This window comes from Ambystoma mexicanum, chromosome 12 (assembly GCF_040938575.1).
Source record: "Ambystoma mexicanum isolate Mex_15411 chromosome 12, UKY_AmexF1_1, whole genome shotgun sequence".
Classification (NCBI taxonomy): domain Eukaryota; kingdom Metazoa; phylum Chordata; class Amphibia; order Caudata; family Ambystomatidae; genus Ambystoma; species Ambystoma mexicanum.
Window position 1 is genome coordinate 958,636,474 of NC_090936.1, and position 144,179 is coordinate 958,780,652.

General features: G+C 44.3%; 1 protein-coding gene across 1 annotated transcript; it reads right to left on the reverse strand.

Moving 5' to 3' along the window:
• Positions 1-27,549: 27,549 nt before the first annotated feature.
• On the reverse strand, positions 27,550-105,844 carry LOC138514134 (natterin-3-like). Its single transcript, XM_069629432.1, has 5 exons — positions 105,742-105,844; positions 56,502-56,604; positions 55,164-55,505; positions 49,407-49,489; positions 27,550-31,336 (listed from the first exon to the last, which is right to left on the reverse strand). The coding sequence occupies exons 3-5, from the start codon at positions 55,423-55,425 to the stop codon at positions 30,266-30,268; spliced, it is 1,416 nt and encodes a 471-aa protein (XP_069485533.1). The 5' UTR covers positions 55,426-55,505; positions 56,502-56,604; positions 105,742-105,844; the 3' UTR covers positions 27,550-30,265.
• Positions 105,845-144,179: the final 38,335 nt, after the last annotated feature.

Below are 144,179 nucleotides of genomic sequence, written 5' to 3' on the forward strand. Positions count from 1 at the left end.
GTGTCCTGAAGAACACTATACCTGTCCGTACTGTTCGCTAACAAGTTGAAACTGTTCTAAGAACACACGCGGTGTCCTGAAATGTTCGTAAATAAACGAAAATGGAGGTGCCTTGAAGAACACTATACCTGTCCGTACTGTTCGCTAGCAAGTTGAAACTGTTCTAAGAACACACGCGGTGTCCTGAAATGTTCGTAAAGAAATGAAAATGGAGGTGTCCAGAGGACGCTATGTCTATCCGTATTGTTCGCAGGCAAGTTGAAACTGTTCTAAGAACAAACACCTGTCCGTAACTGTTCGTTTGACGTGTGGCACACTTTTAATTACTTCAGGACCCGAACAGTGTCCGTAGAACATCAACGTGCATGCGAAAACCAATGTCCGTGCATTTGGTGTCCTGTGGACAGCCGCTTCCTTCGCAAACATGTTCGCAAAGCGATCATGTGACCGCGCCCATGCTGATCGCGTGTTCTGAATGCGGACACTGTTCGTGTCCCCGAACAATTTAAAAGTACATTTTCAAGTAATCCACAATATTTTTCCATAAAAACTCACCATGGCATAAGTCCCACATAGTAATCCTGAGTTTCTACATACTTTATGAAACTTTTTGAACCTTTTTTTGTGTCCGATCTGTCCGCGGAAAGCGCGCATGTCCGCGAACTGCGTACAAGCACCCCCATAAAAGACCACGCCCTAGAGCTTATTCTCATTGTGTTTCTGCCTTTTGTACAGAGCACAGCGAATTTTGCTGCCAACTGCGAACTGCAGATTTCCATCTCATCTTTGATGGCATCCATGGCTGCACTACTGCCACCTGGTGCGGCACCTGCTTCAGCATCACCCCCACCCCCTCCACCACCACCACCTCCCCAAGGGCCTGAAGAGAGGAACAGGAGTGAGGATGCAGAGGAAGAAGAAGAGGATGAGGAGAATGAGGTAGAAGAAATTCCTACTACCCGCACTAGGCGTGAGTCTTGGGTGTGGCAGTTGTTTACCATTCATGGGAATGGTCCTAAGGCTTGTGCGAACTGTGTCACCTGCAATGAGTGCAAAATGATACTCAGTCGCGGGAGGCATGGTTCGCATAGCTTTGAGACCACTACCATGAAGCGACACCTGAGGTCATTTCACTCAGGGGCTATTCGCAAGGTTGTACCTTGCGAAGACGTAGTAGGTTGATTTCCTCTACTGTTTCTGATCCTGTCACCACAAGGACCACCTCTGTGGGACAGCGTCTTCCTCAAGCTGCCTCACAGGCCATACAGAATTCTGATGACCCTTACCTTTCGAGGGTCACAGTTGTATGTATGTACTGTGACACAGTACTCTGCAGGGGGGAGCGACTTTGCAGTGCTTTTGAGACTATTGTCTCAGAGCATGAGAAGACCTGCTCACTACTCAAATAAAACCCACTTTACATCTTCCTCTCTCAGCTCGCCCTTTCTTATCCCTCTGGTTGGTGTCCCCCCCTTTACCCTCCTTTCCCCTCCTCTCCTAGTGTGTCGTGTATAAAAAACCAAAAAAAATTAAAAATTACAAAAATAAAAAGAAATAAGGCTCTTTTCAGAGCCGCCTTTCACAGTTAAAAAATAGAAGTGAAAATAAATGTAGCAGGGCCCTTTGTATTTTTTAGAAGTCCGCGGACAGTTCGCGGACATCAAAAAAATTGGGTTGATACCCTATCATAACCATTGCAATTTTCTCTGGTAGGAAGTGGTGGCTCTGAAAAGAGCCTTTGGGAGGTGTTTGTATGTCAAAAATTATAAATACTTAACACCTACTTCAAAATGGATGCTGTAAATCTAAAAAAGGACGTAGTGCATTTTGTATATTTGTCAAAAAAAATCTGATTGCCAGCATAAGTAAGATGGACTCCATCTCTGCGAAAAATGTATGTACTATGAAACATAATATTTTCATTATGAAAAGAGGACATGCCAAAATCTCTTAGAAAGGCACAAACAGCCTTTTTAACATTGCGCCTTGCTTTTTCCATTTGTGGACCAAATGAAGAATAACAAAATTTGTCTCTGTGCAATCCGTGAAAATATTACTTGAGAATTAGGAAACATGTCCATGACCTTCCCAAGTCCTTCTTTCATAGAAAATTGCAAAGAAATTCAAGACACATGGCCTAAACTGTTCCCTCCACAATGAATTACAATTATGTCTGGATGTTGCTCTGTCTCCAAAGTAGCACAAAGAGGTAGCAAGTCCAACCACTTCATTACATGTACTCCATGCCAGTGTACTTCCACATGTGAAAATCCAAGATCTACAGCTACTCCATAGCTTTCTGCATGCACCTTCAACCAATGTATCCATGAATCTCCCAAAATCCAAACAATCTGTTTTCTGAAACACAAAGCCATAGCTATCTGTTGTTCTCTCAGCAAAAAGAGTATCTGAGAAACTCTCTCCTGGCACAACACACCCACTAAACTTTCCTGACCAATCCCTTTCAGTGCTCATTCTCATGTGCATGACTTCTGAACCCAAAAATCCCCGGATGTAACACCCGATGTCCGCGAACTACCGCCATGTCCGCAGACATATCGTAACATGAACAGCCCTTCTACCATTTCCACTTCACTTTCTGTGCCATTCCCTCATTGGATGTAGCTAAGAAGTCACATGACCATCCACCAATCACATTCAAGACCTCTACATCTAACTGCATCATCATAGATCAGCACTGCAAATGTACTGTGAATCTCTCTGAGTACAAGTGTCATATCATTGGCAACACCATCTACAACAAATAGTGTACAAGCCACCAAGTTTTCTACTTGCAGCTCCATGCATATCCAAATGCATGAACACAAACTACAGGTATGCATATTTTCTTTACAATACATGAACACATTTTCAAACGGACAATATTTTTGTTGTATTTCTTTATTTATTCAATTACTTTAATTTAAGCATGATATTGAGACACTATTACCTGGAAACGCTTAGTTACAGAAATAGGGGTATTCAGTGGTACATTGTGAATTTCACAAACATAGTAAAGATATTTTGTTTGCTAAAGTTAGTCATTACAATAAAATTTGTTCATTAAGAACATATCATATGTATTGAACTTGTGCGACGTAGCTCATGTAAATAAGATAGTTTTAATGGTTTTGAGGAAGGCGCTGAGGATTTCAATTAAAAAAATCAATGTCTAAATTAAAAACAGTGCTATATACAAACAAAATTACTAATTGTTTTTTTTTACAATTGCAGTGAATACCATTCTCCTGAAAAGAACCAACCAAATTTGAAGAACAAAGAAGAACTAAGAATTAACCTGTTCATTTTACAAAAAAAGTAAGTAGAATATCATAATAATATTTGTATTATTACTGAAACACACTGTAAAGTTAATTCATGCTATTTCTGTGCCTAAAAATAGAGATTGTGCACCATACTGTCCAAAAATCCACATCTCTTAAACAGCGATTTACAGAGAGAATGGCCCACAAATCCCTATTTTTGGACACACAAATTACCCAACTCAACCGCTACAATTTGGATATTATAGAACAAACAACTGTTTTAATTGTATACATTAGATTTACTATTTGTACTTCTCCACACCACTAGCTTACTTTTTTCTGTCACCTGAACCCCAGTTTAGTAGCATATGAATTCAAGAATACCCATCCCTACTAGTTGTAGTTCCCAATGCACAATCACACACCATTACATACATCTTTATCATCTTACTCAAACATTCATGCACACAGCACACATACATTGCGGAACACCCCAACCCATGCCTTCTTTATTTTTTTCAACATACCCTAAAGAATGCCTACCAAAAGTCAAGTCCGTAGAAAGCAACGCAGAAGTAGAGCAAATGAAAACAAAAGTGTCCAACATAAGCATCCATATCTAGTGGAATTTGTAAAAGAAGTTGAAACAAAACAGCTAATAAAGTCATTTAGTGAAACAAAAGAAGTTTCAAGTGGAAACACTTTGCCTCCTCTATCAAAATGTAAAACAAACCAGAAAACAATTAACAAAAAACCAGCTGTCACTACAGATAAAACTGCTTCTATAAATCTTGATAAAGTTCAAAGTAAGCATACCAAGAAAAGTATTTTAGCCAAAATGTTCCGTCACAGAGTCCTTCAAAATCTTATAAAAACAGGAGAGAAACCAGGTTCAACCCTTAAAACCTATCGTACGAAATTAATCTTAGAAGCATTGATAGATAGTGCAATTCTTCTAAATAGAAAGGTATTTATTTTAGTGTTAAACAAAATGAAACCACTAACAAAACTAATAACTAAAATACAAAAAAGACTTCTCAATAAACAAAATGTCAACAGAAAGAACTTCTTAAGTATCTGCGGAGGTGAATGGAATCACACTACGAGCACAGAACCATATTTTAATGAAGAAGCATACAAACAAAAGCAAACAAATACAATTGCCATACATAGCAGTGGTCGAAGTTATGAAAAGTAAATAATACCATAATGGAACAAGAAGTACTCCTTACAGAAATATGCCCTGAAAACTTAGAATTACCCCTCCATTCAACTGAATCAGAACATCTAGTGTACAAATGGCCATGCACGTCAATGTGTAACGTTCCCAAACAATTGTTCAAGTCTTTACGCCAATTCCAATATCAATAAGCAAAGACAAAATCAAAATTAAACTACTGCAAAATATTGATACCTGTCCAGTGCGCAAGTACACAGGATTACAAGGACATTCATGGCTTGCATTACAGGACCTACTTGTAAAACCACCTTCCATGATATCAAAAGGATATCAACACATCATTAAATAACATTCTTCTACATGGTACAGCAAAAGACCTACTTGAAGAAATTGACTATATACAGAAAAAATATTTTGGAAGTGAAAGCCACTTACAGAATGAAATAGCTTTAAACCAAATTAGCAACAATTCTACACATGGCAGAAAACAAATATGAAATAACTCACCCCTTAATACTTTGCAGTTACTGCACTACAAAACTTGACAACAACGAAACTCCATCACGTGCTATCACAAATAATTTGGAATTATACCCACTACCAAAACCCCTACAACAACTTAATTTATATGAGCGCATCATAATTCAAACAGTGCACCCATTTCAAGCAATAATACGCCTTCAACCAAAAACAGCAAAATTACCTCCCTCTGAATTGGTAAAAGGCATTCGTGGAAAAGTAGTTTATTTACCATTAGATTTCAAAGAAAATGTGCATACTCTAAACCCTAAGTAAACTTGTAGTAAAAAAATGTAAACTGTTAGAATTTTCCAAAAGCTATCTAACTGCCCAAAGATTCTACAACAACTAATCAGATAAATGAATACCAGCAAATTAGAGCAGAAAATAGACAGTTAGAATACGCCAATTGGTATCTAACTGTCCTAAAATTTAACAATATCCAAACAGATAAATCAATACCACTAAAATATAGAAAAAAATAGGCAGTTAGAATACACCTACTGGTATCTAACTGCTCCAAAATTTTATAATATCCAAACAAATAAATAATATGTTACTGCTCCAAAAAAATGCAACAAGCCAATGTATAAAGCATTACCCAGAAACAACAAGTGAACACTGAAAGCAAACAAACAAATAAACTGTAGCAGAACAGAAAACGTTTTTTTTTAATCCAACATGGATTTTTTTTCTCCCACAGACACAATGATTTTAGCAACAAACACAGAAACTGAGCAAATTGCACAGTACTCTGGTTTCTAATCTACTAAATATGAGGGTCCAAAAAAATGTTGATTATACAATGTAAAAAGTCATTACAAAATACTAATACTAACATGCTATTTTCTTTTATCACAGAAATTAACAAGAAATACATGTACTCCAGTTACTAAAACAAACAGTAAGTATATTATACACTCTATGCCCTGGCCACAACCATCGCAGCATATCACACCCATAGTATCTTATAACTTTGTTCCTTATAAATTTGTTTTTGACCCAAAGTTATAAGCATCTATAATTGGCCATGCACCCAACACTCTATGCCCGGGCCACAACCACTGCAGCATATCACACCCATAGAGTAAAACATTTCAACTATGGCCTCTGGAAACTTTTAATGTCCGCGGACATTATGAGTGTTCTTAGAACACTTTTAACTTGACAACGAACAATCCGAACAGCGTCCTCAGAACACCCCCATTTTGTTTATTTACGAACATTTCAGGACACCGTGAGAGTTCTTAGAACATTTTCAACTTGACAACGAACAATACGGACAGCGTCTTCAGGACACCCCCTACGAACATTTCAGGACCACGCGAGAGTTCTTAGAACACTTCCAACTTGACAACGAACAATACGGACAGCGTCCTCAGAACATCCCCATTTTGTTTATTTACGAACATTTCAGGACATCACGAGAGTTCTTAGAACATTTTCAACTTGACAACAAACAATACGGACAGCGTCTTCAGGACACCCCCTACGAACATTTCAGGACACCACGAGTGTTCTCAGAACACATTCAATTTACCATCGAACAATATGGACAGAGTCCTCAGAACACCCCCATTTGGTTTATTTGCGAACATTTCAGGACACCACGAGTGCTCTTAGAACACAATCAACTTGACAAAGAACACTACGGACAGCTTCCTCAGAACACCTCCATTTTGTTTATTTGCGAACATTTCAGGACACCGCGGGAGTTCTTAGAACACATTCAACTTGCCAGAGAACAATACGGACAGTGTCCTCAGGACGGACATCATCATCAGAACACCCCCTACGAATTTCAGGACACCACGAGTGTTCTTAGAACACATTCAACTTGCTATCGAACAATACAGACAGCGTCTTCAGAACACCCCCTACGAACATTTCAGGACACCGCAAGTGTTCTTAGAACACATTCGACTTGCCATCGAACAATACGGACAGCGTCTTCAGGACACCCCCTACGAACATTTCAGGACAACGCGAGATTTCTTCAAACACTTTCAACTTCACAACGAACAATACGGACAGCGTCCTCAGGACACCCCCATTTTGTTTATTTGCGAACATTTCAGGACACCGTGAGTGTTCTTAGAACACATTCAACTTGCCAGAGAACAATACGGACAGCGTCCTCAGAACACCCCAATTTTGTTTATTTACGAACAGTTAAGGACACCGCGAGAGTTCTTTGAACATTTTCAACTTGACAACAAACAATACGGACAGCGTCCTCAGGACACCCCCATTTTGTTTATTTGCGAACATTTCAGGACACCGCGAGTGTTCTTAGAACACTTTAAACTTGACAACGAACAATACGGACAGCGTCTTCAGGACACCCCCTAAGAACATTTCCGGACACCACGAGTGTTCTCAGAACACATTCAATTTACCATCGAACAATATGGACAGAGTCCTCAGAACACCCCCATTTGGTTTATTTGCGAACATTTCAGGACACCACGAGTGCTCTTAGAACACAATCAACTTGACAAAGAACACTACGGACAGCTTCCTCAGAACACCTCCATTTTGTTTATTTGCGAACATTTCAGGACACCGCGGGAGTTCTTAGAACACATTCAACTTGCCAGAGAACAATACGGACAGTGTCCTCAGGACGGACATCATCATCAGAACACCCCCTACGAATTTCAGGACACCACGAGTGTTCTTAGAACACATTCAACTTGCTATCGAACAATACAGACAGCGTCTTCAGAACACCCCCTACGAACATTTCAGGACACCGCGAGTGTTCTTAGAACACATTCGACTTGCCATCGAACAATACGGACAGCGTCTTCAGGACACCCCCTACGAACATTTCAGGACAACGCGAGATTTCTCCAAACACTTTCAACTTCACAACGAACAATACGGACAGCGTCCTCAGGACACCCCCATTTTGTTTATTTGCGAACATTTCAGGACACCGTGAGTGTTCTTAGAACACATTCAACTTGCCAGAGAACAATACGGACAGCGTCCTCAGAACACCCCAATTTTGTTTATTTACGAACAGTTAAGGACACCGCGAGAGTTCTTTGAACATTTTCAACTTGACAACAAACAATACGGACAGCGTCCTCAGGACACCCAAATTTTGTTTATTTGCGAACATTTCAGGACACCGCGAGTGTTCTTAGAACACTTTAAACTTGACAACGAACAATACGGACAGTGTCTTCAGGACACCCCCTAAGAACATTTCCGGACACCGCGAGTGTTCTTAGAACAGTTTCAGCTTGCTTCCGAACAAATCTGACACATATTGAGTACTCAGAACACCCCCACTCAGTTTATTTAGAACATTTCAGAACATCTGTGATGTCCGCAGACAAATGGAACACAACAAGAACGTCTACCACATGAAAAAACACAACTTTCAACCTATCTCATACTCTCCCACCCTCCCCAAACACTCCTATACACCAACACACTCTACGAAATAAACATTTTGAACCAAGTTTTCCGCGCTGTCCACGGACGTCCGCGTATCCAAGATGGCGGGCGCCACCGAAAATCTGACGCGCTTCACGCTCCACACTGTCCAATCAGCGAACATGTCGCATGTCCGCGGATATGACGTAAGCCGATCAGCCAATCAGGACACTGTCCGCGGAGCGAACAGGGAAGTGTGTCTGCGGGCCGAACACAGATATCACTAATTTTTTATGACCTACTTTTTGGTCATTTTTTAAAAAACTACTGGACAGATTTTCACCAAATCTGCAAAAGCACGCTTCCGGGACCAAGCCGCTGCTCCTGGTCCAAATTTGGTGAAAATCCGTCCAGCGGTTTGGGCTGTAGGCGTGAGCAAAGCTTTTTTCCCATTCAGTCTATGGGAAAAAAAGAAATTTTGGGACCCCCTATAACTTTTCCCCCCCTGGACGAATCCTCACCAAACTTTGCAAAAACATTCAGAGTGGGCCATATACTTTTTTGCAAAGTTTGGTGAGGATTCGTCCAGGGGGAGCGAAGTTATAAGCCACCCAAAAAGTGCTCTTCCTATGGAAACACCAATTTAACCATAACTACATGGCCACTACTGTGGCCATGTAATATATATATATATATATATATATATATATATATATATATATATATATATATATATATATATATATATATATATATATATATATATATATATATATATATGTAAAAGGAGGTTACTTTATCATGTTACAGGGTAAGTTATAGGAAGTGGGTAGGAGCTTAAGGTATATACATTTCCTTAGTAATAAGTAATAAAAAAGTTTAAAGTTTAAAAAAGTTTAAAATCATGTTCCTCTTCCAAAGTCTCTATCCAATCTGCTCTCCACAGATTCTTCTTTACTTTCATTTGGTTTAATCTCAGACCTTCCACACTGGCAGAGGCTTTTTTCAGTAGTTCCCTGCAGTAAAATTCCAAATTCAAGAGGGCTTTATCTCTTCCCAATTACATTTTACCTTTTAACAACTGGAAAATTGGGGTAGGTGTCTACAAACTACACTTCCTGAACTCAATTCCAGTCAGCAACTCCCTTTAAAGAGATTAGCCTCAATTCCAGTCTAATCACCTGGATTGGGGTTGATCTTGGCAGGCCCAACATTCTCTTCCAAAAGAGGCCCTCGGCTATGTGCCAATATTAATTGGAGGATAACAAATTGTGATTGTGAACCGTAAATCAAGACCGCCGTTACCTTTAATTTATAAAAATTCAACCAGCGGGATGATCAAAAAATGGGAAAATTAAGAGTCCCTCCTTCAGCACCCAACATTCTAGCTCGGTTTTAGCCTCAACCCTACTTGAAGTTATTCAAACACCCAGTTAATGGAACAATTTGACTTCTTCAACCAGTCTTGGATCCGGGCGCTAACAAAACTGCACTCTTGCCCTTGATTGCACTTTCTCCAAGATCAATATCTTTGTTTTTGCCCTATTAACAGCCAACTCATTATCCCTGACAAACTCTCCCAATTTAGTCAGCTGCCGTTGCAAACCGATGACCGTCTGGTCCATTAGAACCAGATCGTCCATATAGAGTAAGCGGCCCATCAGAGTGTTATACAGACAAGTAGGAAATTAGACTGCTCGATTCAGTGTTAACCCTATGAAAGAGATATAGAGGTTAAAGAGGGCAGGAGCCAAAGGACAACCCTGCTTAAGGCCTCTAAAGGTCAGGATTTCTTCAGATAGCAGGCCGGCTCTATTGAACCTCACTCTCAGGCTAGTTCCTGTGTGTAGTACCCATCGTTGTTCTAAAAGGTCCCTGGGACAACCCCATTTCTCCAATGTGTCCCACAGCCTAGGGCTACTCACACTGTCGAAAGCCTGTAGTAGGTCGACAAAGGCCATGTATATCTTTCACCTCCCCTTCCAATACCCTGCATTAAGAACATTATTCAGGGCAATGTTAGCACTGGTTCCCAGGCCTTTAAAACAGCAAGTCTGGAATGGATCATTCATTCAGTCTCTTCAGGAGGCAAGTGCAATACATCTTTGCCATGACATGTCATCAATGACATTTGTGATTTCATCTTTGAGGTCATGGGTGTTAGTCCTTGCAGTGCACAGTGGAAGCGTAAGTTATGGTTGCGCACCTTACCATAACTGGCATATTTCTGTTTTTTTTTGTTTTACCTGTAACCATAACGTCCCTGTAGGAACGTTTTTCCAATGAATTTGATAGGTTTTTTAGTAGTGTAACTTAACCATAACGTCCCTTTAACAACGTTTTTTGTAAGTTAATTTCACAGGTTTTTAGTAGGGCACTTTAACCTTAACGTTACTTTAGGCTAGTTGTTTCAATAAAGGGGAAATGTATTTAGTAGCACAACTTAACCATAACGTCCCTTTAACAAAGTTTTCCAGTTATATTGATAGGTGTTTAGTAGGGCACTGTGAGCAGAACCTTCCTGTAGCATAGTTTTTTCAGTAAAGGGGATACGTTTTTAGTAGTACAACTTAACCATAACGTCCCTTCAAAAAAAAAATGTGTTAGTGAATTTCATATGTTTTTAGCAGGGCACTGTAACAGGAACGTTGCTTTAGCATAGTGTTTGCAGTAAAGGTGATATGTTTGTAGTACCCCACCTTCACCATAACATCCCTTTAGCAATTTTTTTTGTTAGTTATTTGCGTATGTTTTTGGTAGGACATTGTAACCGTAACGTTGCTTTGGCATACTGTTCTCTGTAAAGGTAATATGTATTTGGTACCGCAATTAAACCATAACGTCCCTTTAAGAACGTTTTGTCACTGATAGCTTGGCTGCCCTCCTCACACATTTTTGGAAAGGCCAAATTGCCCTGTGTACCTATCCCTTTGTGCTACCCCTTCCCTTGCCTAATACTGTCGGTCTATCTTACAAATGAAAGGGGTGCATGTTAAGTGTTGGTGACTCTGAGAGTGGTGTTTCTTTTTGTGTTATCATAGCATGGCGAATCTGTGCCGCACATTACTAGCTGAGATAGCTGCAGGTAAGTAATGTGGAGGTTTCCTATGCACGCTGCACTTGGCCGGCAGTTGTGCTATCACAATGCAGGTATCCGTAGGACTGCAGTACTAGCCACATGGCGGCATGTTGTAAAGCTCATTTAATTACTTGTGGGAGCACACGTCTATCCGTTTTAGAACTACATCCATGCTTAAGGCATCTTCTGAGTGCCAGTAAGAGCTCCTCTGTCGCCAGTCCTACGGATTGATATGGCAGGCTACCTATTTTCAACTACTGGTCATGACTACGTGGGTTGCTCTGCAAACCTACCAATTTGTTGCTGCACCACGCCTGCCTGTATGAGGTCCACTCGAAAACAAGGAACAGCAACCCCGAGTGTACAGTGGGCGTGCTAAATGTCACAATAGTTTGATGAATATCCTGCTGGCCTTTTTCATGACCCATAAAACAGACACACCATCTCGGCACTGAGCACTGTGATGGAAAGTGTCAAGGGTTCCCCTGCTGGTCGTAGAGTTGGAGATAATATTTAACTGCAGGTGTGACACTTTGTAGTGAGTCTGTAGAATAGCAAAGCTGTCACAGCTTCATCACTAATATAGTAGGGCATGTTAAGAAAAGTAAGTAAACAGCAGAATCTTCGGAAAGCAAAGAATAGCACTGGTTGTTAGAACAGTACTGTACCTGCATAGGTCGCGCATAATAAATATCTTCCTCCTGCACGTACTGAAGCTGCGTTTCTCCTTGTTGTAAGCATTGCTGTATTTCACAGTTCATTCATCTCCGTGCATGCTAGTCCTATGGCATACCATGGACTGTCCATACCACATGTGACGAGACCAGCAATGCATGCATACGGGACCAGTTGGCAGGGTAGTACCCTGCCAAAAATGCAGTAGGGTAATTTCATGTACACCATTCTCCACATAGACTGCGGCCTACAACAGAGGCACTCCTGTACAGCACTGGAGTGTTAAAAGACCCTTGTACACCATATGCTGTGCAAATGACCCTTACCTGCCAAAGGGCATTGCAGTGCGCATGTACTGCAACTCGGCACTCTACAGCGGAAATCTACTTTGAAGCGCTTGGGAAGTGTCCATCCGGGAACGTGACAATGAGTGGCGGCTATTTAAGTGACGGCCACCCAACATTAACCTCTCTGTGCATGTCCCCTACGATATCCCTGTAGGTGTTGGCCCTTCCGAACCAGCCCTTGTCTTTCGTTCCTTCAGTGGCGTGTGTTACAAGACCAAAAGAAATAGTAATGAACTGGAAAAGGAAAAAAGGTAAGCAAAGAAAGCTCCTTTCAGAGTGCAACAATGTAAGTGGCAATGAAGGGAGGCAGGGCACAGTGCATCGTATACCATCCACAGACTGTGTGCTAAATAGACGGAACCGTGGTACTGTGGAAAACACTGCAGTCGAAACAGTTCAAAATTGGTGGCTGTTGAAAGAGATGGTTTTACATGTTGCAGTGCATTTTAAAGAGCGCAAGTGTGCAACACCTAGCACAAACATTATTCTTATACTTCCAAAAGGGCAGCAAGGCAATTTGTAGGCCGTGCAGAAAACAGAAATGCAATAATATTAAGGGGAACGCTATTTCTGGGGAAAACTCTTCATGCTGTGAAACATCAGATTCCCACTTGTAAGGTACGCCATTGGCACAAGTCGTATAAAGGCACAAATACTCTTCTTCACAATGTACCGTGCTTTCTCCATTTGCGGACCAAATGAAAAATAATGTGCTGACATGGGTGTCTGCGTAATGGGATCAAAAATTATGCAGGAGATCGGAAACAGACGCATGACCTGGCCAAGTGCCTCCTTCAGCGCAAACAGCACTGAAAATCGTGTTACATGTTGTGTAATTTCCCCTCCACAATGAACAACAATAATATCGTCGTGATCGCGCGTCACCAAGTCTCACACAGACAAACCAAAATCAATCACTTCATTGTAGGTACTCCATATGCACACAAATCCACATGATACAATCCACAATGAGCTCCCACTGGACTCTGTTTTCCATTTACTGTCAAGTAATGTATGTAGAACTCCCCCACAAAGCATACGCTGTGGCTCGTGCAACACACAGCCATACGTGCACCCTCTGCATTTTGCTCGACAAATATACAGCATACCACAGTCTGTGCGTGCACTCCACACCCAGAAACCTTATTGACCAATCCGTGTCCTCCACAGGCCCATATGTATGGTGGCCATGTGCAAAAGGGGTGTATGTCACACGTGCAACCCTGCAACTGTCACGATGTCCGCAGACTTTTCCAAGTGTGTGCGCGTAGGAGTAGGGGAATAAACGTCAACCAGGATAGGGGGTGTCGTTTTGTAGTGGTGGCTCTCAAAAGAGGAGTTTTGTATTTTTTTTTTTAAATGCTTCCATAGAAACCATTTTTTGGGGGGTTTCTCTAAGTGTTTTTGTTTGTTGTACTTCACCTCACATCCCTACAATAATGTCTTCAGTGCAGTCAGTGCATTGTTCAGTGCAGTGCTTCACTGCTTTCATCATCTTTTTGAGTTGACGGTACACACTTGAACAAGCTATGGAACCCAAAAGCAATGCTCCATAGTGCACGACCACAACGCAAGGGAAGAGGGGCTGTGTATGGAGCCCCGCCTTCTCTTTCCATGTTGGCTGTCTTGGAAAGGATTTTCCTTCCTTACTTACAAAGTACAGACAGCGACACCACACCACAAAGCCTCCACTTCCTCCAAATTCAAATTGCCATTAACGCCTCTTTCCAGAGCATACTGGAGCAGATCTAGCACAAAGGGATCACACACTATGAAAACTGTGCATCTCGCCATCTCCGCCAGCCTCACGCCACCCTTTCCTGTGATGCACACTCTAACCACCTGATTGGACGATTTCCACAGTCGCATTTCCATTGACCAGCATGGTGAGAAACGCAGATTGTGGCACGTGCGCTCTACTTGTAACAGTAGCAGTTCTGTATAACAGTCCCCTGCATACACACCACACCCCGAAACGTTGTTGCGCAATCGCTCAGCCTCCACAGTCCCATTTCCATGGGCACTGGCCTGAAAACCCCAGATGAGGCTTTTGTGCTGTGTGCCTGTGTGGGGGAAGAAATGTCAACAAGGGTAAAGGCTTTCTTTAGTAGGGGTCGCTCTGAAAAGAGCTGTTTTTTTGTGTCATTATCTGCTTCCACACAAAGAGCTTGTTTTTGGTTTCATACAGTTGTGTGTTTTCTTTTCATCCTCAGAATCTGACAGGAACCTTTTGAGTGCATCTTGGAGATGAGCGCACAAAACAGCATTACCAATGGACGACAACGAAAAGCCATTTGATTGGATGCACTCCTCATTTTCAGAACTAACAATGTCATTGTCACGGAAAAACATGTCACGGGCGGACATAAAATCAGACATGCTTCTGTTAATCAGACACCTTCCACCTTCTGGCTGGGTGCAACAGCCAATATGAGTTGTCCGTACTGTTGTTGGTGGTATGGCGGTCAAAACCACCTGGGCAGTGGGAAAAAGCCTCTTCACTGCATTCATCAGCCTCTTGAGTCAACGGATCAAATGTAAACAAGACACGTAACCCAATTGCAACCCACCACAGTGCATGACGACAACATGCACAGTAGTGGAACTGGCCAGTTCTCTGCAAAGTGCATGCATATCGGCTAAACTGAGGCCATCGACAGCGCACCACAATGCGTCCACTACTTCCAAACCAAAATTGCCATGAAAGTTTCTTTCGTGGGCATACTTGTGCAGATCTATCACAAAGGGCTCATTCAAAGTCAACACAATGGCCCTCATTAGGATGTTGGAGGTAACCATGCTGCTTTTAGCGGTATGGTTGCCTCCTTACTGCATACTGGGCCTGGGTTCCTCAAATGAGGATTTACCGGGCCATCCCAACCTTGGCGGACCCGGTAATTCCTCGTCCGAGGAACCCAGACCCGGTCCATCCCCATTCCCATTTGAGCCCCCATAGGGCTCAATGGGAATGGGGATGGAGCTAACAAGGGGGCCATTAATAACAGGCCTGTTGTTAGCTCCCTGGTCTCCTCGCGGGACCCGGTATGGGGGCCTGGTTTTACCAGGTGCCCATTGTGGGTCCTACGAGGAGACCTCGTTATAGGGCAGAATGGGTTTACCGGCACCGGCACCATTACCGGTGCCGGTAAACCCATTTCACCAACCTTGTAATGAGGGCCAATGTGTTTCTCCATGTCAGCGAGCCTCACTACAGAGAGTAAAGAATACCAGTGTTATTGTCCCTTCCTGTGACCCACACCCCCAGTACCTGACTGGATAATCCCCACAGTGCCATTTCCATTGGCCAGCACGGTAAGAAGCGCAGAATGTGGCATGTGCCCTTCCCAAAGTATTGTGAGGGCTGTGCCAAAGTAAAGCACAAACACTCCTTCTTCCCTTTAAGCTATCCTCTTCCCACAACGCCCTTATTGGGTATTGTTAAGTAGTCACACACACATCCACCAATGCCATCCAAGACATCAGCATCTGTCAGTTCTCCACAAGACGTCATATGTACCGTTACAAAATCAGCCTGCAAGTGTGCTGTTATTGGAAAGCACATCCAGTGGAAAGTTCAGTCACACATTGCACAATTTGTGCATGCACATTCATCCACATGAGCACCCATCACCACAACAGAAAGGTATGAAAAAAATGTTGGAAATATGTTTACAACTCTGTGATAAGTGCCTCTGTGCATGATATCTGCCTCTAAACGTCCATTACGTGTTTGAAAAGCATACTGGTTTTCCTCCCATAGCCTACCATGAAGTGGCAATTTAATGGTATTTACTTGCAACATTTTCATTTACCCAGACCGTACAGTGTATTACCGAAACACGGAACTCTCTTCTTTCCTTCTGACAATGCTACGAAATGTGTTCCCCACTAACCCACCTCCTACATAAATCATAAAAAGCTGGCACCAAAGACACCACTAAATGTATCTTACCAACCTAAAGTCAGTTCCCAAAAGGTCAGTGTGTGAACGGCTGTGGATCTTTGTATGCTGTACTATTGCCACAGCCTCTTTTTAAATCTGCCAGCTTCCACTCTGTGCCCTCAGCAACTCATCCATAAGAGGACGGTGCAACTTGTCCTTGGCCTGAAAGCCAGGGATCGTATCTCTGCTGGACTAAAATGTCTGCAATAGCTCCCAGTGGCTGCAAAGAATAAATTGAAAGCCCTGTGTATTATGCAGAAGGCCTTCTGGTCCCTGGGACCTCAATACCTTACACTCTCGCTTCCTAAATATCTGCTTGCTCCAGCTCTTTCCTCATCTGCTCCTACTCCCTCAAGGTCAGTTTCTTCTGCACGCAGCCAGTTGGTGGTAGATGTCTTTCTTCCGCTGAGGCCTCTGGAACAGGCTCTCTGCCACCCTCGAACTTGAGGAGAACCATCTTAGGGTCTGGAAGCCCCTCAAAACCTTTCCATGTGCTTCTTCTTTTCCCCCTCCTCTTCCCTGCTCACTTCCTGCCTAAAAATGATTGTGCGCTGGTTTCCTACCCACCTTGCAATATGTGCCCCAGGCCATCTCCCACCCGACAGTTCCACCTCTGCACTGGCTTTCTGCCCACCACCGCAATTGGGGACTGTTTTCTTCAACCTTCACAGTCCAGCCATCACTTGATGTCTACACGTATCCTTCCATTTGCCAGCACCGGCCGTATTTATGTATAATGCTATTATTTGTTGTTCCCATGTACTCCACTTTGCTCTCTCACTTCTATTCACTTGCGCACTCTCAGTGTCACCTGGCCTAATGGGATCAATGTCTCTGTGAGGCCTCTGTTCCGCCTCCCTTTCCTCGTTGCGCCTTCACACACTTGTTTACAGGTGCCTTGCAAAGGCCATAGAATACCATATCGCATCATATCATATGATACACACAGCGCATTCATAACAACAGGATGCCTGCAACGTACCTTGTAGACTTCTCAAAATGGTCTTTCCACTGTAATGCATGTACTACAATTGTCGGAAAAATGATCCCACCAAAGCAGCACGGAATGTATGTTAGCAATGTTAAGCAAGTGCATGCAGTGAATGCATACAAACAGGATGCCTGCCCCTTACCTTGCACACTTTCACCATAGCCTCCTACATTTCTGTGCACAAACAGACCTTCTGCCACAGTGTTTGTGTACACACCACAACCAGAAACCACATTGCACATGGCTTAGCATCCACAGCTGCCATCCTGAAAAGAGCTGGATGTGGCACTTCTAATCCTCAAAGTACTGCGGAATCTGTGGTGTTACCGTGCTAGAAAGGGGTATGGGGTATAAAACAGGGTAGGGGATTGTGTCTTTAGTACTGTCTCTAAAAACACTTTTTTCGTGTTTTTGTTATGTACTTGCATGCATATATTTTTTGTTGTGTTCTCTCTTTTGCTGACTATTTGCTTCTCCTCCTGACATTTCTCTCGACTGAAGATGAACACTTCTCTTACATTTCTACAGGATTCTCTGCAACACTTCATGCAGAGTGGCAAACAAAACACCATTGAATATCGAGGTAAAAAATACAATTTCCTTGAAACCACTGGAAATCCTGCTGGTTATTAATGCTTTCATAGTCGGTGCAGAATATCCCAGCACTGCACATAAAGTCACCCATGATTCTGTTTATCCAATGGTCCCATGCTCCTCTTGGTGTTATCGTTGAAAACATCACCTTGGCAGTGGGAAACATCTGCATCACTGATGTCATCAACTTCTTTAGGTGCGCAAGCAAATGTGAGCATGGCATGTACCCCAAATGTAGTGCTCCAAAATGTACGAACGCCACATCAACAGTACCAACAGAGGCCACACATGTGCAAAGGAAATCCATGCACTAGAAACCCGACTCATACACTGTACCCCAAAAAGCCTGCACTCCTTCCAACTGAACATCAGTCTTTCCACAGCATACATGTGCAGATCGTGCACAAAGGTATCACCCACTATCAACACTCGGTGTCTGTCCATCTCTGCCAACCTCACTGCATCGAAATTTGCATAACTGACATAGTTCCTGTGAACCACACCCTTGACATCTCATTGGAGAATGCCCACAGTTCCATTTGCGAAGGCTCCGTGCTCAGAAGGGCAGGAGGTGGCACATGCACTTGCCCAGCAACAGCGAGGGCCACTCCCCAGTAAAGCAGACACAATACTTCTTCCCTTTGCACTGGCATTTTTGCAACACTCCCTCATTGGCTCCTGTGAAATTTTCAAACATGCATGCACCAATCACATACTGAACCTCTGTCTTGCACACTATAATTTCTGTACACCACTCCATCATTTCTGCACACTATCATTTCTGTACACCACTCCATATTTACTGTTAAACACTCTCAGTGCACGGTCCCTTTTCTTACAAAGCCCCTCCACCAGAAACCTCTGCTAAAGGATGTACAATTTCAGCATCCACAAAGACCCTGAGGCGCACCCAGCACACCTTTGGCCATGCACACAACAGTCCACCCTTGCCCACACCCAGCACAACACTATGGATCCATGCATCCGCCCATGTGGGCAGCTAACATTATGCACAAATGTAACAAACGTAGGTAGCGGCGCTTCACCCCAACTATCCCACCCCATAAAACACCCATTCACGAAAACAGGTCACAATAAGCAGAATCCACAAACATACTACCGCCTCCACCACCCCTACCCACAGCCATTCACAAAGTATTGTGTCACTGCTTACCTAACCACAACATTTTCAAAACATGGGGCCTGACAGTATGCAAACAGTGCACCCTGTGCCCACACTGCATGACTTTTCACTGCACCATCTCCAACCACACATCAAAAACTTTACCATGTTGTAACAGTGACCTCACCTGCAAAACCAAACATACAAGCATGGCAGCTCACTTCTGCTGCGCTATGTCGTCTGAAATGTGCTCCACAACCATTCTTTACAGGTCACCACCCTCTAACTGATGCAAAGTCAAAAATGCATTACTGCTGTGGGTGTCCTCAAATCCTAGGCTCTTGAGTGCATGACCTATGGCCATGCTCCCAATAGTCTAGGCCTTGAACACACCCATTGCAACGTAATGCCACCATGCATGTCACCAACTCTGATAATCCACATCCACAAACATATCACCATCTCCACCACTCCTACCCATGGCCATTCAAAAAGTATTGTGTTAATGCCAACCTAACCACAGCATTTTCATAACGTTGGGCCTACTTCAACGAATCTGCACACAGCATACTAACCAAGCACATATAAGCTGCACTACAACCATACCCTCTTCCATACTGACAGTATGCAAACACTACACCCAGTGCCCACACTGCATGACTTTTCACTGAACCCTCCCCAACCACACATCAACACCTTTACCGCACTTCAACCATACCCTCTTCCATACTGACAGTATGCAAACAGTGACCCTGTGCCCACACTGCCTGACTTTTCACTGCACCATCTCCAACCACACATCAAAAACTTGACCATGTTGTAACAGTGACCTCACCTGCGAAACCAAACATACACACATGGCAGCTCACTTCTGCTGCTCTATGCATCTGAAATGTGCTCCACAACCATTCCTTACAGGTCACCACCCTCTAACTGATGCAAAGTAAAAAATGCATTACTGCTGTGGGTGTCCTCAATTCCTAGGCTCTTGAGTGCATGGCCTATGGCCTATGGCCTTCGCCCATGCACCCAACAGTCTAGGCCTTGAACACACCCACTGCAAGGTAATGCCACCATGCATGTCACCATATCACCAACTACGACCATCCACATACACACCACTGCTACCAGCAATCCTACACAACCTGCGCACTACCATGGATCTCTGCAGAAACAAATTGCCACAGGTACCATAATGTAGAAAGAAAACACTCTCTCCTGCACCCTTGTGCACTTTCATTCACATACTATGGCTGTACCCACTTCGATTCACAAAGTATTGTGTCACTGCCAACCTACCCACATTCTGTTTGCAACACTGGCCCTACTTAAACCAATCTGCACACACCACACTATGCAAGCACCACCCTGTACAGGATGCAGCGTCAGACATGCGTTGCTACAGTGGGTATGCTGAAGCCCTACAGTGGATATGCAGTGGGTATGCTGCAGCCCTACGCTCTTGAGTGCATGCCTTATGGCCTACTACCTTCAGCCATGCACCCAATAATCTAATCCTTCCACAGACATTTACACATGCATACCATCTGCCCAACTACTGCATTCCATCCGCAGAGCACAGCCAACCGAGCCCCCAACCAACCTATGTCATGTGCAATTCACTCCCCTTCTGAAATATTCACCTGCCACCACTCACCACGAAAAGAGGTAGCTGCAAACAGGTCACAGCAGAGCTATTGTGCCATTACGACAGCTGCCTCCAATCACCACACAAAATACTCACCTGTCTAGGTCCCAGAGAATTGGCGCAATACACACGAATACTGCAGGCACTCCTCCGTCTTCTTCCACCTATGTACATATGTCACATGAACCACTTCACACTACCCCACCTGTTCCCTCCCTTCTTGCGGCCAACACATGGCATACAGTACATTTTCCAGACCCTTTCGCCGCCGCACTGTCCTCCGATACACCATGGCGGTGTTTCCCCAAAAATGGTGATGCACAGCACGCTTCATTCTATCCACATCCAAACTTCTCCGACAGCACGCCGTACCGCAAGCCAACGACAATTCTGTCCGCAGAACGAACAGGGAAATGGGTCCGCAGAGCGGACCCAGATATCACTCATTTTTTGGGACGTGCATTTCAGTTCTTTGCAACAAAAGTACGCGCTAAGGGCCTTTCCTCGAAATACACGCTGACGTGCAATTTTTTCACGTGCCAAATCACTCCGGATCAAGTTGGCCACGCGAAAACACACGGAAGACCACACTCCTGCCCTGAATGCCATTCTCCTGCCCCCCAGATCCCTGAGCACGCTCCCACCTGCCATCTGCTGCTGCCTGACTGCCTGCTGCCCACGTGCCCTGCTATTTGGTGCCTGCACATCAGCCATCTGCAGGGGTCCAGTTGCTGTGTCCACCCCTGCTTTAACAGAAGACTCCCGACTGGGATACCATCGCTCCAAAGCCCAGCCCCAGGACCCAGTTGCCAACCCACACCTGCCTCGGAGGTCGCCATGTCGGGCAAACACCATCTGAGACCACTGGCGACCCCCAGCCAGAGGGGCCGAGGGCCACCAGCTTCAGTCAGAAGGAAGTTGGTGTCCTGGTGGAGCATGTCCTTGGGCATTATGATGCCCTCTTCGGAACATCACGCGCCAACAAGGAAGGACGGGATAGGATCTGGGACGACTTTGTGCTTGCCATCAATGCGGAGGGGGTGGCATCCTGCAACATCAAGCAAGTCAAGAAGCGCTGGGAGGACTTGAGGACCAGGACCCTCATAAAGGCCCGGCCCCTAGTGGAGGGGGGCCGGGGCAGCAAGAGTACCATCCAGATGAGGGTCCTGGAACGCGTAGGCCCAGCACTCCACGCCCAGATCCTTCAGAGGCAGGCCCGTCTGGAGTTGGGCGGTAAGTGGCCAAGCATTGCTGTGTGAGACAGGGCATGTTGCAGTGTGCTGGTTGTCTGATACTTGCCTGTATGTGTGACATAGGCCATGTACGTATGTGTGTGTGCAGGGACATCATGGTCATGCATGTGAGACCAGTAATGTGTGAACCACATGGTTGGTGCATGTGTTACAATGCAACATGCGGAGTAGCATGCGGAATGCACACATTAATGCATGCCTGTCTCTGTTATTGGTCATGGGTCGGGTGTGAGAGATGGGTGCTGCGGTCATGGACATGTATGGTGTCCATGTCTGTGTGTCTGACTTACGTGTCTGTGACTTGTAAATGCCATGGATGCATGACACATGTCTGTGACAATGTTCAGATTCACTGATGCAGCCTACTCATCCTTGTATCCACTGTGTCTGGGGTGTACAAGGCCAGATGGATGAAACTACGGTGAAGTGTGTTCATGTGATAGGCATGACTCATGATGCATGTGAGTTTCAAACCAGCATTGTATGTTTCAAGAGTCCCTTGGACATGTATGCTAATGTTCATTGCATGTGCCATGCCTGTTACTGCATGTGTTTTGCCTGCACTGACCCATGTGTTGTGGAGGGACATGATGGAAGTGATGTTTGACAGTGCCACTCATCTGCTATTGCTTCCTGTCTAGGGGACCATTGTACAGTACCCTGATGCTTGTGTTCTATGTCTCCCTCTACACAGCGGCAAGTGATGAAGAGGGCGGAGACGGCGCTGTGGAGCAAGGCGGCGGGGATGCCCCCACCGGCCGGCAACGCAAGACCCAGTCACCCTCCCAGAATTTACCATCGTCCGGGGGTGAGGGGACTGGTGCTGCGTCTGCCACTACGGCTGCAGCGGAAGGGGTGGGTGAGCCCCCACAGGGGCTTGCAACGGCGGAAGGCGGTGTGGAGCCATCCAGGTTGGTGGTTTCCACAGAGGAGGAGGAGGCTGCTACTGAGCCGCACATGGGGCCTGGTGGGGTGGTACCACTGGTGCAAGTGGTGCAGTCCAGGGGCAGGGGCAGGAGGCAGCACAGGTCGACGTGGAAGGGCCTGTGCATGTCACTGTCCCTGACACTGTGACTGCACCACCATGCACCAGCAGGGATGCCCCATCCCAGGCCCGTCCACAGGTAGGGGGGATGTCCATGTCATCTGACACTCCTCTACCTGCGGACGAGGGGACCCCTGGCCGTATGGAGAAGGTCCTGATTGGTGTTGCGTTGCGCAAGCGTGACATTCGTGATGACGTGCGTGCTTCCCGGGGGGAGCACACTCATCATCACGAAGAGCAGAATGCCAACGTGGCCCAGTTGGGGGTGTCCATGGTTGGGGGTTTTGTACATGTGTCGGCCACTCTGGCGGCCCTCTCCTCCTCTTTGGAGACTATGCGCCAGTCGTTCTCCATGCTGTCTTCCGGACCAGATGCCACCAGAGCCCCCTGTAGACCTGCCCTGACCAACGCAGCCAGCTCGGTGGGGATTCCATCCCTGCCACAGTTGGGAGTCGGAGGTCCAGCAGGGGTGAACACCACAGCAACTGGACCCCAGCAGATGGAGGATGTGCCGGCATCATCGGGCAGGGCACGTGCACGACGGCATCGGTGGATTCCATCAGCCTGGATGCCGTCGTGCTGGCAGAGGCAGTTGCGTCATAGGCAGCGGCAGGTCAAAGTGGGAGGCATCATGGCTCGGGGCCATCTACATCAGAGGGGCAGGCATCGGCTGGAGGGCAGGAGGATCCTGGAATGGGAGTGTCCTCCGTGTGGCAGCGGTTGGGCCAGCAGATAGGTGCGGAGCGGCAGCGGGCAGAGGAGGCACAGCTCACAATGGTCAGGGCAGAGAACTCCATGCGCAGGGCGCTGAGGCGGGCTGAGTGCCTCGAGGGAATTCGCAGGGAGTTGGAGGTGGACATGGCGTTATCCCTGCGAGACCTCGGGGCCAGAGAACAGGCCCGCTTCCAAGACATTGAACAGGAGTTCGATGATGCCCTGGCCCATGACATCAACAAGTGAGCCGTTGGACTTGCCCGCCGCCACTGTATATAGTTCATTAGTGTTAAGTTTCATTTCTTTTTTCTTTCATTTTGGGCGCATGGACTATGCCCCACATTTTTGTATATAGTTAGTAATTAGGTAGGTTTCATTGTAGGTTTCATTTATGTTGTTGGGCTCATGGACCCTGGATTTGCTATTTGTACATAGTTTTACAGTGGATTTTTCTCCTTCATCTTTTTTTTTCTTCACCATGGAGCAATGGATATTACGCTTTTCTTTCACTTTGGATTTGCTTTGTTGGACAGTGACTTTGGACACATTTTCAATTGGATTAATTTGGATTCTCATTTTATCTATTTATCATTTTTTGGGACATTCTGCATTTTGATTATTATTGTCATTATTGTGTGTTTTGATTTCATTCCCTTCATTTTGACTTGACTACGTTTTTGTTTCTTACTTCAATGTGTGGTCTTCTCTCATTGGTTTCATGCATGTCACAATGTGGGTTTTCTCAGTCATGTGTTGCCATTGTGTGGGTCTGACAGACTTGTACTCATGCGCATACTGCTTATTTATGATCTATCATGTAATGGGGATTTCAATTTGGAGTGGATGTAATGTTTGGTTGGGTGTTTGGACTGGGGTGGCATGGGGTGGGATTTGGGTGGCCATAAGAGCCAGGGATTTAGATTGTGATGGCGTGTTGGCTGGGGGACATGTGTCGGGGCCTGCTGGCAGGTGCCTGTCAATGATAGGGGTATGGGGGGGCTGGGGGACATATGTCAGGGCCTGCTGGCAGGTGCCTGTCAATGCTGGGGGGTAGGGGTGCAGGGGGACATGAGTGGGGGACTGCTGGCAGGTGCCCCTCACTACTGGGGGCTTGGGGGTGCAGGGGGACATGAGTGGGGGCCTGCTGGCAGGTTCCCCTCACTGCTGGGGGGTGGGGGTGCAGGGGGAAATGAGTGGGGGCCTGCTTGCAGGTGCCTGTCAATGATGGGGAGGTGGGGGGACTGGGGGACATGTGTCGGGGCCTGCTGGCAGGTGCCTGTCAATGCTGGTGGTTGGGGTGCAGGGGGACATGAGTGGGGGCCTGCTGGCAGGTCCCCCTCACTTCTGGGGGGCTGGGGGTGCTGGGGGACATGACCAGGGGTGCAGGGTAGTCCCCTGTGGTGTGGGCTGCCTGCAGAGGCCATGGAGGGGGTAGAGGGAACACCTGGGAGGACCCACACTGCCAATTCACATGTAGGACTCCCCGCGCACCCCCGAAATATGCGTTCCCCGCTCTGACAGCAAAATCGCATGTAAAACTTCCCGCGCACCCCTGAAATACACGTACCCTGCTGAAATCGCGTGTGAAACTTCCCCCACACCCATGAAATACACGTACCCAGGCCAATCGCATGTAAAACTGCCCGCGCACCCCTGAAATACACGTACCCTGCTGAAATTGCGTGTGAAACTTCTCGCACACCCATGAAATACACATACCCAGGCCAATCGCGTGTAAAACTTCCCGCGCACCCCTGAAATACACGTACCCTGCTGAAATTGCGTGTGGTACTTCCCACGCACCCCTGAAATACACATACCCTGCTGAAATCGCGTGTAAAACTTCCCGCGCACCCCTGAAATACACGTACGCTGCTGAAATCATGTGTGAAACTTCCCGCACACCCCTGAAATACACATACCCAGGCCAATTGCGTGTGATACTTCCTGCGCACCCCTGAAATACACGTACCCTGCTGAAATCGCGTGTAAAACTTCCCGCGCACCCCTGAAATACACGTACCCTGCTGAAATCACGTTTGAAACTTCCCGCGCACCCCTGAAATACACGTACCCAGGCCAATCGCGTGTAAAACTTCCCACGCACCCCTGAAATACACGTACCCAGGCCAATCACGTGTAAAACTTCCCGCGCACCCATGAAATACACGTACCCTGCTGTAATCGCGTGTAAAACTTCCCGCGCACCCCTGAAATACACGTACCCAAGCCAATCGCGTGTAAAACTTTCCGCTCACCCCTGAAATACACGTACCCTGCCGAAATCGCGTGCAAAACTTCCAGCGCACCCCTGAAATACACATACCCTGCTGAAATTGCGTGTGAAACTTCCCGCGCACCCCTGAAATACACGTACCCAGTTCAATCGCGTGTAAAACTTCCCACGCACCCCTGAAATACATGTACCCAGGCCAATCACGTGTAAAACTTCCCGCGCACCCCTGAAATACACGTACCCTGCTGTACGCGTGTAAAACTTCCTGCGAACCCCTGAAATACACGTACCCAAGCAAATCGCGTGTAAAACTTTCCGCTCACCCCTGAAATACACGTACCCAGGCCAATCGTGTGTAAAACTTCCCGCGCACCCCTGACATACACGTACCCTGCTGTAATCGCGTGTAAAACTTCCTGCGCACCCCTGAAATACACATACCCTGCTGAAATCGCGTGTGAAACTTCCCGCGCACCCCTGGAATACACGTACCCAGGGCAATCGCATGTAATACTTCCCGCACACCCCTGAAATACACGTACCCTGCTGTAATCGCGTGTAAAACTTCCTGCGCACCCCTGAAATACATGTACCCTGCTGAAATCGTGTGTGAAACATCCCGCGCACCCCTGAAATACACGTACCCTGCTGAAATCGCGTGTGAAACTTCACGCGAACCCCAGTAATACACGTACCCCGCTCGCACAGGGCCAATCGCGTGTGAAACTTCCCGCGAACCCCAGTAATACACGTAACACGCTTGCCGTGCTGGTACAGGGTTAGCGCAGCCCTTTGCGCTGGATTGGGGACTTTGATGGCTTTTCCCTGCGCGAGGGGCGTTCTTGGGGGCGTAACTGGCGCTACTGCAGGGTCGCTGCGCCACTGTGCGCCACGACTGGTTTTGGTAGCTAAAATCCATGAATACGCTGTGCGCGGAAATGGATTTTAGCGCATTTGCGGCTGGCACAGAGATTCGCACACACACACTGTGACCAGCCGCGTGCGCCACTTGTGCGCTAAATTCTATGAATTACCCCCTGAATATCACGGTACACATGGAGGTAATTCTGTTACTGCCAAAAATGGTGGTACCTAAATAAACACCATGTTTGACCACACCCAGAATGTTCCCTAATGTTTGGACAACTTGGATGAATTTAACAGGAAGTGAAAGATTGCAAAGTCCTGACCACATGAATTCCCACTTAACTCTGGTGAATGCTTTTTTTATGCAACCAAATGACTGTAAAAGAAGTTCAATTTGCATATCTGTAGTCAACAACATTTAAAACAGAATTAGTGTGCTCTGCACTGTTGTTGTATTGGTGTTAATCAATTTGCTGGCATTTCCCATCTTTATTCTTAGTTCATTTTTGGCTGTCTTTAATTATGCATCTAACAATGCATTTGTTTTAATTTAGTAATATTTGTTCTTTTATGACATGGCAAAACAATAAAGCACGGCCCATTTATAGTATGCCTAAAACACCTGCAGAATAAATAAATAGCAAACAAATGTTTTCACAACTTGTGTTAGTCTCTGTTATTTTTATTTTTTGCATTTAGATTTGCACAAAATGAATAATACTAATTGAAGCATGACATGGCACATACATTCTATTGTTATTTGCTTTTAAATGACTATGTGCATTGTTGTTTTTATCAGAACATTCTGTATGAAAATGATTACGTTTGTAAATCAGGATTTAACAAGAACATATGATATATCTATTTGATTATTCCTATAGCTGCAGTTCATTATTGTTAATTAACAGAAAGATCAACTTTATATTAGCGTAAACATGATTAGGTTCATACAATTCTAACATATTAAAAATAAAACAAACTCAGTGTATCATTAGAACACAATCTAGATGTGTCCCTGGTTGACTTCATTTCCTAATATGAGAAAATATCATGGAGCAGAACATTCAATAAAACAATAGCAGAAACAGTGAGGCTCGTGACATATTTATTTTTTGAGAATGGTCAAATTAAAGCCACTAATGCATTTGTGCTTTGCTTGTGCGAAATGGAGATCCCTTGATTAGACCGTTATCATCGTAAAGAGCCCCAACCTTTGGAAAATCGGAGAGTAATGTTGAGACGTAAAGACTGAGATAAGCTGAAGGAGGATGAGCTTCGGCAAAATACACTTGGGGTGCAATTGAATAGTACTGAATTCATGCCAAAGAAGACCATAAAAAGGAAGGATGCCATCCCCCAAACTGAACTAGCAAAGTCAACTAGCAAAGTCAAGGCAACAGATTGCTATTTGATGATTTATTAAGAATAAACTGTACAGAACAGGTTCTTCAGAGCACAACATTGGAAGATCACTGCTTGTCCTGGGTACAGACAGATGGTAAAGAATGATCCCACAGAAATGAAAATAGGAGACTCATTTTCATGCTCCAATACCGCAGGGGGAATGTAAGCATGGTCTAAGCAATGTCAAGAGAGCCCAGAGCCAGGTCATTGCAGCAGAAGAGGGTTTTAGTGGGTACTGGTGGTCATCTGACAGAATCGTTAAGGTGGGCAAAAAGGATTCAAAACAATGCTCATATTTTGCAGCATGGGCTTAAACATGTTCTACTTGATGCTTTGTGGACATGAGTTTAACCTGGACGCCAAGGTGACCACACTGAGACCCCCTTACTCTATGAAAGAATAAGAAATAGGAAAAACAAGATGGGTGCTTAGAACAGTGGCATGTGCCAAACAAGAAATTGTGCGATTGTGGTAAAGTAGGACGTGACACAATGTTAGACTTGGTGGTCTAGCCAGCATTAGCTGGTAACCCCAGAATGAAAGACTGACCTGAGAGCAGACACTTGACAAATGCAATAAGATATGAGAAGAATTGTTAGAGTACATTATTCTCTTATCCCAGTTGACTGAATAGAGGTTTACATGCTGGCCTATTTTTTCTGCTGTCGTGTGTTTACCCACATTCTGTGTTTGCCTGCTCTCTTCCCATTAGTTTAGGATGTGTGATGTGTACCTTGCATCCTTCCTTACATTTTATGGCATATTGTACAGTGGGGGGGGAGGGGAGTACTTCTTGAAATGTCATTATTAATGCAATTAGTTATGCACATTTGTTTGAAGATGCTTTGTCTTTCCGTGTGTATGCTGACAATTTTGATCATTATCAGATTGTATGCTTCTGTCCTATTGGGAAACAATAAAGAGTGTTAAGAAATGGAATCATCGAATCATAGTTCCTAGATGGTCCACATTCATAGAAATCTTTTCATGACTTTCTCAGCACTTCGTTCTCGAAATATGCAGCACTACAGTGCATCAACTCTTTGTCCATTGCACCGCTGTCTAGGAGTGACTTATATTGTATGTATGTAATGGTTATATATAGTATAAATCCAGCTAGGAAGCAAAAGAACGCTAGTCAGCAGGGGAAAAAAGTAATAGGCTAGCATATTATGGATATAATGGATGGCTTCTTTAGGGTATAGTCTGAAGGATAATAGATATGTCACAGATGGTTACAGGAAGAGTCACAGGGATAGAGAGGGAAAAACAGACCAGTCTGATACCAAATACACTTCCTAATGCTACAAGTAGCAGTCTTTACCTCATGCACATGGTGGAGAGAGACCAGTGACTGATGGCAAGCATAGGCAAAGTGATGTATCTTTGTTTGTTTGTGAAAAGGAATATGTACTGTTCTTCTGCTACTGTGTGAACTATGCAATCCCTAGCCTTGCTATCTAACACGGATCCTGAGAAATCAACTGTAGGTGGATTTTCTCCAATTATACAGAGTAGGATTCCTCTCTCTTTCTCCACGGTTTTGGTCTGCCACACACACCTAACGGCAGGATCTTATTGTCTGGAAATAGCCTTCTGCCATCAGACAGATCTGTTAAAACATCTGCATGAAATTACTGAATTGTGTCCCTAGTAAAATATCATGTGGCTAAATCAGTTTTAGAATACTTTATTTTGAAAGTCTGCACTTTGATCATGCATGTTTGATCAAATTGACCAATTACATACACATTTATATATATGTATATGCATATGTGTATGTGGGGGTGAAGGATGGAGACTGAGGGATTGGGATGAGGTGGGTGTGGTGGTAGTCCCCCACAAAAAAAAAAACAATTCCGAAATTCAGGTCGACCAAAAGTTCACAAACAAAGTGTAGACTTTCAAAAGAAAACCTTTCAAAACTGGGCTCATTCATCAATCCTTCAAGATTCTTAACTAATCCCATTTTTTTCTTTGATGGTATCATTCTATTTATCGGACAGGAGGTGGTATCCTTTTACATGGATTCCTACACTATCAAAGCCAGTTGCAGTGAACACCCCTTTGATAGATGTGGTGCGGATGTGCCCATCCGAGTAGGTGCGGGTTAGGGTAGCTCGATAAGGAATACATGCAGTTATTTTCCTTGCCTCTAAGACCAATTCACATACATGATTCGGTGGGACGGGCACCTCTACCTTCTCATCAATTTTCTTCATTTCTGATTTGCTAAACGTCATCCTTCTTCCCTCTTGAGACTTTTCATTAAATACAACATCTCCTTTTTCTCCTGTGGCTGTGAAGGGCAATTTTGCACTGAAATGTAAAGATACACCAGCTTTGGCTGGTCGGTCAGTTTCCCAGCAATGTTGGTAAAGAATCTCCTTTTGAAAAGTGACAAACCTCTTCACCTCATTGGCACTCTTGTTTTCCATAATTGATTCATCGAGGATTGAATGTGGCATATACTCAGCCGTTCCGTCGTTCATCTGGTATTGTATATTCGTTATGCTTTCAGTGTGGTAGTCTCTGCAGACAGTGAGAACCTCGTACCTCTTATAGTAGTATTCTTTTCCATCACATGGAAGGAAAAAAGCACTAAATTTAGGCACCACTTTACCCAATCCGTATTCATTCTTCCCAACAAAAGTATTCTCACCTGGATTGCATCTGATGGCATCATTCGGAACGGAGCCCCAGGACCCTGATTTCCATTCTAAACGCTCAAAATGATCTTCATTGACCAGTATTTTAAAGGTGGGGCTTGAAAATTCTTTGTCCGAAAGCGAGTAGTAGCAGTACGGACCTTTGCTTGGAGTGTAGTAGCCTATAGTGTTAGCTACACTTACATAATCTGTACGAGAGTACACTGTGTTTTCAATTGATACAGCCCCATTAGGGATCTCTCCAGCCCAATCCACCCACTTCAGGTTTTTGCAGTCATTGAAAATTATTTTTCCATCCACATCTGTTGATCCAGTCATCATCGGCAGCTGATTGAGTCTATGGCCTTCGGGTGACGGGGTGAGCGCGTCATGTAATTGAGCCGCCAGCAACGCCTGTATATACAGAGAAGAATATCCAAGAAAAGAAATAAGCAAATGTTAGAAAAAAAGACAACAGTGTTTGTTTTGTCAGAGCACTTGTCTTGCCAGTCAGAGAATGCATACAAGTCAGGTACGGCACTGGATTAGTCCATTCTGAACCTTACTCACTTTCCAAAAAATAAATCACTATATTTGGTTGTGTTGGCTACACTTGTTTATGGACAAGAGCAGAAAGTTTGCTTCACATTGAGAGGGCCAGCATTTCTATGTCAAGAAAGGATATAAACCTTTAACAAAACGCTAATTCTATAAAAGCATATATCTAGCTGGCATCTGCCATATAGTGGGAAACAGAAGTACTAGGTCTATACAGACTCCTGACTCAAAAGCCCAAGCATACATGTGGCACTTTCTTGATGGCAGCTCAGCTCATGGTTTCTTTGTTAAAGAAGAACATATTATTAACACAATTTCAGGGCCTCATTATGAGCATGACTGTCACAGTAAAACATGTGGACAACAGGATGTCCACTTTTCGAGTGCCACTAATGTTGCAATAAAAAGTTGTTTGTGGTTGTACTTTGCATTTTAACCAAAATACCAACATACATTTTGTACACAATCACTATTAACCTTATATCAGCACACTCTTCAGCCTATTTTGATGTCAATTTTGAATGATTTCTGCATGCAATGATGTATATCAATTACATAAAGAAACGTGTGTAAGATCCGCTTTTCTTCACTCAAATGTAAACTCATAAATATCAACTCCTGAAGATGGGACCCTCCTTACCTGAATCCTAATGATTCTTATTTATGTGTATCTTTTTTAAGATGAATACTTTCTTTCTTGGTCAATAAGACTATGTGGAGTTCATTTTATAAATAGCATCCAGGAGACCACAAACATTAGCGCTTATGCTCTGTTGGGCACACTGCATGCAATCTTCAACTTTCTAAAGGGGGAGTACAAAAGTGAAGAGTTACACCAGTTGATTTCAGTCAATTTAAAAAAACAAAAACGATTTATTTATACATAATGGAGGAATAATGCTCTTTTGATCACAAAATAAATTACAATAGATAAGAAATCATATTTCACGGGAAGCAGTGAGCTTCTTACAATGGGATGAGTTTGAGGGACATTCTGACCAGGTTTTGGAGGGGAATAAAGGGAACAGTTACCGGACACAACACATAAGTGGTCATACATTGATCAAGGACAACCAACATTGAACATTTCAAAGTGCAGGTAGGCAGTACGGCCAGCTGTGCTTGGGATGTGACCATGATGGATGAAGTGCTAGAATGGAGGCAGGGAAAGTGAGGGACAGAGGCAGGTTAGGGGCAGGGAAAAATGGTAGCCAACAGGCAGATGAGGGGTAGGGTAATATGGTAACTCTGAGGCGAGGAGATAGGCTTTTAGTTTTGTTTTGAACAAATCTGTGTGCACTGTGTTTTGGATGTCTGGGGGAAGAGAATTCCATGCAAGTTGAGAAAGAGCAGAAAGGGCAGAAGTGATAGGAAGCACAGGGAAGGTGGGGAGCCAAGAGGGAAGTCGAGAAGGCAGGGCAGGGATTAAAAGAACACTTTAGAGTCGTACAATTGAGGCTAGATACAGTGGCAGTGTTGAATTGAATGAAGTGCCTGAATGTCCTAATATTCAGGAGGTTGATGTGAGCTGCTCTTCCAGTTTTCGGGATGAAAGAAGAGAAGGTGCCAGAAGGGTCATAAATGATGCTGAAATTTTTATCTGAAGAAGAGTAGGGGATATCGGCAGGTGGGAACTGGATAGGGGCGAGGTTCCCTGTTTCCACCCCACAATCAAGCTGGTGCCACCCGGGTAAGGGCCTTGGCTGGCTGGAAATAGGGAGTGGTACGCAGTGTATTCTTGCCCACTGTTCATTGCACCTGATTGGCTGAGAGCCCTTCCATGGGTATGAATGAGAGATATACTGCCGATGGGTTAGAAGCACTGAGTTATAATGTATCCTAGAGTTTACCCTTTTAATTGTGGATTTGTTAGGGTGTATTTTTAGCCTCTCTCTGGAAAGTGAATGGGTTAAACATGGTGTGACTGGTTGCTAGCCAATGGGCTATGTGCACTGTCTGATCAATGAGGAGTATGCTACCTGTCTAGAAAAAGATAAACCCAGTTAGTCATACCACAAAGCAATATAGTGAGTTTTTATTGTCAGTTGATTGGCTTTATGCATTCTTCTAACATGAAAGAGGTGGACAAGAAAATACCATGATATGGTCTAAATGTAAACCAATTGTATGGTTGCACTGTGTGAACGATGAGGTTGTGTTCAGTTCTGTAAGCATGCACTTGAAGGAGTGACTTATTATCTGCATCCCAGGAGGGACTGTGGTTATTTGTTAAATCAGCATAATAGTGGGGTTAGATTTAGGAACTCATTGTGGATAATGTGTTGACCCCTATAGCCCATTTGATCTCTACCTTCTCTCCTATATTCCAGTGTTATGTGGAAGACACGCAGCACTCCTTCAAGCTTCCCTCCTCTACCTCCTCCCCTTCCTCTCTCATTCCTGACACCCTGTCTACTCTTCAGGCATGGTGCACTGTTATCGATCTCGGCCCTAATGCCAGTAAGAAAGAGCCCCTTCTCATTGGGATCCCTGCTCCCTCCTTCCCTCCCAATCTCTGGCCACCCTCCATGAGCCCACTCCCCTCACCCTCCTGTGAGGCAAAAAACCTTGGTGTCATCTTTGACTCCTGTCTCTCCTTTTACCCTCACATCAGAGACCTTGCCAAGAAGGGCCACTTTCAACTGCACCTCCACATTCTCCCTTTCCTCACCTTCCCCCAGAAACTCATTGTCTCCAGTCCTCTCCAGAATGGACTACAGCAACATCCTCCTCCTCAATCTGCCCAAATCCTCCCTTCGCTGCCTTGAACTAATCCAGAACAGGACTGCAAGACTTATCCTTGGCCTCAAACCCATGAACTGCATCTCTCCAGCCCCAAAATAGCTCTTCCTACTCCTGATTGCTGTGAGTATCAAGTTCAAGACCTTCTGCATCATCTACAAGGCTTTCTGGGGGCAGGAGCCCCGCTAGATCCAACTTTCTCCCCCTAAACACCTTCCTGTTAGAGCCCTTCAGTGTTCTCGCTCCAACTCTCTGCAAATCAGATGCTTTTCCAAGCAGAGATTGGGGATAGATATCTCTCCTTCACAGGTGCCTCCCTCTGGAATGGCCTCCCTGCCCCTCTCAGACATGAGCCTGATCTCCTCAAGTTCCGGAAGCTTCTCAAGACCTTCCTTTTCTCTTCCTCCTTGCCTCTCCCCCTCCCCTGCTAAAGTCCCTGTCTGCCTCTTGACTTGGCTTCTTCAGATTTTTACAGGGCACCAGGCCCTCCTCGACCAGTCTACCCCTGCACTTGGTCTCCACTGAACCCATCTGAACCTGCACATACCCTTCCGGGCCCCCGCCCCCTCTAACAGCCTGACTGGGCCTGCACCCTTTGGGCCCTCCTAGCCCCTTACCTCGCACTTGGCATGTGGACCTTCCTTCCCCAGCGCTCTCTGCATTCCCTTGGCTCTGTCCACCTGGCCTCCCCTGGCTCTTGCTTTCTCATAGGCCCTTCCTCCCTGACTGGCACGCCCCCCCGCATTTCTTGTTACTGCTCTTGCACAATCTGAATGTCACAAGGCCTAATATCAGCGTTTTTGGTTTTGTCATCCCTGCCCCCCTCTTGTCTTGTTGCACCTTGAAACACATTGTGTATGGGTGCATTATAAGCGCTCAATAAATACAAATCTGTGACATTTCAGACCCGCGTTTTTTGTGTGTGTATCTATTATAGATTAATGATAAATACTTTGAATACTAGAGCATGGTTGTCCAACTCAATGCCTCGAGTGCCGGAAACATGTCAGATTTTTGGAAATACCCAAAAAGGCTGAATATAACAAGCTGTTTTGCATATTTGACTGAATTTAGGCTGTACGAACATTTCTTGAAGCCTAAAACAAATATGCCATACAAACCCATTATAGAAAACAAGGGGAACGGGGTTGGAACAGGGTTGCAGGGGTGTCCCCCCTTTACTGAAATAAAGTTAGTATACTCATCTGGAAAAATGTCATTATGTGTTATTTAATTGATGTATTTGTTTTAATTTGTGAATAACACAGTATGTATATATTTATATATATATGTATTTATATATGCGCAATACTTGTATTTCCGTACACATATTCTACTGTCTTTTCGTCCGTGAACTTTTCGGCTACAACCTAATCACCCAAATTTGGATTTTCTGGATACCCCTCATTAATGTTCATGAGATACATTTGCATACACTGATTCTAATTTTATGCACGTTTTACCTCATGAATATTAATGATAGATATCCTGAAAACCAGTCAGGTTTCCGGCCCATGAGGCCTGGAGTTGGACAATCCTATAATAGAGGTTCTGGAAATAAATTATTGAAGTGTTGTGTTGCAAAAATGTTTCACTTTGTATACCACTATGTATACCACTCTAAATAATGGGAAGTAACATTCACCAAAATCTTTGTAGCTTTCTGTAATGTTTATGTTTGGAAGTTGATGGGATCATTGATTTGCATTTCTTTTTCTTTTTGTACGACAGAAGGAGGAATTCAATTGCCTTTGTGTGTATGGATGCCATCAATTGGTTTGAATACAGATGATCCCTCTGTTCTCTTTATAAATGATATTATGAGGTTGAAGTATAATGTAACATTCATAGATGCAGGAGGGAAGACCACAGTACATGTGCAGTAAATTGTTTGGGGTTGGATGGAAGACGATGTTGACAAATTGAATGGTCCATTTGTAAGGGTTTACAATGTTATGTAGTCATGGACCTCTCTGTAGCTAGATGGTGATCTTTTTATTTGTTTCTATTTTATAATCAAACGTAGTCCCATGAGATCCTAATTAATGACAATGTCGGCATTCTTCTGTATTCACAGATTATCTATTTTGACAGACTTTGAGCACAAAAATTGAACAATGCAAATACTAGTTTGTCATGTAATTGTTCAGGAGAGATTGAAAGAGGAATTATGGGATACATTTGCATAAGACTGATCTGACACGACTTATATTTTTGATCACCCTCATGAGAGTTGTTTACTTTGGAAGAACCACAATATACGTAGCATTTGTCTGTGTGTGATGTGTGGAGTGGCTCATATGGTGCATGAAAAGTGGAGTTTGACTAAGCTTATGTACTTGCTAAAATATTGATATGTTGTCAGGGGGTATTATATTGACTCTTCATAATCTATTAAATTTGTTTAAAAAAATATGATTTGATTATTTTGATTTATTATGCTTACTTATTGTGATTTCGATGTCTCTCACAATTCCTATATTTCTTATTTTGTATAGTTTGATGATGTTTAATGAATTTGGAGGTTTTAATATTCAATTGTATTTATTTTAAAAAATGGAAAAAATATATATCTGTTACTGCAATGTATTTGTTTGATATGCAAATTTGCTGTTTATTTTTTGAATTGATTGTGGAATGTTAGTTGATTTTAAGTCCTCTCCATTTGTTCAATATAGTCTTTTGAAGATTCCCTTGAATGGAGTTGGCAAAAGGGTGTTGGCTGCTTAGATTTCAGGATCCTGCATAAATGTTTTCAGACTTTTTGCTGATTGCTTCAGTTTCGATTTGGAAGAAGTGTTTCTCACTTTCTAGAGCATTTGCATACCCACCCGTTGCTTGCATTCCAAATTCTCCTGCTTTATGTGGCTTTCTCCTTCTCCTTCTTCTTCTCCCTCCCTACCTTCCTTGGAAATCTTCTGCCCTTGTGATCTCTAATTTCCTCTCTCTCACACACTCACTGACTCAGTCTCTCTCTCTCTTGCTATCTCTCTCTCTGTGTTTCTTTGTGTTTGCATATTGCTGACTTTCTGACTTTCACAATATTGCACATTTTATTCTTGCAGAAATGGCAGATTTGTGGGTGCGTTTCTGGTGTAAATTCCAAAACATGTAGCAGGCTAGGATTTAGTACATGTTAGTTCAATCAAACATGGAAAGGCAAAGCCAAACGTTTTGGCGTCTTGTAGGAAGGGAAAGTCATTTCCAAGGCACTGCCATAATGGTACAAACAGGGTCATAAGATGATAACAGTTGTCAGTTACTGGGCCAATGATTCCAGCGTCTGGCAAATGCACATCTAAAACCTATGCACAAGCAAAATCTCCTGGCTTAGTCAATGCTTATTATTGACAAGACTTCAGTGCAAGGTACCAATATAAATTGAGTGGCTGGAGACATACTTGGTTAAGATATTTGTTAAGATTTTGGTATTACAACCAGTAGCCCATTTACACCTGTATGTAAGCTATTGACTCTAAGCAAGATGCTTAGAAAAAAACATTGTCAGGCCTAAATTGGATGTTACTGATTGATAGAGCTAGCTCAAAGAGATCATACGAGCATGTGTTTTGGGCAGGGAGGGGCAGGTATTAGGTGTGAATAGCCATAGGGATTAGCAGGGCCAAATACAGTCAATAGGTGTGTCAATAACCAAACGACACTCATACACTTCCTGTCCCTCTTCACATATCATCTACCTCCTAGCTATATACCTATACAACAGTTTTGGCTTATAAGTGGCACTTACACACAACCAAATACCCTAATCTAAAGATACAGCAGTGATCACTGGTCTGGTTAGATAATATCTTGATGACTGAGACACAGGTTTATTGATAGAAATTACTTTAAGTAGGCACAAACACTGTTTTCAAATGCAGTGTTTACCAATATAAAGAACTAAGTGGCTTTAATTGCTCTTATTTGAACAATCAATGTTCTGCTGAGAGTTGAAATGGTGGTAATTAATCAAATTAAGCCATTTTATTTCAAGGTGTTTGCATTAGCTTCTGGTGTACCATCTTGCTGTGTGCCTTCCGATTATAACTGTAAAGATATATTGAGTTGATTTCTCCATCAGAATCCCTGGACCCCCTTTAATTACATGATTTTTTTGGGCACTACTTCCTCGAACCTAATTACCCAATGGAATTGTTTTATCGGGTTCAATTAAACATGTAATTCAGCCCTCTTTTATGAGTGAAAGGTCGGAATTGTTTTCGTTTCCTCTTACATTTCCTTTATTGGGGACTGTTAACTGTGTTATTTCAATGAAAAGCAATACACATATGATTTAAAAAGTTCTTCAAATATAATGGCTATTAAGGTCTTGTACCAGCTGGAGAAACCAGGGCACATGTGCAATGTGACAGTATTAATACCAAGCCAGGCTTTTTAAAACAGCCAAAATACCTCTGTGCTCTAGCGCACAGAAAGCCTTCAGTACAAAGGCTGCTGAAGTGTTGCAAAGACGAACTTCCACCAGTTCACTTGGTGCCGGCTGTCCCCGATCCTCACCTTACCTCTGTCCACTCTATGTAATTCTCGGATGAGCCAGGGTAAGAACAGACAGATTTAAACTAAATATCCAATTGGGAAGCTAACGAGTGCCATCAGAAGTGCTTTTGTCCCCACAAACTCTGAGGAAGTGGTTGCTCCCTTCCCTTGATCCCTACGCAAGAACTTCTTGCTCACAATTGACACACCCAAACGAGGAGCTTCACACCGCACTCCAACCATTTCAGGTTTTTGCAGAAATTAAACATTATTTCTCCATCCGCATGAGCAAGTCTAGCAGGACTCATGCTTCATTTCTGTTCTTTGGTGAAGTGTCTCGGGCCAAAGTGCCAGCACGTCCTCTGTACTAGCAAAGGAGTCTGAATTTCTTTTTTTAAGTTTTTTAAACATTGTATTTAGTATAACAGTCTTGTATTTAAGACGTGTCATACTTAATATCCATCATATGTATAATTCCATTAGAACAATAAGAGGAAAGGAATAATGGATACAACTGACATGCAGAGCATTTCATTCATTCCAATGCTATCTGCATGATAATTAATAAACATGTGCGAAAATCTGCTTCTGGTTAGTAATAACTTCACCATCCCCAACACATTTCCTTCAGGTAATTGTTACAATGTCAAATCCTTCCCAGTCGCCAATTCCACAACACGTTATACCTAAGTCATTATCTGAATCATTAATACAGGCATATTCAGTGCCCATTTTTTGGTATTGGTGCTTGTTTGCGTAAGTAACCATATGGCTAGAACATTGGTATGGTACTGTATAACAGAAAGTAGAAAGGGGACTTTGAGTGCAGTGTATGGTGTTGGCATGGCAACTTCACAACACTTGCAATAAATCGCCAAAGCACCCGATGGGCCTTGTTTTTTTCCATTTGCTTGGCCTTGTTTTTTATTCATGTGCTTCTGCCATTCCTGCTTTAATAAGGGCACTGAAAGCGAGCACTAGAGTGATCTTTCTGCAGCCATCTTGTTTGTTTGTTACTGTTGGAGCTGGATCGAGTTCGGCGGCTTGAGCACAAAGTTTACCTTACTAAAGGGGAACTGTCCGTGGTGGGCAAAGTGGGAGCGAAGGCACACAAATTTATCAGCTGCATTACTAAAGGGGAGCTATGCACACATGTTTATTAGCTGCCTTACTAAAGGGGAGTTGTGCGTGGTTGGGGAAGTGGGAGCGAGGCCACGCTGCAGTTATTATAGCAGCAGGTTAGTGACATGTCAAAATGTACTGTGTGGCACGTGCAGAAGGTAGCTGCTGCGGGGAGAGGATGTCTGGTGAGTTGTGCCCGCGGTATGCACACACAAGAGGTGCAGTCGCTGTCTATTTTTGCTACTCTTGACAGCATATAAATGCGCACACATTGTTTTCATCCCTGTGTGCTTGTTGAGAAATTCTGCAGGAAGTGGCAATTTTACACAGTTACACTCTTCCTTAAATAATTTCTTAATGTTTAGATTAAAATGGAAATATGATGGCATGAAAATGGATCCATTCCACCCAAGTTTGGAAGCAATCTCAGTAACTCAACTCATGTCTCATGTTTATGAATCAAAGTCAATTTTGATGGATCCTCGTTAATTGGCCAACAAGATTTAGGAGGCACAGGCATATAAATACATCATTATGGAACCGCCAAGGGTTTTTGTCCCTGGTTTTTGTTTTTCTGGCATACAGCGTCCTGTGTTGTAATTGACTGGCATGTGGCATGAGGCATTCATCAATGATTAAAATGAAGCCACACCACTTTAAATCTGGCTCGTTGCTTCAAGTACTGATTAGGAAGGCGTTCACACCCCCCTCGTTGTCCATTTCACTTGGATCCCTGCTGATGCTATTTAAGCAAAGATGCAGCAGCGCGTTAACCCTCTCCCCCCCACCAAGGATGCTGCCTACAAATGCGGCCAACCTCAGCTGGGTTCCTCTTAGTTTTCATTCCCGCTGTTACTGCACGGTCTCTCAGGCCGTTTGCGGCTTTTAAAATGTGCCTGCAATGAACTCGTGTCTTCACAACTCACACACAGGCTCAAAGAACTTCACATATTTTCCATTTATTTTATTCAGTGCAATGAACATTAGTCGTATTGTGTTTAATACATTAAGCACTCGTTTAGAGGGGCAACATTCAGGGAAAATGCGGGTGTCTTTCCCTAAAAAGTAAAAATCAAAAGTCTTCAGTCATTGGTACCCGTTTACTGAGAACTATTTTCATCACCAGTAGGTGGACCTTGATCCCCAGTCCAGAAGAAGGGAGTCATTCTTCTGGACCCAGAAGATCGACTTTATCTTTAGTTCAGATCTAAGTGTAAGGGATAGAAGAAGGTTTTGACACAGGAGAGTGTACTAATACTTTACAGGCATTCTGACATGACCCTTAGTATTTTAGTTGAGGCAGGGAAGCATCTCTTAGAGATAGGGATATAACGGTATTCTCTTTTCATTTATTGAAAATAAAGATCTTTAGCAACAACCATGCCACCTGTGTGTCAGTATCCTCCTTCTACACTCCTACAGGGGCCTGGGACCCAAACCAATGCAGAGTGCATTCTGGAGGGAGTCACCCTCCACCGAATACCAGGTGCCACCTTTCAGAGCGGCATCAAGAGGCCAGAGACTGTAACAAATTTAATAAGCAAGACACAAGCCATTCCCCCTGGGCACAAGTTAGAGATCACCGGAGATGCAAGGGGAAGAGAGTCATTCCCCCTGGCCATTGTTAGAACTTTTGTTGGGACAAACTGCAAGAGAAGGCAGACATTGGCCCTCATTACAACTTAGGCGTTAAGGGTTAACGCCACCGTTAACCCTTAACGCCTGATTCCCACCTTAACGCCTGCTTTTTGCAGGCGTTAAGTTCCATGGTGCTAAGGCACCTTGGTGCTAATTACGGCACCGTAATTTACGGTGCCGTAATTAGCGCCTTCCCCACTCCCATTATGCCCTATGGGGCAAAAATGGGAATGGGGAAGGGAAAATGGGAAATGGGGATTTACCGCCCCACTCACCTTGTAATGGGGCGGTAAATCCGCCATCCACCATGGTGTAAATGTAGTTTACACCATGGTGGTAAAGTTGGTGCACTTAGCACCTCAGTTGTAATGAGGGCCATTCTCCCGATAAAGAGACATTGTTTTTGTTGAGACATTTGAAACAGAGAACCCCCTTTGCAAGGAAGTCATTCCCTATGGTACAGTTTGAACTTTCTAAAGAGATTTTCTTTTTTTATATACACAAGGAGAATTGAGACATTTTCCTGATGAGAGAATATGTTTTTGCTTAATACTTTTTAGTTATAGAGTGTAAGGGACAGAAGCTGGCATTTTGGACACAGGACAGTGATTGTGTGTGACAGATATTCTGACATTTCTTTAGATATTAGTTTGAGACAGGGAAAGCCCTCTTAGAATAGGGATAGGTTTCTTTGATACAAATAAAAGTCTTAAGCCTAAACATGAAAACACCTGATCAGTTGCCTTCTTCTGCACCCTTACAGAGGATAACCATTGATGTCAATGAAAATGTAATCCAGTGTACTAGTAGAATTTTTGGAGACCTTTGTGTATTCACCAGGCATGTCTTCTATACAATGACCATTCATCATGATCATACCATAGTTGTTTAATAAGTCAAACCACGCTCTCCCTTTTAAATTTGTGTCAATCTGTCTTAACTTTGCATTTGGTGTATTAAAGGTGTTATGCTAAGGCAATATAACCCGAGGAGGGGGGCATTACCAGTCAGGTAATGCCCCCCTCTGAGTGTTATATTGCCATTAGTACCCCAGCATGTTGTACCAGGGTACTAATAGGTATTTTTCTCAAATTGAGAAACAGCACTGCAACCGTTTCTCGAATCGAGGAAATAAATGGTTGCCAGGGATCGAAGGGAAAGGAATACAAGTAGCCCCTTCTCCCTTTCCATGGTGGCCATGGAAATTAATGGAACAGGGAGAAGGGACTACACGTCATGATCACGAGAAGGCAGAAGTCTGTGCTAGTGCTGCCGCTGGAAGAGCCAGGCCTGATTCCCAGACTTACTGGAGAGTCATGCGACAAGCCGATACTACTGCCGCAGTAGGAGGCAATATTATGAGGTCCAATGGGGGAGTTTCACCCCTTGGTGCAAGAGGGGAACCTGAGGCTCATGGCATGGGTGATTTCCAGAGAGCTTGGCGTATTCCATGGCTTTTTGGAAAAGCTGAACGAATCATCGAGTAAGCATAAGCCTCAGGAACCAAGAAAGCATTCAAGGCCGCTTGTTCAAAGCTGGTGTCTGGCGAGGGAAGTACATCCCACTGGAGCAGATGCAATCCTCTTTGCAAATTGTCTACAGGCTTTAGCAGCTCGAGGAAAAGGGTACAGAATGATTAATACTTGTAGGTCGGCAATATCGGCATGCCATCCTAGGGTGGAAGTCCACCCGGTAGGCGAGCATTGTTTAGTTTACACACCTCAGAGGAGTAAGAATTCTACGCTCTCCAGTGCCCAAATATACTCATATGTGAGACATGAATGAAGTTTTGAGATTATTTCATAGTTGGCTAGATAATGAGGAATTAACAAGAAAAGCATTATTGGCCAACCTCTGTCTCATCACTTGCAAGAGGCTATCAGACGTTAGAGCATTGGAAGTTGATCAGAAATCTTTTTCCCCTATCGGGGGTCACATTTTACATCAGTAGGAGAACAAAGACAGGAATCAAATCAGTAACTTAAGCTTTGCCCAGTGAGATGTCTGGTGGCATACAAAGCCTTGACAGGCCGAATTAGACCAGCCGGGGTATCCCAACTACTCATAGTGCTGCGGAAACCCTTTGCAGCAGTAGCGTCAGCGACCTTAGCCAGGTTGTTAAGATGCAGCAGGTAGCAGGCAGGCATTGAAATCAGAGCATACATGGCTCATTCTGTGAAGGATACAATGGCGTCAAAAGCATATAGTGTCAGAGCTCGACTGGAGGATATTCTGAAAGCAGCAGACTGGTTATATGAGTCAACTTTTAAATGTTTGGTTTTGACCAATAGACCAGGTATCTTCGTTGGTGGTGAGTAAGATTTAAATAAGTATAATCTGAGTCTCCATTCTTGACATAGAATACAGATGTTCCATACCAGTGTTGTGGAAAGTCATGATTCTATTAAAGACACTGGGCCTCATTACACGGTAGGCGGTAACCATGGCGCTATTAGCGCCATGGTTGCTGCCGGTACCGTACCGAGTCCACCTTGGTGGATGGCAGAATTACCGCCCTACTCCAAGGTGAGCGGGGGCGGTAATTCCCCATTCACCAAGGCCCTTCCCCATTCCCATTTTTGCCCCATAGGGCATAATGGGAATGGGGAAGGTGCTAATTACGGTACCGCAAATTGCGGTAACGTAATTAGCTCCGAGGTCCCTTTGCGGGTCCCGTCCTTAACGCCTGGAAAAACCAGGCGTTAAGGGGGGACCCGCAAAGGGACCTCGTAGTAAGGCGGTAAGGGTTTACCGGTACCGGTAAACCCTTACCGCCTACCGTGTAATGAGGCCGACTGAGGCGAAGGATTATCCCACCCATATAATCGCTGTAAAGAGAATGAGTGCTCAGGGATACTGGGAGGATATATGAAACATATACAATTTTGAAAGTTAATACAAATGCAATTTCAATCACTATCAATGGTTGGTATCAGCATTGTTTTTTTCCAAGTCGGTGTTGACCGGTTGGAGCACATAAGTTACAGTTAATCAAGTGCAGCAAAAGAAAGAGGAGGAAATGAGGAAAGCAGAGGATGTTATGGACGGTGAAGGAGAAGATTAGCCAGGGAGGTCACGTGGAAAATGTACATCCAATCAATATCAAACTGCAAAAGACTGACATTTTCAGGAAATGTGTTTTACTCAAGTTTGTATTGTTTGTTATAAATGTTGAAGATGCGGCTCGAGAAGTAAAGGAAAGAGTAAAGCATAATCTTTCGCCTCCATGTTTTTAATAGAATCATGACTTTCTATAATACTATCATGGAAGATCTGTATTCAACTATTGCCTCATTACTAAGGCTCTATTACCCTGAAATGAACTGTGCAAAGTGTAACACACTTACAAAGCGGAGCTGCTCGTTTCAACTTTATCTTAAAAGTAAATCCATCTACTTTCCTTAGGAAGGATACATACATCTTCTTTTCTGAATTCTGCAAAAAAAACATAAAAAGGTACCTTTGTAATCCTGAAACCTCTTATCCCCAAGCATGGAGATTAACAAAACTCTTTAAGTGAAAACATAATCTACTGACCAGTGTACGTACTGCATTGCGGAAAGTGTCGCTCGTTATGATGTTATAAAGTCCACCTCGAATCATGTCCAGAGCACGAATGGAATAGCCACTACTATGTAGACTGGCTGTTTGCTCTCGCAGTATATATGAAGCCCTATGCAGGCCTGCTCACATGAGTTTCACGCGGGGCCAGCGTGTGTCCTAACGTAGGGACGAAAAGCAGGAATGTCTAGATCGCTGTATAGAAATTAAATGGTGCTGTGTGTAGACTACGTGAGAAGGTTAAACAGGAAACACCTAAATGTATGCAATGTCCTCCCCACATAATTCAAAGTGACATTAATATATAATATAGCATGGCAATTTTACTCTGGCGTGCGTACAAACTGAAACTTTGCAGAGCGTATTTCCAAACGTGAGAATAACAACCAAACAAATGAACCGCTGAAAACAATTCCAAACACTACCGTACATTAGTTCCCTCTAAAGATATGAATCTAATGTGGCAATAATGCGCTCATGAGGATTCCTGTATAAGTAATGTGGTTATTTGAATATATATTTTTGTTGAGACACAATACATGCCTCTCCACTGAAATGATCTAATTCCTGCACCAATGAAGCTAAAATATTAACTTCACAAGAAACCAGGTGAAATATCCCAAAAATATGTGTTACATTCCCAATCAAAAAGAAAATGGGCAAAAAGAGGAGGAGAATCAGACAAAAATAATGTACAGCTGAATGTGGAAACTGGAGAAGTGGTGACTAATCAGGGCCACTTCAAGAGCTCAGCATTTAAAGACAAAATAATGAGCTTTGAAGGTTGTCTTATATAGTAGACTTAGGGATCAAAATCAGTATAGGACCGCTGTGATTCATTGCTTTGCCTGGGGCTCACATTCAGTAGAAAACTGCGACTCATTGTTGATTTTATGAATAATTATATGCCATTGCACTTGTATTGAAATTGCACATAATATCTAGGAGAGCACACAGCACTTCAATCATCAAAAAGTTTTATATTAATTGTTTTTTATATTTCATATGTTGATGTATGTGTATTTCTACTGTTGATTGTTTTCATTATGTTATTGACTTCTTTTTTGTCATTGTAGGTGTTTTCTGGAACATGTGACTTTGATATATATCAGAAATTATATGTGAAATTATAACAAATGTCAGAAATTATATGTGAAATATGTGCTCACATTTTTGATGGATTTGCAATCTTGCCCCTGTGAAGAAGATCTTTGGGGCACACCTACCTTCTTTTTGTCTTAAATGTTAATGATTGTCTCAGTCATTTTGCTCTCAAGGCATGCCAATGTGTTTGAGAGAGCCTCCTCCAAAGGGGATGCTCTACTGACCTCAATGTCTGCACTTATAGTCATCATAGTGGGATGTTTGTTCTCTGTATCAGTATTATCAAGGTTATGCAGTGCAGCTTTGTTGCTTCTTAGATCATTGGGCCTCACATTATCTTCACCTACTTGTTTGCCAAATGTCTATATATTCGTTTTCATAGTTCTTTGTGAGTCTTATCTGAAGAGTGAGCTTCCATCGATAACCACCTCCATTTCTCCTGGTCCTGTCTGTCTGCCTGATAGCGTGACGATGGCATGCGTTGCGCTGAAGCACCACTTCAGCGCTCTGCTCTCTGTTATTTAGGCAGTAGGAGGGGAGGCTGAAAGGGCACTCGAGGCCAGCAGTCACCGTCTCTAGATTTATGTATGTTGTGGTCCTCCTTCAGAGCAATGCTGTATTTCTAGTCAGCATGCAAAAGTAAAGAAAACGCTGTAAAAACGATAGCATCTGAATTTCACTATTTGACTGTCATTTCAGTTTTGTGCCTGAAGTCTTGGAGGATCTGTCTACGTTTGTGCAGATTAAGTGGGAACTTCTACTGACTTTTAATGTATTTATTTGAGAGTAAGATGATATTTAAGTTGAAGTACCTCTCTCTTATTTCTGGCGGTTTCCACTGGCCTAAAGCGGTTGCCATGGGTGATGGCCAGTTTAAGGGTATGCTCTTTAGTTCGTAAAGCTCAGACATCAGGCTCCCTTATGTTTTGTTGGTTCAAACACAGGACATCTGGAGTGTCATCCATTCTTGGATTTGTTGAAGATTAGCAGGTGTGTCATTGTGTTGGCATCCCCATTGTCAAGATGAATCATGATCTGGGAGACATATGCATAAAGTTTGAAAAGGATTCCAATAAAGATGCAAATGGATGCACACAAGCATTGTACAAAGCAGTGGTCTGGGTGACAAGGACTGGCTGGTGATCTGGAATAGACAATTGCTTTCCAATGGTTACTTGTCCACAACTGTCATTGATGAACACTGGTACCAAGGCTACGTCTGTCTGACTATCCCCATGCATTTCTCTAAAACCTGGGTGGAGGCATATTGTTGTCTATATTGTGATATGCTTCTGAGAGGCCCAATAGAATGGGCGTTGTCAGTTAGTTTTGGGCTTAGACTTTCAGGGGTCATTCTCTAAACATTGGGTCTCTGGTGAGTCTGAAAATAGATTGTTGGTTGTGGAAGAGATTGTGTTCCTCAATGTATTCTTTTATTTGGGTCAGCATACTGTTTAAAATTGTTCTTCCTCAAATGGCAGATTTGAGCTCGGATGGTAGTTAGCTAGGACCTTGGGGTTCGTGTTTGGCCTCTTCAGCAGAGGAGTGATCATACTTTTATCTTTAGAGCCTGGGGAATCTCTCCTGACATTACAGAGGATTTGTGGTGAGTGGTGTGCTCAGAGTGTAGGTGAGTTTACATAAGAGTAGCAGTCCATGTGTAGGTATGGCTGGAGAATTGTTCCAGTTTTATGGTTGTTTCAATCAATGCCCTTTTGGAGCTCTGGGTGAGGGATGTGCATATGGAAGCTGTTGTAGGACGTTGCTGCAAGCAGCAGGATGTCATACATGTGCACTGAAAGTGAGGCAACTTTGTTCCAAATCTCTTCAGTCTTGTCACAGTAGTTGTTTGCACTGTTGCCTATGTTGTCTGACCAGCTGGAGGACATAGGGCTTCCTTGTTGGCACGCAATGGGGTTAGTTAACTCATTAAGAGTTTTGAATAAGTTTGAGGACTTAATTTTGGCCTGCATGATTGTGGTCAAGGACATCTCGCACACATTCCTCAGAATCATCAAATAGGTTAGGTAAGCTAGACTGCTTCTAAACTGATCTGGATAAGAGGTAAACCAGCTGTTACTAGGAGGGACTACAACCTAAGGAATGGGTCTGGCAGACCCCACATGTCTTCAAACATGTTTCAACAAAGTTCATGTTCTTAAGCCTGAGCAAGGCCTACATTTCTTCATCTCGGCATGGCAACATCGAATTACCGCTTCCCATGAGACATCCAAGACAGCCCACCTGCCTCTGAAGCAGTTTATCGCTTCTGTCTTATTTGTTGGGCATCATTGCTTGACTAATTCCAAGAGTTTTGCACAGTGTAGCAGATATGATGGAAATTCAGATTGTACATGATTATTATTAATGAAAATAGAATAAAACATTCAGGGGTGATTCAAAGTTTGACTGATTTTTGCGATGGTTTACCAGTTGGGGTATTTACTACCTCTGCTGGCTAGTATTTCTAATAATATATACTATTCAGAGATTACCACTAGAGGAAATGGTATTTCTTGAATAAGACCTCTGCCAGAGGTATACTTTAAAGTAATTTTCCAACGTGAATGTTGAAATGGATAATGTAAAGCAGTGCATTATGCCACTACTCTATGTTTTACTACGGACCCTTTTTTACATTATACAGGTAAGCTGTTTAGAGGTAGCCAATCTTTTCACTCCTTACCCTTGTCCATTCTTAAAGCGTGTTTTACTATGTTCAGGGACATATCTGTGCTTCCCTTCATTACTTAACAAATTGAAATATTTTTTGCCTCAATTCGGAATTGTTGCCTGGCTTGGGCAGAAGGTTCTGTTTAATTCCTACATAGGTGCAAAGTGGTGCATTTGCAGCAGCATGCCGTGGGAGCAATGCTGGTGATCATCATTAAGCAGGACATTTGTTATGATGTTGGCGGGGTCCGAATTTCAGACCTGTACTCGCCTGGACCCGGGTTTGCTGAGTTTACAAACTTAAGATGATGGAGATTGTGAAGTGGTAATAGTGCCATCCACTGAGTGCCAGAAGCTCTGCATTCAAATGTTGGGGTTCTTGGTGAATCAGTGGGAGCTTGTCCTGGTTCTTTGAGTCAGCAATGCAGAGATTTTAGATATATGGTACATTATGTTTCTCTGTAAGCTGTGAGAGCTCTTATCAGAAAGAACCAATGTTTGGATAGTATTTTGTTGGGGATTCAGGGTGTGTTGCCATAATTCCCAGTTTAATGTAATGCAGAGAATACAGAAATGTGACAGCATTTACCAGATTACTCCACATCTCTGATTTGTCAGGACATTCAGTTTCACTCCGAGTACCTTTTCTTGGAAGTGATTTGGCTGCTGGTACTGCAGACAAAAAAGAATATTTAAAGTTATGAGGGACATGGTCAGCAGGACAAAGCAATTACTAGTAGACACATTTCTCAGAATCTATTTACCAACACAATATACAACATCATTTCACTGGAGAGCCTCAACTATGATTGGGAGGGCACCCCCCGCACCTGAGTGGTAGACCACCTTCATTCCCCTGAGTGGCAGGCAGCACATGGAGACTGAGCATAATAATTGGGAGGCAGAGGGGTATCTAAAGACTGTCCTGACACCTCTCATTATTGTGCTAGCAGTGTAGACACAATGACTGGCAGGAGATGATTCCTTGAAGGTAGGAGACATTGATTGTAGACTAGTATATCCATGTAATAACACTTAGGTTTGCTTTGCCCTTGGTGAACACTTACTATGTGCATCAGGATACAGGATAAAGCAAACATGATAGGTTTTATTACTAGGCTTGACTGACCTACATTGGATGCAGGCCAGTATAGCCACGTAATAACTTATTTTTGCTTTACCCTTCATTCACAGTTGCAGTGCATCAAGGGTAAAGCAAATGTGATAAGTGTTATTTCATGGCTAGAATGACCTACACTGAATGTAGGCCAGCCTGGCCATGAAATAACACTTCTGTTTTATTTACACTTAATGCACAGTTACTGCATATTAAGGATAAAGCAAGCATTGCAAGTGTTGTCACTGGACCACATTCAATGTAGGCCAGTCTAGTCAGATAAGAGCCCTTATCGTTTTTGCTCTACCCATGATGCACCGTAACGGTGTGTCAAATCTAAAGCAAAAATAACACATATGTGTTTGCTTTACCCTTGATAACAGTTACTCTGCATCAAGGTAAATCCTTAAACAGTCAGGGACTGGTGAACCATTCTGGAGCCCTCTACGGGTGTTCACTCCAAAATTACATCCATAGCATATTTTAACACACAATAACGGTTTTGGAGCACATATGAGTACATATATCATTTTCAATATTTAATTCAATCTCCTAATCCACTACCACTGTCCCTAGATAGAAGCACACCCTGTCCCTGTCAGGGGGTGCTATGCCTACGTTATCGTGATACACCACTTATCTAACAGGAAAGGGAGAGGTAGCTGTCCCTATAAAAACAGCCCAATTTATTATGTGTGATATAACATTTCAAATTTAAAACCATATACAGTAAACCAAACTAATATGAGAGTGATTTATAATCTCGTCTCATAGCACTCTGGACATTCCAAAGGGGAATTTTTCTTTCGGTGCAGAGTCCTTTTTATTAACCTACAATGCAATATGTACAGTAAATGCGTGAAAGGGGCTAACTGTTAGCTAAAAGACTGTGCACAGTCACAGCCTAAAAGCTATTTGTGAGAGACTCACTATGCAGCCCTTCGGCTGGTATTCATTTATCAGTCCATAAAAGTAATATCCATATTTATTTGTGGATATCAAAACTTGAAAGGGTCGACTGGTTTCAATGACTCAATTTGTTGGGGTCATCAACTTCAGGACCAATAATTTGTATAGTGGTGTCAATCGATGTGATCCATCATTCAAGATCTGACAGCCATTCCGTAACCTTAGGGCCAAAGTGTGGTCTGTATGGGCTCAAAGGGACCAAGCTTGCCAGAGGTGCGAGCTGCTTTCACATTAAATGCACGTCTCGCTTCCCCGAGCTGTACCAATTTCTCGCAATGGATTCCTCCCTTGCCCTTCTGACACGGTGTATGCAAAGCTTGGTCCTTTTTTTGAATAATAGATGATGATCACATTGTGGGTAAATAAAAATGACTCTGCACCGAAATGAAAATTCCCCTTTGGAATGTGCAGAGTGCTATGAGACGAGCCTATATGAATCTCTCTCATGTTAGTGTAGGCTACTGTACATGGTTTTAAATTATACATTTTAAATAATAAACCCCCTCCTGAACCTCCCTTGCTTGGTTCAGGCTTGATCACTCCAGCATATTGTATACATATATATGCCCCTTCTGTTCAAAAATTCACCTGCCGCCACTGTATAATCTGCCATCAGCTCAGACCCCCCTCTTTTATATGTGAATACATATTGCTTTAAGATAACTTAAACATGCAAACGGTAAATAATGAATGTGTCACATCTATGTGGCTTGACCTTTGCTTAACACAACACTCGCCTCATGCATAAAAGTGCTGTCAGTGAACGTTATCACCAAATCCAGGAAGTCTTTTGCATGCTATTTTAGATACAGCTTGGCACACACAATAGTTGTTTAATTTCAGGCTTGGGGTGCTGTGGGCGTCATTATGAGTAGGGTGGTAATGGTAAAAACATGTGGCACTCTAAATACCTCCTATTTTTAAAATGCCACCTAATTATCCGTATGGATTTCTTTGACTATTTACTGCATGGAGCACATAGAAAGTACTGCCTGTGGTAGCTATCCCATGTTTACTCATGCACCACTTTCTAGTTACCTCAGTTGGACTGTATACTGGGGTAACTATCCCAGGCGATCCAAACGTATAGTAAGCTACTATTTTATAAATATGAGCTATTTGAAATACTGCTGGTTTTTACACTCTCCACAATACTCCTCTTGAGGCACTTTTGCTGTGTAAGGAGAATGTGCCTTTCTTAGCAAGTCAGGTACACTCTCTTTAGTTAAAGCAGTTTAATCATACTTGTATAACTTTTAGAAGAATGGCCACGCCTTTTTCCTGCAAAACTGCCACATTGCCAACCTGACAGTACCTGTGCTGCACTTCTTAGAAGGATGTCTGTTTTTTAAATAGATCATTAAAACAATTATTGCGCGGACTTCTACATATCTAACTGGTCAGTGGCAGCCTTTAGAGAGATTTTCTAAATGAAGGATTACTATATTTTCATAGTAGAGTGCATTCATCAGTCCAATTCTGCTTTTAGTGTTTTAGTGGAGGAGTGCAGCTCATTCTCAGCGTTATTGTTAATTATTTTTAAATATTGCAGCATTTTAAGTGTGGCAGCACTGGTGTATGTAAGTGGCACTTCTAAATGTTCAATAGGATAGAAGTAGCGAGATTCCTATGTTTTTGATGGGACAGTATTGGCACTTCTCATTGGGCTGCCATATTTACTATTGAACAGTACAGGAAAGTGTTATTTTCCCATGTGGGGCGCCTTGATTTTCTGGTAATACTGGTAATATTGTAGCAATCACACCCCAGCAGGGGGCCGTAGATGGGCGGTAACTGCCCACCAGCCTGAGCCTAGGCAGGCCCGAGTGAAGTGAGCCCCTCTACGAGGGCTATGGGCCATTACCGGCCTGGACACCCCCTGCTGGGGTTGATTGCTATTCACAACCCATGATTTAGTGCAAATAGGTTTTTCTTTCTCAGGAGATTAGCTGCACGTATTGCACAGGGCCAATCTCCTGAGGACAAAAATAAAAAAGATGGCCTCTGCCATTGAAAAAGGGACTTAGACCCTTTTCCATTTCCATGGTGGTGGCGCACAAAGCTCTGGTCCAGAAGATAAATGGGGTGGAGGGTGGAAGGGTTTTAATGTCTGTTGCCTCCACGCAATGACGATGACGCCCCCTGGAGAAGAGCCTCGTGTGGCTGGAAAGAGTGGGCGGGACACACTGTAATCTCACCCTCTCTCCTGATTGGCTGAGCACCCTTCTCTAGGTGCAAATGCAACATTTTCCATCGGGTCGTATAAGAGTTTCTTGATTGATTGGCCTAATTGTGGTTTCAGCAGCATCTACACACCTCTCAGCTGGACTCCTCATTTCCAAAATGACTCTACTTTTCGGGGCAGTTCCAATTTTCTAAAAGACTGGACCAGTCCATGTAAAAGGGAACGGATACATTTTCAAATGGACAGTCTCAACACTTTTTAGTGTGACTGCTATATTTTCATTGGACTAGTGCAAGCACTGCTAAGCAGGACTATATTTTCACTGGATCAGTGCCATCACTGCTCAGAAGGATTTTCAGATTTCAGCATGCTGGGAACTTCCCTAAATTTGCATTTAAACAAAGCTGTGGTTTCCCTTGTCTAGACCATGCAGAGAATTTAAATATAGACTCTCAGGCCGATTTACAAAGCACTTTTATATGGACTTGCGCCATTGTAAAATACTTTTGTAATTCAGGACTTCGGAGCCTTGGCATCTGAGATATTTCTCTTGTGAACGTCTATAAGCATAGGTACACTCATTTTACTATGTTTTTGTCACTACAGTCAATTATTCATTCTTGAGGCACACCACAATATTTTAATATAGACCAGTTTGTACGTTCTTTCGAGGAGTTTGACTTGTGAAAGGGAAGCAAATGCTTTCATCACATCAAGGAAGATCGGGTCATTTGCTTCTCCTGAATGCGATCGTACAATTATCTTAAATACTGCAATCATAATTTAGTTGTTTGCAAATATTTAACATGTGTAACAGCTCTGCTAAACATATTCGGTCCAATTCACAAAAAAGCTATATGTTGTAACAGGTGTATGGTACGCCTAAGTATGATTGTACATTACTACTAGTGTGCCCAACGAACCATGTCCAGGACAGGTGAAACTTTAGTCTGCACCTACTCACACCTGAAACCGGTCATATTCACCAGAAATAACATAGGCACACTGAAAAGCAGGCCTTACATATGTGTAAACCTATGTCACGTGTACAGTAGGCCAGTTGTAAGTTTACATTTTTTTACATCCATTTATGGGACACCAGACAATGGCTGTCATCAAGTTCACACTTCAATCAAGATCCAGTCACACATGGCAAAACAATCTTTTGATAACATATAATTAGGCATGGGTAATGTGCAGTGTGGCACAGAGGGTGGATAGGAGTCTGGAGCAGAGCAAGCCTGCAAGAAGACACCCTCTCTGTTTCTGTATTCCAAGAATGTACATGTGGCTCTGTGCACCGCTGGCTTAGAAACTTGCATTGTGGGGCCAGGCATCTGTTGGCTCTGGGAAGAATTGGCTACAAAAGAGGGTTTGGCACAGGTTTTAAGGTATATGTAAGTGGAGGAATGCCTAATTATTCCCAAATTGTATATGAAACAAATAAACCTCAACTAGAAAACCTCCTCTGGCAAGAGGCAGTGGAAACATAGTGAAAATATAGTAGTCCATCAGGCAGAACATATCAGGATAGTTGTAATCAGTAAAATTAATTTTTGACATGGAAGACTTTCAAAGTAATCTTAAATGGCAGTAGAATTTGTATGAATTCAGTAATGCATTGGGCAGGTGTTAGACTACTTAAATCCATCTAAAAGAATTGAAGAATGTAATGGTAGTCATAAGATTTGGAATTCCATCAAACAAAGTTTTGCAAATTCCTTTTTGAAGGGGTACACCATGCATGATTGGGGTGGGGATTCTAAACAGTAGGCCCACGATGCCACACATTAAATGGTACTCATATGCTTAGGTTCAAGACTATAGAAAATATTTCTTCACAGAAAGGGGATCAAAGGCAGGGATTTACCTCACACCATAAGGGGTAGAGATTGAAATAGTCAATAAATGGCAAGGTGACGTAGACACAGGCAGACAATGGAACTGATCTTCACTCTATGTCGGATTTGTGAGCAGAGAGGAGAATCTGTGGACTGGACAACCAAAGAGTTTATCGGCCCTTATGTTATATGTTTCCATGAACAACAACAAGCAGAGGATACATAGAGACTCACCATTTTGAGATTTCTTTTGAAGTATTTCGGAAAGATCTCTTCGATTAATTTTCTCCAACACATTGACCGCGACGTGCAGGGCTTCACACGGCTGATAAAACTGGACCATGAGGTCTGCCAGCTCTAAATGGTCAAGCTTTTCGATCTTACCTCTGGGAATCTTCTGAGGAACATTGTCCAAATTTATCTTAAAATGCTTAAACTCTTTTTCAATCAAGTCCTCAAGCATTTCGTTGAGGAGATTGCGAGCCCAGGCCTCCATCTAGTGATTTGTTGTAGATGATAGGCAGGAAACAACAATTGTGTATGATGGAAGTGGAGGCATACGATGGACTATATTGCCTATAATATAAAACAAAGCCAAAAAAGCACAGTTCCTTGGGGTTATATAAATAAACATGTGACTCATTCAACATAAAAGCGCAGCTATATTTTCACCCCCTTTTTCACACTTGCCTTGGTGCTTTAGGGTGAATATGAGGTTACACTGTGGCATTATGCTAATTTTGTACCCAGGGATTGTCCGTTAACTAATCAGGTGGCTGGAACAGCGGGCAAGAATATGCATTCTCCGCCCGCTGTTCCAGCCACCTGATGCCCTTCCCTAGTGGCGCCATTTTTCTTTTTGATATGGGAGGCAACAGGGAGTCCCCCAAAACCCTGCAGACAAAACCCAAACATCTTGCCCACCTCCTCTCTCCCTCCCCACATACCTGCATGACCAGGGCTTTATGCTCCGGTCCAACGCTTCTCTTGATCCAGCCGCCACCAAAGACACAGAAAAGGAACATAGTCCCTTTCACCTATTGTGGCATTCATCTTGTTTTTTTAGTTTTTTTTATTAGTTTGGAGTTTGGGGTCACTTATGTCAGACAATGTCTGGAGGAAAGAAAGACGATATTCACACCCTGGATGAACCCTGGGGTGCAAATGGCTTTCACGTCCCAATGGGGGGGGGCAGACATGCCAGGTAATGGCCAAAGCCGGCACCGAGGCCCTTGCTTTGCACATGCCTACCATTGCTCGGGCTGTTACTGTAAGTGTCCGCCCCCCGCCAGCGCGTGAAAGCCATATTCTATGCCTCAGCCTTGTGCTGTGCATTTTGTAACTGACAAAAATGCTCTCTGTGAGGCTGTTGGAAGTAAAGATAATGTTCCTTCTCTCTGATTGGCGTCACAGATTGCATTATCCAACTTTCCAAAAAACCCTGCAATGCTGTAAACTCTATTGAGCGATGGCATGTATTACCACTTATAGATGTCACCTATCTCTAGGTTTGAATGCTCATAGATGTTGTGACTTAAACATTATCACCCATAATAATTCCACATTACTTACCATGCCTCTTTGAAGTGATGCACAAATCCTGTGGGAAATCGTAGCCTGATAAGCATCAGCTGCTCTTTTACTCTTTTCTTGCAAATAAGCATTGATATTACACCTAAAAACATTTAAATCAATTATCAAAATATTCCACTCATGTTTTGAGCCGTTAAATTAAATTAAGCAGCATTTCATCATAATTTCTGCAATCCTTAAAACAAAAATAGTCTTTACTTTTGCACATAATGAAAAAAATAATTAATTCAGAGATATCTGCTGTGATATCAAAATGCCAGAACTATGTATGCATATAGTAACTAATTTTGTTAAAAGTACCAAAACGTGCTACACTTTCTATCTCTGATCACTTTTTTTGTAGCAGGCTTCAATTCTTTACACGGTGTGTTTTATCTAAGAGTAACCTTCCCTTCAAGTGCCACATGAAAACTAGAACCAGTTCTTTCTCCTTCGGAAAATCAAGACTTTCATCCAAACACGGACTTCAAAACTGTGGTCCGAGCACCAGACCTTTCACTTTTGAACAGGGACCATACTCTCCTTGACAGAGTTCCCATCTTCTCTTTGTCCCCACTGGCAGCAATTTAGTATATCACAGCCAGTGAAGAAATACGACAACATAAAATTAACCATCAGAGAGCTGCACTGTTTACACTCTCACGTCTGCATCAACTGCCTGCACCAACTTCAAAACAGCCCGCCTCACATACAAAGCTATGACAAACAAAATGTCATCCTATCTAGCTAAAAGGCTCGTTTTCTTGGGAGGTCTCTGCAACAACAGACACCACAATATCACCCAAACAGATTCCAAGAGATGCAAGATAGAAAGAACCAGAAAAAAGGCAATAACCTTCAATGCTGGAATAACACACTGACAAACATCATACTGGCCCCATGTCTCCGGACCTCCAGGCAGTAATTGAAGAACATTTTCTACATTGATCACCTTGTTGTCCTTCAACCCAGATAACACATATACGCCCACATCACTCAGTTTTCCCCCTGCCCAGCTCACCTTTTACAAGGTAGCTATTAGTTGTTGCATCAGTAGCAGATATGTAGCCAAAATATTTTGCATCAAGAGGGGAAGATTGGATTTATGGAGGTTCGCATTTATGCCAGTCAAATTACCAGTAGCTGTTTCTCTGTGCACTCAAAAGTCCTATCCCATTATAGTCATTTATAGAAGACACTTTTTCATTCGAATCCATTTGTTTAAATGTAATGGGTCAATTGCAGCTAATAAGCAATCAGCTGATCTTAATCTGGGTCACGTTATGGGGATTTAAAAAAAATGTCTTGAGGTGTGTGCCATTTAGAGAGTTGCATTATGAGCGGTCTAGCCCCAAGCACACAACATAGCTGAAAATATTTGCAAATGTTGTCTGTTTAATCTGTAATGTATGTTTTGTTTTACCTTCTGTTCGGATGGGGATATGTAAGAAAATAAATACAGACCTGGTATCCCATTATTACTGATTCAAGCAATAACGTATCTAAAATAATTAATCCAAAGTAATTCTAAATCATGCAAAGTAGTCAAAAAATAGCCCAAAGGTACTATTTAGTAATGCAAGTAAGATGTCAAGTGAAGTAAAATGAACTACTGTGGCTTAATAGCACACCATACACAAATAAAATGATATTGGCATTGATATTAAAATCAAGAAGTTGTGCCCGCAGTGGAGATCAAATATGAGATGTAGGGAAAATGATATCATACACTAAACAGTAAACACTAAACACTAAAATGATATTGGCATTGATATTAAAAACAATAACATTATATCATGCACTAAACCCTAAACAAATTGAAACTATATATAAAAATCATTCACATAAAATGTAATTCTATGACGGCTCGCATTATGCTTTAACTTTATTTAATACTGCCATATCAGCACTTCAAAATATCAACTTTAACTTTACATTTAATTTGTTTTATTTTTTTTTTCTTGCATGTCGATGTAAAAAATGAATCAGTAAGTTCAAAGTTCTAGAAACCACTAAAATCCAAACAAGAGTCAACAGACTACGACTCCCATGATCCTGAGGCCCTCCGTAGTCCTGACCTCCATCTCTCCACCTATCAGTGCCTAGCTTGGGGTATAAGCACTGTCGACCCCAGGTCCTTTCCTCTTTCTTTTTGCTGCCATTCATGATATAAGTTCTAAATTTGCATTGTTCATGAATATGTCGTATTTAGCACATTTTCATTAATGGAATAGTAATATTAGCTGTAATTCGTACTTGTTGTGACTCTAACATAATTACCTTGGTAAAGCGTGGTGAAAGCTTACGTTGTGGCGTCTCAGAACACTGAGGTGATATTTTCAGTGCGTGGGCGCACGATTCCAGTCGGAGCTTTCAGATTTTAAGTTTAATATTTCTGTATTTAGTTTAGCCTGCAGATTGTATCCAAAACGTGTGTGTTTTGGTGTGGGGAGGCAGAGCGGAGCCGCGAGCAAAGCTGCTCGCGTTAGGCAGCCGTCCCCGCTCTCCATATGCGGCAAAATCAGCGGACACTAGGACCCGGGGAGCCAAATTCTGCAAAGCATCCCGGCATCCTCCAGGTCCTTCTAAAGAACGCTCACAGTTAAAAAATACAGCATAACAGTGCGGACGAGCGTGGATGTGTGAGAGTTTGTAAAATGAGATCTATTGTTTTAATTGACATAATACCCTGAGGAGTATGCGTTGTGGAAATAAATCCACATAGTGTGAAACATGTATTGGTCGACAAGTGCTGATTGTTAATCACAAAACAACACCTAACAATTTGATTTGGAAATGTAAGGTCAACACATGTTGATGGTTAATTACAACACAACACTTAGGAATTTGATTTGAGATCTTTATAGACCCCAATGATTCAGGTACATACAGTAAATTAACTTTACAATTTTTTTATCATTTGGGGGACATTTCAACAGATATAATGTATTGAATATAATAAAGGAATTAATATATTTTGATATAAAAAAACACATTCTTAATTAATTAAGCATCAGCAGTTCATGGACGTTTTAAATTGAGTCCCACCCCAAAAATGTTCCTGTTTCTTAGTAACAAAAAAGAAGCCATTTTTGTATTAAAAAAAATAGGAAATAAGCTGGTAACTCCGACAAGCCATCTGCCAAGGCAGTAAAATAGACTGTACTAAGTGAAAAGATTGTTTTCACTAGCTCGAATTGAAAGAAGATTGATTTAGAAAGACCACTCCATGACCGCACAGAACAGTCTTTCCAAATCGAACTGTCATGTCCCTGCCTCACACAAGTGCGTGCTGGGGCTGACAGGCATGGGAGAACAGTTGCTGCTGTGTGTGACTGCGTGTGTTTATGTGTGTGTGTTGCGTGTTTGTGTGTGTGTTTTTGGGAACGGGATGTCAGCGGTGGGGTGGGAGGTTACAGCAGGTGAGAAAGGGAGGTTTGGGGGGGGGTGGATCCCCCACTGATTTAGAAGTCACCCGGGGGCAGAGAGGGTGGGGTTGGGGGGCAAAGGGACATTTTCGCTTTTTGCGGGCAAAAAGTGAAAATATGACATTGAACAAAATAGACAGATGCCAGCAATGAAGAATAATGGTCAGATGGTGCGGAGTGTGGGGCAGAGAGTGTTCTGGTGTCTGCTGGTGAGACACACTGCAATTTAATTTGATTGGATTTTTCCTTCAACGACCTACTGCCCCAGGCCCTCTAACATGCTGAATCCTTAAAACCGCGAGCCCAGCGCAAAGCACGGTGTGCGGAGCGTGGGGCAGAGTGTGTTCTGGTGTTCAGGTGTACAGCAGTATGGACTACGAGCTATCCAGAACAAACTGAATCAAGGTAACATATTCAGCGTTTTTGATTGTAACACCAAACGTTTGTGCATTACTGTTTCCTATCCTCTAAATACATAATCGCCCAAAGCCCTCCTCCTTCACTATCACTCATCCAGCTGACTCCAGCCGAGTTTCAGACGAACAATGCCAGGAAAAGTAATCCATAAATCTCAGACTTACAACCTCAGAAAGGATAAGCCGTATTAAAAGGTGCCTATACAACGCAATGACAGGGCTGTGAATTGCATATACACTGCTAGAGAACTGACAACCTGTGCGACTGCTGAAAATATATACAACCAAGTAAACATGACTGCTTCAGTCAAAATCACAGACTATTAACAGCCTGAACAAAAAAGATTAGGAGAAGTTGACTAGGAGCTATTGTCCAAACTGCTAATAAGAAGGTGGTTTTTGGTAATCTGACAGTTTCTGTGAATGACTCAAATTCAGATTTCGGTGATATCAACAATAATTAATTACTAGCGCTATGTTATTCCCTCCAAGGCGCGGCAGCGGCAAGCATCACGACAGCGCCACCTAGAGGAGGCATTGAGCATCAGGCTCCAAGCAACGAAACACTTGTGCCTTGAAACACTTGTGTATGAGCGCAATATAAATGCAATATCATATGATTAAAATATCATATCACATCATAAGCCATAACTGTATCGGTGCACCCGAGTCCTCTGGATCCTCGTGACATCTCACAGTGTTCTGAGCACCTGGCCTTAAGAAACGATGTTACAACCGCTTCTATACACCCCAGTCTGCAGGCCTTTCAGAACATTTCCCAGCAGTTGTCAACTTCTAATCTTTTCCCCAATCCTGCGTCGGGGTCAGTCAGAGAAGCAGACGAATGCCTGAATAGAACTTGTAAGAGTAGCAAAGCCCATCCTATTAGCAGCAATAAAACTATTCAGGTAATAGTTCATGTTGATGTTAACACATTGCTTAAACTCTACAAAGTAATATTGGAGGAGGTTCGGAAGCAGGGCAAAAAATGATTTTCTCACTTGACCATCGACTGCAAGGTGGGGAGACTAACTGCAAATACATTAACAGCTCCATCCCCATGGCGACAGTTGTCTCTGTCAATGCAAGTCTTATGCATGATGCAATTCTTGCCCCAACGGACATGACGTCTCAGGAAGACAACAACTCCGACCTTACTATGGACAAGACAAGAAGGGAAAGGCATTTGGCTAAACGTGCAAGACTGTGAAAGCTAGCTCCTAATCGGTAAACTACCCCTGATATTCAAAACACATCATCCAACAACCTTAACTCTACTACAATCGCCCCTGAACCAGCTAATTCGGAAAAGAACAAGAAAACCACAGCTCGAAGACGTAAGACCCTACAGAGGTCAACCAGCACATTGGCTAGATGTTTACTAGGTGACGGCATCCAGGCAGTAAAGAACGGCATGGGAAATATTTTGTCTACTGCAACATTGGCACACGGGGGCAGGCTGCCACTGCAAGCGGACAAGACGGCTGTTGGGGCCTATTTCTATGCTGGCACCATCGACGTACCCTTGCCTCCCCTTGTGCAATCTGATATGTTAATGCCCCCCAATCGCATTCTCTCTGATATAGACCCAAAAACCTTTATGATCGGTCTCAGGCCTTTGCCATTTAATGAAAAACACACTAACAGATCTGAACTGCTGAAGATTTGAAAGAAAATACCAGCTCTGTGTGTCTTATCGACCTCAGATTTCAGCTTTGATGAGCCAGTGGGCCTCAATGGTGGAAATTGTGTGCAAGTGATTTGCCCCACTGCAGTGGTCCCATCTCTCATACATTTCCATCAAAGGTTAATTCAGAATGCCGGATATGTTATTGATTGCCCATCTCATGTGTGTCCAATACCCTTGGTACTGCCTGTTTAAGCTTTCATTTCCGCCCCAATGGTGGCTGCGTTAATGAAAGAGACAGTCCGGTAAGGGGTTTACGGCAGCGTTAACAGCGCCGACCCTTACCGCCTGAGTACGAGGTCCCTTAGCGCCATGGCGCTTTTAACACCTGCTTTTAGCAGGTGTTAAAATCCATGGCGCTAAGGGACCATGGAGTTAATTACGCCACCGTAATTTACGGTGGCGTAATTAACGCCTTCCCCACTCCCATTATGCCCTATGGGGCAAAAATGGGAATGGGGAAGGGTAAATGGGGATTGGGGACTTACCGCCCCGCCAAGGTCGGAATGGGGCGGTAAGTCCGCCAACCACCATGGCGTAAACGTAGTTTACGCCATGGTGGTAAAGTCACGGCCCAGGCGGTAACTTACCGCCTGGGTCGTAATGAGGCCCATGGTCTAGTAAAAAATTTTATTTAAAAAATAGATAGGCAACATTAAAATAAATAATAGCATTCTCTTTTTTAAAACTTCCTATGTAAAACTTTGAGCTATTCAAGCTCAAAATTCGCAAAAGCAAGCACATGGGGGCATCCATTTTGTGAAATGGATGCCCTCCTGTGCTGGCTTTTGCTTTTGCGGCACTAGTGAAGGAAAAGCCAGCCAGCTGTAGTAAACAAAAGCTACCGCTGGGTGGCTTTCCCTTCATTAGTGCTGTACACAAAATGGATGCGCCCATGTGCTTGCTTTTGCGAATTTTGAGCTTGAATAGCTCAAAATTTTACATAGGAAGTTTTAAAAAAGAAAATGCTAGTATTTTTTTTATGTTGCCTATCTATTTTTTAAATAAAATTTGCCAGTGCCTGGCAAGTGCCGTTTCCATGCTACACAAAAGCCTAATCTGTTGCCATTGCTTGTTTTTAAGGGTGATTGAATAAACCCAAATAGAGTTTGCGCAAAATTTAACCGAAGATAACATTTCTTCTGTTTTTGCACTGTTTTTCTTAAACTTTAAATAAGGGACTTTTTGTGACTAGTGCTAATCATGTGTTGCTATTGTTCATTGCTCTATTCATTTTGCTACAAGTCAAGCTTGTCAATGTTTGCCCTAAATGTGTCACCTTTCAGTAGGGATGTGGTTCAAATCGTGTATTCACTCTACAGGGGAGGGGAGGAGTCCTTCAGTTAACTCCTAGTCTCAGAGAGTTTGGAGCACCCCATAATGCTCTATCTTTGTTCTACCATTGGCTTCCATAGATGGATTGATTCCTTATGTCGGTAGTTGTGGTCCAGTATTTCCCTAAAAGGTCAAGACTGTATCCTTTTACCCCCGTTTTCCCTGTGGTCATCTGAATGGTATATGCTTTACTGCTAAAAACCTCATACATTGTAAAAAATCGTGTGATTTCGTCACTTCTCCTCAGGGGGGAGACTTTTCCATGGAGGCTAGGTAGATGAGCCTGCTATGCAAAACCCTCCTTAGGGGTGGAGGCAAGTGGGACCTCACCGGGAGAGACTCCCCCTCTGGGGACAAGGACTCCTGTTCTGATGAGGAAGTCCCTATGCAAGGTAGCATCCACCGATTTTCAAAAACATCTAGTCAAAGAAAACGATAATCTGCTATTGTGAGCCAAGCCCTCTGTTTATACCTATGAAGAAATATTTAGGTGGTACTGAGATGAAAACAATCCCTGTAAGAATACAGAGGGTAAATCAAACCAAGAAGATGGACTTTGACACTATGTCGATGAAGGCCCACGGCAGCATCATGAAGCTTTGAGGTGGAGACCGTGAAGGAGAAAAAACCCACCAGTTCTAAACCAGCTGGGAAGGGAACACGGTAAACAAAACTTGGACGTGTGAAGTCTGGTGAGAGAGAGAACCCCAAGTGTAGTGTAGCTTCCAACGTGTGGCGTTGGAGGAAAGAGGCGATGCTAGGGAAGGAGATGGATGGCGGGCATCCTGAGCCTTAGCGACTGACACCTGGTGGCATGACCGAATCGCGGTGGACCTAGAGGTCCATGAGCGTAGCTGATACCACTTACCTTGAGGTATTGCAGAGAGAGCTGATCGAAAGAGGAATGAAGGAACAAGAAGCTGACCTGAAAACTGAAGGAGATGGACCCAGCCTGTCCGAAAGGCTTGTAACGTTATCCCTAAGCAATCCAGGTAACAGGGAAAGTGGCAGAGTCGGGAGGGGGCGTGAAGATCGTTACTGGAACATTTAAATTTGTCCCAGTCAAGACAAAGTGTCCAGAGTAAATGTGAAGAGTGACAATCTTTACTGGAACATGTATACTCATGCCAGTCAAGACAAAGTGTTAAGAATATCTGAGGAGAGTGAGAATCTTTACTGGAACACTCCTACTCACCCCAGTCAAGATACATTAATGGGAGTGACTGAAAAACAAGAGAATCAATATTCAAATCATCAAACTCGGCCAAGTCAAGTGGTGGATAGTAAATAAAGACAGTGGACATTACATAAAGAGGAAATCTAAAATTGGAATAAAGCGAGAGGAAGAGAGGTATCCCATGGAAGGAAAGGGATAGTCCCAAATAGAGGAAAGAATAAGCAAGTGAAAGAGAGGTGAGAACATGAAGAACCCACTATCTGAACTGTATGATTTGATAAAAGCAGTTACTAAGAACGATCTGAACATACACAATTGAACTGAACTTGGTGAAAAAACCGGCTCACAAGAGAAAGGAGTCATTCTCCAGTGCTTTAGTTGTTCTAATAGTGGTAGGGTCAGGAAAGGTTAGTTTTGGACAGTGGATTGAACTTGGTTTGGGCTCTCACTAACAAATGACAAGCACCCTAGTTAGTCAACATACATTCAATAAAGATTAATAGTGAGATTAAAAAGTGAGATGGAAAACAAGAGACTGTGTTCTTCTTCTGACCTGCCACAACATTCACATGTTATGTGAATTCACTATTTTTTTCACATGCTTGCCCTTGGGATACCTTCAAAGGAGTTGTGCAGGTCATTCTGCCACCCCTGCCTGGGTGCTTCTCAGGCTGCATTACCTAGTACCCAGCCAAGGATCACTCTACATTATGGAACCCACTAAAGGCTCCTCTACAGATTTCCAGTATTTCCAGCTCCTGCCATGGCCAGGTCTCAAAGGATATCAACCTATCACTGAATTGTTCTCAACAACTGTAATGGTTTTAGTGTTCCCACCATGTTCTAGGTTACAGGTCCCAGTTGCCTAGTCAAGCCCATTCTTATCAGTAGTTTCTCATTCTTGCCAAGCAGGATCTGTAGACTTTTATTTCTAATGTCATTCAAGGTCATGGCAATTTGGATTAGCTGCCACCCATTCTCTCCTCTGGCTGTTCATGCTATTGTCATCAACTCTCCAGATTGCTGTCCTAACTCCCACCCAACATGCTTCGTTCTGCCCCTTTAAATATTGTGGCAGTAGGTTCAGTTACCCCAATAATGGCAGTGATTAGCCAGGGTCTGACCTACTTTACTCAGGGTCAGTGTATCGGTTACCATGCTTTAGGCTCATTTCTATCGTATGAGTTTCTCTACTTCTACTAGTTGATATCATGTGCTATGCATTGGTAAACCGATCCACATGGGTAAGGCTCTAAAGTGATGTATGCCATCTTTGAATCTGGCAGATTTAACTTATTGGCATGACTGGCCAGCACTCCATCTCCCCGTGCTGTGGTTGCCAGTTTACCCCTCGATAATGTCATGGTACTGAGTACACACAAGTGGATCACTCCAAAATGGTCACAAATGTTCACTTTGTTTTAAACTCACTCTGTGCAATCTGAGACTTTTTGGGGCACGGCACTGTTTTCATCCACTCCATGAATGAGATCCCATTGTAAATACAAACAAAGTGACCGGTTTGTTTCCCGATATTGTACCTAATACCAAATGTTTGGCCCCCAAAAGTCTGATCCCCAATTTTCTGCATATATTTATGTGGGGGGTAACGTTAATAAAAATGTATAGGGGTAAGGTGAGGGGTGCTGTGGTGGGTCTCCCCCCACATATATATTTGCAGAAAAATTGAAAGAAAAAAATCTGACTTTTGGAGGTCAGACTTTTGTATTCGGTAATTTCACGCAGATCCTTGTTTCCCCAGAGTGTTTCTCACAATGTTTCCTTTTGGTCTGATTGCCATTGGTTGTGTTCTCCTGACTGGCTTTCATTGCCATATCAATTCAACACATATAATACATCTTATATTAGTTCATTGCAAGCGCCTTATTCTGGTTTGTGGACATTGCTTAGATGGGAGACTCGGTGTGTTACGGGGGATTCCACTTATAAGCTTACGGGGTTCGCATTGCATGCCGGGTGATTACTGTTTTTGTTGTTTGTACTATGTGTGTGCAAAGAATACTCGTGCACATTTTAAGGTGGCTTTTAAAATAAATGATTGGCTATATAGGTTCATGAATAAATATGGGGATTTATTGGGTGACCTACATCAAAGAAATTACACAAAACACACATATAATGTGTGCTAGTAGTTGTTAGCGTTGCGATGTAATGCGTACAATAGACATAGCTAGGATAGAGCAGTGGGGGTTATTTGAAGACCTTAATGGGACCATCATGTAAGGTAGGGTTAAATGTATATCAATATATTTCTCACCTTGTTGGAGGGTTAAAACAACACATAGTAACAATAGGGGGTGGTCTGGGATTTTAGTATGGAGTGGCGACTCACACCAAGAAAATGAGCACTGCATCGTGAACACTGAGGCCCTTACTAACGTATTAAGACTAGGGACTAGAGAAAGTAATGCATTTCTTGTTAAATATTCCTACCTGGCAGCTTTACAGCCATGTGTACATAACCTTTTAAGGAAAAAGGATCACTCCATCCTGCCACCTGGGACATTTCACTGCATGTTACTATGTTTTTTGTGTGGCAGGCCAGCCTCTAACACCCCAAATTACCCCGTACTGCCAGTTACTCTCCCCATCTAACAACACATCCACTCTAGAAGTCCCAAACCTACTGCTTTAAGATGTGGTGAAATCCCCACAGCAAAATGCAGTCAATGGTTGTCGCCAGATGGGAGGGACTAAGTGCAATGCTTGGAGAAATAAAGATTATTTTTAGGGCGTGTCACTTTTTCACAATTCCCATGAAAAATCTTGATAAAGGGGTGATATACAATCTAGAAAGTCGTCCCCATTGCCTCCTGGACAACACTGGTGAAGCTACAGAATATTAGCTTGAAAAGGGATGGTTTGGCTTGAAACCAGAATCTGAATATGATCAGCAAGCTTACAAGAATTCCCACAAGTAACAATGCTGAAAGCTGAGGGATGGCAGTGTGCATATATTGGTCCACGCTCTGTTCAATATTGTCAACCTTATGTAAGTCGAATTTGGGACATGGACACATATGCAGAAGCTCATTTTTGTCTTTAACATTTGACCTAAAAGTGGGTCACATTTGACAATAATGGCCGCTAATAACGTAGGAACGTTGTATTCCTTCTTTGACAGTTGACATGTGTGTTATGTTCCAGGGATTTACGCCTGGTTTCCTGGCTTCTTTTGTGATTCAGGTGCATGTGCGTGTGCAAACTGCGACACAGGCAAATTGCGAATCTCAAGGGTATTCTTTAGCTGACCAGCACGCCCTGTACACACTACAAGCTGCCAAAGGGCAACCTTGCACCAGTTCCTCCTGACGAGTTGGCTTGGCAGCTCCAAAGATAAATATGAAGGTAAATGAAGTTATCCTCTAAGGTTGCCTTGTCCCAGTGTGTGAGATACACAGATTGTTATTCATTACACAGACATGAACAATGTTATTAACTTACAAGTAGGTAAAAGCAGATACAGCCTTTTCTTTTGGAGAAACGCCGACACCTGCTTGTCCCTCGGCAAAAAACAGATCACTGTTCTGAAATGTGCTTCACTGATAATGTGAATAGTTTCAATAGCTCCATCAGGTCTAAGACTATGTTAGATTATTTTTGTCATAGACATTTACTGCTAGATGGCCAGGGGCTAGACATTCTAATACAATATAAAATACGCAACATGAAACATCTGAAATGTGCCAACTCTGCACAAATCAGCATATTATGAAAGAGCAGGGCATTAGGGGAACAGCCCATGGCAAGTCTCGGATGGAGTCTGTTTGGGTCCAGACCTTCACAATGGCCCCAGTAAAGAAGAGGGTGAACAAACACCGATTTTATAATATCAAGACCTGCAACCCTCTGCACCCGAAAAGAGATTGTCATGACAGTGAAAATCCGTAAGGATTTGCTGGCAGCATCGTATTTAATAAATCCAACAAAGAGGCTGAATGAGGGTGTTCATCAGTTCCAACGTAGAAGGGCTGAAACCTCTACTGAGTTGCTTTCAGACTGATCTCACACTGCATTATTGGGGGATAGCAAAAATCAAATGTAGTGGAACACCAATAAAGATGCTGTTGATTTCCTTTGAAGATAACGGGGTGACAGTACAGCACTGGAATACATGAAGGGTTACCATGTGATAGAGTGGGCCAGAAAAGTATACGGTATGATCCGAAAACACACAACACCACCCCCAGATGTGTGTCCTGTAGGACCCCAACTGCCAAGTAAGTAACATGTCCCCTTGCTCACTGTCGCCTGGTGTATTGGCCAAGACCTTTTCTGAAGACATGAGAAGGATGGAACAAAGAGGTTCAAGGACTAGAGCCTTGCTAGGATATCCCAGTTCGTCTATATCAGACTCTGTCACTGCAGGGAATGAAATGGGCCAACATACTAGCCCCTTCTACAAAGGGGGCACATGTGCTCTGCGTAATGTTATATTAGATACTACATTCTCCTCCCATTCCATATGCCTCAGTACTACAAATGTTAGACTCAATACATGCTATATTGTTGTCACTGCTGATGGAAAAAATAATGGGGAAATCAGAGGTTGCTAGTGATGTCTTAACTAAGATACTATGAACCCCTTTTGCTCCAGACAACACCTCCAGGGTCAGGTCAATGACCACGCAAACAGATTGTATATATAAGTTACCATCAGTAATAACAAATCAAACATTGGATGTATGTTATCATCTTAATTAGATGAGCTAATACTGGTATGTAGACCCAGGGAAGCAGGTTCTCCCTTAGATTCCCTCCATGTGAGAAAGGCATGGATTCTTCAACACGGCTCTTCCATAGGGCAAATTCCAGTCTTTTCCGCAGGATGGGTTCAACTTCTATTAAGTCAGCTAATACAATGATAATGATAATGATAATGATAATGATGTGTTATGATGTGTTATACAAGAGTGGTGATACAAGAGTGGTGATGATTACTGTGAGAGTGCATGTTATACCTCAGCTGATTGTTAAGAAGTCAAATAACAAGACTCATATTAATACATCAGAACACGTTTTCTTTCTGGCATGTGACTAAGTAAGCCAAGTAACAGAGCAAGAACTCTTCCACTCTAAGGAACTGAAGAAGAAGCAAATTGTTATAGACAGAGCTGAATTTCAAGTTCAGAGAAGCAATGGCAGTCCTAAGTGTATTCCTGCTGTGCAGGTCTACCCATTGCTTTTAGGAATATCAGGATGTCTAGGTCTTGTGTTCAAGACAAAGTGCATCCTGTAGATTTTCAAAAAAGAAACAGTGAAAAATTAAGCTTGTCAATCACAACCAACAACATAGACAGACATTTTCAGTAGACCATCCTCCAGAAGGGATTGTTACAACACATTGGAGAGAACATTGGAATTTAATGCCAGAAGCTGTATCTTTTATTCTGACTAAAACTCCACAATATAGTCACACCACAGTGCAGATCATATTGTACATTCGGTTCCTACAACAGTGCGAAATCTGACTTTCAGAAAATACTAACATCTCGACCAATAAGAAATCCAACTATCTGAGTCTACTGGCACTGACGAACCCTACACATGTCACCAAGCTGAGGAACCATATTCACAAGAATTTTAATTATTGAGTTGTATACCCTTTTGTAATACTATAGTTCCATATGCTGCAAACAGATCATGTGTTCCGAATGTTCTACAGCATATCCTACATATGAGAATTATTTCCACAAAGGCTATTTAAAGATAATTCATTATTTGTATTTATTTGAATAACAGGGATGCCAATTTCAAACAGAACTTACTTACAGAAACACAATTACAGATGGCGCAGTTATTCACATGAAAGGTGCCTGTACAATAGCATAGAGAAGAGAACAAGTGGTGAGCAAGTTTATGAGGGTATACAAAAGTGGGACATATACCAGGGATAAAACAAAACAAACAGAAACAGATTATAAATAAATCAGAAACAAGTGACTTACAAAGGTAACATTTACCTAAGGGGGTAAGTACTTAAAACTATTTAAATATACAAAATGACATTATTACGTATCACTGAAGAGAGTGATGGGGTCAGGTGGGGAGGATGAAGGGAGAAGGGAGGGAAGCTCACTAATTAGCAAGTAAGTGGTGTTTAAGCTTTGAAGAGATCCACATATGGGCTGGCTTTGATTGTGATGGGCCGTGGGTTCTAGTGGAGCAGGGTCGTTTTGCAAGATGATGGGCCTCATTCCGAGTACGGCGCTAACCAATGGCGCTATTAACGCCTTGGTTGACGCCGTACCCGGACCGGCAGCGCCTTGGTGGTTGGCGGAATTACCGCCCCATTCCAAGGTTGGCGGGGCGGTAATTCCCCAATCCCCATTTACCCTTCCCCATTCCCATTCTTGCCCCATAGGGCATAATGGGAGTGGGGAGGGCGTCAATTACGCCACCGTAAATTACGGTGGCGTAATTAACATCAAGGTCCCTTAGCGCCATGGTATTTAACGCCTGCTAAAAGCAGGTGTTAAAAGCACCATGGCGCTAAGGGAACTCGGAGTATGGCGGTAAGGGATTACCGCCACCGCTCTCGTTAGCGGTGGCCGCTATCCCTTACCGCCATACTCGGAATGAGGCCTGATGACTGTATTATTCATCTCAATAGTGCTAATGATCATTTCAGGTGTCTTTAAACAACAAACATGGCGATGGCACACATTGAAAGAATTAGCTCCCAAGGCACTGAGGTATTTTACAGCAGTCACATTAAAGCCAAAAGGTTATATGATTTGGTCTCATCATGCATAAATCCTACTTGTAAAACTGTTATGAAACATCCTGTTTCTAAATTCTCTCTCTTTCAATAAACAAAGGCACACGTCGGTCAATACTTAATCATGATAAACAATCAGAACCCTTTAGTAACAATGAAGCCCCCCTCCATACAACATGGGACCTCAATGGAGTATGATTGGTCATGGTTGAGCTCATCATTGCCACGTAACAATAAAGGAATTGTGGGACTGTACAATATTTGATGATCACCCAATTATTAGAAGTTGGAATGCAGCAGGTCTTGCCAGAAATAAAGGATAGCTTTTTTCAGAACACAATTTTCAGACGGCCATATAATATATGCAAGAGGGTTCATAGTGATAATTTCGGCAACAAAAATGTCGAAAGTCAAAATTTTGAAAAAGAAATGTCGAAAAAAAAAATGTCGACTTTTTTTTTCAATGCATTTTTTTTCGAAATGGGGGGTTCCCCCCCAACTCCCCTTTTTTAAATTTTTAAAAAAAATGTTCCCTTTTTTTTAACTCCCGAACCCCTAAAATAAATATATAATTAAAAAAAAACGAAAGTCGACATTTTTTTTTCGACATTTTTTTGTCGACATTTTTGTCTGTCGACATTTTTTTTCGAAATTATGACTGCCCACCATGCAAGAGACCTTATCCATGGACGGGCTCTTTACAGAAGGATATGCTACATTGGACTTGCCTGTGCAAAAAGTAGCAGTAGAGTAGACCCAAGGGTTGCTAAGCCATCTTGTGTAAAAATAAAATGTCCTATTCATTTGAGGATAGTATGCATGATATAATGTTCGGGCTATCAACTTGACTAGACCAAGGACCTCACAGTTGAACAGTAAAACTGTGATAGTCTTAACTTTTAGTTTTTATTATAATTGTCGAGGGTGTTCAACCAACAGCGCATTGGGACCATAACTATGGTGAAAGGCGGAATACAAATTACCAAATGAATGAAGGAATGAATGAACGAATGGCATATACATACCCCTGTAGAGGAGGAGCCAAGTACCCCCACCTCAACCGTCCCGCCCATATTACCTGTATGTTGGGAGCCAGAGTATGTGACATACACAGAGCAGTTGAACAGACAAAGGCCAGAGTATGAAAACCATGCAGTACCTTTAAGAGGAAACCATCACTGCATTTGAGGAAGTATGATAGTCGTTTAAATGAGATCCCTGAAGAAGCAGAGCAAATAAGCAGTAAATACGAATGGTGACGTCACACTGAGTCGAGTTGACGCCCATAGAAGATGCAGAGATATAATAGAATGCAGATAATCTAAGGTATCAAGAAAGTATCGAGGATAAGTGACATCTTGGGATCAAGGTTAAGATGCTTATGCCACAGAACTGATGAGGATATCTAGCCAATTTACACATGTACAGATGCAAGAGAAAAGCAAGTAGACAAAGTAATCGTGAGGCTAACTTTATAGTGAATAGATTGCGGCAAGCGCCAATATATACATATATGTAAGATGATCAAGTGCAGAATGGATGTTTCCACTACGCATTATAACAGTGCTGGACTGTAACAAGAAGTACTCAAGTTCAATGTGTTGCAGTTAAAAAGCAGCTTGAGTTACAAAATGAATCTCAGAAAGCAAAGTTGGATGAGCCAAAGAAACCAATGTCTTATCAAACCGGAGCAAACTGATGTCAGAGTGTCATTAAAAAATTGTATTTTAAATACACAAACGCCTTAATTTCATGGTCTCCAGTCACGTTGAAGGATGAAGCTGGACGAACGAGATGGTCACACCTACGCATGAGGGCAGACCGTGCCTTCACTCCCTAAATTTCTCAGAGCTAAGAACACTCTCAAGGCCGAGCTTCAAAGCCTAATTGACAGTGGACCATTGAGGTGATGAAGGATTGATATATTAATTAGTGGGAATCTATGGTTAAGGCGAGCTCACCAGCACCTGGACCACCACCCTGCATTCTGCTAGATGTAGGTGGAAAAGTACTGACGGAGGTTAGAAGCCAACCAATTGTAGAGGACGACATGGTTAAGGGTCCTATAGTTTGTGTAACCAATGAGACGTTGTACATTTAGTGACGTTCATAGTGGTCATTTCTAGGGAAGGCCTTAGTTGCCCCACCTGAATTTAAGTAACCAAATACATTCACTCATTATCCCATACTAGCATGGATTATATACTTAGATGTTCACTGAGAGCCTATCACCCATGACCATAGATTCTTGTAGTTTGCCACGTAGGATGACGTTAGTAACATGTAGGTTAAAGTCATCTATCTGTTTTTTATAAGATGCGCTGAGTAAGAGGATCAAGCAAATTCGTTGATGTTCGTTGTACGCCCTGTTTTAGACACTTGATATCAAAATAGTTATCCTTTTGCCAAATTACTTGAGACGTTTTGATTATTTATTTATGAATAAAATCTGCATGCCCATCCATCTCCAGGTTATTGCTACTCATCTTAAAGGCTGGGATATCCAGTTCACGGCAGGCTGTGAAAATGATATCCTTTTGGAAAATGGAGATCCGGTACTGGATCATAGATACACAACATAGCCAATTTACACTAAAATATTAGCAGGTGATTTTAATGCCCACCTTCCATTGACAAACTCAGTTAGGCTGATATCACAGCGCTGCATAATAAATGGGACATTCCTTTGTGTGTTCAATATGGGGTATTAAGCAATAAAAAAGGAAGGACATCTGTGCATGCCTCAGAGAAGTACTGTCTTCACACCCTGAATATTTTGGTCCTAGCAACTTTCCTCCTCAGTAAGCAGTGATTGTGCTGGCAGACACATTGAAAATGTATATATTGTGCAATGTTGATGATACTGCTATCAGGAAATTCAAAATGTTATTGGCAGACATTAAACTAAATGATTGTGTAGTGAAGATAAAAGAAACAAACAGGAGTACAAATGAATAGTTAAAATGCTACCAAACAGTGAATAATATTGACTGTGGGTGGAATTGTTGACTACCATCAGAATTAAGGATGCAACAAAGTGTTGTTCTTTACTGCTAACGGCATTGCTATGCATGCATTGTTATTTGCACCACAAATTAGCCCCAATGCTTGGACACAATATATAGCAGCCCTCAGAAGCAACATGGGCACAAATAAGGTCATAACTCAGACAACAGCGATGTAGGGCCCTGAAAAGAGAGCTTAATGGAAATGTAATTCATTCTATAATGAATTCATGTGCACAAGGTCACGATGGGATCCCTAACTTCATGTTAGAACTGAACCTGAGGGGATGGAATGTTATCCTGGAGCTGATCATTTCAGAATGTTGCACAAACGGGAGTTGTCCTTGCAACATGGAAAGACAGCATTATCATTACTATACATATGAGAAAGGTGATAGATTAGACCCAAATAATAACAGGAGGATCGCCTTGCTACCCAACCGAGAGAATCATGTTGCCAGACACCTACTGGATTGCCAAGAACTCTGGTGTGAAGAAGGGAATATTCTTCTCATCGTGCAAACTTGTTTCCAGGCTAAGCTGTCCACAATAGATAATGGTTTGACCCGGTCAAGACTAGTAGATCATTCTTAGACTTCACTAGAACATTGAATATCACAGGCAGAGCCTTGACTTGGGAGAAAAGGGCAGCTTGGAGGATTCCCAGAGGACTTTTGCTTTGGTTCATTGAACTTCACACAGTTACTTGGTGAAGGTTCAGCTTGATAGCACTTGTCTTACTGCACTAAATATACCCACCCTTAATGGCCTCAAACTCAGTTGTATCTTGGCACCTCTTTTGCCCATCATATATGTCTCAGGTATCCTTAACTATTCAGGCCTAGGGAGAGTATTTCCTCTCCAGGTTGGTCCTTGAGCCTTGACAAATGTTACGCATGCTTACGATATGGTCTGTATGAATCTGAAGAATACAGGCCTTCAACAAAGGCTTTCTCAGCAAGCAGATCTTTCTTCGGTTTACAACATAAAAATTAACAGATTGAGAACTAAGGTAAGGATTTTCACAGAAACAAAAATGTATTGTACATACAGTTAGTTTTCACTATCACAGAAATTAGAGGTTGTGCAACAAGTTGTGTTCCTAAGTACCTATTTTACAGACATGTATGAGAAGTCTGGAATGAAACTCAGACACAAGTTAGCCATAGGTTTGGTTATAGACTTTTATTAAAACAAATAGGGGTTGGGAAAAGGCCTTCTGACCCTGGTCTAAGAGTATTTTACATGCCTAAACCAAAATTAAGGATCTGTCTGTGTCAGGATGTCAAAATCAAGCTGTCCTTGTGTCCAAAGGTTCTACTCTGACCATTCACACTATAAACCTAACCAAAACAGTGAAAAGGCAAATGTCTTTAACCTTTGATACCTTTTCAAAAGAAGTGTTCATAAAGAATATAGAAGCAGTTCCAATTCAAATGTTCTTCAGGGATAAGGATCCCTTGTTCCAGAGGGCGTCTCTCTTTCCCTAGATTCCTCTTTATCACAAACAGTTCTTTTTATGGGAATTCCTTGTGATTTCTAGGTGTCCACCATTGGTACTGTTACTCAGGCACAGTTTTAAAGTTCCATTCACTTCAAAGTTCGGTGGCGAGGATCTTGCTCCTGTTTGTCTGGCCCTCACAATCCTAATATGCTTGCTTAGCACCTCTTCGTTCCACACATTTGCAAATGTCCCAGTATACTCTCCTGCCAGGGCTTCTTGTATCTTCACCCTTATGGCTGCCTAGTATATCCTCCTGCCAGAAATTCTTAGGCACTTGTCTTTACCCAGTATACCTTCCTGCCAGGACTTCTTATTCTTCATGCTATTGTCTTTGCCTGGTATACTCTCCTGCTAGGATTTCCTATCTTCATGCACTTGGAATTTCCTGATACTTTTATGGCAGGACTTCTTGTACTCATCCACTTCCACAATTGTATATCCACTTTGTTGGACAATATATTCTCTCGATATACCATTCGCTTCTGTGCTTCCATGTATTTGCATTCCATGCACTCAAAAACTGATAATGGCTTTGGTTTCAATTACTTTGTTGCACAATATATCCTCTTGGTATACCATTCGCTTCTGTGCCTCCATATATTTGCATTCCATGCACTCACATACTGGTAAGGGCTTTTGTTTCAATTACTTTCCCTTTTCATAAATAGCCTCTCTGTTTTCTCTTGTTCTTTAGTCTGTTTTACTATCCTTTGCATTTGGTTCACATGCCAATAGGCCCAGGATCCCCATTATCCTTGGGTTGACTCACCATATCTTGCTGGCATTTTCAAGCTCTTGCACGATCATTCGGGGAGTGTACTCTTCCTGCTTTCCCTTTGTGACTGCTTTATCAGTGTCTTTCTGATTCCTTCAGCTTCGTTTCAGCACCCAGGTAATGATCTGCTTTCTGCGAACAGCGAATGCCCAGGAGTCTTTTCCGCTCTCCTGGCATCATTGCAGCACCTCCTCTTCTCACAGCATTTCACTTCTTTGTCTGCCTTCAGCTGGGCAGTTCTGACACCCCTTTTTGGGACCTCGAATTTTGCAGAGAGGCAGAACGTTCTCTCTACAACAACAGCAGCCTTCGACACTGGGCGGCCAGTGTTTCAATTTCCTGGGCATAGGTGTTTTTGCCAATAGATAGAACACTCAATGGGCTGAATGCCTCTTTCACTCTGCACTCCTCTTCTCCTCTTTCTCGTCTCAGTATTCAAAGGATTCTGGGACATGGAGTCCATTAATGATGTTTGATAACAAAGCGTTTGCATTATCACTTTCAACATGGTAACGCAGTTCTGAGTGATGAATAGATAGCGCTGATAAAGGCATTGTCATTACTTCTAGATGGTAGACCAAAGTTTGGTTTGTATGCTTTGGTGAAGAACCTTTTCTATTCTTCCAAGGGGGAGGTGGCAATATGCCATGAGGGTATTGGGCATGAGAGGACTATTCTCACAGCCATATAGAGGATATCACATCTCAGCTAATAAAGCCATGACATCTCCCCGGACGTTGCCCCCTATCATGTGATCCTCCTTCAAATACCCGCCCTGCAGGTCAGGATCAGTTAGCGGCTGCTGTCCTCTGGCCACATGGGAGGAAGTCACCACCGGGTTATCAGTGATGACTCAATTCGATTCATGACATATGATATGATATGATATGATATGATACCCAGAGGTTTCTAAGCGTGGACCCAGGGATCGAACCTGGGTTGCTCTGTGTCGTCTTGCTTCCAAGGCAAGCACGTTGCCACTGAGCTATCCTCCCGTGACAATCTGGGTGCTCCCGTTGGTGCACCCAAGACTGTACATTTTCCTTGGGGTACCTACTTTTACCCCGAGTTGAGCCACATGGGAGACCCATTGGTTGAACTGGGGTCATTATTCTCTATAATTAATTGGGTCAGTCGGTTCGAAATCACGGCCACCACAAGCAGTACATTTCTTCCTAAGATGGTAAAGGGAAATTTGTGCTTGTGGAATACTGTCAATGTGGCCATGGATACAGCCTACACTCTTTTTCCCAACTCTCTTCCAACCCTGGGGAAGTAATTCTGCTCTTATAACACACCTCTTACTCCCAGTGTCCAATTGTGCCCAGTTAGCCTTTCTGTCTAAGACATCAGGGGTTCTATAAGTAGTTTTGGCCCATTGTATATGAAAACATGGGTTTTTCTCCTGTTCTTATTTTTCTTCCCATCTACTAGCATTTCACTGGGTTGGGAATAAACGATAATTGCATAAGATGGTTCAGCCCTTGTTTCTGCACCTTGTCCACTCTGACTAGGATCTTTTACCGAGGGTGTGGTGAGGAGATAAATTCTATTCCATGGGAAATACCTCACCGGATGACCATATTCCCCACAAGAGAAACATACTTTTTGATCTAAGGCAGGAGACGTGGGTAGAATAGATAGTATATCTTTGTTTTCACCCCCTTTTTCCCTGGTGTCAAAACTTAGTCCCTGTAAACCTCTGAGTGGTACTCCCTGGGGTGAATGTTATTTGTTCCACTTGGTCTGGAGGGCAATGCCTTGGAGGGAGTCCACATTCCTCCCATGAACGATTTTGCCCATCTCCTATGGGAGATTTTTGTCTAGGGGATGGTATGCCCTCAGGGGAAATTCTATCTTTCCCAGATGTAGTGGGAATATTTCCCAAAATGGTGACTAGGACATTTTGGGACTGAGAAACTTTGCAGTTTTCTGTCTCTGAGGGACAAGAGACTTTTCTAGTTGATGGGGGATTAGGAAAGTTGTTATTTTCAGATGTTCTAATATTCTCTGGCGAAGATAACGGAGTGACTGTAATTCCAGGAGCATTACAATGTTCTGTTTTCAAGGGAATAGGGATCTCCCGTAATAATAGGGTATCGGGAGCTCTTCTCTCTTTGTCTAGTAGTGTTGACTCGGTCTGATCGTAACTAGAGTCACATTTTTTCTCTGCCTCCAGCTTCGAGCCATACAAAAAATATTCTTGGTGCCCTCTGCCATCAGGTTCTCTGGGTTCTCCCCATCTCCTTTCCTAGAATTCATTTGGGACAGCGGCATGAGAGGATTTTTCTCAAAGCCACAAAGAGGATCTCATGTCTCATTCAATGAAGCCATGACATCTGCCTGGACGTCCCCTGGCATATGGGAGGAGGTCACCACTGGGGTATCAGTGATGACTCCATTGAATTAATCACACAAGCCTCAATTAAGATGCAGCAAACCAGTACTTCTGTAGTCAGGTTTTCACAGTGTGCTTTTCTCTGCTCTTATGGTTCACGTTGTCTTTGCTCTTTGTTGAAAGTCTCTAATGCAAGAAACTCTCCCAAGCTGTGGTATAGGTGAGCATGTTTTAGGCTGAATATATGGTCTTACTAGGACATCATAGAGATCAAGACATAGAAACGCATATTCAAAATTAGGCACTCCACTTCAGTTCAAATGCTAAGGTTACCTGGTTTGTGACCAAAATGTCTAGCTGAAATGTTGAGTAATTCCTGGGCATTTATACCCCCCAATGCAGAGATATATTGAATAATTACAGAATTTAGCAGTACAGCAGGATCTATTTTAATTTTGAATTGGGCAATTTACCATTGGAAATGATTGATACTGCCTTGAGAGGTATACATAAAGTAAACAGGTTATGGTTTTACAACGGTAGCGGGCGCCCCTCTCTCGAAAGAACAGACTTGATAACCTGTTCAGTGGTTATTAACCACTTGAGAGTTCACAGCCACTGCTTTTACTCACTGTGCCTTTCACAGATGGGAAATATCCATTTGCATATCAGTCTTTGTCCTGCCCAGGGGCAGTCCAGCACCGAAATGCAATGGCAACTCCAACCTGAACGAGAGTACCACCAGCAACCCCATACACGTGTTTCACCCTTGTTGGGGATCATCAGTGAGGTGAAGCTGATGCCTCTCTAAGCACAGTGAGAGGGAGACCACGTCTGGTTGCCCCCAGGAGACCTAGGGTTACCAATCCCAGGTTCCTTGAAAAATAGTTTTACAACGGTAGCGGGCGCCCCTCTCTCGAAAGAACAGACTTGATAACCTGTTCAGTGGTTATTAACCACTTGAGAGTTCGCAGCCACTGCTTTTACTCACTGTGCCTTTCACAGATGGGAAATATCCATTTGCATATCAGTCTTTGTCCTGCCCAGGGGCAGTCCAGCACCGAAATGCAATGGCAACTCCAACCTGAACGAGAGTACCACCAGCAACCCCATACACGTGTTTCACCCTTGTTGGGGATCATCAGTGAGGTGAAGCTGATGCCTCTCTAAGCACAGTGAGAGGGAGACCACGTCTGGTTGCCCCCAGGAGACCTAGGGTTACCAATCCCAGGTTCCTTGAAAAATAGTTTTACAACGGTAGCGGGCGCCCCTCTCTCGAAAGAACAGACTTGATAACCTGTTCAGTGGTTATTAACCACTTGAGAGTTCGCAGCCACTGCTTTTACTCACTGTGCCTTTCACAGATGGGAAATATCCATTTGCATATCAGTCTTTGTCCTGCCCAGGGGCAGTCCAGCACCGAAATGCAATGGCAACTCCAACCTGAACGAGAGTACCACCAGCAACCCCATACACGTGTTTCACCCTTGTTGGGGATCATCAGTAAGGTGAAGCTGATGCCTCTCTAAGCACAGTGAGAGGGAGACCACGTCTGGTTGCCCCCAGGAGACCTAGGGTTACCAATCCCAGGTTCCTTGAAAAATAGTTTTACAACGGTAGCGGGCGCCCCTCTCTCGAAAGAACAGACTTGATAACCTGTTCAGTGGTTATTAACCACTTGAGAGTTCGCAGCCACTGCTTTTACTCACTGTGCCTTTCACAGATGGGAAATATCCATTTGCATATCAGTCTTTGTCCTGCCCAGGGGCAGTCCAGCACCGAAATGCAATGGCAACTCCAACCTGAACGAGAGTACCACCAGCAACCCCATACACGTGTTTCACCCTTGTTGGGGATCATCAGTGAGGTGAAGCTGATGCCTCTCTAAGCACAGTGAGAGGGAGACCACGTCTGGTTGCCCCCAGGAGACCTAGGGTTACCAATCCCAGGTTCCTTGAAAAATAGTTTTACAACGGTAGCGGGCGCCCCTCTCTCGAAAGAACAGACTTGATAACCTGTTCAGTGGTTATTAACCACTTGAGAGTTCGCAGCCACTGCTTTTACTCACTGTGCCTTTAACAGATGGGAAATATCCATTTGCATATCAGTCTTTGTCCTGCCCAGGGGCAGTCCAGCACCGAAATGCAATGGCAACTCCAACCTGAACGAGAGTACCACCAGCAACCCCATACACATGTTTCACCCTTGTTGGGGATCATCAGTGAGGTGAAGCTGATGCCTCTCTAAGCACAGTGAGAGGGAGACCACGTCTGGTTGCCCCCAGGAGACCTAGGGTTACCAATCCCAGGTTCCTTGAAAAATAGTTTTACAACGGTAGCGGGCGCCCCTCTCTCGAAAGAACAGACTTGATAACCTGTTCAGTGGTTATTAACCACTTGAGAGTTCGCAGCCACTGCTTTTACTCACTGTGCCTTTCACAGATGGGAAATATCCATTTGCATATCAGTCTTTGTCCTGCCCAGGGGCAGTCCAGCACCGAAATGCAATGGCAACTCCAACCTGAACGAGAGTACCACCAGCAACCCCATACACGTGTTTCACCCTTGTTGGGGATCATCAGTGAGGTGAAGCTGATGCCTCTCTAAGCACAGTGAGAGGGAGACCACGTCTGGTTGCCCCCAGGAGACCTAGGGTTACCAATCCCAGGTTCCTTGAAAAATAGTTTTACAACGGTAGCGGGCGCCCCTCTCTCGAAAGAACAGACTTGATAACCTGTTCAGTGGTTATTAACCACTTGAGAGTTCGCAGCCACTGCTTTTACTCACTGTGCCTTTCACAGATGGGAAATATCCATTTGCATATCAGTCTTTGTCCTGCCCAGGGGCAGTCCAGCACCGAAATGCAATGGCAACTCCAACCTGAACGAGAGTACCACCAGCAACCCCATACACGTGTTTCACCCTTGTTGGGGATCATCAGTGAGGTGAAGCTGATGCCTCTCTAAGCACAGTGAGAGGGAGACCACGTCTGGTTGCCCCCAGGAGACCTAGGGTTACCAATCCCAGGTTCCTTGAAAAATAGTTTTACAACGGTAGCGGGCGCCCCTCTCTCGAAAGAACAGACTTGATAACCTGTTCAGTGGTTATTAACCACTTGAGAGTTCGCAGCCACTGCTTTTACTCACTGTGCCTTTCACAGATGGGAAATATCCATTTGCATATCAGTCTTTGTCCTGCCCAGGGGCAGTCCAGCACCGAAATGCAATGGCAACTCCAACCTGAACGAGAGTACCACCAGCAACCCCATACACGTGTTTCACCCTTGTTGGGGATCATCAGTGAGGTGAAGCTGATGCCTCTCTAAGCACAGTGAGAGGGAGACCACGTCTGGTTGCCCCCAGGAGACCTAGGGTTACCAATCCCAGGTTCCTTGAAAAATAGTTTTACAACGGTAGCGGGCGCCCCTCTCTCGAAAGAACAGACTTGATAACCTGTTCAGTGGTTATTAACCACTTGAGAGTTCGCAGCCACTGCTTTTACTCACTGTGCCTTTCACAGATGGGAAATATCCATTTGCATATCAGTCTTTGTCCTGCCCAGGGGCAGTCCAGCACCGAAATGCAATGGCAACTCCAACCTGAACGAGAGTACCACCAGCAACCCCATACACGTGTTTCACCCTTGTTGGGGATCATCAGTGAGGTGAAGCTGATGCCTCTCTAAGCACAGTGAGAGGGAGACCACGTCTGGTTGCCCCCAGGAGACCTAGGGTTACCAATCCCAGGTTCCTTGAAAAATAGTTTTACAACGGTAGCGGGCGCCCCTCTCTCGAAAGAACAGACTTGATAACCTGTTCAGTGGTTATTAACCACTTGAGATTTCGCAGCCACTGCTTTTACTCACTGTGCCTTTCACAGATGGGAAATATCCATTTGCATATCAGTCTTTGTCCTGCCCAGGGGCAGTCCAGCACCGAAATGCAATGGCAACTCCAACCTGAACGAGAGTACCACCAGCAACCCTATACACGTGTTTCACCCTTGTTGGGGATCATCAGTGAGGTGAAGCTGATGCCTCTCTAAGCACAGTGAGAGGGAGACCACGTCTGGTTGCCCCCAGGAGACCTAGGGTTACCAATCCCAGGTTCCTTGAAAAATAGTTTTACAACGGTAGCGGGCGCCCCTCTCTCGAAAGAACAGACTTGATAACCTGTTCAGTGGTTATTAACCACTTGAGAGTTCGCAGCCACTGCTTTTACTCACTGTGCCTTTCACAGATGGGAAATATCCATTTGCATATCAGTCTTTGTCCTGCCCAGGGGCAGTCCAGCACCGAAATGCAATGGCAACTCCAACCTGAACGAGAGTACCACCAGCAACCCCATACACGTGTTTCACCCTTGTTGGGGATCATCAGTGAGGTGAAGCTGATGCCTCTCTAAGCACAGTGAGAGGGAGACCACGTCTGGTTGCCCCCAGGAGACCTAGGGTTACCAATCCCAGGTTCCTTGAAAAATAGTTTTACAACGGTAGCGGGCGCCCCTCTCTCGAAAGAACAGACTTGATAACCTGTTCAGTGGTTATTAACCACTTGAGAGTTCGCAGCCACTGCTTTTACTCACTGTGCCTTTCACAGATGGGAAATATCCATTTGCATATCAGTCTTTGTCCTGCCCAGGGGCAGTCCAGCACCGAAATGCAATGGCAACTCCAACCTGAACGAGAGTACCACCAGCAACCCCATACATGTGTTTCACCCTTGTTGGGGATCATCAGTGAGGTGAAGCTGATGCCTCTCTAAGCACAGTGAGAGGGAGACCACGTCTGGTTGCCCCCAGGAGACCTAGGGTTACCAATCCCAGGTTCCTTGAAAAATAGTTTTACAACGGTAGCGGGCGCCCCTCTCTTGAAAGAACAGACTTGATAACCTGTTCAGTGGTTATTAACCACTTGAGAGTTCGCAGCCACTGCTTTTACTCACTGTGCCTTTCACAGATGGGAAATATCCATTTGCATATCAGTCTTTGTCCTGCCCAGGGGCAGTCCAGCACCGAAATGCAATGGCAACTCCAACCTGAACGAGAGTACCACCAGCAACCCCATACACGTGTTTCACCCTTGTTGGGGATCATCAGTGAGGTGAAGCTGATGCCTCTCTAAGCACAGTGAGAGGGAGACCACGTCTGGTTGCCCCCAGGAGACCTAGGGTTACCAATCCCAGGTTCCTTGAAAAATAGTTTTACAACGGTAGCGGGCGCCCCTCTCTCGAAAGAACAGACTTGATAACCTGTTCAGTGGTGCTTAGAGAGGCATCAGCTTCACCTCACTGATGATCCCCAACAAGGGTGAAACACGTGTATGGGGTTGCTGGTGGTACTCTCGTTCAGATTGGAATTGCCATTGTATTTCGGTGCTGGACTGCCCCTGGGCAGGACAAAGACTGATATGCAAATGGATATTTCCCATCTGTGAAAGGCACAGTGAGTAAAAGCAGTGGCTGCAAACTCTCAAGTGGTTAATAACCACTGAACAGGTTATCATGTCTGTTCTTGCGAGAGAGGGGCGCCCGCTACCTTTGTAAAACTAAACAGGTTATGCCCTTTAAATAATGGGGGACTACAAGACCAAATTGCATTGGTACATTTATTTGTAAAGGTGACCTGGCCTAGTAGTTTGAGAAGGCCTGCTCCCACTGGTAGTAGTACCTCACTGGTTTGCAAATGGCTGGACCCCTTTTGAAATTACGCAGACGGGTTAGAAAACTGTGGTGTGTAGGGTTGCCCCAAGCAGTGCCAGTGGTTCAGATTAATTCAAACCCTTCCACCCAGCACTTATTTGCTTTTAGTTTGTCTCCTTATGTGAGAGAGGGTATGCCCAGATGTGAGTCCCTTGTTCTCACCACCATAGGGATCCAAGCTGCACCTTACTGATGAGGCCCAACAAGTCAGAAACATGTCTGGAGTTGCTTGTGTTTCAGTGAAAAGGAGACCTGACCCAGCAGTTTAGGCAGGGCTGCTCCCACTGGTGGTAGTACCTGACTGATTTGCATATGACTGAACTCCTTTTGCAATGGCACAGACAAGCAAAAACACAATGGTGTGGAAGGTTGGTCAGAGCAGTGCCAGTTGTTCAGATTAATTCAAACCCTTCCACCCATCTCATTTTGTTTTAGTTTTCATGTATGTCTCTACGGGAAGGGGAAATATTGTTAAAATCACTTTATAAAATGTCATAAAGTACATTGTATTAAAGAGAGATGACTCTTCTGGACGACCCGCTCACCCCACAGCTTGGTAAATGGGCTTTGTTTTAGACTGTAAACATTGTTTTTACATATTTGAAGCAAAAACTGGGAATTTGGCTACACTATGCAAAAGACATATTTAAGGTAGGTGCACAGTCTTGCAAAGCTGTGCCTCATGGTGCTGGGGGCTACATCAGATATACAGATACCAGTAGGATATCCATTTACAGCAAAATTGCTGGATAAGGTCAAATTAGGTGATTTGCTTGAAACATCAATGTAAAGTCAAATGCTGTATGAGGCCAGATTAGGTGAGTTGCATGAAACATCCATTAACAATACAATGCTGCATAAGGGCGAATCAGGCGAGTTTCATGAAACATTCATTTACAGTAAAATGCTGCATAATGACAAATTAGGGTAGGTTATAGACAATAAACAAAGATCACAGTAGGTGGACTGTAGGTAGGAATCAGGGCTTTCATTAACTAGGCATCTTGTCGCTAGTTACAGAAGTGCTGCATACAGTTAAAAAAGTACAACAGTATGAGTGTGGGTTACGGTGTGCATACACATTATGGCAGTGCCTCATCTCATAGTGTGAAGGGCTACTTTCAGTGTATAGACCAGCGTAGTAGGTGAGACAATGAGCATAAAATAGGTACAAAAGTGTTCATAAATGTCAGGTTAGTCAGGGGATAGGTGATTGGGAGATGTTATGTATCTGACTATATCATTACAGTCACCATGTTTCTATTAAATAATGCCAGGAGACAACCTTCATGTCTCAACTCCTTTTATTCCATTTCTTAACTGACTGCTTTTCAATCCATTTCCTGGCATACCCATTCTAGTTCTATTCTCTCTTCATTCCACATTCTACAAGCCACAACACCCCCCCTTGCTTATCATATAGGTTCATTCCCCATCTGTCCATCAAGATCACCTCTAAATCTGCTCAATTGGACGTGCAGGCTTACAAGTATTTCTTTGGGGCCGAATATTGACTGTCCCGTGACTTCCCTCACCAGCTACACATGGTGGAGAATGTCCACAGTCTTTAAGTGACATGACATCAACAGGTTCTTCTTTTCCCCGTTCCGCATGCACCTCTTCATTTCTTCTCTCCTCATATGCTTCTTCCCCACCTGAATCATCTTGAAACAATGCATGAAAGAACGGATCCCCAGACACTTCATCTCTCCTTGCCATGATCACAGGCCCTTTACACTCGGTCACAAAGAGAGGCTCTGACACATCATTAAGGTCTATCTTCTTGACCATCTTCCTTCGCTGCCTTTGACCCCATCACATGCTCTCATCCCCATCCATCAAATGTTCCTCAACTTTCCTCTTACCAGTTGTCCAAACTCTGTCCCACTTTACTACTTCCCTTTCAATGTCACCATCCTCCTCTCCATTTACACAATTATAATTTTCACACCCTGGGAAGCAGTCTTTTCCTTGGTAGCTGACCAGTCTTTCACTGAGAGCACAACTTGTCGCTTTATGGGAACTCCTCCGTTGACTTCTTAGGGTCTCTTCCTGAGATAGTCACTTTCTTCCAACCATTAGTCCTCGATCTGGGGTGGCCACATCATTCTCGGAACGCTCCATCATTAGGAATTGTTTCCCATTCAATATTGGCTGGGCATCAGTTCCACAGGTCGACAATAGAGATGTTCTCCCTTTACACACGACCAAAAAGTGATTTCTCTGACCACATCCCACACATCTTCGACCAATGGCCGGGCATCGACCTTTGTGTGGAAACCTAAATCCACATCTAGAACACATCTTTCCTTGACCACTCCCGTTGATACCATTCCATGTGCTTTGAGATAATATCCTGCTCGAATATTGGGACTGTTTTTGCACCTTGCATCTGAAGCCAGTCAGTGTCTCTAACTTCCCGTCGCTTTCCATATCTTCTGCTTGTTTCTCAAGTCTTTCATACATTCAGGCCAATTCCAGAATATCTTTCAATGAGAGGGGCGCTCTCAGAAGATGTCTCTGCAACCCTGACGATGTGCAGCTTTCAATTATTCTTAACCTAATAGCTTCTTCATCATCAAACTTTGCAAACTCACAATAGGTTGCTTTCTCTTGCAATCGTAATACAAACTGTGCAATTGTCTCCTGTGGTCTCTGTTTGCATTGGTTAAACAGATATCTCTCATAATGTTTGTTAGGAGGAATTGTCAAGTGTTCCTCTAGAGCAGCACGAAGAAGCTGATACGATGTTCTCTCCTCAGTTGTTGTTAATGTTCTTATGATACTCCTCATTTCTCCTCCCACCAAATTCATGAATATGTCTAATTTATTTGGAGCATTCTCATTTCCTAGTGCTCTCATGAAGCCCTCAAATTCAATCACCCACTCTTGCCACCGCCGCCCTTGATCATCATATGGCTCAGGATTGAATGATTCTGGACAGTGTAGGTAATTAATTAACCTCGAGGATATGGCGGTTTTAACATATGTCCTGAGCTAGATTTAAATCCCCACTCATACCCTCAGATGACATTTTGAGCTGGTAGTTTTACATAAGATATGCAGATTTCTTTTTCTGTAGACTGCTGTGATAGCAATACCGGATCTGCGCTGAAATAGGATTAAACTTTCAGTTTTCTATCCATGCACCTCAGCCATTCTGCATGTTTAATCCTCAAGATCCCCTCAACTGTTATTGCTGGTTTTGAATTGACAGTCTGTCCCTGTCTTGTTTTGATATAGCGCAGCGTTATTGATTTTGCTGTTCAATTGACATTGCTGTACAAGTGTAGGTGTCATTTCTTTGATTTTTTGTCTGTTATTGAATTGCTGCAACTCCGACACTGATGTGTCATGCATTGTCACACCTACATGACTGTGTTGCTGTGACAGCCCTTGTAATGTATGTTGTTAATCCACAGCGTATTTGTCCGTGTTATTTTAATTTTTCATTCATGCACTATGCACTATGCTGCTGTGCACACTGCAATGAAGGCAAAGGCATCATTATATCACTTTAGGGCTTCAAATATGGTCTTGGAAATGAATGTTCAGTGTCTTCGCCGAGTTTGCTTTGCTTTTAACAGACAAATAACGTGTTGACAGTGTGCCCTTGGGTTTTAGATACCAATACTTCTTTAGGATGGTAGAGCTCTCCCTTATTTGCTAATCTGAGCACTCTTGCCACTGTATGCGCATGGCCTTTATGTCATCTCATCAATTCCTTCTTCCAATATTCGCTTGAAACCCTTGCTTTTACACTGCGTTGCTCTGGCAATGTTTATATTGTCATGTTATCAACGATCAAATCAAAATAAAGTGACCGTACTTATTTGATGTTGTTAAACTCTTGCTTTAAACTTTAATGTCTGTTCAGATGATTTTCTTCTTTATTATTTCTGGTCCACACTCTCAATATCTACTGTTGTTTGTTTTGTTCTGCTTCACAAGTGCTGCCTATTCGTTTTAATAATTTTTCTTAGTTCACATCAGGAAAAAAAAAATATTCATTTGTATAACTGCATTAGTGTATAAGTGTTACTTTAAACGTGTGCACTAGATGGCTTATTATTGCTTACAAAGTCCAGCAGGTGGCGCCAGTGCTCCATGTAGCCTCCAAGAAACACTAGCCACAAAACAAAAGAATGCTCCATGCGTCAATGTAAGGAAAATGAATTCAATCTGCTTTTCCGCTCAGCTGGGTAAATGATTATTTCTTCATTTCGATTTTCTTTAACGCTGGAAACGTATCAGGGCTCACTTTCATTTGCATGCCTCACTTTGTTTGTCTCTGATGTGTTGCTATGCCAACATTCCGATTTCACTCAGGCAAAACAAGTATGGCTGCACGTTTTCTACGCAATGCCTTTATTACTCTCATTATCTCGAGTGCTGTGCCTCGCGCATTGTAAGTTCCACATCAAAAAATGCTTTCTTTGTACAGCGTTCCATGTTACATTTTTAGCCTTTGTATATGCCCTATATTTGGTCACTCAAGCTTTAAAGTTCCGATTGTAAAATAAAATAAGTAAGTAACTGTGCTGCACAGGCTTACCGTCACCACAAATATTTCCTCCTCCTCCGCAGTCTTCACATTTGGGCTATATTTCCACTCCGAAATTTCTCCTGCTTGACTTTCAACTCCATCCTCGGATAATTTATCTGTTTCTTTGATTTATTCGCCTTCTTCCGCTTCCATTTTTCGGTTTATCTTGTCTTTATGCTATTTGGCTCCTCCCCAGTCATTTTCTTCCAGTCACCTCCACAGACCATCGGTGTCTTGATCGTTTATTTTTTCCTGTTTTACAGCATGAGTCAGTCACTACCTCGTCGCCAAATGTTATGTATCTGATTATATCATTACAGTCACCATGTTTCTATTAAATAATGCCAGGAGACAACCTTCATGTCTCAACTCCTTTTATTCCATTTCTTAACTGACTGCTCTTCAATCCATTTCCTGGCATACCCATTCTAGTTCTATTCTCTCTTCATTCCACATTCTACAAGCCACAACAGGAGATATCCACTCAGACGGTTAAGTGAAGGTAGGATAGTTCAAGATGTATGTTATGTTTATTTTTTAACTGATTATATTGTTTCAGAGCGTGAAGAGCTGAGGAGTCAAGAGCAGTGTTCCTGAGCCATGTGTTGGTCTAGTGTTTTAACATGGCTAACTCCTGACTGGAGAGCAGTTTTAATCCAGCAGTCTGCAGTGTGATGAATCCTATGGAGTCATCACTATACCCCAGCCTAAAATGTCCTCCCATCTGGCTAGAGGAAGGCAGTTCCTACCTGATCCTGACACTGGGGGTTCTATTATGAGGATGGAGCAGATGGTAGCAGACAGATGTCTGGGAGAAGTGGTCCAGGCCCTGCAACATTACTGTGCATTGCTTGCATCAGGAACATCTGAATGGCCACTGGAAAGCATACTGCTTGCTAAAATCACCCAGAAATGTGCAGTAAAAATCTGAAAAATAGGCCGTCATCCACTTTTTCCTATGTCAGTGGTAACACAGGAGACCACTGCCAAAACCCATCATTTGGCTTCCCACAGAGCAAGGCTGATTGCAAAAGAAACACAGAGCTGTGTGATAATCTGTTTTTTTCTTGGTTGTCAAATTTGCAAAAATCATGGCCCACAAACCACCCAAAAGGTCCAATCTCCTGTTGGGTGTTGAAGATCATTCTACTTCAAGAATCCACATAAATATAATGTCAGCAGAAGTATATGTTACCTGAACAAAGTCCACTTTTGAAGATGGCTGCGGGAAAGAAATCTGTCAAAAATGGGTGCAATACCATTACTCGCCTCTGTCAGACGCTGTCAATTTCTAAATCTGACAGGAGAAACTTGTGTCCCAAAAAGCTAAATATGCCAAGGAAGGGACTTCCATCAAATGCGATATAGGGTGCCACACATTGATTTTCTTGTTGAAAAAGACTGGAATTGAAGATATGTTTGCTTATTTTAAATTTGTAACTGTCATTTTGCACAAGGGACAATGTTAAAATGGACTATAAGGTAACCTGAATCAGCTAAAACTTCAAAGAGGCTTTCTTCCCCTGAGAACACCCCACTCTCTTCCTTCCCACCAAAAGGAGAGGATATCGCATTGGGATGCTGATGAGAAGGGGAGGAGAATTCCTCTGCTGTTCTGGGAAAGACACAATGGAGTCCTTGAACTGAATGGAAATGCTAATTCGTTTGTGACTGACATCAACTGACCTGGCAGGAAGACAAGCCATGTGACTTTCTGACTCAGCCAAGATGTGGAGGCGGGCCAGACTGAAAATGTGGATTTGAAATTGGACTAAATATATGTTTAAGGAAAAGACTTATAAAATATTGTACCGAACTGACAGAAATATGAAACTTAGAGGTTATTAAAATGAAAAATTCACTCACAGTTTAAAACTAATCTGGAATCTGTGTGACATTCAGAGACTGAACCACAACATTTTTTATATTGTAGCTATTATGATTATGCTAGGAACATGAAAAATTACAGGAATATTCCCAGAGGGGATGTGCATGTATGTGCAAAAAATCGTACAGATCCGAAAATGTGTAACCAACCAAAAGCGCAAAAAATTGTCATTTATGAACCAAAATTCGTAGGAAGATAAGATTTTGACAGAAACATAGCTTAGGCAATCTGTGATGTGTATATGTATTATTAACAAGTTGTGCAAATTGAAAATATGTGTTTGTGGAAAAATAGATTTTCTGGGTAAAAGCAAAGGGGAGGTTCTTTCCTAGATTGTAAATGGCAGAATCACTCTGACACATGATGACACCTCATGACACACTGCTCCTTTCTCAAATCAGGGGACAGGGAAGTCTCTGACCTATCAGATCCTTAGAGTGTTGGGCATTGTGTATCAGCCTCCCCACCTACTTTGGAAAATGGATAAATAGGGACGGCTGAGGACAGGGAGGACACACACTCTTTCACTCATCAACTGATCCACTGGCGAAGCACCCTGCAGGAAGATCCAGACGCCAGAACCAGACTCCAGTCCAGACACTAGAACCCTGAAGCAGAGGCCTAATCCAAAAAGCTGTACCCTTTTCAGCAGGCCTTTAACAACCTTGCAAACCTGATTTAACCCCTAACCTTGCAAGGGGCCTAACCCATTCAACAGCCTGGCTGAGCTGTTTTGCTGCTACTGGCCAAGAACCGTGCTGGAACCCAAGATCCAGATCAGTCCAGCAGAGCTTTAACCCAGAACCCATCGGATCCAGTCCAAGAGGCCGTGCAGACCAGAGTGCATTGCTCAGAGCAGAACCCAGCACCTGAGATCTGTCCGGTGGCGAGCGGAGTCCAAGCCAAAGCTTTGACCAAATCTTTGATGGGTCGATTCCATTTTAAACCAGAGTTGTGAGTATTTAGCGTAGAACTGTCCATAGTCATCTCTTAGTTTAAAGTAATCCATCCAACCCATTCCAACATATCCAGACTGCATTGAAGAATCTCTTTTGTCCATTCTGAATCCTTTCTCATCCATCTAATCCTGTGATAATTGTTAGTGTAAGCCAACCTGTTTGCAATTCAAAGCGTGATTTCAAATTTAAATGTAATTTTGAAGCCAACATCCTCAGCTTTCAAACAAACTCAAAACGACATTCCAATTCCTTATATTTCTTCCGTAATCTTGTTTCCCGCATGCGGAAAAGTTTCCGTGAATTTGCATTTGGCTAAATTTCACTCCATATAAAAAACAGCTATTTCTTGTTTTCAACTTCGGATTTTCGTTTTCCATCTGCTAACCATTCAACAATCATTGCTAGTGTTTCCCTGAACTTATCCAAAGCAACCCCCACCTGTTCTAAATTCAATTTAGCAAATTAAAATCATTTTAGCATTTTTCCCATTCAATTCAAACCACATTTAAAAGCAATTGACCTGTTTAAAATCATTCTCTCTAAACTTGCTGGTGGAATTGCGATTGAACTGCATTGTTGATTGTTATTCCTGAAACCTGTGTGCCCTCATTCCATATCTCTATATTGCGGGGAGTGAGTAACAACAGGGGGAAAGAGTGATTATATTGTCTTTGGTTGAATTCATATCAAGTTTCTTTCTGTGTTGCATTCTTTCCTATCATTGCATTTCCTTGAACCACACAAAGTTATTCTCTGCTACATTATACTTCCTATTCCTACTCCTAATTGATTAAAGAGATTGTTGATATTGTCGTATTACCCAATGCCGATCATTGTTCATGTTCATAAGTGTGATATTCAGATATTATCCATATTTATAAAAGTGTGATATATATATTGTTCAATTCTTCAAATAAATCTTTTAATTTGCAAAACAAACCTATTTCTTGGTTCAGTGAGACCGGGGGATTTCAAAGAGAGGGGCGTTATATAAGGGTACATCATCCAGAATTAAAAGAACTATTGACAGAAAAATATATAAATAAGGGTTTCCATTGGGCATCCCATACTAGGCATTGACTTAGTTACTGGATTAAAATCACTTACAGTGGTGACTTCATCAGGAGAGACAAAGTATTCATACCTTTCCTGTGAAGAAGACCCACCTTCCTGATAGCATGTTGTCATTATTCAGATCCTTAGAGTTCTACAACTCTGAAACCCCTTCTTGTCAAGCATTCCAGAAAGAATACTACTGTTTATGATGGATGCAATTTAAAGAAGGATGTCAAGCAATATAACTTAAAATGTTTTAAAACTCCTTTGAATTGCAAATCCCAGAAAGCGTCAAGTACTGAGACAAAGAAGAGGAGTAAGGAATCAATTTTAAATGAAAGTAACATCAAGATCAACATGTGGTCTCGTTATCAGACTAATATTCAGCTGTACGGGACATTTAAACCTGAAAGATCACCTGAAAACACAGAGAGGAGAGCTGCAGAGAAAGTGTAGCGGGAAGCGGCCCTAACATCAGGAACAGAGACACAGAGACGACCTGTGCTGGAAGAGCCAGACTATTACAGGCAACCGCCTGGAAGCGTACCTTACCAGAGGAATAGGAGTCAGGTAAAGACACAGCAGGTAGCAGGCTCCCTGGAGCTACCACTGGAGGAAAAACACCTGCTGCAAGGCCATAAAAGACATGGTCCTGTGGGGTTGCCCTGGTTCAATCAACGAGTAGTTGGGAAGCCGACGCGGGAACCGAACAAGAGTCTTGGGAAGTCTGCCAGCGATAAACCTTTGTTGAAGCTACAAATTACACTGGTGAGTTAGCCCAGAGACGTTGGGTGTCCTGGGACATGCCAACAAACTTACGACCACTTGAGTAATGATTTTGAATACTGATCAAATAGAGTTAAATGGCAAAAGTTGTGAAAATCTCTTGTATGAAATGTCAATTTGGGGAAACTTGGAACAAACATTGCCACAACTTAAGAGACACTAATGAAGGAATTATAAGGCAAACATTGTAAAAATCTCCTTATATGAAAGTCAATTTGGGGAGACTTGGAACAAACATTGCCACAATCTAAGGGACTCTAGTGAATGAATTGAAAGGCAAATGTTTTACAAATCTCCTTACATGAAAAGTCATTTTGGTGATAATTGGAACATGCTTTGCCAAAATCCAACAGATACTAAGAAAGAATTTGACAGACAGAACTTGAACAACCCCCATTTATGGGATTTCAATGGGGGCAGTTGGAACAAGGACCTGAAGTCAATGAGGTATTAACACTAAAAAAGTGCACCTGTGTTGTACTTGACAGGAAAGTGAACACAATAGGAAGACCTGGTTAAAGATATACATCAGGCAGTGAACTCTTTTGGAAGAGGATAGCTGGCAAGAGAGTACACCAGGGGATATGCAAGAACCAGAAGGGGGGATTCCTGGCATGGGAGTACACCAGGCAATCCATAAGCCAAATGAAAGAAAGGTTCATATTGAAAGATTCCTGGCAGGAGGGTATGCTAGGATATCTAAAGATTCATGGCAGGAGAGCATACCAGTAAATCATTTTTGGAGTAGTTGTGTGTCAGGCCTGCCGGTTGTTTACTACCCCTGCCAGCAGGCTTTGAGTGAGCCAGTCTGGAAAAGGTGCCAGTAGCAACCGGATCGGCTGTCTTGTAGTGAGGCCCATTTCAGCTTGCTTTTGTTTTAGTTTCATAGGCAGGGGCACTCTCTTTAGGATAGGGACAGTTAGACCTCTATACAAACCTCTTTTTTCTTTTAATAAAAAGGATTAATATTGAAAACATTACAACTTTGTGTCTTCCTCTCATTTGTTATCCCTCACAGCGGAGATCACAAACAGCTGAGGAGCCAAGAGCAGTTTGCCAGAACAGTTTATTGGTCTAGTGTTTCAACCCGGCTCACTTCCGACTGGAGAGCAGTTTTAATCCAGCAGTCCAAGTTGGGTGCTCGAAGAGCGCGAAGAACTGTGGAGCCAAGAGAGGTTTGCCAGAACAGTATATTGGTCTAGTGTTTCAATCCAGCTCACTTCCAGCTGGAGAGCAGTTTTAATCCAGCATTCTGTGCAGAGAGCTTCAAGAGCTGAGGAGCCAAGAAGAGTTTGCCAGAACAGTGTGTTGGTCTAGTGTTTCAATCCAGCTCACTTCTGGCTGGAGAGCAGTTTTAATCCAGCAATCCTCGTGGAGAGCACGAAGAGCTGAGAAGCCAAGATCAGTTTGCCACAGTTTTCCACAGGATTGTTGCACCTTCAAAGGAGGCACTAGAACGGAAAAGAGCTCTGTGGAGCAGCTTGTCTGCTACTTACAAACTCACAGTAAGTTTTATATTAGGCTACGAGAATATATGCTTATGCTCCGAGAAGACGCCCCCCTCATGAACTGAAGGTTACAACTGACGCCTTTGGGCAGAACATCTGAATTATCACTGACCAACCTTAGCCACACACCCCACTTTGGCGCTGGCTGGCAGTAAGGCCCTTATAGATTTTTCTGTGCAGTCCTGGAGTGTAGAAAATCATTTGGTGGTGTGACCTGTAACTGTAGACTACTTGTCCTAAAAAATAATGCAAGTCTGCTTAATAAGGTGATCAAACTCTTCCCGAAACAGAAAATAATAACAGATTGTTAACAGTAAGGGAGGCATGGTATAACAAGTGACACTGACACAAAAATTACAAGTTTTAAAAACCTTTATTAGATTCTTGAGATTTGGACAAACTCCTACGTTACCCTACAGCTATTATGGGAGTAGTCTCTACCATCAAATAATATAGAAAACACAGTCCTAGTCAGTCTGTGACAAATGAAAATGGTCTATACTAACAAAACCTAAAGCCTCCAATATTTCTTATACAAAAAGTGTGTAAAGGGGAATGTGTATGCAAAGGAATGTCAGTGTTATAACATAAAGTATCAAGGTGGCTGAGTCAGCTCTCCTCCCCACGTTGGACAGCAAATAGTATGGCGGCCCCCGTAAACAGATGTATGTGATTAAGGTCAAATGCCTGACTTTGCCTGATCGGATTAACGGGACATGTCCAATGAGATATGTAAATGTAAGCCTCTTTACTCTCAGTCGCCCTCTTCCTCGGCCCAGTATTTGTGTAGAAAGGGGCAGCAGGTTTGGATGTAGGAGAATCCTATAAAATAGGATGGGGTATGGCCACGGGAAAGGTGGGGATACTGTATCTTGCCATCAGTTGCCTCACCCCCACTCCCTGAATATCTCGCACCCAGGTGATCCCCCACACTGGTCCACCCCCATGGTCTGGATCCAAAGGCGATGGCCGTGTCCTGGCCACCTGAGATAGAGATCACCGGGGACTAGTAAGTGAGACACCCTTTTGTTTCTCACATAACCCAGGACGAGCTAGGTCTACTAGCTCAAATCAAAATCTTGAACAGGGATGCTGAGAACAGTAATCAGCTCTTTTCATCGGCTGCACCTAATATAATACCGCCTGAGTCACGTAGGATGTTGGCATCCCCAGACTTGTTTCCTGCAGATTCCCCAGTTTCATTCATACATTCCGATTATGCGTACAGTCTACCCTCCTCGAGAAGGGATTCTTTCTTTCGACACACATCACCCACTCCAGGGTTACAGGACACTGAACCAGCATTTTATGCCCTCCATTTTGCATTGACTTCACTTTTGATGCTATTTGAAGTAATCAGGGATGATTTTAAGGAACAAGCATCCACACTTTGTCTGCTTTTGTCAAAGTTTAATTATATCAAGGGTTTTATATTTGCCAGAACACATTAGTGTGTGAATACCGCCACAATTGAATGCACATGCATCCCCCTTTTCTCCTCGCACCTCTGAACAGAAAGGGGAGACTGGTTCAAATGTGCCTATATTAATAGATGACCAGATGGACATAACCCAGATGGACGCACTGTTTGAACCAATTGAACTATCCAGTGAGCAGATGTAATAACATCAGGCAGATGAAATCCCACTTCCCAATCCAGATGACATAACTCAGGCTGCATCTAAATCAGTCAGTGTTTTTGTTACTGGGGCAGCAAACGCAACAATCGGCAAATGACCACAAGAAAAAGGTGCTCCGGAGCCTGCTCCACTAACTAAATCCATGAATGGAAACAAATTTAAGAAAAAACAAAGAACAAAGGATCCAGGACATTTTACGCCGTCTGAATAAACAGTTGGCCGAAAGGGGGAGCAGCACAAATTGTATTTTGGTGGTCAAAAATGACAAAGCCACCCTCTCTGTTGTAAAATCAATTACCATCAAAGTGACTGGGAAGGAAGGGATAAAAAGAAGAACATAGAACATCATATGACTTGGAAAGGGGCAATCTCTCACTTCCTTAAGCCTATTTGGGAACCGGTGCATGACGAGCAAAATGTTAGTATTTTAAACGTCCACTTGGAGGATCATGTGTCTGTTGCTCAAAACTCATCACAATCACTTGATTCATCAATGGCCCTTGAACCTTTACAGGGATTGTAAACCGGCTATCAGCAGGAACCTTTGCACACTTCACATTTGGGAAATTGTGGGAATCTATGTGACGTTCATTTTGACATGAAAAATGAATCCCAGATAGTACATCAAAGTACTAGGAAATTATTGGGGAGTTCCTCAGATTGTTTTCAGAGGCCACTGGACTTGGATAGTCCCACAAGGAACATCAAAGATGGGAAAAAGAAGCCCTTCGACATTCTTAGGGGCACGTCCAGAACTTCATCAACACTTTCCAGGGAAGACGTTGGCCTACCTTTAATGAAGAAGACTTAACACTTGTCCACAAAGCAGACTCTTTGTCTAGAGCGATTCACCATGAGAGTCAGAACATAAATCCTCATCTTCTTTTATTCGAAAATGTATTTAATGTTGATGAGCCTCAATTGCACAATCATTAATTTGTTTTAGTTCTTTTTAATGAAGTTCCTAATTTACAAGCTATAGCATTATGGGACATAGATTATGTTGAATTTATCCACGATTACACTGTTGATATGGTTATTCTAAATGTCATTTCAAAGATTGTCTCCAATGTCATTCTGAGGGAGGCATGTCTGCTAAAACAAATAGGTTTCGATATATTATTGGCATTGATCGTCTCTATCCCCCCCAGAATGATTCCCAGTTTACAGTCTCAGATTTGAAAGGTTATCACATTACAGTTTCGATTTCAATTTCAGAAGTAAAACCAAGAGAAGTGGTGTATAATGTGGTCAGTAAATGCAAAACTGATTGGTCATGGTTGGCAGGGTGTTAGTTGCCACGCAGAGTAAGAAAACCAACACAACCAAGACTAATACTGGCCTTTAGCCAAAAATATTTTACAAGCTCTGTCTTGGAACACGAGGGGACATTTTTATTTGAAAACGAATCAGCAACTTAGATTAATGATAAAAATGAAATCCTCCTCTTACAAGAAATCTGGTTATGGAGTGCCCACTCTCGGATGGCTTAGAAATTGCTTTTCAAGTGACTACAAATTAACTAAGGGTCACCCATCAGAGGAAATCCTTGTTGCCATTAAGTCTGGCTGCGGGTTGTTTATAAATGCACAACAGAGTGTGACACGAGGAGCCTTGAAAGTAGAGCTAGTTGCCCATAAGGGCAAAACCGATTTTTCGGTGATAATGATCAATGTCTATTGGCACAAAGGTATAATTCCACTGCCAGACATTCTAGAGCCTCTTACGTTATTTATGGAGGATTCGCTCGCTGAACAGACAGATGGTCACATATTTTTTGCGGGGGACTTAAATTCGCTTTGCAATGATAATGATTATGGAGATTCGTGCATGGGAGTCGTCACTGAAAATAATATTGATAAAAAATCTTAAAGATCAGCCAGTGTGAACACTGTTAGTTCTCTTGGACTGTCTATGTTGAATAGCAATATTTTGGGGGACATTCCAAGTCAATCGTCGTGGAATTTACTGTACTGGATTATATGTTTGTAGATACATTTCTCTTTAAACTATTCACTTCATTCAGCATCACTCAGTGAACACAGTATGGCAAAGGATGTATTTGCAGTCAGTACATCTGATGCCAAAGTTAACATGCTGCTGCAAGGAACGAATAATCAGGTAGAAAACATTTTACTTCAAACATTTACAGAATGATATTGGTGAATGCTTTTTTAAGAGATATTCTGGTGGATATTACTTATGACAGGAAAACTGTTATTTTTAGTACTGACCATTTTCCTCCATTTATTGAGAATTCATTGAATAGGTTAATAGATAACTTCCAGTTTGGTTCCAGCAACTTCAAACATCGGAACAGGCATACATTCGATCCAGCAGTAAGAGACAGGAAAGAGAATTTGAGATGAGATGTACATTGGTTACAAAGACAAGCAAATGATCAGGTGACCGCGGTCACAACTATTAAAAAGCTTAAGCAGAGCAATCGTAATTGGTGAAAGAACCACAATAGAATAGCTCTGCAGAGGGACGCTGAAACTATGCTTAGTATACTAATTTTAAAAAAAAACATGTGTGTTTCTGGGCAGTGGGTAACTCTCTATGTGAACATCAGGCTGAAGTTCAGGATTTCCAATATCTAAGACAAGCTGGATCATACATTTTACAAAACTATATTCACATTCAAATGCCATTACTATTCCAGGTTACTCTGTCGATTCTAGGGTTGTTTCCCGGGATTTATCTATTTATTCCACTACATGGGATCAGATTTTTGACATTATTAAGCAGGCAAGCTCCTCACTTGACCCAGGCCCCAATCGATTGTCCAACAGTTTATTTAAATCATCCCTAAAACCTGGGCCACCATTTTAAAACCAAAATCCCAGGAAACTTTGTATATAGTCCCCATTTTTAAAAAGGGATTACAATCTGACCCTCTAAACTACCGCCCAATTGTATTGATGGATGCAGATAGTAAAATCTTTGCATCCTCACTTTTGAGCCACATGAATGCTTGGGTAGAGGGTGTGGGTCAACCGCAAATATTCCAGACCGGGTTCCGTCAGTGCATGGGAACTTTGGCAAATGGGTTCATTTAAAAATATGTTTATGAGATGATGAAAGGGAGAACATACAAATTATTAACATAGCCTCAATCAATCGCCCCGTGGCATTCGATTTGATTAAAAAAGAAAGGTTATGGTCAAAGTTATATAAATGGCTTACTCACTCTCATTATCAAACTGTACTTAATGTCTAATATTCAAGTAAGGCTTGACACTCAAGGTTGGCTCACAAGACATATTTTTACTATATCTGGGTTACACCAGGGGTGCATCTTGGCTCCCCTGTCCTTTCAATCTCTATGTCTCCGACTTGGAAGAATATTTGGCTAAAATAAGTTTTGTTCCACCCAAACTGGCTGCCATTAGACGTGGCTGGCTGTTGAACTAACTTTGCTCCTCCTAAAGACTCATCACTCCTTCTAATGCCTTTCCCCACAACCTCTCCCTTCTTCTTGTGTCCCTTAATGTAGCTAGCACCTAGATACCCGAGGGTTTTGTTGCGCTGTAATAATTTGAAAAATAAACAAATAAATGTACCTAGCATATGCAGATGATTTTCTTGTTGATAGATTGCGCTGCTGGTGGTTTGCAAAGACTTCTGCACAACTTTGCACATTTTGCTCAGATAGTGGTTTAAAAGTTAACCAAAGATATTGCAATTCTTTGCAGGCCCTCAAAAGAAACAACAGTCTTAACGGTGGGTGCTGAATGGGTGATTTTAGAAAAGGTTGATAGCCTAAAATATCTGGGATTTACCATTTGGTGTAAACCAACAAGTACCAATACAAAAGACTATTTCAAATAAAAAACAGTGCTTTTAGCAGGTCAAATGATGAGGTTGAATCTCAAGTATTGTAGGTTATCTGTGCATCCTTTCAATAGATTCTGTGAAGGTAAAGTCATCCCAAAGATTATCTATGAGTCAGAGGTTATGCAGGTTGAGGTGATTGAGCTATTAGATGCACGTGAATCTTTAATCTGGCACAGGGTCTTGAGGTTACTATTGGTGGAAATAAGGTATGAGTTGGGTCTTAATGCTCTGGCCACCAGGATGAAATGGCTCTCTTTATCATTTTTTTAGGAACATTCTACTACCTCCTGCCGGCTCTCTTTTTGAGATAATTACAAATGTGTGTTTGGAGCGTATTGAACCCTCAGTAAATAAATTCTCATGTAATTGTGAATTGTTGTTATCTAATAACAGCTTTTTTCGCCCGACCTAACTGAGAATCCCTCTAGAGTTAAATTAATATTATATAGACAGGATTGGGTAAGGACAACTGAATGCATTCATTCTTACTCATCTCTTGCTCATCTTTGTCATGATCATAAGCGTCTTGGTACACAGGCTTCACACCTTCATATTTTTCCTCATATAATTTTATGCATTTTAGGCTTAACATTGCCAAGACAAAATCTACACTTTTACATTGGAAAATAATTACTATTGAAGAAGCATTTTGTAGATTTTGCAAGGATTTGAATATTGTCGAAACACTAAAAACAAGTTATTTTAGTATGCTGGTTCTTTCAGCCCAGCGACACATTTATATTAGGAAACTGTTATGTGATCCAGTATATGGTCATTATGATGCTGTGTGTAGTAGATTTCTTTCGGGGTGTCCTACATCAGTGGCACCGGCCACAGTGGGCTTCCTGAGACATCTTAATCTTTAAGAACAATAGGTCATCTAGGACTTTGTCAACTTTTTAATGACGTATAGGTTTTATTATGATGGAACTCATCCCCTTTTAGCAAATGAATTGTAACTAATTTAAGTCACATTGTTATTTTGAAGTACATGCAAAATGTAAGCAAATACATTGTAATCAATTTTAAGTCTCATCGCTATTTTGAAGTGAATGCAAACAATTGTATTATATTGCTAATGTTGAATATAGTGTTTAATTTGTAAAGATGTAAATGTTTTTTTAACCAAATACAATACATACAACTATCGTTACATAGTTTTATATAATCATTGAAATATTTTGTGGAGTTTTTGTCAAACCTCTAACAAAATAAATTGAGGACTGGTGATGAAAAAAACGAATTTCTCATACTGCCCAGACGTGTGCATTATGCATAATCAGTGGGGCAAGAAGGAAGTTGAACCAGTTTGCCTATTCTGTGCTGTGCTTCATTGCTGAGACCTCTTGCTTGTGCTGGCATTGTGCCATTGAAAGTCTAGCATCTCTTCTTGCAAATAAAGGTACTTTGCCTGTAAACACATATTAGCTCTTCTGGGAATTGCAGGTACTGGTGCATTAAAATATAGCCATTGTTCTGTGAATTGCAGGTAATGTCCTATTCATATTCATGACACTCAGACTGAAACACAGTGTGTCATTAAAAGCATATCAACTACTCTGATATGTTCTGGTAATGTCGGAGTAAAATGATAACTCTGCTGTAGCTCTTCTGAAAGTGTGGCACAGTCCAATTGAAAAGTGTGGCACTCTTCCTAAGAAATAGCAGCATTGTGAATCATTCTGGATTTGCTGGTCATTTCCATTATCCATATTAGTGGGGTTGGGGGAATCACTTCCATTTTTTTTACTGCACTGCCAAATTTCGATGTCAACCTTGAAGTGGCAGATTTATCTCCAGCAAGCTACTGGAGATACATCCTGCACTTTAATGCCAAACGTCAAGAGAGTTGCCATGAGTGGAAGTAAGGCACTGTCACACTATGGGCCCCCAAACCTCCCCCGGTGGGTGGACCCTGTTGCACCATGTCATGTGGTGCCCTGTCAAGCTTCAGAAAGAAATCATTACTTTCTGACGTCAAAGCACATTTAGTAATTTTTGTAATCGTAATGGGTTATTTATAACGTGCTTAATACCCAGAGGTTTCTAAGCGTGGACCCGGGGATCGAACCTGTGTTGCTCAGAATTGTCTTGCTTCCAGGACAAGCGCGTCCCTTAAGCTATCATCCCGAAATCCTCCCTATCCTCTAAATTCACTCTCACTTCAGAAAGAAATGTTCCGGCTGCAGCGTGGGATGGAGCCGTTCCAGCTCCACTGCGCATGTCAGGAACGTCGATAAGGAGCATGGGAGTGGGAGGTCTGTCTGCATAGGAATCCCTCTGGGGCAAATGTTTTGAGAAACAGCAGGTAAGAAAAATAAAATGTTTTGTAAGTGTGTGTGCATGTGTTGCATGGTTATAATGTATGTTTGTATATAAGTATTTGTGTGTGCATGCAAGCATATGTTGTGTATTATGTAACATGTGTGTGAATAAGTGAGTGTATGATGTATGCATGGCTAGATTTTCATGTGAATGAGCAAGTGTTTTTTGCATGGGTGTGTGTGAATGAGCGAGTGAATGGTGTGTGTAAATGAGTGAGTAAAAATTGTGTGAATGTGTGTTTGTGCTGCTCGGCTGTCTGCTGAGGAGCTGATTTTGGCAGGTGGAGGTGAGAGGAGTGGGAGTAGGTCCACCACTACAGCACTTTTAATAGGCATCCATCCAGGATAAAGCAAGCATGATATGTGTTATTACGTGGCTAGACTGGAAATTTGGTGCAGCCAGTCTGGCTATTTCTTACTGTGGCATGGCATTTTCTAGTGGGCATTTATAATAAAGCAATGATGATAAATGTTACTGCATGGCTAGATTGGCATTTTGGTGTGTCCAATCTAGTCATTTCTTACTGTGGCATTGCATTTTATTCTGGGCATCTATGATAAATCAATTATGATAATTGTTATTACGTGGCTGGACTGGATTGTTCTTGCAGCCAGTTTAGATATTTCTTACTGAGGCATTATTTTCCTGGGCATTAAGAGTACGCAAATGATTAGTATTATTACGTGTCTAGACTGCCCCACATTGTGCAGCTAGTTTGGATCTCCTTTATTATTGTGGCATAGCATGTTTAATCACAAAGGGAACAGAAGTATGTCCTTACATTGGGATACTGCCATAGAGTGATAAAGCCAGCGTGGACATATGCGCAAAGCAAAGAAGAGTATGATCTTATATGTTAATATTTGCATATATTGGTGTACCCATCATGGACTTGTATGGGCACCACCAGCATCAAAATGTTTTGAAACTGGAATATATTGTGGGCAAAGACATCATGAAAATGTGTTGGGAAATGTTCCTGTGGACTCTGGGTAAGTTACTTCTGTTGGATTTTTGGATTGGAGTTACCCTTAAAAAACAATTGCAAGCTTTCTGGTATTTACCCAATTTTTCACAAAAAGTGTGATGCACCATTTTAACTGGTTATTTAAAAAAATTCTCAGAGGGGAAAACCCCCCACCAAACCACCTTTGGTTTGGGCTCCCTCGCTACACTCTGTGGCTCTTGTATATTTGTGGGACATTTTGTGCGCCCCTGAAATAATAAAATTCACCAGCCACCACAGGTGAGTGGCTGGTGGGTAAATGGGTATAAATGTATGAGTGAAAGGCTGGGGCTCAGGTATGGAACATAGGAGCATACATGTTTTCTTACATATATTACTGGCTTTTGTGGGCAAAGTCAATTTAGGGAGTGAAGCCAATTTGTTGAATGTTATTTTATGAAGGATGGTCTGGGGTCACAGGGTTTATAGCACAATGGGGCAGGGCGACTGGACATTTGGTTTCTGTGGCATGGCATGTTTTACTCTCATAAGGGGCAGGGCCAATATGAATGTGTTTTTACATGTGGAGGGTGGAGACATGTGTGCAGTCAGCAAGTAAAGGTTTTCTTTCTGTGGCATCGCATGTTTTATTGGCATTGAGGGGGAAGGCAACATGACAGTATTCTTACATGGTGGTGCAGGGTTTGGGCAAGTATTTGTGCAGCAGCAAAAATAAAAAATTCTGTGACAGGAGATTTTTACTGGCGAAGCCAAAAAGAAAATGTTTTCTTGCGTCATCAATACCGTGAATGGCTATGCACAGAGTTGCTGGTACATTTGGATGTGAGGACCATCTTGTTCTAGTCAGATGAAAGATTTAGGATTAAAACACATAGATCTTTCCCTTTGTGCAGTGATGCAGTGTGAGGCGAGCCCTTGAAGCAGCATGATTATCATGTGCATTGCGCATGCCTGGTGGTCCTGGCCATACCAAAGTGTGTCACGGCCTGTGCTTTGTTGCTGAGCTTGAGAGGGCCTCCTCAGCATCAGCATGGCTCGCAGTGGGACCCCATATTTTGTGTTATGACACTGAATTAAGCCCCAAAAGACATTACCAAAATCCACAATGGAGACCCATAGACCCTAAAATAAGGGATAAACATCACTATGAAACAAGTAATAATCCGGCGGTTAATCAGCCGGACAAACGGGGCGGGTAATGATAACCAATGTTGGCAGTACATATGCGGAAATACAGCTAGACTCAGGATGACGTTCTGTGTCAATAGAATAATAGTGAACCTTCTGAGATGTGCTGGCTCATTAAAAGAAAGCAGATCTGCTGAAAAGTGATGGTTCGTTCCCATGAAAGAGTATGGCACTCCTGCTTCTAAACTGTCACTGTGCCATTCAAAGTGCAGCAGACCTTCTGAATCCCTGCAAATAAGTGGTGGTAGCTTCTCACATGGTCTACTAGAGCGCATTGAGCCTGGGCAGGGGGCTAAAAAACGGAGTTAAGTCTTCATGGCCAGCCAGTCCTTGGCCTCTCTGCTGGGTAAAGCAACCACATTATTTTTTAATACTGTTTCATCATGTATTCATACTTATCAGTCAAACGTTTCTTACCACAAAAATAGTTTTACCTTCATCAATGAATGTTGCAAGTCGTTTCCACTAGAAGTGCCTCTAGATTTAAACTACCGGAGAATCCATTCACTTTGCAGCCAGAAACATAAACACAGCTCTGAAAGAGAGATTATCAGCAAGTTTGTCAAGAATATATATTCCTTGCTCTGTTTATTTACGCTTTGCATCTAACTACATTTACACTCCCTTCACATATTGAAGGAACAAAATACCTCAAAGGCACATGTATTGCCCATTCTTTTGTTAAACACAATCCTGGAGGTTGGGGGTGGGGGGATTGCAGCAGCCCCACTACCCCCAGGTCCAGAGTCACTGGTACTGCTGTAACAAATGGGAAGAGGGGGTAATACAGAGAGAGGGCAGGCAGAGCAGATATAGTGAAAAGACGCACGAGAAGGGGGCAATACTACTGGGTCAACAGGCAACTCCACTGTTAGGAAAGATTCTCTTTACTGCACCTTTCCTTCCATCTTTATGGAACCCCCAAACTTTTTGCTTTTATTTTTCAATCTGACCTGTACTTTTTGCAGTACAGTGAAGCTTTAAGCTTCACTGTACTAGCCTTTGCTCACATGTTATGGGGAAACTGATATGTCCTTAAGGCTATCGGTACTGGAAAACAGTGTTTCCCTTAGTCTTGTGACTATGTTGCTACTTGTGGTTACTTTTGTATCACATGTGGTAACTTTTTATCATTGCACACAGCAGCTTACACTGCAGTGCAATGGAGTTCATTTTTATTTTGCCCTAGGCTAACACTGAAAGGATTTTTTGGTTACTCTAGAGGTGCTTAAAAGATGGGCTCGTGGGAGCAGTGACCTTTCCCCACTTTTTGTGGAATTTTGTTTTTAGCTCAACCATGTTTACCGCGTTTGGCTACTTACTGTGGCTACTGGTCAAACATGGACGTGCCATGAGGTTTTTCGCCCATTCTTTTTTCATCTTGTTGTTTAGCCTTCTTCCTGGCCTCAAAGGCCAGAAAGATCTGTATAAGGTCTTCCAGTGCCCGGGAAAGCAGCAACTTTTGGCGGGCTACTGGAGGGCTTTGTGTGTTTGCAGGCAGGATGTGGGCTGGACCAGTCTGGCTCCAATACACATCCTGGTTTCTGTATGTCTGAGTGGTATGCATGAGTGTTCCCACCAGTGGTCCTGATAGTATCACTGTGGGATGTGTGTGTGGGCTAGTTCTGCCATTGGCTAGTAGGAGTTTTGACTCTTACCTGGCTTTTAGGATAAGAAGAGGGTCCCTGCATGCATTTCTAAGAGATCCTGGAAGAACATGAAGGAGCCAAGAATCCGTCCAGCTGAGGAGACCCGCAAAGAAACCCGAAACCTGTGTGAAGGAGGCCTGGCAACCAACTTCTGCTACAGTCCCGGTGGAGCCCTGTCTGTCTCATGATCTTCAGTAGGCCTGCGAAGGTGCTACAACCTCAAAAGTGGAGGGACCATCTATTCCCAAAGCTTACTTGGAGCCAGCATAAAAACTGCCTTTGGAAGTGCCCGGGAATCATCATGTGGCTGACCAGCTTTGTTTTTGGGCTACCGGGTTATCTTCGTCACCGTTCTGATTTTCCCTCTGAATCTTGGCACACTCTCAGCTGCTACTGCAACAACACCCTCTGCAAATGTCCGGCCTCCTAGCACCAAGGAAACCTGGGAAAGACCGGAAAGTCCGACTGCAGATAATGAGTCCTGCTGCATCGCTGTGCGCAGCGTGCACAGTCGGAAACCTGCTTTTCTGACCTGCCTCCAGTCCCAAGAAGGGTGCTTGATCATTTGTTTCTGCATTTCTTCATCAAGAGTCCTTGCACCAGCAAAAGATCCTAACCGAAGAATCACTCGAACCTGCAACCCGTGAAAATCGAGGACCACAGATTTTGGTGGGAAAAGCAAGCCAGGACACCCTTCCTTTGTTCTGGAAAGACTTGGGAAGGTTCGGAGTGAGGGGGGTAAGTTACTGAGCTTTTAACATACCGCTACACTCCCATTATAAGTCAATTGACTTATAATAACCTTTATTCTAACACTATTGGCTTTGTCATTACTTGCCTTGGCAAGACTTCTGACTGTTGGGGGTAATTTTGGGCACTTGTCTATATTGAACCCTGACTCTAAGAATCCATCACTGGACCCCAGAGACAGTACCTACATTTTTTCCTGCATCCTAAATTCTGTGTAATGGTATCCTGAACAATAGGGCACAAGGCCCCAGACAACTTAGGGTTGGACAATATTAGTTAGGGATCATCTCTGTGGACCTTTTGTGTGTGATACTCACCTATTCATTCCCTTGCAGGAGTATTTTGATTGGCATTATGCACTTGCACCTGTGACTGTCTATATGTATTTTAGTTTGATGGTATTGGTTGATAAGTCTACCTGCTTGTATTCATTTTTCTTATAGTGTGTTTGGCCATAATTAAATAACTGTATTTTTATACATCCTGTCTAAGTGTAATTTGTGACTCCCATTGTGTGACCTCATTGTGGACCCTTTACAATTTCACCCCTCTGAAGAACTTAGCCTAGACTGCTTTTCACTGCGACCTTAAACTGGTTTGACTACAGCTTCCCAGAGTTGTCCCTGTCACAATATAGGTTGGCCTTCTATGCATCTGTCCATCAGGCCAGAGTATAGAAAATCAGTCTTAACAAATTGGTGTACAGCGGTGGGTTTACCCTCTCCACATAACATCTGGGTGTTTTGTGAACATGATCTGTATTGGGTACCACAGTGTAGATCACTGGTGGTGTGTCCAGATTATACTTATACAAGACACTATAATATTTGATTGCCTTGTAGATATAAGTCACCTACTAAACTAATTATCATGGAAACAATCACTTTCACCACTTTGAGTGCCTTAAAAGTGGAGCAATTGAGAAAGGTATGTGTTGAAAGGGGCTTGACAGTCCCTGGCTTAAAGGCTGAGTTAGTTGTAAAAATTCTGGATTTTGAAAGAAACAAAGTTCTGCCTATCTTAACTAATGGTCCTGATAGTGGAGCTGGGTCTAGGCCCAGCACCAGTAATGTCATTACTGTCACTCCAGTGACTGGTCTTGAAGATGAGGAGGGAGAAAGTGCATCCTCTGAACTTCTGGTTGAAGCCTACTCTAATGCTGAGGCATAGTTCAATTTGAAGAAAGACACCCTGAGGTTGAAGGAAAAAGAACCTGCGTTTGCCATGGCCAAATTGGAAATGGAGAGGGTTGAGAAGCAGAAAGATATGGATCACCAGCTGGAACTTGCCAAGATTCAGGCTTCACAAGATTCTTCCAGAGGACCTGGTGATGGTTCTGGGTGCTCTTCACATCTTAGGTTTCCTAAAGATCTCCTGAGTATGTATGAGGAAAAGAATGATATAATTGACTGGCTTGTAACTTTTGAATATGCTTGTGAGGGACAAGGAGTGAGTGATGCTTACGGAATTACGTGGTTGATCAGCAGACTGCCCCATTCTGGCTGTGGTGCCATTATAGAAATGTCAAAGGCTGATAGATTAGACTTTGTAAAACTTAAGCAATCTCTTATCCTTAAGTTTGGAAAGACTCCTGCCCAATACTTGAGAAGGTTTAGAGAATACACAAATAAAGAATGCATGACCTATGTAAGTTTTGTTGCAGATTCTCTGAAAAACTTGAGTGGCTGGATAGAAGGCTATCAGGTAACCACCTTTGAGGGCATGGTCAATTTGGTCATGCTTGAACATATTTTTGCCTCTTGTTCCCCAGAGCTTAAGCAGTATTTGGCTGACTCAAAGGAGTTAAATCCAAAGAGGCTAGCCATTGCTGCTGATTTATGGGTTTCACATAGAGTGTCCCATAAGGACAAGCCTGCTTCAGGTAAGCAGGAGGAGGGAAAGAAGCAGAAAGAGAAAGAGGGTGGGGATACTGATAAAACTATGTCCAAGAAGGCCCACAAAAAAGTTTAATAAGGGGAAGTCATCAGAATCAGGTCAGGGTAGTGGGACTATCCCTCCCAAGCAAGTAAGTGGCTACTTTAAGCGTCCCTATTTGTCAAGTGCCAGTGGGGCTTGATACACGTGTGGAGCAAGTGACCATGGGAAGGGGGACCCCAGATGTAAAGGTAAGACCTTGGGGATCCACTGTGCCAGTCTGGCCTTCTCTCAGTATGAGGAAGAAGAGATGGCAGGGGTGTCCTTCCCTTTAGACACCATTCCCGCAGGGGTATAGTCTGAAGTTGGTCGAGATTCCTTGGAAACTAGCAGTGCAGGAGCCTTGGCTCCCATTCCTGTCCTATTACATAGTAATAATTCTGTTGAGGATAGTGTTCAGGTAGTAGGTGTAAGTACCTCTACTATTAGGAACACTGGGCCCAGTCCTACTGATGTAGCTTCCTTCATGGTAAACCCACAGGTTATTGCCAGAGTTCCTATGGGGATACTCAGTTGGCTGGTAGGCCCTCTCTTAATGTTCCAGTAGCACCTGTCATTCAAGCTGTGAATAGATAAATGGTCAGGGCATCTGTCAATGTAAGGAGAGTGGTTCTAGAAGAGTGCTGGGTGAGTTAAGTCTTCACGATTTAGGTCCTGATAGGCCCTCCCCAGACCCTTAAAGCACTAGGGCCCTCATTACGACCCTGGCGGAATTCGCGGTGCTAAATGCACCGCGGAGCATGGCGGAAAGCCGCCGATAGCGCCATGGGGGTTGGCGGATTTACCACCCCATGCCGACCTTGGCGGAGCGGTAAATCCCCAATCCCCATTTTACCCTTCCCCATTCCCATTCTTGCCCCATAGGGTATAATGGGAGTGGGGAAGGAGTTAATTACGCCGCCGTAAAGTACGGCGGCGTAATTAACAACGAGGTCCCTTAGCGCCATGGTTTTCTCCGCCCGGTAAAACCAGGCGGAGAAAACCTCCATGGCGCTAAGGGAACTCGTAGTAGGGCGGACGGGTCCGCCGCGATTACCGCTGGCGGTATCCCACTCCGCCAGGGTCGTAATGAGGGCCTAGGTCTCAATATCAGGCTGTCTTAGCCAAGCCTAAGAGAAAGCCTACGCCTAAGGGGAAACCCATGGCCAGTGGAGTCAGAAAACAGGCAGAGGAAAGGAGAATATTCCTCCTGCCTTACCTACAACTGATGTTGAGGTAGTTGGAAGTGTCCCCACTCCTAGTTTGGAAGAGGGACCCCCAGAAAACCTTGCATCCTATGGGCCTCCTCAGCTGCCTAGTATACAGGTAGAGTAGAGTCCTAGGAGAACAAGAAGTATGGGCCATCAGAAAAGGAAACCATCATGGTTAGGCCTATGGAGAAAGGCCTGCTTCCAATTGGAGGATTCTCCTCCAGTGAAGCAAAAAGTTCACCAGGAAGGTGGGTTACTGCAAAGTAAGCCCACAGAGCCCATCAGAGCAAACCTTGAGAGGTTGGAGGTTACTCAGGTTGTGAGGCCCTTCCTCCTACAGTTGGTGTGTGACATTCCCCTTGTGATGCATCCTAGTGTCAGGATATCACCTGCGTGGTCTAACACAGATTCCTGCAGGCCAATGAAGGGAAAGCCAATGTAGGAGTCTCACTCTCTGTCACCAGGTTGACAGAAGTGAGACAGGAATTCCATTACTCCAGAGTTCACTTTTAGGAGTGGACTCATTGTTACCAGAGACGAGGCCTAATTTTATTAGCCCCTTGACTCTGAAGACCTCAAGCAATAGGTTGCCATTGGCGATTACTGATCATAATTCCCTGTGCCCTTACGCCAACCCACAGAGAATGACTGCCAAGTCAGTCATTGACACCATGCTGTAAGACAGCTACAGAGGTAGCTCCTCTGTTGTCATCAGTAGTGGTCAGACCCAGTGGAAGGATGGTGAAGTCACCTGTCAAGTGTCACTTAGCTTTCATGCACAGGGTTGTCTGAAAGAGAGATCTGTCAGATCTCTCAGGAGTTTGATTGGAGCTCTCTGTGAACCCCAGAGAAGGAGGTGGGACCTTCTCCTGTAAAATCTGTTCTACAAATCCCTGACTACCGGTCAGTGGTCTGTGCCTTTCCATGTTTCATAGCTTGGCAGGTTAAACTGTTCTCAAGGCTTTGGCGAACCTGGACAGGTTGCCATACAGTTTCCTGTGAATAGTATGGTGGATTTTATCTTGAAAGATAAAATTGGAGCCCTGCTTATAGCTATGGAGTGGGAGCCAGCGAAATCTGTGTGTCTCCCTACCCTTTGTCAAAGCAGCCTTTCTAATGGCTTCAGTGAGGATGGCCTAGTGTCTCCTCACCTGACCCCACATCGGCAAGGTGAGCTGGAGAGTTTGCTAAGGCAATCTTCCCTCTTGTTGTCACTGACACCCTTTACAATAGGATGGTGTTCTATACTCATTGAAAGGAGCGTTTGGTTGCCAGAACGTTTGTGCTCCACCGCTGCATTTCAAGTGACCTCCGTATAGTCGGCACTGCGAGCGTAGCTCTTGCCAAGGCACTTTTCATTCCTGGAGGAGGCGGACCTGACTGCGGTCACGTGACGGACCACGTGACTTTGAAGGTCCATTTAATCACGGACCAACCACCCGAGCGGGGTGTTCTATACTCATTGAAAGGAGCGTTTGGTTGCCAGAGCGTTTGTGCTCCACGGCTGCATTTCAAGTGACCTGCGTATACGTGGCACTGCGAGCGTAGCTCTTGCTGAGGTACTTTTCGCTTTCTGGAGGATGCGGACCTGACTGCGGTCACGTGACAGACCACGTGACTTTGAAGGTCCATTTAATCATGGACCAACCGCCCGAGCGGGGTGTTCTATACTCATTGAAAGGAGCGTTTGGTTGCCAGAACGTTTGTGCTCCACGGCTGCATTTCAAGTGACCTCTGTATACTCGGCACTGCGAGCGTAGCTCTTGCAGAGGTATTTTTCACTTCCTGGAGGAGACGGACCTGACTGCGGTCACGTGACGGACCACGTGACTTTGAAGGTCCATTTAATCACAGACCAACCACCCTTGCGGCGTTAAGCCCTGGAGGCAGTAAGGGCTGGTGCCGCTGTTTTGCTGTTTGGCTGTGACCTGTGAGTAAATTGGTCCGGGGTCCAGAGTTGTAAACCCATCTATTTTTCCTTCTCTAGTTCTCAGAGTTAGGGGTGGAGAGTCGGATTCTGGCAGCTCCATAAGCTGTCAGGCATTCCCTACCCTGAGACTGTATGCTTCACCGGGCTCCTTGGATGAACGAAGTTATTATTTTTTTTTTTTCATTTAACTTGATTTTGCAGTAATAAAGAACATTCTTTATACCACTACATTCTATTATATATCTGTATTCACACATTTTATATTTGACACGCATAGATCCATTCTACTTTAAAATTTTAGAGTGCTTTCAGACAAGTCTCACATCTGCTTGATGTTGCTTCTCGTTTTCAGTGCAATACTCTAGATAGTACTGTTTATAATCTTATTGACTGTTTTATATGCTATTTCTGTTCATTTTTATGTAACTGCTATATACTGAAACTCAGTTTTTAAGTCTAAATTCCTCATTGTCATTCCTCAAGTCCCCCTATTTCTCTCTGGGTTTTGGTTCTGTCAGAATGACACGGAAGGGACTTCGAAGTCAGACAGCTATGGAGGCTTCTCTTCCTTTGACTCCTTCTGCCACTGGTAATCTCCCCTCTGCTTCGCCAGTCACTATTGTTTTAGATGATCCCATCCCTGCTGTCTTGGGGAATCTACATCACGTATCAGTAGATGTTCCCCTCGACTCTTCTCTTATAAAAACCCTGGCCCAGGCCCAAATTCATGCTAGCGATAGGTCTGAGGTATTTAATGCTATGGGTATTATTCCACGTATAACAGCTTATAATAGTTGTGTTTTTAAAGGAATGGTTCGCCCAAAAATTTGTATTTCAAAAATAGATAGGCAACATAAAAAAAAAATGATTGCCATTTTTTTTTTTCGAAGTCCCTATGTAAAATTTTGAGCAATTCAAGCTCAAAAATTGAAAAAGCAAGCACATGGGCGCATCCATTTTGTGAAATGGCTGCCCGCCTGTGCTGGCTTTTGCGGCACTAATGAAGGAAAAGCCAGCCAGCTGTAGTAAACAAAAGCTACCACTGGATGGCTTTTCCTTCATTGGTGCCGGGACTCAGAGGACGCGGACCGGAGACTACAGGCAGAAAAGCTGCAGCTGCATCTCGGTAAGTGCTATTTATTTATTTTTTTAAATAAGCACTAGCTGCATTTTTTTTCTAAGTTTTCCGGTCTGGAGGAGCCCGGGAAACTTAGAAATAAAACCGCAGCTTTAAAAACGTTGTATTTATGTTTGCGGTCGCTTTTGAAGCGACCGCAAACATAAATACAACGTTATTGTGTTTGAAAACGCTGCGGTTTTTCTTTCTAAGTTTCTCAGGCTCCTCCGAGCCTGACAAACTTAGAAAGAAAAACCGCAGCGTTTTCAAACACAACCGCGTTGTGTTTCTGCCTAAATCTGCTTTCCCATTTGGGGCTTTAGGGCTCCGGGCTGGAGGAGCCCGGAAAACTCCCATGGCCCAAATGGGAAATGCTAAATGCTGCAGTGTTTCTGCCTAAATCTGCTTTCCCATATGGGGCTTTAGGCTGCCTAAATCTGCTTTCCCCATGGGGAGCCCTAGAGCCCCAAATGGGAAAGCAGATTTATGCAGAAACACTACGCGGTTGTTTTCCGCAATGCTAAATGCTGCAGTGTTTCTGCCTAAATCTGCTTTCCCATGGGGAGCCCTAGAGCCCCAAATGGGAAAGCAGATTTAGACAGAAACACAGCGGCATGTAAACACAACCGTGTTGTGTTTCTGCCTGCCTTTGCTTTCACTTTGGGTCTCCGGTGCTCTCCTGGGGGAGCACCGGAGAGCCAAGTGATAGCCACGGCAGGCAGAAACACAATGCGGTTGTGTTTGAAAACGCTGCGGTATTTCTTTCTGAGTTTCTCAGGCTCCTCCGAGCCTGAGAAACTTAGAAAGAAAAACCGCAGCATTTTCAAACACAACCGCGTTGTGTTTCTGCCTAAATCTGCTTTCCCATTTGGGGCTTTAGGGCTCCCCACGGGGAGCCATAGAGCCCCAAATGGGAAAGCAGATTTAGGCAGAAACACTGCAGCATTTAGCATTTCCCATTTGGGGCTCTCGGGCCCCCCATGGGGAGCCCGAGAGCCCCAAATGGGAAATCAGATTTATGCCGAAACACCGCGGCATGTAAACACAACCGCATTGTGTTTCTGCCTGCCTTGGCTTTCACTTTGGGTCTCCGGTACTCCCATGGGGGAGCACCAGAGACCCAAAGTGATAGCCACGGCAGGCAGAAACACAACGCGGTTGTGTTTGAAAACGCTGCGGTTTTTCTTTCTGAGTTTCTCAGGCTCCTCCGAGCCGGAGGAGCCTGAGAAACTTAGAAAGAAAAACCGCAGCGTTTTCAAACACAATAACGTTGTATTTATGTTTGCGGTCGCTTCAAAAGCTACTGCAAACATAAATACAACATTTTTTAAGCTGCGGTTTTATTTCTAAGTTTTCCGGGCTCCTCCAGCCGGGAAAACTTAGAAAAAAAAGCAGCTAGTGCTTATTTGTATTAAAAAAATAGCACTTACCGAGATGCAGCTGCAGCTTTTCTGCCTGTAGTCTCCGGTCCCCGTCCTCCGCGTAGAGCACCAATGAAGGAAAAGCCACCCAGTGGTAGCTTTTGTTTATTACAGCTGGCTGGCTTTTCCTTCATTAGTGCCGCAAAAGCCAAAGTGAGCACAGCGGCGGGCATCCATTTCACAAAATGGATGCCCCCATGTGCTATCTTTGAGCTTGAATTGCTAAAAATTTGACATAGGGACTTCAACAAAAAAAAATGCCAATCGTTTTTTTTTATATTGCCTATCTATTTTTTAAATAAAATTTTTTGGGCGAACCATTCCTTTAATGGGAAACAAGATATTTCAATGGACACACAGGAAGAGCGTCTAGCAGCCACCATAGCCTCCAATCTTGAGGAAGGCGGTAGTTTACCAAGGGCTATGGTTCATTTGGATCATTCTAACAATAATATGGTCAATATTGTGCTTTCAACCCCTGTTCAATTACATCCTAGGACGTCTAAACTACCTGTTTGTATTTGTATTTGTATTTATTTTATTTATAAAGCGCAGCCAGGCCCGGGGGCATATGGGCGCGTAAGTTAGATCTGGTTACAGTTACAATTAAGAGCAGTCAACAGTAATTACGTTACAGTTACAGATAGGTACAAACATAGTATTGCAAGTGCGTACAAATATACATTGAATTACAAAGTGTGCCGGCAGCAGTCTAGCATGCTGGGATCCGGAGGTTAGGCTGTCATGGAGTCTAAATTGTGAAGCCAGCAATTCGTGTTGTGTTTGAACAGGTTGAATGAGGATTCTGCTCGCAAGAGCGCGGGGATAGTGTTCCATAATTTGGAAGCTTGTACAGGGAAGCTAGCTCCACCCGAGTTATGAAGTTTGAATCTCGGTATGGTCATGGTATTAGTTTGTGCTGCTCTGAGTGGTCTTGAAGAGGTGTGGGGTGTAAGATGATTAGTAAGGTATGCTGGAGCAAGGTTGGCCCTGGCTTTGTGTATAAGGGCCAATGTTTTAAGGGTTATTCTATGCTCGACAGGGAGCCAGCGTAGTTTACGTCTGGTCTCAGATATGTGTGCTTTTTTGGGAATGTTGAGGGCAGCCCTGATGGCATTGTTTTGGACTTCTTGCAGTTTGTTGATATTTTTGTGACTATGTGACTTGTGACAAGTAAAGGGCATTACAGTAGTCTATTTTGGATAGGACTAATGCTCTGGCCAGAGTAATGCAATTGGGTGTGGAGATGAACGGTCTACATGCAGTGATCAGCTTACAGGTGTATGCGGCTGATGATGCTACTGCATTGGTTTGTTTGGAGAAGGATAAGGTGGCATCGATGTAGATACCAAGAGTTTTGGTGTTATTTGACACAGGGATGAGATTGCCATCTATGGTAAAGGCTTTGAATGAGGGATTAAGATTTTTGAGTTTGGCATGAGTGCCCATGATGATCAACTCGGTTTTTTCGTCATTGAGACACAGTCCATGGTGTGCCATCCATGCTTGTATTACCGAGTAGATTTCATTAAGGGTGGTGCTGTCAGTTTCGCAATCACCCGTGATAGGAATGAGTATCTGGGTGTCATCCGCGTAATTGGTATACGTGACACCCAGATAGTCAAGGATATCAAAGAGTGGTTTTGTGAATATATTATAAAGTGTCGGGGACACGCAGGTGCCTTGAGGGACTCCACAGGGTACTGGTGAGGGTTCAGCAGAATCCGTTGGAGAGAAGACCCTCATGGTTCTGTTTGCCAGGAAGGAATTGATCCAAGCCGTGGCTGCGTCTGAAAAGTGTGCTGCAGGTTTCAAATGGTGACAGAGTGTTTGGTGGTTGACCAGGTTGAAAGCTGCTGACAGGTCGAGCAGTAAGAGGAGTGCGAGTTTGCCATTGTCTTTCAGGATTTGGATCTGGGTAGTAAGGTCTATTAGTGTAGTTTCCGTACCGTGTTTTGTTTGGAAGCCTGATTGCCTGAGTCCTAGGAGGTTGTTTGATTCTAAGTAGGCCTGTATTTGTATATAGGCTGCTCTGTCCAATATTTTTAATAAGAACGGTACAGTCATTTTCGGCCTATAGTTAGCCGGGTTGGCTGGGTCAAGAGTAGGTTTTTTGAGAAGTGGGATGACCCAAGCGTCTTTAAGGTTGTCAGGTATTATTCCAGATTTAAAAGGGGGATTGATGAGGTTGGTAATGAATGGTGCTAGGTCGTGCACGGCCGCTTTGATGATCGGGGCAGGGCAGGCATCACCTTGGCAGTTTGAGGGTTTAAGTTTCCTGATGATGTTTTCTACTTCCCAAGTTGAGAGGGTTGAAAAGCTGAAAGGTTTACAAGTTGATTTAAAGGTGGATGGTTTGCTAGGTAGTTGTTTGTAGTCAGGGTCAGCTAGTAGTAAGGATTTTTGTTGCCTTGATTTTGGATTGTAGGTGAGCTATTTTATCTAATAAGGCCTTCTGAATATTGCTACACCATAGTGTGTCAGTAACACATTTGTCTATGGGGGCAATGGGGGATTCTAGTTCTTTCAGAATCTTAAAGAGTTCTTTTGTGTTGGATTCCACTTGTGTAATCCTTTTGTTATAGGTATCTTTTTTAGCAAGAAGTATGGCTTCTTTGTAACTGGAGGAGGCTAGGGATAGCTCTATCTTTTTGGATGCTGTGGGGTGTTTTTTCCAATGTGTCTCAGCGGTTCTTTTAGTTTTGCGTAATTCTCTTAACTGCGGCGTGAACCAAGTGTTAAGGTGACGCTGTGGTTTAGGTTTCCGCAATTTTAGAGGGGCAATGGTGTTCAGTGCTTTGAGTATAGACTGGTTGTAGATATCCACTAAGACTGTGGGGTCAGCATCTGAATCAATATTATTCAAAATAGGGAGTAGTATAGGTAGGAGTTTGTCAGGAGTAATATCTTTCTTATTTCTCGTGCAGGTGGCAGGGGCGATGATAGGCACCGGGAGGGGTGTGTTTGCTTTGATAGCAAAGGTTAATTATTGATGATCCGACCAGATGCATGGGTCATTGGATAGGAGGTCAATAGGGCAGTTGAGTTGGGGGAGCCAGTCTAGTGTTCTGCCTTTGATATGAGTGGGTTCGTGGATAATGTGCGTGCGACCCAGTTCAGATAAGGTGTTGGCTAGGTCATGGGCGTTAGTGTCCTTAGGATCGTTGAACCCAAGATTAAAGTCCCCAAGTAAAATAGTTTGAGAATTAGGTTTGGTGTTTATGGTTATAAGTGATGCAATGTCCTCTATAAAAGAGGAAATGGGTCCTGGTGGGCGGTAAATAAGGTGCAATGTTGCTGTGTGGTTGGGTGAAAGAGGTAGCTTAATTGATAGGGATTCAGCCGAAGGGATTTGAGCGTCTTGGATGACTTTAATGTCGAAGGTATTTCTGAATATGAGGGTGAGTCCGCCTCCCTTCGTTTGAGTGGTGTTTCTGTCAGATCTAATGATAGCATAATCATTAGGTATGGCGAGGGCCAAAGATGGGCCGGATGCAGCATTAAGCCAAGTTTCTGTGACTGCGAGGAGATCAAGATTTTCATAGGTTATAAAGTCAGCGATGTCGAGAGCATGGGCAGGAAGAGACCTAGCATTCACCAAGGCTGCTTTGTTTAGTTTGTCTTTTTTGGGAGATTTTTCAGGTGGTATCGGTCGACTATGCCGAAGGCTGTTGGCTAGATTGTCTGAGTCGATAGGGGAATTGGCAAGGTTATGGTCAATATGCGAGTGTTTCATACTGGGGGCTCTTAGTTTAGAGTTTCTGGTTAAGATGCTAGGGTGGTGAGTGTAAGGAGAGGTAGATGGGCTAGTTCTAGAATTCAATCTAGCGTTTCTATTCGATAGGCTAGGGGGGTGAGAACATATATAGGTAGGTAGTCTAGCTACTGCTACCACTTTAACATAGTAGCACAGGCTTGTATCAAAGGTAAAACTTGTATTGCCACCGGTAGTCTTAATTGTGTGTAGTGGTCCCTAAGGGCACTGCACAGGATTCTGCCTAACACCCATTGTGTTTGTTTTTTTTTCGTTTTTGAAGCTGTCCATCAAATGCCCAAATTAGTCGCAAAAAAGGCTCAGTACCTTATGATTTGCAGGAGGGAGCCTCAGCATGACTGGCAAGGAGAGCAGAGGGAGACCAGCTGTTGTGAGGCTCAGACGATGAAGAAAGCAGCAAGTGAGGTCCTTGTTCTGATTGGCCTGATGAATGCTGCCCTGACCAATGTGACAGTAATGCTTTGACTTGAGGGGTTGGGGGATGCAGTTACTGGTAGGCTGAAGCCACCCCAAGTGCAAGAAGGGGATTCATATGAGGGGGGCAGACAACGGTCATATCTAACCAGTGGGGGCCTGTGGGATTAGATGGCAGGCAGCATTGCAGTACAGGCCACGCCTGCAGGACAGACCCACAAAGCAGCTCCCTTGAATAGTGACATCCTTAATACCCTCCAGAAAATCAAGGCTCTTCGATGAGATTTGCAAGCCACCCTCAGGGAACTGAAAGTCCGGGTGTCCATGGTGGAGGAATGAGTCGAGACAGTGGAAAATAACCAGTCATCTGTAAATATCATGAAGACTCAGCTCCGAGCACACCTTACGACACTGGAACAAAGGGATAGGGAGATGAATATCAAGGTTGAGGGCATTGAGAAGAGGGAAAGGAGGAACAACATACGATTTCTGGGAGTCCTGCAGAAAGACAGAAAGACACCCAACCGCCTGGAGAAATTGGTGAGGGACATCCTCATGCTCCTATTTGATGTGCCCACCCCAGGGGATTTGCAATTTGACTGCATTCACAAGCCCTCTCCAGAATATCAAGCTTATCCCTGTAGAAGTGGCATCTGGCGAGGATTGATCTGTAACCACTCCAACAAGGACAAGCTTGATATTCTAGAGAGGGCCTGACAAAAAGACCCAATCATGTATGAGGGCTCCAACGTAAAGATGTTCCAAGACTTGTCGGTAGGAACGGTGGCCAGGAGAGCATACAAGCCCCTCACTATATGGCTGGTGGAAAGAGGGATCACGTACAGATGGGGCTTCCCTTTTCCCATCTCCTTCATGTACAGGAATAAGGACTATAGGCTCACAGAAGATATAACGATCTAAAAATCAACAACCTCAGAGCTCCTGAAAGAACCCAAACCAATGGCACAGGGAGGGGAGAGAGAGAGAAAACATTTAAAATCTCGAAGGCCTTCACTGGGACTGCGCCAAGAGGGAAGATGTCGGGGACTCGAACATTTCATAAATTGATAGGTCTGTCTCAAGCGAGACACACAAAATGACTTGCCAGATCCCCTTAATGACATTCTTTTGAAAACACAGAGAGGTGGGGGGGAACCGCATCAGACGGTGATTGTAGGGTGACAGTGGATGTAGAATGAAGGAGGGTGGCTGCATCCGGTGTCACCAGGCATCTACAAGTAGGTGGCACCCCAAATACAGTTATAGTTTGGTTAGATACACAGTTGTTGGTACTTGTTATGAAGATTTTGGGAACATACTCCAATTGCTGCACTGCACGGGGGGAACGCTGCTACACCAGGAAATTATCTTTTAGCCCACACCAAGGGAAACACACCGAATACCTCAGTTGTGAAGGAAGGGGTGCATATCACTGTAGTAATGCCCCCTCTGATCAGGGGTAGTATCAAGATAAGCACCCTGAATGTCAAAGGGCTTAACACTCCCACATGGCACTCATTGTTGGGGGGGGATGATAAGGAACGGTATGGGGATACTTTCTGTCCAAGAAACTCACTGCAGGAGGGGAGAGCAACTCAAGATACATGGTAGGCACATAGGGCAACATGTGTGGTCCTCTACCCAGACAAGGAAAATAGAGGTGGGGGTAGTTACAGCCAAGGGAATCGAAATCACAGAGGCCCAGGTCAAATATAATGCAGAAGGGAGACTTTCGATGGTATGGGGCAGATTCATGGGAAGGAAGATCACTCTAGCATCATTCTATGCCCCAAATATATTCAAGAAGAATGTATTGCATAGACCTTTTGTAAACTTGAGGGCTGGGCAGAAAGGATGAAGATTCTGGGGGGTGATTTCAACACTAATAGGGCCTCCCATATCGATTGGATGTCAACATCGGGGAGGCAGGATGGAGGGGGCTCCAGTGGAACAGGGGTTGAATAAGGGTCTTGAGGACTATTGATGGTGCGCCATTTGGAGGGATCTCCACCGTGAGCCAAGAGAGTACATTTTCTTTTCCAATCCCCACAGGTCAGGTACAAGGATCTACTTACTACCTGCTGCTAGACAAGGGGGGACATTTCCTGAGATGGGCAGATATCCTGATGATAGGTTGGTCGGACCATGATGTGGTACAGATAGAAGTAACATACGGATTGGGTCAAATCAATGGGGGCAAGGTGGGAATGCAACAATTTCCTTTTCAAGGACCAGGTCTTTAGAGATGAGAACAGGCAGTTCTTCACCATCAGCGATGATGGGACTATGGAACTGAGGATGGTCTGGAAAGCGGCCGAAGCCATGCTTACGGGTCACCACCAAATTCAGACAGCACTAACAGAAGAACTGGAGATGCCACAAGGGAGACTGTCACTGGGAACACAGGGACAAGGAGAACTAATTGCAGACATCCAGGCCAAAAAAAGTGAGTCGGGCATATAAAACTTAATAAGGTCTATGGAGCACTCCAAGGAGTGAAACAAAAATTCGGGGAGAAGGGGGACAGGTCGGGTGCTCTGCTGGCCAACAGAATCAAGAATCAGGTACTCGATAGAAGGATAAAAATGATTTGAGATCTAGAAGGTGCATGTTACAAACATCCCGAAGACGTAGCTCAATATTTCACAAACTTCTATTGGAAACAATATAGTCCTGACCAGGTCACTGCGGGAGGATACCCCGTGGAATACCTGAATGACATCACTCTGAAGCTTAGCAATAGCTAGGACATTTACCAACAAAAAGTCACCAACACCATCATGAACCTTAAAACTGGGAAATCTCGGGGGCGCTGGTCAGCGGTGAGCAGAAGAGGATGTGAGCCTCTGCAGCTCCTCAAGGGCCACCAACATCATGCTGTTAAAATCCTGTTCCCGTTGTCATCCTGCCATTTTGACGACTGGGGAAAGTGCAACGGCTCTGCCGCATCCGGCTGCATTTTCGAATGAAACTCGGGCCACGGAACCCTGAAATCCAGGACCGAAGGCTGGTGGTGGCGTGATTGGCTGAGTGCCATTTTGGTGTGGCCCACCAGGCGACTGTGGCAGTGAAGAAGGCACAAAGACCCCCAGGCAAGAGAAGCCGCCTGAGTGCTGTCAGAGAAATCACACCAAGAGTGGCGGTCGGGGGAAAAGCTGTAGCCGGCTGGGAGTCTGCTCGGAGGGAGATCTGACCCCCGTGGAGCAAGGGGGACTGAGGGGACCTGTCCTCGCTACAATGAGGATGGGGAAAGAGGGGGTAGCAGGTGGCCGGCCCGATATGTGCCAGGGGTATTCACCTGGCTTCCAAGAAAGAAGTGGCACATGGAAGGAGCGCAACTGGGTGGCAAGCATTGTGCATACAAGTAGCAGCATGTAGCCAGTGACACTTGACCCGATGCAGACAACCCAATCTCCAAGGAAGGCACGGGAATGAGGGATGGGCCCTTGGCAGAGAATGCTGGAAGGTGGGAGGCTGGTGAAGGCTGCGGGCCATGAGGCAGTCCAGGTGGCAGAAATATGGTGTGAGAGCCGGGCCTGAAGAGATGTGCACTTCAACAATGTGTGTGCTGGACCCGTGGGCAGTAGGCTCACCTAGGCCCTGGGATAAGCCAGAAGCAGCAGGATGCTTTGTCAGAGGAAGTTAGCGCCTGGCCACTTTGCATCTTCGCACGGCACCTACGGCGCAGCAGGAGTGAGGACTGAACTGGCACAGCACATTGCGGCCTCTGCATAAGCGATGTCAGTGGGGGGCATACCTGGGGGCATCAATCACCTGACTGAAGCAGAGACCAGGGGAGAAGTGTCAAGTCAACTGGGGAAGCCAAGCCTGGTCTAACAAAACCCCAGAAGCCTCCATACACCAGGTAACGAGGAGTGGGGCTCCTTTCACCCTTGAGGAAGATTGTGCGCTGATAGGAGTGGCTTGTATTTAGCACAGCTGTGCCAGGGTCTGGGTACAACACCCTGAAGAACTGCCTTCACACACAGGGACCCTGCGACAGCGTGGAAGGTGGAAGGTAACCAAAACCTGGGACAGGACCGGCAACTGAAGGCAAGGAGACTAAGCAGAAGGTGCTTCCGGGGGCGTGGAATTCAGTTCTTCGTCCCCCTATCAGAGCTGGTGGGGAGGTCATAATGAGGACCACATAAGCCACGTAGATCAATGAGGTCAGTTACCCAGGCGATAACTATCCCCAACATGGTCCAAAAGAGAGAGCAGTGGCTGGTGACAGGTAGCCGGGTCGGACAAAGCCTTGCTGGACCAGAGGAGGTGGAGTGCATCAGAACATACAAGCTGGAGTGTCTGGTGGGAACGAATGGCAGACATAAGGTCTGCCCCGCAGGTTGGCTACACGGGACGTCATGGTCAGGTCTAAAACCAGAACAATATGGACCAATGCACACTCAGCGGCCCCCTCACCCTATACAACCCACAACACTGAAGAAGGAAATGCGGGAAAGGATACTCAGGACACTATGTTTTCCCTCAAGGACATCATGGAGGCCATAAGGGGTTCTAAGGCAGGACCTGTGCAAAAATCACCTCAAGGGTGAGAGAGGCAGAGCAGCACATCTCAGACACTGAGGACGCTCTTAGATGCCCGGAGAAAAAAATTGATGCAATCTCCCAGAAACATACTCACATAGAACAGAGAGCAGAAGACACGAGGGGGGGTTGAGGCGCAACAATTTATGCATTCTCGGGATGGCTGAAAAGGAAGAGGAACCCAGCATGGAGCTGTTTTTGGAGCAATCGCTGGAGTACCTGTTTGCTCCTAAGAAGCTTTCAAAATTCTTCTCCATTGAAAGAGCACTCAGGATCCCAATGGGTCGCTCTGTCCCGGGGCACCCCCGTATACCATTATTGTAAGTCTCCTGAATTAAAGGGACCAAGACGCATTGTTGCAGATGGCAAGGGCTACTGCCCGATTACCTATAATGGCCACAGGATAGGATTTTTCCCAGACTAAGTTCTGAAAGCTTGCCAGCCCTTTGACTCGGTAAAGAAAAAGCTGGCATTTCTGGGAGTGAAAAATGCCCTCTTCTTCCCAGCGCAATTGAAGTTGTGTCACTAGGGGACATTAGGGGACAAAGCAGGAAACTCAGATCCTTTCAGCCCCAGGACCTAGTCCACCAAGGGGGGTGTCCCAGGCCAGAAGTGGCAACGGGAGCATCCCCACTTCTGTTCGAATCACATACTACGGAGCAATCCACTGGCACAGCTAATGTGAGAGCTACAGGGGGTGTTTGCTGAACTGGGTGCCGGAAGGATCCTGGCTCCAACCCAGTTGTTTTTACCAAAAGGGAGTCACAGTTCCTAGCTGGTGCTTGGCGGGGGGCCAGGACGGGTCGCAATGGCTGCCTCGGTGTGCACCCCACCCATGGTTGGTAGTATTCCCTTGTGTCCATTTCACACAGCACTAGGGCGACAGGTGCTTCATGTTGGGGGACAGTAAGGCATGGGGTAAGGGGATGTTTCTATGGTTGATAATTGGTATGCATGTCTTGCTTGAGGAACTTCCATATTTGTATGGACTGGCCCAGGTGTGGGAAATGGGGGGGGGTTGTGGGGAGGTAGGGCAGTTGGCATGGCCCGGTTCTTGATACGGCTTCTCTGGGATGATGGCTCAGGAAGGGAAAGCCTTGCTGGTTGGTGTTACAATTCCTTAATAGGCAATCGCCCAACATTGTACTTCTCACAGAGACACATCTAGCTGGGATGCAAATTCTTTCATAGAACCAATTACAAAATGGCATTTCATGCTGGCTTTTTCGAGAGGCTCTTGGGGTACACTAATACTGCTGGACAAGTGAATCCCATTCCAACTCACTGAGGTGAGATCTGACTATAGGGGAAGATTTTTCCTAATAAAAGGCAAACTGTGGTGGACCAACTGGGGCATAGTGGCAGTGTATGCACCTCCCCCGCTTGACCCTGACCTTTTTGCCAACATCCAGGCACTAACCCTTCAAGACCAGAGAGACATATATGTGTGGGGGGGGGGGCGACATTAATGAGATGATGGATCTGGGACTTGACAGAATGCACATTGGAACCAGGAACCAGGAATCCCAATCTTCCCACTAAGTTCAGCTCCTTTGCCACTGTACTGGGTTGGGCGGACACATGGAGGTGGCTGCATGCAGTAGAAAGGGGGTACTCATTTTTCCCTGGGGTCCACGCCTCTATGTCATGGATAGATTATTTCTTTGGCCTGTCTAATATAGCCCATAGGCTACTATCTACAAAGTTCCTGGCCAGACTGATCGCTCCTCACTGGTCATCGTGTTCAAAAGTGGGCGCGCCAAACCCACAGCAATGTGGCATTTGAATACATACTACTTGGGGGATCCCGATTTCTTGGAAGAATTGTCTAAAAAGACATTGGAATACTTCACCATGAAGGACGGGACTGTTGACAGCTCGGTTGCCTTATGGAGGCCTGTAAAGCAGTGCTCTGGGTGGCGGCTTTCTCACTGTTGCCGGTTTGGTGGAAAAAACATGTGCAGGCAGTGGAGGAGGCGGAGAGGGCCACTTGGCAGGTGGAGGAAGTGTTTCTTGCCTCAGGGTCGCCGGCTGCACAGGTGACCTTGTCTACCGTGCAGGAGACTTTACTTGGCATGGCCTTAGACAACACCAGAGCGGAGCACTGGGCAACGCGGAGTCAGATGCATGAATCGGCTGACAAAAAGGGCAAAATGCTAGCACGGTTGGAGAGACATGACAGGGGGAATGGGTATGCAAGGGCCATAGAAGATACCCAGGGGAGGTCACTGACTGACAACGCAGACATTGGAAGGGGGGGGGGTCTTTGCCCAATTTTGCGAGGCACTGTATATGATATGATATGATATGGCATTTGTAATGCGCCTATACACAAGTGTTTTAAGGTGCAACGAGGCAAGGAAGGGGGAACAGAGGAGGACAGAGACAATGATCTTACTAGGCCAAGTGACATTGAGATTGTGCAAGTGCAGGGGAGGTGGGAGTCAAAAAAGTTCCAGGGGAAAGCGGAGAGACCAGTGCTGTACATGGGATCAAACAATAACACAAAGTGCGGCCAGCAGGTGGCAGGTGCAAGGGTAAGTGCAGACAGCAGGTTTCCAAAAGTGCAACTAGGGGGACCGTAGGGTTACAGATACAGACCCAAGTGCAAGGGTTGCTGGGAGGCAGTGCATGTGTGCAACTGGGCTAGAAGGGAACTGGGCCCGAAATGAGAGGGTAACCAGGTGATCAGTGCAGTATCGGACAGGAAATCAGCAGGGGAGAGGAAGAAAGAAGGCAGAAGCAAAGAAGAAGGTCTTGAGGTGCTTTCATACCCAGAGATGGTTCTTCTCAAGTTTCAGAGAGGCAGGGAGGCTGTTCCAGAGGGAGGCCCCAGTCGATGAAAGAGATCTACCACCAACTTGTTGCTTGGAGAAGCGACTGACCCTGGGGGAGTTGGAGATGGAGGAGTGAAGAGCTCGAGTAGGAAGGTATTTACGAAGAGAGTGTTGGAGTTATTGAGGCCCCAGGCCCCAGAAGGCCTTGTGGACAATGCAGAGGGTCTTGAACTTAATCCTTGCAGCCACTGGGAGCCAATGCAGAGATTTTAGTGCTGGAGAGATACGATCACTGGGCTTGAGGCCAAGGACAGGTCTCACAGTCCTGTTCTGGATGAGTTGAGGACGGCAGAGAGTAGAAGCAGTCAGATTTAGAAAGAGGCTGTTGCAGTAGTCCAGCCTAGAGAGAACCAGAGTTCTGGAGACAGTGGGCTTCTGGGGGAAGGAGAGGAAAGGAAGAATACCTCTCAGGAGGTGCAGTTGGTAGTTTGACTTCTTAGAAACATCAGAGATGTGAGGAGAGAGGGAGAGTGTGGAGTTGAAGATGACCCAGAGGTTCTTAGCCTCACAGGTGGGAGCAGGAAGAGGGCGGAGAGAGGCCGGCCATAGAGTGAAAGGAAAGGAGGTGCAGGTGTGCTGATGAGGCGAATCTCAGTCTTACTGGAATTATGGCAGAGATTGTTGGTGGCACACCACTCCTGGAAATCGGACAGACAGTCAGAGATGAGAGAAGGAGAAGAGGTGGTGGAGGGGAGCCTGAAAACGAGCTGGGAATCATCTGCATAGCACTGAAAGTTGGAGCAGGAAGCAGCCATACTGTGGGCGAGAGGTGTCAGGTATTGGTTGAACAGACAGGGAGAGAGATTAGACCCCCTGGGGAACACCACAGGTAGAGAGTGAGATAGAGGAAAGTAAGGACCCAAGTTGGACCTGGGAGGGTCGAGCAGAGAGGAACGAGGTCAGCCAGACCAGGGCCTGATTGGTGATACCCAGGTTATCACAGAGACGATTGAGCAGGATGGCATGGTTGACCGTATCAAAGGCAGAAGAGAGATTGAGTAAAATAGGGACAGAGGGAAGATTAGAATCAAGGTTAGAGAGCAGGTCTTCACAGATGTTCAAGTGAGCAGTTTCCGTGCTGCTGGCTGCCCTGAAGCCAGACTGATGGTCATGGAGACAACCAACAGATTCAGAACAGAACAGTCCATTGGAGAGGCCCTTGACAAAGGGGTCAAGAGTGCTTGACTTGGTGGCTCTCCCACATCACAAAACACAGCAGGCATCAGGCATGGAGGTGGACATCCCCAAATGAGAGATTGCTGCATTGCTCACTCAGCTACAGATGGGCAAATCTCTGGGACCTAACGGCTTCCTGGTGGAAATGTGGAAGTGTGGAAGTTGCTGGGGGAGCGGATGATTGGACTGCTGCACCACCTCTTTGCACAATGTAGGGCTAGCATAGTGGTTCTCCTGAAACCCGGCAAGCCACCCGAGCAATGTGCCTCTTACTGGCCAATATCACTCATCAACAGGGAAGTTAGGATCCTCGCTCGAGTCCTGGCCAATCGTATACATGGGGTAATAGGTTCCCTCATCCACCCGGACCAATGTGGGTTCAATCCCTCTAGATACACACACATGAACCTCAGCAGAGTACATTTTCCCATAAGCCAGGCCGCTGAGATACCTGGTTCATTGGCTCTTCTTGCAATAGATTTGAAAACGAGTTTGGCTCTGTGAGCTGGGTTGCACTCTGGGAAGTTATGGGCTGGATGGAGTTCAGGATCTGTCTGCTGTAGACTTCTCTTGAAGGGTTGGTTAGAGTTATTGGGATCTCCTCTCTAACCTTTCCCATTGGGTGGGTAACGAGGCAGGAATGTCCCTCCTCCCCTTTGTTGTTCATGCTGGCCATAGAGCCTCTTGCGATCCAGCACAGAGCAAGTCCGCAGTGTGCAGGATTCAAATGGCCCTAGGGATGTGGGGAAGTACAGGGTTTAACTTTACACAGATGCACTCTTGATTTATATGAGTGACCCCTCAGATTCATGCTCGGCTTTGACCTGTAAACTAACCGATTATCAAGGCTTTAGTCGGTTTAAAATAAATTGGCAAAAGTCAGTCCTCTTTCCTTTGCAAGGTGGCGAAAACGCCCGTACCCGATTGTAGTCTTGGGTTTTAAATATTTGGTATTCACTTGGATTCGTGCCTTTCGATTTCCTCTGGCTCAACCTCTCCCCTGTGGTGGACAAATTTGCAATAGACACTACGCACTGGCAAACTCTCCCATTGACCTTACTGGGTCAGGCTGCTCTGCAGAGGTCGGTATAGATGGGGGGAATATGCCTGCCCAATCTCCAACGGTACTATTGGGCTGCTCAACTTGGGGCTGTGAATGACTGGCTACACAGGAATTCGAGACTACCCCTCGTTGCGATTGAGAGGGGTTGGAGGAAGAGGAGGCCATCTAGACAAGTATTATATGGGGGTGAGAAGAAGGGAAAGGCCCTTCCGCCAATGGTATGGCACACGTGTCAGATATGGGTGGACGCCCACCAAGATATAGGATGGGGGCAGTCTGACCCTGGTCCAGCCCATCTGGCACAATGCACACTTGCTAGAATTGCTTAAGATGGGAAACTTCAGCAATTGGGAACCAAAGGGGATACAGGCCCTAGCTGATGTGATAAATGAGGGCCAACTCTGCCCATTTGGGATTACAGGACAAATACAGTTTGCTGGTTGGGAAGCAGTATAGCTATGTGCAATTGGCTGACCCCATGGGAGCCCAGTTCCCTTCCTTGGAGGAGATACCAAAGTGCTCACCCTTGAGGCTAATCTTCTCCCCAAAGTATCCCTTCCAAGATAACCTCCATGCAGTACCAACAGATAACTGCATTTGGCACCAGAGAACTGACCTACCTTAACGATAGATGGAAGCGGGATGTTAGATCCTTGGAACCAGAACAATGAGTTGAGGCTCTCATGTTTCCATGAGGTTTGAATTTCGGCCAGACTCCTGCTGATACAATATAATATACTCCATAGGGTATATTATTCTCGAATGGAACTGGCTCAGTGGGGCATTGCAAGGAAAGATGTTTGTCTGAGAAGTGGGAGAGAGGGGGGCATGTTTTACCACCTTCTGTGAGACTGCATGCACATTTTTCGGAAAAATGTGCATGTCCATTATCTATTATAATGGGCTCTCAAGTGTCTCTCAACCCGAAGTTAACACTGCTGGGAATCGGGGGAGAAGCATGGTTTACAAAACATGAGAAAATGTTTTGGGCTGTAACAATGGGGTTAGCCAAGAGGATCATTGCTGCAAAATGGGGCTCTGCGGAGTGCCCGGGTTTTAAGCCAATGGACAGCTGAGATGGACTGATGTTTGTCCCTTGAGCGGTTTATAAGGCAAGGGGTTGGCCCTAAAGATTCTGACGGTTATGGGACCAGTGGGTGGGGAAGGGTTGGGGAAAATCATGTTCTGCTTTTGCTTTTATCCTAGACTTTTGTGACACTGCGCTGACACCCATTGAGACCCTCTTTTACCCAGTATGTTACAGATTATTGTTATCCTGTGGTTGTTGTCGAACCAAGCGTTGACATATGTTTTGTTTTCTGTTATGTTTCTTCAAAAACAATAAAAGGTTATGATAAATAAAAAGGGAAATCTCCTGGGGAGATTCTCAGCCCTCTTTTACAAAACAAATGCTGCATCCCCAGTGCCCTTCCTGGTGAAATTATACAATAGCTTCACACGGTCGGGATCCCTTCCTCCCGCTTTCATCAGCACGCTCATAGTGGTTTTGCCAAAGGAGGCAAAAGACCCATCTCTTTGCTCATCGTACAGTGCAATCTCTCTTTTAAACATTGACATAAAGATCTTTACTAGGCTTCTGGCCTCAAGGTGGGAAGATCCCCTCTCGAAATTGGTGCATCACGACAAGTCGGGTTCGTGAGGCACAGACAGGGAGCAGACAACAAGCGGGAGACCTTGATTCTCATGACTATGCCGAGGACTGAGGTGAGAGACTCGTTCCTACTTGCAATAGATGCAGAGAGGGCCTTCGACAGGGTTGACTGGGGCTTCCTCCAGAGGGACATGAGGGAATTTGGCTTTGGCACAGGTTGGCTCAGCTAGCCTGACATGCTGTAGTGTTCCCCACCTAACGCGGTCTTGGTGAATGGAGTACGATCTGGGTACATCCTCCTGGACATGGACATCCTCCAGGGATATCCCTTTTTTCCTTTCCTCTATGCACTGGTGATGGAGCCCTTGGTGATGCGGATACGAGGGAACCCTGAGATTAAAGCGATTCTGGTTCAAAGGAAGCAACACAAACTAGCATTGTTTGCTGACGACGTACTCCTCTATGTAAGAGAACCAGGGGTCCAGTCCTAAAAATTAAAGTGAGGGGACTCATCAACAAACGTGATGAGATGTGACGTCACCAGAAATTAGCATATCAAGGTGAAATATGCACATTTCATTAAATAGCCTTTGCATAACCACCCAAAATGCACAGGACAAATGGCATTTGCCTTTCATAAAATCAAAACACAAACAAAACCAAGAGAGGATATTTTCTTCTAATTGTGTTTTTGAAAATGTTTAACGGTGTACATGTTTTAAACAGACTAAATCAGTGACTCAACCAATACAAATGTTTCCCTGGGACTTGCAGTACCGAAGTGAGACATTTCACCTTTAGTTGTTTTGTTAATTTTCCTCAGGTCATATAGTGCAGTGCTGAAGTGTCTGGTCTACAAACCTGACAACTGTGTTTTGATCCCGGAGGTCTGTTTCAATTCATAAATTCAAACAGGACATTCTATGTTTCTCATTTTAACTGGGGGGAATGAGTCCACCCTCTGAAAAAAGTGGGTGGACTCCGTCCCCCAGCGTGTACCCTCGACTTGAGCCCTGAAGAGAACCGGCCGGGGCACAAACCACATTTACACAGGAACGGTCCACCTATGGTGCCTTCTCTGGATTCGAGGAAAACTATGCAAAGTTGGTAATTTTCCCCATGGGTGATGTCACAGAATCGGCTTTGGAATATATCTTGGTATCTCTCTTCAAAGATAAGATAGTATACTTGGGAATATGCATTACGAATCCCCTGAGTAATTTATACAAAGCTATTTACCGTCCCCTTTATGAATCTGTGAAATGGGCTATTCAAAGGTGGGAGGGGTCCTTCTTATCATGACTAACGAGGCTTAACATAATTGAAATGAATATCTAGCCCAAATACCTCTACATTTTTCAGATGCTTCCCCTAATGGTGCACAGCGACATGTTCCCCTCCTTGAACAGACTCCTCTTGATGTTTCTCTGGACGGGGGCCAAACCTAGAATAGCGAGACCAGCCCACGGGCGCCACCCGAATTGGCGATGTAGGAAATCCCACGGGAGTCCGAGGACTCATTGGGAAATTCGGGCTAAGCGCTTCGGAAGGCAGCCCGGAGTCTCTAAAATTTCAAGAGTTCCAATGGTGAACCCCAGTGACCCGGATTCCAAGTCTGCAGTGTTATGAATCGCCCGTCCGGGTAGAAATCGGTTAGGGCAAGGTACCCCAGGGTCTCCCAGTGTCGCACCAGGGCTATGTCATATGTGGGTTCCAGCCCGGGAAACCACCAGGCGGGGAGCCACTTGTAGTATGGGTGTTGTTCGGCACATGTGGCGAATATCCAACCCCATGCTTGCACAGTGGTTCGGACCGGGTCAACAACAGCACGTCGTCCGCGTAGAGTGAGATAATTTCGGGGTATCCTGCAGCCATATACCTTTACGTGAGTGGCGCTCTCTGACATAGTCCGCCATTGGCTCAATTGCCAGGGAGAATAGGATTGGCGAGAACGGGCATCCCTGTCGGGTGCCTCTGAAGAGAGGGAACAGAGTGGACATTTGGGAGGTGACTCGGACACTGGCAACTGGGGAGGTGTATAACAACTTAATATATGCAATCATCTTGGGTCCTATGCCCATAGTTTCCAGGGCTAGCCACATGAACTTCCAGGACACCATGTCGAATGCCTTCTGGGCATCCAGTGTGATCACAACTGCACTTACACCCTGGTCAATTCGTGACATGACATTAAGCAGCCTTCTAATGTTATAGGACGTGGATCTCCCGGGCACGAAACCTGACTGGTCATCGTGAACCATATATGACATGACAGGGGAGGAAGCGGTTAGCGGTCACCTTGGCAAAGATTTTAGTGTCCAAATTCATTAGTGAGAGGGGCCGGTATGATCCGCAGTCATCGCTAGGCTTACCAGGCTTGAGTAGGACTGTAATGACGGCCTCCCGTAGTGTTGGATGAAGGAATCCTAGCTGGAGTGACTCGTTCCATACTTCAAGCAATTTGGGGGCCAGTATAGCTACATGCTCCTGATAAAATTCTGCCGTTACCCCGTCAGGGCCCGGTGCCTTTCCTTTAGGGAAACTGGATATAGCCTCAACTATTTCATCCAGTATGATTGGAGAATCTAGTTGGTCTCTTGTTGCGGGGGAGATACAGGTAGTAGGTATCTGCTTGAGGAGATCCCGCATATGGGAATCACTATGCTCTGGCGGTTGAGAGTATAGTTCCGAGTAGAAACCTGTGAAGACCTCCAGGATTTGCTGTTCACACCACTGTACTGCCCCCTGACTATCCTTGACGCAGGTAATCTGGGTTTGGCCCCACTCACACTTCGCCAAAGTGGCGAGTGTTTTGCCGGGTCTATCACTCTCGCCGTATTTCTGCACATCTTGTGGTCGTCCACTAGGGAAGTACTGGACTTCCCTAGTGGCTTGTTCATTAAAAAATTGGAGCTCTTTGCTAATCTGAGAGAGAATACCCGGGTCAACCGTCGCCGGGTGGGCTCGCTCCAGTTCACGTAATTTGGTTTTGGAGCGGATAAAGGCAGCTCTTATAGTTTTGAGGACTCCCGCCTCCCTAGAAATGGACATTCCCCTGATAAAGGATTTAAAAGCATCCCAGCGGACTCCCAGGGTGGTGGACTGGGGCATATTGTGTTCAAAATAGGACTGGATATCAGCAAGGATGTCTGACTTAAATATAATATCCTGCAGAGCGGACGACTTGAATCGCCATGTGTTGATGGTAGGGGAAGGTATTCCCAATTCCAGGGATAACAAGATCGGTGAATGATCCGACAAGGTGCGCGCAAGTATCTGTGTTTCCACCACTCTGCCCATCATAGCACTAGATAGTAGAAACATGTCAATCCTGGAGGAACTATTGTGTACTGAAGAGTAGTGAGTGTACTCACGTGTTTGTGGATGTAGTGCCCTCCATGCATCGCGAATGTCTAGTGTTGTGCTGTGTGCCAGGAGTCTGCGTGCTGCACCAGACAGGGGCCTGGGGGCTGTGCCAGTCCTATCCAACATAGTGTCTAATATGAAGTTCATATCCCCACCCCAGATAATCTTCACCCCCACATACCCTAGCAATATGACACCACCAGGTCGACAAAGTCGGGGGAGTCAACATTAGGGCCATAGGTATTCACTAGCAGATAATCTCTGTTAGCTGTTGCGCAGTGCAATACAATTTATCTCCCCTCCGGGTCTATATAGCTCTTATGGAGAACAAACTTAAGTGATTTATGGATTATCGTCAACACCCCTCTGGCACGTGTGGAATATGAGGTGGAATATCTGTGTGGTCCCCATGATGTTGCCATACATTTGGTCAGAGGGCCCGTGGAGTGTGTCTCCTGCAGGAGCAGTATTTTACAACCGTATCTGTTAGCGTACAACATGATTTTACGAGCCTGGGTATAATTGGTCAGGCCCTGTATGTTCCAGGACATCACTGTTACAGGCATTTTAATAATCTAAGTAACATCCCACCACCGTTGTTGCCGAGTGAATTCAAGGCAGGAACCGCCCCTACTGGGGCCCACCAATGTTCTGTGGTCTGCCAATCCGCCTGCGCCTTTATCCATAACACAAATCAAACCCGCTCCACCCCCCTCCCGCACCACCCCATCCAAGCAGGTAGTGTAAACCCCTCCCCCCTCCAGTCAAAACCAAAATGTGCCATGGAAAAGGGAACAACAGGCGGGCCCCAACATGGGTCCGCAACTCCAATGGTCCAACCGGGGCCAATACCAAACTTCAAATTAACAAGACTAAACTTTGTAATCGCAATTGGATGCGCCGTTGCCGTGTGGTGGAAACTTAGACAAATATAAATAGCACTAGGTTACCAGCGGTACATTGAGCAGAATGATCACACCTGACCCACATGGTCCGAGCTAAACCAAATAAAAAGGGTAGAGCTGACCAAAAGGCAGAACACTCCGCAATCTGGCGGTCAATATTCAGGCCTGTAGGTACAAGTGGGTCAGCCACCAGCAGAAGAGTTAGTCAATAATGGCAGGCGGTTAAGCATGGCGGAGGACAGCCCCTGGTCACTGGCGGTGAGCTGTGCAAATGTGATCATCACAAGTATTCAATGCGTTCATATGGGTGAGCCAATAAGGTTACATTGCTATCAGCACATGGAAGAACAAACAATAGTAAGCAGATAGCTGAGATACGAGGTGGTTTGGGACTAGTCATCAATCACAGGGTTGCCATTGGGTTTAGGCAGTGGTATCTGGGCCTCTATAAATTTTACAGCTTCCTCCGGCACAGTAAAAAAGTACAGCTTTTCTCTAAAGGTAATCTTGAGCCAGGCTGGGAAAAGGATTGTATAGGGGACATTCTGCTCACGTAGCAGTTTCTTGACTCCCAGGAATTGGCGTCTCTCCTGTTGCACCCCGACGGACAAGTCAGGGAATATCTGAATGGTATTTGAGTCAAGGCGCAGGTCGCCCTTTTCACGTGACAAGCGGAGAATGAGGTCCCGGTCTCTATAGTTGAGAATCCTGGCGATGATGGGCCTGGGGAAGTCTCCCGGCTTGGGACGTGGGGACAAGGCCCGATGAGCTCACTCGACTTTGAAGAAAGGTGATAATGCGGGGTCCCCCAGTAGGTCTTTAAGTAGTTTTTCTACTGCCAACTTCATGCGTCCTTTCAGGGCATTTTCAGGGACCCCTATAATGCGTAGGTTGTTTCTGGCGAGCGGGATTCAAGGTCATCACACTTTGACTTCACCGTTTTCATGTCGCAAGTCAGGATGGCCACCACGTCCTGTAAAGTGTGCAGTTGATCCTGGTTCCCACCTGATCAACTCGAGATTTAAGGGAAGCGACATTGGCATTAATATCGTCCAGTTTTTCATGGAATGAGGCAACATTTTTGGCCATTGACTCCATCATGGCAGTAAGGTCAGAGGTCAGAGGCCACCGCTCCGGGGGGGGCTCGGATTCGGGGTCTTCCTGGGCGGAAGTCGCAGCACCCTGATCTGCACGTGGGGTAGCCTTCGCAAACTTGTCCATGGCTCCCAACTTGTTGGTCCCTCTAGATCGATTGGACATTGCAAGCGTAAGGAGGAATGAGCCAGCAGGTCAAACCCAAACCAAAGTGAGAGGCAGGGGCGAAGTGCCAAGTTTTACTGTCCAGTGGTCTCTCTCAGGCCGCTGAGGTGAGGGCGGAGAGCGGCTGCAGTATTGGGTCAATGTGGTCAGATATACATGTAGTCCTCCTGCAATAGGTATATCAAGGGGGCTAGAGGGTCCCGTTGTTAAGTTACCAGGGTGTAGTTAGGGGCAATAGAGTATGTAGAGTGACTGCTGGTTCAGCAACAAAGTGTAACGCTCACCTGATTCCCACGGAGGCGCAGGTCTGGCTTCGAGTGCTGATGCTTCTTCAATGGTGAAGCGCAGGACTCTGAAGATGGACAGGAAGGCCCCTCTACTCTGGCTTCTCCGCCTCGCAGGAATATTCCAGTGTGTGTGAAAAGGGAGTATTACCTACTGACTGAGGTATGCTCAAGCCTCCCACTCTCTTCCAACCCTCCACGATACCCTTCCACGATTCCCCGTGAAGTCTCACCTTAGGGTCAGGAAGGATGAGCTCTCCATCCTGCTTCTGATGCAGGGGCGCGTTGAAACCCAGTTACTTCACTGGATTGAGGATTGATGGGAGTTCAGGTGAGCTTGACTATTCAGGTAATGCTCTGTAAAAGTTCTGTTGCAAGTTCAAAAGTCCAAGCTTAATAATAATGTTCATTGTCTTTTTGCAGCAAGCGCTAATGCTTATGTCTTTTTTCCCCTTAGGGGCCGGGGTCCGGAAAAATGCCTGGACGCGGCAAGACCCGAAATGAAATGGGAATGACCCAACAAGTAAGTCTTATTCCCTTCCTTCTCTCACCTCTTATTCTTGTCTTTTTCTCTAGGCTCTGGGAAGTGGCTGTGTGTCCTGATGATCGCTGCTGAAGATGGAGGAACCCAGGAAAGGTGAGTGAAATGCAGCGCTGCAGCGATCTTAACAAAATGCTTTTAAAAATAATGTCTTCCCTTTCAGGATCGTCGGTGATGTCTCCGTGGTGCAGATTTAGCTGGTAAGGTCTCTTGTCTCCCTTTGCAGGTGACCCAGGATGTTGACAGGTGTGGCTAAAGTCCAGATGCAGGAGCTGACACGGTGAGCATCCAGCTGCGAGGAGCAGAACAACGCGAAGCGTGAGTTGCTGATCGGGTGTGGTTTAAATAGCTTTGGAAGAAGTCCCAAGTGTGTATCCTTCCTCCGATCAGGTATGTATCCTTCCCCGACCACACCCAGGTGTAAAGTAGTCCCACAGGTAAAGTAGTTCCATTCAGGCCTCAAGAGGGCCTGGATGTGGCAGCATGGTCTGCATCAGGTAAGTGCACATTAAAACACTTGAACACATGTCTAGCTTTATGATCATGGCGCCTAAGGCGCCAGGACAGAGGTCCAACATGAGCCTGGCGCCTAAGGCGCCAGGACTGCGTCCAAAGGGCCCCAGCTTGGGCCCGCTGGCACTCCCCTGGGGGAAATGATGCCTGCCTCTGGGGTCGCTGGGTCGGACCTGGCTCCTTGGAGGTAGGCATCATGACACAAAGAGTCTGTCGGGATATTGCTGAAATGAGCATCGCCTGTCCCACAGCTAGAGTTAGGCTCTTGCTATTGCCGGGGTCCGGAGCCTAGCACAGTAGGGCCCCCTGTCCAGGAAGCAGGTTGCTGCCCACCGAGGGATATAGGTAGTCACTAAGCAGGGATGCAGCTGCAGGCAGTCCTCAGGATGGATGAGTGTTCTTAGTAAGGGGGGACCACAGCACACAGGCTCCCAGGAATCAGGTGCAAAACGACCACGGTAAAATCCAGGTAAGAGTGTGGTCAGAGGCCCCCGTGGCACCAAGGAGACATCCATGTGCTGATGGAGGCGTAGCAAATACAGCTGGGGAGAGTCCGTGTATCCCTCACCTCCCCAGCAACTCCTTACCTGCTCTGCGTGTGCAGCACGCGGCCCGCCTGGTGCAGTGTCAGGTCGCGTGTCAGCTGCTATCTGAGCGTGGGCCGTGAGGCAGGCACAGCCGCGGTGTGAGCCGAGCCCCTCGCAGGAGTTGTAAGGTGCTGCAGAGCCGAGTCGGGCGGGAGAGTCCTCGAGGTGGATAGGAGGGCCGGTCAAGGGCCTCGGGAGATGCAGCCCCGGACCGCTGTGCGGCGCGTCCCGGCGGCTGGAGCTGTGCAGCACTCAGGGGGATGAGGAGGGGGTGAAGCCGCCGCGGCTCACCCACAGGGGACAGGTGTTCAGGGGATACAAGCACCAACCAGGCAGGCCCACTTCACGCGAATAGAGTCTCAGGCCTGGCCTCCGGCAGTGAAAGGGCCAGCCCACTCCTTATGGCCTCAGTCTTCAGAAAAGCGTAGCGGGTCCCACAGACAGCGATTCTCGCCAAAACTCAGGCCACATAGGCAGCACAGTGCGGGGGATATTCTGAGCCGATTACAGGCAGCAGGAGAGGCTCAGGCCGCTGATGTGGCAAGATGCAGGTCCACCCTTCATGGAGCTCGATAGCTAGGCAGCCATTTTCGGGCTGCTCACCAGCGCCCCCCTCCACTTATAATTCTATAATAAAAGAAAAGGACCTGTCATTTCTATGCACTGCCACTGAAGAGGGAAAATGGGACGATCCCTTCCCCCGATTGCCATCCAGACCATGGCCTATGACGTCACGCCCTACGCACCCTCCGCGGGAGGAGTTTGTCCCGCTTACTGCCACCCAGATGTCAAGTTCAACCGCTGCTAGCCCCACACACCCAGCCAAGCTGCGTACCATACCAATCACATGCTGGGATCCCAGGTAGAGCTGACACCGACCAGATGGACCGACTCGATTAGACATCTCCCACAAATATCGCCATCGTTAGCCAATGAACAAGAACACACGTGCCACCAAGCACATGGATCAGACACACACCAATCCACACGAAGAACATACTCAGAGCTATGACGTAGAGGACGACTAACACTCACAGATGCATCGTTATTTTTCACATAGGCCAACTTCAGCACCGCAGAAACGTAAAACGCCAGAAGAGCTCGTGTACGTGCTTGCAGACGCTTCCTCACCACTAAAACCATGAAGCCATAACCCCGTATATGGACTAATGCACATGAATCTTTGTCGCCCCTGGTGACCCCTGTATTATGCACCGAACACTGCCACCCATGAGCTAGGCCAAGGTAGGCCGCAAACCAGAGCAAGTAAAAATAAGGGCTCCTGGCGGAGTCCTGATCTACCCAGGAGGGTACGTATATAATGATCAAAAATAATCAGGATGTGAGATCCTACAAATCAGCAGGCTATGGTTCTGAACAGAAGTATTTATTTCAGAAAACCACAAGTGTTATTATTCAATTAGTTTACATAGCTTTCGATAAGCACGAAAGGCTCAAAAAGAACGGACAAGAGTGATTGATTTTGGTGGAAATACAGATTGAGTTTTAACCTCTTTTGTGTTGAGGTACAGAGTTCCACCTAAGGACACAGTGGTATACAACAGTTAGAACATGTATTTATACAGTACTGCACCCGGGACATAGGGTGGTCCAGGGTATCGTAAACAAGGGGTGTACACAACATAATCTACAAGACATACACGAAAAAGAGTATTTGCAGTTGTGTCACTGGGGATCGACACAGGTGTGTTTCGGCCAGGAAGGCAGAATTGTTGCCTGGATGGTGTTGGCCTTCTTCAGGATGAGCACCAAATGTGGTGTAGTCCGTTTTGTCTGTGAATAGAGAAGGATTTCTAAGGTTCTCAGGGTCTAATTGTGTTATTTATTGTTTCATAATTGAGGCCTAGTATTGCCATATCTAAAGACAGCTTACATGCTGCTGTGGTAGCAGTGGTGATGCTGTACAAAACCATCCAAGGATTAGTGCTTGATGGTAGGTGCGAGACTGCACTAGGGGGAGCCGTGGGTTCCTGAAGTATCGATTTGGTCAGGATCCTATCGGCTAGAGGAGGGCCTAAAAGGGTCCCTCGTCTGTAAAAAACCAAAGATGGACATGAGTATGAAGCGTCGATGCAAACGTCTAGAACTAAGGTGAGGGTGTCCCTGGTCTAGTAAACACTGTTGGACGTTTGAGTAATGGTGAATGCCATATGTGCATAAACTCTCCAGGGCGTGTGGGCAACGTGGTGTCAACTATTGCCTTAAGTGATCTAGCGCATGAAGAGTATTACCGACCCATTTGTGTGAGGACAAGTTGGTTTTAAAATAGCGCAAAAATAGTGCCTTTGTTGGAAAGTGCGTCCAAACTAGTGGTGCGTCTGTGTTCCTATGATGGATCACAGTGCGCAGGAGTGGCCGAATAGCAACATGTGGTTGCTGTGCATTTTATACACAAAATAGTAATGTGGACCCAAATGGAGAAGGAGGTGGTTCCGCTATCGTAGACTACCCGTGAGTGAGTAAACGGATCAGTGTAGAGGGCACAGCCTCTGGAAGCATGAAAGCTGGATTATTGCACTTACCGCGAGCCGTGAGAGCAACGTGCGTCGTCGGGGGATCTGTTGCTGTAATGGTAGCTGTAACATCCAAATGAAACCAGCTTGGCTAATAAGCTAGTCCCAGAGTGGTGTCTGGGCCAATGGCACGGGTGCGGGAGGTGTTTGGACCAATGGGAGTAGTCTATGCCGTTCCTCGAATGGACAACGGTATCGGTGGAGGATTGAAACTACTGGAACTGCTAATGATGCTGGGACATGTAGTGCCTGGTCTAGTGGAGGCGCTGAGGAGCCCAGTGGGCGATCTTGGTGACGGACGGAACCTAGTGAGAGGCGCTATGGAACCTGGGACATGTGGTGCCTAAAGATGTGGTAGGGCACAGCGAGAGTCAATAATGTTGAAAATATATCAAGTACTAGATACAGCATGTTGCCACAGTTCTATTCAGTGATTAAAAATGGTCCAAATGGGTTCATACAGTTTAGTGACATGCATGTGCTCAGTCCAAACATCTAGCCTCTGGGCAGAATTTCGAGGGTCAAACGACCAATATATGGCATAATTGTGCGCAGTGGGTGGGGTTTAGACCCAAAAATGTTTCCACTCTACGGTTATGTTGAGGCCGTGGCGGACCGTGTCTAGTCTGTGGACCCACTTTTGTTCCAGTTTTGTGAGGGCCAGGTCTATGTTGCCTCCGCGTTTCTGTGGCTGTAGTTGTTGCAACACAGTCCAGGTGAATTGTTCATGCGTATGGCCTTTTTTGTTGAAGTGCTCGACCAGGGGTTTATCCTGTACTTTGTTCTTAATGCAGGATCTATGCTCGTTGATCCTCTGTTTAACAGGTCTGATGGTCTTTCCGATGTATATCATGTCACATGGGCATTCGATGACGTAGATGACATATCTACTTTCGCAGTTTGTGTGGTTCGTCATGTTCCATGTGAAATCTTTGTAGGTGAAAGTCTTGATGTTGGTCGTGTGGCGGCAAGCCACACAGTGTCCGCAGCTGTAGTGTCCCACGACTGGTGGCAGGCTCCATAATGTTGCTGGTGTTTTAGAGGTTTCCAAAAAAGTATGGACCAAAGTGTCCCTTAGATTTTTGTTCTTTCTGAACGCGAATAGTGGTTTCTTTGCTAGACTCCCTTCATTTTTGATGATGTGCCAGTGTTTCCTGATGGTGGTTTTTATGAGGTTGCTTATTGGGTTAAAAGTTGTGACGCAGACAGTCTTGTCTACGGGATCCTTCGTTTTGGTGGTGAGACAGATGGAACGGTCTGTGTTTGCTGCTCTTTTTTTGGCCATTTTTATGGATTTTCTCGGATAGCCTCTTTGTCCTAGGCGAGTTTGTAGTTGTTTGGCGTGTAGGTTGAATTTTTCTTTGTCCGTGCAATTTCTACGTATGCGCAGGAATTGTCCGTACAGGAGATTATACTTCAGACCCTGTGGATGATAGCTCGAGAAATGGAGGAGACTATTTCTATCAGTTGGTTTCCGAAATAATTCAGTTTTTAGTAGGTTCCCAGAACGGTAGATGTGAAGGTCTAGGAAATTTATGGTCTGGAAATCCCACTCTATGGTGAACTTGATGTGGGTGTTTTGTAGATTGAGCCACTGGTGGAAGTCCAGGAGTGATTCTTTGTTGCCTTCCCATATAACAAGGACATCGTCAATGTATCTGCGCCATACCTTTATATTGGCTCTGTAGGGGTTGTTTATCTCGGTAGATGTGGTCGTCTTCATACTGGGCCATATACAGGTTGGCCACATCTGGAGCAAAAGTGGCACCTTGCTGACACCTTTGATCTGTTGGTATAGTTGTTGTCCAAATAGGAAGAAGTTCTCCCCCATGGCTATGCGGATGCATTCCAAGATGAAGTTGGTTGGGGTAGTGGTCACATCTCTCCTTCTCTTGAGGCAAGTGGCGAGAGCTTGCAATCCTTCTCGCTGCGGGATGGAGGTGTATAACGCCTCCACATCCATGGCGACTAGGATGGAGTTAGTGGTCAGAGTGACAGTGACTAGAATCTTGATGGTCTCTGTGCTATCCTTGATGTAGGATTGCATTTTGCTCACAAAAGGTTTCAAAAAATGATCCGTGTATAATGACAAGGGTTCCAGTAGCGAGTCGCAGGCCAAGACAATGGGTCTGCCCGGTGGTTCAGTAGCGTATTTGTGTATCTTAGGCAGAATGTAGAAAGCTGGAGTCCGGGGGTGCATTTTATTGATGAAAGTGCGTTTTTTGGTGCAGATTCAGCCCCCAAGCCTCAGCGAGTTTGGTGAGATTGCTGATTTCCTCTAGTAGACATTGCGTGGGGTCCCTGTTCAGTTTTTTTGTATGATGTGGTGTCATCTAGGAGGCGCTGGCATTCTTTGTTATAGTATTTGGTGTTCATAATGACGATGCCTCCACCTTTGTCGGCTGGTTTGATGGTTATGTTTTTATCCGAGTTCAGGTTTTTGAGAGATTGTCTTTCATCTTTGTTTAGGTTATCTTGATAATAGTTCTTCTGTTCCAGTCCGCTTTTGATGGTTTTCATGACTATTTTCTCAAAAGTTTCAAACTCCCCTGGAATTGTGTGGAGAGGAGGATTAAAGTTTGATTTGGGTTTTAGGCCCGTCACGTTCTCTGATGTTTCTGTGGGTTCTCGGTCGATGGTGTCTTCCGAGTTCTGTTTCTCAGGTAGGTAAATTTCAAAAAAGTATTTCAATCTCAGGGTCCGAAAAAATCTTCTGAGTTCGGCCTCAGTTTGGAATGGGTCAGCACTTGTGGCTGGCACAAAGGATAGTCCTCTTTCTCGGAGGCTCTGTTCAGATCGAGTTATTGTTCTGGTGGATAGATTAAAAATGGGGATGGAGTTTAAGGTTGGTTCGAGTTCCATTGGCGTGTCCTCATGTACTGGCCCGTTTGTTGTGGGCGTCTCTTCGGTCTGCCCCGTTGTCCCCCCCTCTGAAAAAAAGGATGGGGTGTTGGTGGTCCTCCCCCTCTGTTGCTGTTTGATGTACTTGAGGGGCTTCCGCTGGAGCGTCCTGAGCTTCCTGAAAAATTGACGACACGGTTGCGTCTGTTATAGTTTGTTTGATGTTGCTGTTGTAGGTCCCTGTAGTATGTCTCTTTGAGATACAGGTATGTTTTTCTTCGGCATAATTGGAGAGAACTTTTCTGAATTTTTGTACTTTGCGATCCACTGTGATTTGTTTAAATTTCACTATTTCCTCTTCAAGTTTTTCTAGTTTCTTTTTTGCGTCCTGTATGGTCGTGTCTTCCGCAAATTTTTTCTCCAGAGCGGTCAAATCCTCTCCTTGTTTTTTGCACTCCTCTTGGGCAGTGTCGATAATGAGAATAATCCAGTCTCGGCTGCATTTGTTTCCAACCCCACTGAAGTTTATCTTAAACTTCAGTGGGGTTGGAAACAAATGCAACCAGAGTCCCCAGAGCAGCTCAGATAAAGCTGCAAGGTGCTGATCACGCATAACGGACCCTA

Coding starts and splice junctions, on each gene's coding strand:
- LOC138514134 (XM_069629432.1), bottom strand. CDS start 55,425: ATGGAGGCCTGGGCTCGCAATCTCCTCAACGAAATGCTTGAGGACTTG. Junction 49,490..55,163: donor TCAAAAGAAATCTCAAAATG/GTGAGTCTCTAT, acceptor TTTTGTCTGCAG/TACCAGCAGCCAAATCACTT. Junction 31,337..49,406: donor CAGAGATGTGGAGTAATCTG/GTAAATGCTGTC, acceptor CTGTATATACAG/GCGTTGCTGGCGGCTCAATT.